At 35.4% G+C, this 144,179-nt stretch overlaps 3 protein-coding genes across 4 annotated transcripts; 2 read left to right on the top strand and 1 right to left on the bottom strand.

Annotated features, from left to right (window-relative positions):
- The first annotated feature begins 50,305 nt into the window (after positions 1 to 50,305).
- LOC134695400 (protein PALS2-like) lies at positions 50,306 to 73,197 on the top strand. 2 transcript variants are annotated; one of them, XM_063556635.1, is made up of 15 exons: positions 50,306 to 50,390; positions 51,182 to 51,242; positions 51,932 to 52,053; positions 52,785 to 52,937; positions 53,465 to 53,620; positions 56,066 to 56,144; positions 56,640 to 56,788; positions 59,083 to 59,214; positions 59,975 to 60,092; positions 60,424 to 60,483; positions 65,958 to 66,119; positions 66,665 to 66,867; positions 67,678 to 67,803; positions 68,143 to 68,175; positions 69,573 to 73,197. In XM_063556635.1, the coding sequence occupies exons 2-15, from the start codon at positions 51,203 to 51,205 to the stop codon at positions 69,747 to 69,749; spliced, it is 1,710 nt and encodes a 569-aa protein (XP_063412705.1). In that variant the 5' UTR covers positions 50,306 to 50,390; positions 51,182 to 51,202; the 3' UTR covers positions 69,750 to 73,197. The 2 variants fall into 2 exon arrangements, with proteins under 2 accessions (XP_063412705.1, XP_063412706.1); XM_063556636.1 differs by lacking the exon at positions 50,306 to 50,390 and adding an exon at positions 50,394 to 50,412.
- Positions 73,198 to 74,742: 1,545 nt separating this feature from the next.
- Positions 74,743 to 117,027, bottom strand: LOC134694733 (alpha-galactosidase A-like). The gene is made up of 8 exons (XM_063555779.1): positions 116,737 to 117,027; positions 79,650 to 79,827; positions 79,201 to 79,378; positions 77,936 to 78,104; positions 77,127 to 77,206; positions 76,370 to 76,531; positions 75,689 to 75,898; positions 74,743 to 75,066 (listed from the first exon to the last, which is right to left on the bottom strand). Exons 2-8 carry the CDS (start codon positions 79,811 to 79,813, stop codon positions 74,806 to 74,808), a joined length of 1,224 nt encoding a protein of 407 aa, XP_063411849.1. The 5' UTR covers positions 79,814 to 79,827; positions 116,737 to 117,027; the 3' UTR covers positions 74,743 to 74,805.
- A 5,664-nt stretch (positions 117,028 to 122,691) lies between these two features.
- Positions 122,692 to 138,911, top strand: LOC134695123 (TGF-beta receptor type-1-like). Its single transcript, XM_063556313.1, has 10 exons — positions 122,692 to 122,804; positions 125,271 to 125,376; positions 128,250 to 128,419; positions 130,160 to 130,402; positions 131,657 to 131,887; positions 132,368 to 132,535; positions 134,486 to 134,578; positions 135,239 to 135,436; positions 136,009 to 136,139; positions 138,018 to 138,911. Exons 1-10 carry the CDS (start codon positions 122,738 to 122,740, stop codon positions 138,156 to 138,158), a joined length of 1,548 nt encoding a protein of 515 aa, XP_063412383.1. The 5' UTR covers positions 122,692 to 122,737; the 3' UTR covers positions 138,159 to 138,911.
- The last annotated feature ends 5,268 nt before the right edge of the window (positions 138,912 to 144,179 follow it).

The raw sequence follows: 144,179 nt of genomic DNA, 5'->3' as shown, positions 1-144,179 counted from the left end.
GTTTTAGGTTTTTGCATTTTCAAGTCATACTATGTTTCAGAGCAAAAATTGAAATATATAGATGTGTATGAATTGTTTATAAAGGAATTAAGAAGGGTTATGAAGGAAAGCAAAATAATTTCTCAAAATGTATTTTTCATAAATTTGAAGAAATTGATTTAATAGAATAAGTTGAAAATATTGTAATAGTTTATGTAATATTGTTTATTATATTCTGAGTATGTTCCTGGCAACTCAGAAGTTTTTTCACAGGAATACTCCACTGGCGCTTGGACAATGAAGTATAATTGTCACAAGATATCTTTAGAATAAAGACTATATTTGTTGTTAAAAAAAAAAAAAAAGAATATGACAGCTGCTATCCATTTGTATGATGTGTCTGATCTTAAAATGTTGTCATTTGCTTACAGACGCGTTTTAAATTTTCCTCGGAGTTTAGTATTTCTGTCATTTTACTTTTTACGCAGAAGGAACTAACGATTGCATTGGCAAATTTGAATCTGTTTTGCTTTAAGACCAAATTGTTTTTACCTTAATTCAGGGTATTCTTATCCAAACCACAATTGGAGTACAATCTGAAATGCAATAGAGAAAGTATATAGAATACACCAATTCCCTGAACTGTCTTTCAACGAATTTTCTAGTGTTATAGTTACTATATTTGGCTATCAAGAGACAAAAATATATCATTATACGTATTCAACAAATATCTTGTTTCCCTACACCTTACAAATCCATCAGTTAAAGTATAAATTCAAATTGTGCCGGATCATCAAGTAATAAAAGCATTTATATTGAAGCGTCATGCACAAATTATTATATTTTGTAACAAATAGCTAAGGAGTGTTGATGTTTAGTTAATAAAACTGTTGAAATGGCATTGTGTTGTTATTAACGGATACACAGATTTAAAATTTTTTCAGATTTATTTATTTTACATTGTACTGTTGTGTATCATAACCGGTTTTTAGTGTCATTAACGCATATTTGTTCATTTTACAATTTTTATAATCTATACAACAACATAATGAAGTTTTAAATAGTAAAGAGAGGGGTTGTTCCACAAATACAACAATCGGTTATACATTCTCAATTGATAAAAAGTCAAAACAGAAGAAGGACGATAGGATGAGTCATTATGATTAGAGAAAAAAACATATTTTGCAAAAAATACAGTTCTCATTAATTTATATGAATCAGAATCGAATATATTTGGGTATATATTCAAGAAAGCTATTAAACCAAGAGTTCAAATAGGTAAAGTTAAAATCATCCCTTCGTATATATTACAAGTGTGTTGACTGTTATCGATGGAGTATCCAATTGTCATGACTACGACTTTGTCTCTTTTCCCCCGAATATGACCTGTCGAATCAAACTTATTACTATGTTTGTACAACAATGAACAACACGACGAATGCCACATATGGAGTAGGTTCTGGTTCCTTTCCAGAGCATCTGAGATCACCACTGGTTTTGGTGGGTTTCGAATTGCTAAGTTTTTGATTTTCTATGTGGCTCTTTGTGTACTCTTGTTTTGCCTGTTTATCGTTTTCTTATTTTAGACAAAACAGCTGAAAATAACAAAAGTAAACCTCTAAGTCATACTAGTATGGATTATCTTGAATAAATGGAAAAGATGTATGTCCGGTGTGCATTTCATCTAAAAGGCAACGTAGAAGCCTTTAACACATAAACTGTTTATCCCCCTTGCAGCATACGAGCATTTGAGTCGGTAGAAAACAGATAGATAATAGGTATCCAGTCTTTCATAAACCAACATGGAGAACAGGTTGTTCACCTCTGATCCATCCGTTGTTTTATCAGTATCTCTATCCACCACGCATGTCGGCTTTTTTTCCCTTCTTTAACAGAATCTTACTATAGGTTGCACTTTGTAAATAAAGCTGAATCTCAAAACACGCATATTTTGGTGAGATCTTGAATATTCAAAGAAAATTAATTTTGTTTACATACTGGTTCCCAGTTATGCTCTCTGTGTTCCATTTCACAGAGACTTGACTTAGGAATGTTACCAGTAAATAAACATGTGCATATTGTTTACATTGGAATCTGTGGTAACCTTTCATTCGAGGTAGGTGCTTTATTTCACATTTTAAAGAAATTAACTCAAATATGAAGTTTTATAAATATTAAATGAAGATTGATAGAATCCTGGGCCTTAAAAATGATGACTCAGCATAAATTCACAGTTTATACTATGCATAGTCTACTTAAGTCCTGGATACAAAAATAATTCATAATATTTACATATTTGTAAGTTAAATTGTTAAGAAGTGCTTATATTTACTCTTTGCAGTCATTGAAACTCATAGATCCTTCCTGAATATTATTTATGGGCTGTTTGTGTCCTTTCGATAACACAAAAGTGAACCGCGACACTAAATCTGCTTTTTTATCACCACGGCATAATAAATACAAGCTAGGAAAACAAAAATATATCAACAAAACTTACAATAGTGTGTTCTATCCTGAATATGTACTAAATATTCCAAATTGCTAGAAACAACAGAATGATTTAGAAAATTTGAGGCCCCAGGGGCAAAAACAGAGTAATTGCCTACCCCTGGGTCATAAAACAAATAATTTAAGTTGTAAATGCTTTGATTTTATGATTTTTAAGTTCTTGATATAGAAAACAGTAACTCTGCTTGGAAGTTATGCAAAATTCAAATGTTATCAGTCCTTTAACATTTTTTAAAAGTGAATTTATATCTCAGACTGGTATCTGCATACATACAACTATTGCAAATATGGCTTTGTTTGAACACTTCTAGTACATATATTAGACAAATTATGTCAGATATATTGTTACAGATAATACTGTTGTGACAAGATTTCTAAATTGATCATTTGATACAGAAAATGTGTACTTTTATAGATAAATAGGCATACAGTAAGATGTGGACTGGAGACAGAGGCTGGATTAGATACTTTATATAATCTTGAATGACTGCTAAACATTACATTTATAGTATTCTGATATGCTTTCAATATGGTATCAAAACAGTTTTTAACAGGTTTTAGGCATTTTGTATCAGAAAATATGCAAATAGGGTAAGCTGGCAATAATTTAAGTCTTGCTTTCAAATTTAAAAAACAAAAAATTGAAACAGGGGAGAGGGTATAAAATGTACAGTAAAGAAAAACTTAGAGTATAGGCAGTGATTTCTTTAAGGCTATAATTCTGATAAATGAGTATTAATGTGAGAAAAACTGATTTTAGAGAGTTTTCTATTTGAATAAATGTTTGTATAGGTTGCACTTGGTAAATAAAGCTGTTTCTCAAAACACGCCTCTTTTGGTGAGATCTTGAATATCCATAGAAAATTAATTTTGTTTACATACTGGTTTCCAGTTATGCTCTCTGTGTTCCATTTCACAGAGACATCACTTGGGAATGTTACCAGTAAATATACATGTGCATATTGTTTACATTGAAATCTGTGGTAACCTTTTATTCGAGGTAGGGGTAGTTAAGAAAATTAGTGTTAGATTAAACTCTGAGAAGTTCAGGGCATATAAACGTTGAAAATATGCCGCACAGCCCTATATTTTGACCCTTGAAAATAATTGTGGCGCATATGAACTTTCAATTCTAGGATAAGATTTTTTTCAAAACTTCATGGTAAAAGTGGTACAGTTTTAGCCGTAAAAGGAGTTCCTATGGGAAATTGCATTGTCAGTATTAACGATGTTTTCTAATTTTACAGCTTATTTTTTTCTTCATCTGGTTGTGTTTTGGGGTGACATGGACTTAGGTATATGAGCACACTATAGTGCATCTCCTGTGTGGTTTCATTAGTCGGAATTTTTGTTTAGCTTTCCGTTGACTTTGCAAGAAGTAAAGTAACGAACAAAACCGAACTCCAATGAAAATCAAGAACGGAATGTCCCTTAACTAACAGCAAAATCAAAAGCTTAAACACTCTAAAAGAATAAACATAAAACAAATGGAAAGAGACAGAGCGTCATGTTCTTAGCTTTCCTCCACAGTACATAATGTCCACTCAATTAAATACCATGTCCTATATTCAGGTCAATCTATCTAGAATTTATGAAAACTGTTGCAGTCACGATAAACCACAAAAAAATATTTTTCTTTAACTACGCTTTTATTGTGCATTGACGTATGCAATCGGATACTGTAAAACAATTCATAATGCAATGCATTTTTATTTGTGCTACATTAAAATTGTATAAAGACAGATACAACCATAAGTCATAATGACATGATAAGGTGTATAACATTGATATTTTATTTTATTATGAGAGCACTTCACTAATTATATTTTCAATATTTACACTATAGGCAATGGGAAAAAAATATAAAAAGCAAATATGTAGATAAGAAACATATCTTGACAGACTAAAAGTGGCTTCCGATCATATATCGAGAAACTGTTCGAGGTTAAATCTTTTGTGCAATCATTGAAAACAAGTGTAACGTTCTTTGCTTGGAATCAATACACATATTCGTCTATATTCTTCTTTGAAATTTATGAGGGTCTGGTTGGGGGGTCTTTGTTTCTGTATTCTCAATTGTGTATTATTGTCTTCTCTATTCTTTATACGTTTTGCCTTTATCATATACAAGTAATATATAAGCACCTCATCATTTTCTATTCTTTAAGTGTTTGTTCAATTCAACTCTATCTTTTATATTGTTTACCCATGATTCTCTATTCTGTAAACCCCCATCCTCAACCCATGTTCAGTATATGTCAGATGTAAACTTCGTGAGAAGTTGCACTTTGTCGACATTTATGCAGTGATGATAAACAGTCGATTTCGGTCATAAGGTTTACCGCAGTATTTGGTACAATCAATTATGTTCAAAACACAAAAGCAAGCCTTTTGATTAAATGATTTTTTAGTTGAAATAAATTATCGTTCTCTACATTTTTGTACAATGGTAAGGCTTGAGTTTCGACTAGTTTATTGATTTTAACATGTGTTTTATCCTACTTTTTAAAAATAAAAACATTCGAAAGAACTGTCAAAAGATATATACCTACTAAAACAAGAAACAAGATAATGGATTTTACCACAAAGCGAAAACTTAAAATTATCCAGATCATTGGAAAAAAAATAGAGAAATTATTTACCTGATCCATGCAAAGAGCTTGATATTTAATTGGTTGTAGTTGGTTGTTGCCTGTTACATTTGATTTATGTTATTTGTTTGGTCAAAAATAAGGGTGTTGACCTTTTGGTTTGATTTTTTACATGCGCCTTGTCGGTATCCTGAACACTATCTATGCGACGTTGTGTTTCCTCTTTGATGAAGACCGGGCAGTGAGATAGACTTGCTTTAGGTAGATCATAGGTATATATTTCTTGCATAGAATTTTCTTTTACTTTGCCAAAATGAAGATTTTACTATTATGTTTTGAAAAATACAATAAAAAGTATGGGTACTATTTTTCAAGCTATGAAGCGTTAAAAATTGCCTTAATTTCATTGTTCACGAAAATACACATTTCTGTGCATAAAAAAAAATCCGTGAGATAAAATTTGGAAATGAAATGTGGGAAGATAGGTTTTATAATATGTTTTAAGAAAATAAAGAGACTAAATGGTGACACCGAACTTGTTTTTTTGCTTCAATTAAAAGTACTTTTTTCCAATCAGTCCAGTCTTTTTTTTTTCATTAAACGAATTATCTCCCCTTTGATTGCTTATTTGAAAAATTTGATTAAAAAAACACATGTGCAGTATTTGATATTTGTTTAAATTCTTTGAGTTACAATAAAACACCAAGTTTTCTTTATAAAAATTAACAGACTAACTAATAATTTGCAAATCTGTTTCCAAATTTGCAGATTTGGGCAAATAACTAGACCGATTTTGTACTTAGATTATACAATCCAAGATGGCGGTATACCATGAATCTACCTTAGATACGCTCAATTTTGACTTGTGGAAAGTTTTCTCATGAGCAATCATACAACATCTCCATATGTTATATTACATTTAGTCATTATGGTGCCCTTTATAGCTGACTACACGGTTATGCTAACTTTTAAAGGATGTATTGTGACTTATAACTGCTTCGATCCACGTCATTTGAACTTTGATAGATAGTGCTCTTGTTATACCGGATCTAATACGTTATGTGATGTATGTTTTACAACTATGCTGTGACCGCCTAATTAGTTTGATACGCGTTTAATTTTTCAGATTTCGATACTAATTGAAATATGCGGTATTGTTTGGTATCCTATATAATTTTCCGCAGCAAGGGAAAACAATGAATAGTCAGACGGCTATGAAGCCATCAATCAGTCTAGTCACCAGACGAACAAATTCCCCTCTCGAAGTGTATGCTTATATATAAACAATTATAGAAACAAGTTTAATAACAACTTTAGCTAGATATTTAATGCAAGGGAATTTGTTGTTATAAATTTAATTAGTTCACCTAGATTTGCTCAATCTTTGACGTATTTCATTGAACTTGACACACTTGCATTTGTTAGGTATGTGTTTCAGGATTTAGAGCGTTGTCATTATTTTCAGTACTGTTGGCATTCCACATTTGGATGGGACAAATTGTGTGTCAAAACACGATTTAGAGTGTTGCATCGCATCATATTTATATCGATTGTATGAAATGCAAAAGTATTGAAAATACAGTTCTCACATATTAAACAGGCATACTGTGCAAGGAATGTGTACACTATGATTTCAATGACTTAAAATGTATCCAAGTATTACCCTTTCAAAAAGGGCTAGTCGTCTCTTAGCTGATGAAAATGGAAAGTGCTCTCGCTTTATAGATTAATTCATTTACTAGAATAGCCGCGTGCATCAATCAACAAATTTTACCACACACGTGAGGTCACACTTTATGAAGTAGTATATATCCTTTAACGTTGTTGTTTACGAAACTCCAGAAGATTCGGCTATTTATAGATAAAAGTTTCCTGTGTACCAATATAATGAATATGCATGATTAATGACCAGGCAAAATCTAATTGCTAAATTAGATAGGACAAATCCGATACTCTACAGGATTGAAGGACATTTACTAGGTTTGGATTGTCCTAACCAATCAATAAACTTTGATTATTCACGTGTCGTAATATCTTCAAATCAGGAAATAAAAACATTCACACACTGACTGTCCATCGTTCAATTCTTAATATCGTCTCATAGGAGCCGATTATAACGAGCAGTGTTGAAATAAACTAGTAATTGTGATACATGTAAAACATCTCAATTATTGACACACCTATATTTAAACAATTTCTGTTCAAGGTAAACCACATAAAACGTACTATAAATACGCGCTCGTGCCCAAATCACACTGTTTGGTAGTATAGGGCGAACGTCAGCAATACAACAATCTATACACTAACCTGCGATTCAGTAAGATCAATATATAATTGAGATAGCTGTATAGTTTGATGAATCTGAAACTGATTAAATTTTTATTTACCGATTAATTAAAATCTTTTATTTTACAGCAACGTATCAAACTACCTAGTAACCTTTTTTTGTTAGATCTTCATTTAATTTAGTTAGATGGGCTCATTCAGACTAGTCAAGACTTACTTTGAAGCTCAAGACTACGAGACAGGTCGAAACAGGTCGAGACTGGTTGTGCCTTGGTCGAGACCATTTCAGACTACAGCAAGATCATCAAGTACTGAATCTGACTTATTTAGTAATGTCAAGACCAAAGTCGATATTTTACTAATGCAGCAAAAAATGTGATCTCTGCTTTAAATATGAGCAGGTTGTAGTGTAAGAGATTAAAGTATTTACAATATTCAGCAAATGACAAATAGATATAGAGTAACACACCCTACGATAAAACCTGTTGTAAAAACTTGTCCATAAAAGAGTATGTGACTGTTGTAAATGGGCTGAGAACAAAAAACATTTCACAAAAGAGATGAATTCAACTTTCAAATCATGATATTTGTATGTTCCAACATTGAAGCAACACCTGCATAAGGATTATACAGATCGCAGTTAATACAATATTCAAGTGCTTGAGTTTCCTGTCATGTCTACCATAATAAGGGGCTACATGGAAGATATTAAACCAAGCGTTTCAAGTAGTGAAGTTAAAAGAGCCTCTGGCCTTTGTTAGTCTTATATGATTTTTAATTTTAGTTTCTTGTGTATAATTCGGAGTTTAGTATGACGTCCACTATCACTGTACTAGTATACATGTTTGTTAACGGGTCAGCTGAAGGACGCCTACGGGTGTTGGAGTTTCTCGCTACATTGAAGACTCATTGGTAGCCTTCGGCTGTTGTCTGCTCTATGGACGGGTTGTTGTCGCTTTGACACATTCCCCATTTCCTTTCTCAATTTTATTAAGTTTAAATCTTACTTTTGAAAATTCTACAAACGCCATCATGATTTGGTTGATCGTTATTAAATATCTTTTTCACAGATGACGACTGATATTCCAAGATTCTTTGAGATTGAATTTGCCTTCGGTGTCTGTCGCATCTCTGTTTTTTTGTTACTCTTGTAGCAGATAGGTGTATATTAGTGTTTTTGACCGAGATGTGAACCTTGTAGGATTGATTTATAATTACAGTATTTATTTGATAGACCACGATTCATATGGACATATTATGATTCATTTGTTGTAGTTTAAATTCCAGCAACACGGAGTGTTGTCTTTTGTATAATGAAAGATATAAATTTGTTTCAAAACTCTGTTATTTTGTTCTTGTAAACAAAAGAACATTTTTATATATCATTTTTATATCAAGTTTGTACGTCAGAATACATGTTATTATTACTTCAACTTAACCGGAAAGTTTAACACTCATCAAGAGACCGAGCTTGTGCATTGACACTTCAAATTCAGTCGATCCGATTGTTACCAAAACAAAACTGCCTTTAACTGGTCACATGTAGATGTTTTGATACCATTGGACACCAGACAAAACAAGAAACATTCATTGATGTTCATTGATGTTCTCTTCTTTTTTCGTTTCATAATTAATCATGGCAGCTAATATTGATTTAACAATTAAATGATATTTCGCATGAAATAAATGTTACAATACATCGTATGTATAATGTCCAATGAATCTCGAATAGGAATGAATATGAAAGTTTTTGGCCATTAGGAAAACATTTTAACAACTTATAAAGGTAGCATCGCTTTTCAAATACGATAGTTTCATACTCAATTATATAACAGTTTGATACTATGATACATCAAAGTATGTATAAAAAAGAATGATTTGAATCTTGTTAAATCTCGGTGTAGTATGAGAAGTCAGATACTCACAAATATTGATTTATTGTTGGTGTTTTAATGCCACTTATAATCACCTCTTTTAGGCTATATCGTGGTGGGCAGCTTTATTAGAGGAGGTGCCAGGAGAAACCACCGACCTTCGATAGGAAAACTGACTATCCTAGTCAATTAAAACACGCACGACTGGGGTTCGAACTAACAACGTCAGTGTTGACTGGCTAGTGATTACAGTGATACAACTACGAAAAGACCATTTGGCCATCGCGGCTTCGCAATTATATACAACTTTATAAACGTCATGGAGTAAATATCCAGTTGAACGATGTGTTTGGTAGCATAACTTATCACTGAAGAAATCATTGGATACATATATGACATATATCAATGACAGGTGATTTTGGTATCATTTTAATATCAACCAAATAATTTTATTCATGCTCCTATTACAAGGACTCAACAACGTTTCGTTCTATATTTAATGTATTCAGCTTAATCCTACTTAATATTTTGAAAAACATGAGACGTTGTGTAATTATCAACATGAGTCCAAATTACATGGATACAAAGTAGATATATGCATATGTGCATGCAGAAGTTATAACATTGGTCATAACACAATTACACAACGCTAAAACGGACAATAAACAGAAAAAAAGCAATTTAACGTGCATATTGAAGAATATATATATATTGAAGAATATACCCATGTTTGTAAATTGACCATGTGTTAAAGTCAAGTCACAACAGTAGCGCGTCAGTGAAATTTTAATGTTGTTGTTTTAAGGTATATCAGATACCAACAAAACATAAACATTCAATTATATTTGGTAATTGATATTTTATAGAAAATCATTGAATCTTTAACAACATTTACATGCCAATTTATGCCATGACCTGATATATTTTTCCGACTAATGAGTTTGAATGTCCCATTGGTAGTTTTGCCTCTCTTTTACAAAATTGATATAATGTTTGTCAATTTTATCCGAGATGGGACTTAGCAAAGTGAATTAATGCTTTCAGTTACAATATATGGGTACTATATTGCTAGTTTTAATGTTCAGTTAATTCTCGTTTTACTTTTTTCAATCACCTTAATCGATCATGTGATTAGGATTGTTATTTTTCGTGTTACTATTTTCTAATTACTGAAACTGATCATATGAATAAATCAGTTATCTTGTGTGTTACTTTTTCAAATCACTGAAACAAAGCAAGCGAATTTGAAGGTAATTATGTTTGTTTATCTTCTTTTCAATCTATGAAAACTATCATATAACATGGATGAATAGGGGCTTCAGCTTTTGATTTTGCCATTGATGACGGACTTTCAGTTTTGAATTTTCCCCGAAATTTGGTGTTTTTCTTGTTTTACTTTTTTCTCTCTTTTTGATTTCCTTCAGTATAAACTATATACAAGTACTGGAATAAAGTACAATGCTTCATCATTCATAAATAGTTAGTACTTTAGTCTGTTTGTCTGACGTTTAACTTGATCTAATCCATATCCATCAATTTAAACTATATAAAAGTACAGATAAAGAGTATACTACATCATGTCCATTGTACAAAAGCACCTTGGCCTGTTCGTCTAACCTATTATACAAGTGAGAGGTTTTGCTAGCTATAAACCTAGGTTTAATCCAACATTTTCTACCAATTCAGGAATATGACAGTGGTTATCATTTCGTTTGATGTGTTTGAGCTTTTGATGTTGCAATTTGATAACGGACTTTCCGTTTTGAATTTTCCTCTTTACAATTGTTTTAATGATTTACTTTTTTAATTTAGTTCTGTTTTCTCAGTATAAACTATAAACACGTACTGTTATATAGTACAATGCTTCATCATTTATGAATAATTAATACTTTGGTATGTTTGTCTTACGTATAACTTAATTTAATCCATATCGATAAATTTAAACTATATAAAGTATGGATATGGAGTATAATACATCATGTCCATGAATAGTTAGTACGTTTACATTGGTCAGTTTTATAATTTCATCTCATTCGTATACATCAGCATAAACTGTATAAAAGTACTAGTATAGAGTATAATGCATCATTGTCCATGAATCATTAGTACGTTGGTCGCGTTGTCTGACATGTAATGTGATCAAAGTCGTATCCATTAATACAAATTATACAAAAGTACTGGTATGGAGTATAATACATCATCATCTATGAATAGTTAGTACGTTGGTCGGTTTTGTCTTATTTATAATTTGACTTAATTCGTATCCATCAGTGTAAAACTTTCATAAATCTTCCTTGTTCTTGTTATAATGTGGCATAAAACATTAATATTGTAGAACATTGGATGGAAACATAATCTGACATTATGTACAAAGTTCCAGACTTAAAATTGCGCCATTGTAACGCTTTACCAGAGACATATAGTAATGTGTCTCTGGTTTTATACTTACGTAGAAATATATGTCACATAACGGGAATCATTACTCAATATTTTAATAGAAATATGGTCACTTAAAAGCACTATATCCATTATATTGTGTTGTAACATGAGATTTGACTTAATTTGCGACAAAATATCCCTTATTGATAGCGAAGCTAAATAAATAATTAAGATATGATAGGATTTGCGTATTTAAAGTGAGAAGAAAGATAATAAAGGGACATCCAAACTAATAAAGAATAAATTAAACTGAACCTAAAAAATGAAAAGCGTTATCAAAGACTACACCTGTCTGAATGACGAAAACACAAAATAAAAAACTAAAGAGTAAGCAACGTTAACCTCGCCAAAAACTGAGGATGATTCTATGTGCTCCAGATGGGTAGGCAAATACAACTCCACATGTGACAACCGTAAAATACATGCTTTACATTTGATCAAAGAACATGTTTTGATTATATGGTGTGCTTAGTAATCAAAAGTGTTCGATAATTATGTTTTAAAATCATTTGAAATAGCTATGACCTTCACATCATTGTGATACTGACCAAATTGCAAAGATAAATAGAATACATAGACGAATAATGTATTATATATTAATTTCTGATTTTTTTTAGAAATAATGAGGATTTCACATAATGAATAGATTGCATTAGCTGCAATTTAAAAAAAAATTTTGAGTCACGGATCTAGATGGCAACAAGCAATTGTTTAGTATAACCACTGTCTATAATACAGCTAAAAGTATTAAAAGAGGGGCAAAAGAAACCAGCGGGACATTCACAATCACAGTTTGAAAATAAACAGACAACGTCATGGCTAAAAACAAAAAACAAAACAATAGTACACCAGACACAACATAGAAAACTAAAGACGAAGATACATGAACCCGGCCTACTTCGATTCGTCCAACTCGGAGTAATTAAGTCTGTCGAGTTTATTCGACTGACAACCGACAGTCCCCCCCCCCACATAATTTTACCTTTTAAACCTACACGAGTTATCAACCCTAGGTCGGGGCAGGTTTCGTCTAGTGTCAAGATGTCGTCAACTAGTAGCAATAAAGAACAATTGTCCAAAATAATTGGTTTTTTTTGTAAAAACACAACGAAAATATTAAAGTCTCTTACAAGGGGAATTTATTTTTGCTTGTATTTTGGATTGAACAAATTTTGCTCATGTGTATAACAACTGTCAGTGATGTTTATAAATAAAACAGATTTTTTTTTCTCAGAACGATTTTTTTCTCACAATTATTTTTCTCTTACACACTATTTTTCAACAGTATACAGAATCAGGAATCCTCTTTCTGAGAAGTAATGGGTTTGTTATGATCAGTAGAAACAATATTTTCACTTCCTTATTACATTCTACTTGATGAAAGACTTTTTTCTTCGATTTGGAAAGGTTGCACACATACGCATTAATATTGATCTCAGAACTCGAATCAATCCGAGTTGGACAAATAGAAGTAGGCCTGGTATGATCTCCGGTGCTCCGGAAGGGCAAGAAAATATTGCTATTCGTGTGGCCCTCGTCTAGTTACTCATCTTATTACAAACCCGGTAAATAATCTTCCTATATCTAATTGTTCGGTAGGTCACATCCGTAAAAAGGAACACAAGGAACAAAACAGATATCATGTGTGAAACGGGTATTCAATAACGGTCAACCAACCGTCAATAGTTTATAAATTTATGTATATATTGAACAGATACAATCAACTTCAAATTCTCAAAACATTACAAACAGTCAAATAGGGAATGTGACCACCACTGACAAAGACTTTTTCAGAGAAAAATAAGGCATATACACGATCTTCAAGCCATTATTTAATGTCAATAGTTTATAATTATATTCATGAAATTTTATGCGACTGGCATACAAGTTTGCAGTTTAGTTAGCTTTAAAACCAGGTTTTGAAAACTTTAAAGAATTATAATAAAGCAGATTAAAGCACTTTAATCTTCATACGAATATGCCGGTTCCAAGTCAAAAATATGACAGTTTCGATCGATTCGTGGGATGTGTTTTTTGTGCTTTTGATTTTTCCATTTTGTTAAGGACTTTTTTTTGAATTTTTCTCGAAGTTCGTTATTTTTATTTGTTTACTTCTTGTAGGTCAATCGGAAGCTTTAGTTGTTGTAGTAAATATTCAGTTTTACAAACAAATCAATGATGCTTTGACAGAAATTTCTATAGATGGCATATTTATGTTGGATATCATTTTTCATTTATGAATCAGTGCTCTAGTCGATGTTATCACAGCAAACGAAGCCGATCATTGATAGGAAATATATTCATGGAAAAAAACATTTAGCTGGAAATAAAAACTTATCAAGGATACAAGACTGAAAGGGATTTATATGATTTAGATTTTTTATTAAAGATAACTAATATTACGTTAGTGTTCTCCGTTACAAATCATTTGACAATATCCAAAACAAAATTGTAAAGCTATATGATTTGCGCTACACGATAGCGATAGAAAGAACACGTTACGTTTATTGGTAACGAGATTTTTCTGTACATATTATATAGGCTATCAGAATATAAAAAAGACCAGGTGCTCTGTTTTAAGCATTTTTGAAATGATTAATGAATGTAGAAAGATAAATTTGGGCTATTTTCCTTTATTCATTCTTTTAGTTTTAATCATTTGTCCTTATTTTCCATTTTTAGCATCCCATTTTTCTTTAATCTTTAACTTTAAGCCGAAATACTGTTTTCTTTAATTTAAACCCTAATCCTAATATGAGAATTATTTAGCAAAAGAAAGACACAAAAGGAGCAATAATATTACATAATATTTTTGTTAAGTTAATAATTGAAAAATCCTTACAAATCATATGTTTAAATTTACTTTTTTCTATAAAAATATGTTAGAAATTACCTGATTGTTTTTATAATGAAACGTTTTCTCAATAATTCCATATCGAACATTTGCATTTGTAGGCACACTACTATAGTCAATAATGGGGACATAGTTTCAAAAACATCAAGCAATAAAAATGATGTTTTGCAAAATCATAGCGTATTGTTTTGTATATAAATGGTTCGCTACAATGACATTGCATTGATATATGAACTATACTTTTTTTTTTCTATTTGATTTAAAAAATTTACGGAAAAATAACTTCAACTTTATGCATTAAAATACAGTACATCTACATTTTATCATCATTTTTAATGAAAACCTGAAGTATATTTCATAATTTCATAAACTGTTGGAATTTAAGTCTATATTAATTTTCTAAATAAAGGCAACAGATGTATACTAATGTTCAAAACTCATAAATCCATTGGCAAAAAACAAAATCGCGGTACAAACTAAAACCGAGGGAAACGCATTAAATATAAGAGGAGAACTACGACATAACACTAAAATGTAACACACACAGAAACGGACCGAGCATCAGACAAAATTCAACGAGGATAACAAATATAACATTAAAAACAAATACATGAATTTGGGATAGACAAGTACCGTGACACGTCTTATCGCAATGTGAATTTACACTAAAAAATAAGAGAAATCAAACGACACAATGATAAAATGTAGTACACACAGAAACGAACTATAATATAACAATGGCCATTTAACTCAGAAATTCGAACTAGTAAAACACTTACAGACCAATGTACCTACATAAAAGGGTGGTCACTGCCCCCTACGCCCAATCCAACTCTGATTAGCATTTAACATGTTAACCTTAGAGTACCTAGAATAAGATAAGTGTGGGCATTTTTATTATGTTTGTTCCTCACTTCCAGGATATTTGTGATTGATGTATCTCACATTTTTACTGTCTACTGAATTTTTCTATGAATAATTTATAGCATAAAGGTGATTAGCGTGTTTTAATTAACGTGTCTACGAAATAAGTTGTTATCATGATGATATGAAGTTGGTCTGTATAGTAGTAGAAAGATGCTATGAATAGTGTTAATTAATAAAAAAAATTAATCAAAAAAAGCACACACACAAATGCCTGTTGAAACTGGTAGATTTTTCTTTATAACAAACATTAGTATTGTGTTTTTTACCCAAACCATCTTTATGGATTATGGACTTTCCGAATTGATTTTCCTCTGAGTTCAGTATTTTTGTGATTTTACTTTTTTTTCAGACAGTTATGATGAAGATAAACAAGAAATGAAAAAACATAAAGATTTGTCAAAAACAATTGAACAGTTAATTTTATAAAAAAAAATTATATTTAATGACAATCACAAAAATATTAGACTGAAATTCAACACGGAAAGTTCCTAATCAAGTGGCAAAATCAATAGCTCGAACACAGCAAAGGAATGGAACAGGAATTTTATTAAGTAGAACATGGTGGATTAAACCTGGTTTTATAGCTAGCTTAATCTATCACTAGTATGACAGTCGCAATAAATTCCATTATATTGACAACGATGCGTGAACAAAACAAACAGACATAGAAGATAAATATGTCAAAACATCAAAATACAAGTACAGCAGTTAACATTGTGTTATTAAAGAAGACAATATGGGATACAATTGCATAAAACTTCTTGGTTATTATTTCTTTTAAAGACCAATAACAAACCATTCCGAATCACTGATGAGTGTGGTTTTTTTTGGTTTTTTTATAAGAAAAAATTTACGACTGGCGTACAAAATTGTAATTATTAAACCTATGATGATTTAAATAACAAAATGATAATGTAAACAGTAAAAATACTGAGATCCGAGGAAAATTCAAAACGGAAAGTCCCTACTCAAATTGGAAAATCAAATGATAAAACACATTAAACGAATGAATAACAACTATCATATTCCTGACTTGATACAGGCATTTGTGTATGTAGGTTTTAAAATCAGTTTAACCTCTCACGTGTATAAATATCAAGTACTGTTATAATGAGATCATTGTCTATTTTCGTTCACACTGCAAGAAGATGTGGTATGAGTGCCAATGGGACAACTCTCCATCCAAGTCATAATTTGTAAAAGTAAACCATATATGTATATGTCGTGCATGGTATTTGACACAATTAAGTTTGTTTAATAATTGCTGCATTACTTAAATGTAACAAATGTGTTATCTTTACGTTTAATTTGTATTTTTTACATCTAGAAATGGAGGTAAAGGTTAAGAAATGAACAAGCACAAATAAAAAGGCGTAGTTAACGCATCGATAACAGTTCGACACGTGTTTGATATCTTTAAAAGTAATGTGTTACTGTGATATGCAAAATGTATTCCAAGTTATTGTCATTCTATATAACTCCAAAGTTAATTCCGCAGATCCGTAAATTACTCCAATGTACCCTACAATTTGAAATTTCATTAAAATTTAGACAAGATGAATAACTGAACATATTAGAAACATGCATCATAGATTGAGGAATTTTGAATGACAAATTATGACGTTGCACGGGCTAACATCGCTGAATTTGTTTGATATTTAATGACAAATATTGACACTGAGCATGTCGACATCAATGAGGTTATTTTATATTCAATGACAAATGATGACGTTCTACATGCCGATATCGCCGAAGATATTTGATATCCAATGACAAATATTAACACTGTACATGCCGATATCGCGGAGGTTATCTAGTATCCAATGACAAATGATGACGTTCTACATGCCGATATCGCGGAGGTTATCTAGTATACAATGACAAATGATGACGTTCTACATGCCGATATCGCGGAGGTTATCTAGTTTACAATGACAAATGATGACGTTCTACATGCCTATATCACGGAGGTTATCTAGTATACAATGACAAATGATGACGTTCTACATGCCTATATCACGGAGGTTATCTAGTATACAATGACAAATGATGACGTTCTACATGCCTATATAACGGAGGTTATTTGGTATCCAATGACAAATGATGACGCTGTGTCTGCTTAAATCATTGAAATAATTTGATACATAATGAACAATGATGACAATGTACATGCCAACGTTTCTGAAGTTGTTTAATATTCGATGATAAAGGACGATGTTATGTACATGCCGATATCGCTGAAATTACTTGATATTTAATGATAATTCCCGATATCGCTGAAATTACTTGATATTCAAGGACAATTGCCATTATAGTTCAATCAACTTTCATTTATAATCTAGAATATCAATAAACTATAATGATCTTACGATATTTATAACTACATCAATTCCTTTGGTATTACATTGTGATTATTTGATGAATATTTCATGTACAATTCATATTATTTGATTTGTGAATAAAGGTTCATAGATTGATTAAGTCATTATCACCCTCATTGCGTCTTCTGGGGATGTTATGATAAATACTTTCTATAGTATACAAGTACTGATATTATATAGATTTTAATATTTCTCCTTATATTACATGTTTAATGTTATATGCAATAATAGATATTGCTTTTTGTGTTTAGAGGCTCCCATAATGCATGTTTTCTACAACTATATATTAGATTTATTTAAGTTCAACTTGGACTTTTGAATCGTCCTATTGTAGTCTTCTGCCTTTTTTATCGATCATTTTTGGGTCTTTTTCCTTAATGATCGTCCCTCTCGTGTCTTTTGTCTTAAATTTGGTGATCTTTGTTTTTTTTTTTTGTAATTGCAGCGTTTTTATCGTTCCTTTTCGTATATCTGTCTTTTATCCTATTTTAAGGTAGATGGTTCTCTACGGACATATCGGCTTCCTCTTTCAATAAAATGCACCGCCATGACAAAGAACAAAAGTAGCAGTAAACACCTTTCAGTCAATCTTCAGCCAAATGGATCCTATCTGGTTGTGAGGTTCCGTTTACCGTTATTGTCCTTCAAATTCGACTGGGCGATGAATTATGACAAATGATGAAAGTTTCATTGAAAGAGAAGTAAATGCAATGTTTTTAAAAGTCTTTGTTTTGACTTTGTCGTTAATATAGAGTCATGTCACATTCTGTTTGTTTTGTTCACGCATCATTATCAATATCATTAAATGATGCGACTGTCGTACAAGTGAGATGTTCAGCGCTATAAAACCAAGTTCAATCCAAAATTTTCAACATTTGAAAATGCCTGTACTTAGTGAGGAATATGACAGTTGTTGTCCATTCGTTTTTATGTCTTTTGTCATTTGATTATGCCAAGTGATTAGGGACTTTCCGATTGGATTTTCCTCGGAGTTCAGTATTTTTGTGATTTTTTTTTTTCACACAGAGACAATCAATGTAATTAAAAAAACACCAGCACGAAATGTCACATTGTTTGAATTTTGGGATTCAAAAGCATTCTAAAGTTATGCCACTGCTACTGACTTGAAAATACAATCAACAAGTATAATCAAATTATTTTTTTTTTATTAAAAAGCAAATTGAGACGCAATATATGTCCGTATGTATACTATATTATTTATCTAATGATATAAAATAACAGGATATTTTGGGATTTAGAATATGATATTTCCATATATCATCTAGTAGATGTATTTGCCCACGAAGCCTACGCTGTCATAAAAAACGAAATGAGTTTGAAGTAGCCGTTGGGTTTGAAAATGTCAAAGGGGTGATTGACAACGCGTATAGTTACGTTTTAAGAACCAATAAAAAAGAAATTATTCCATTATTCATTTTGATTCTCTAAAATCAATTAACCGTCTTCATGTAGACTGGTTCTCTGTTCTTTATTTGTTTGGCTCTAGGATATCCGTATGTTGCAAGAAGAGGACCAGCCTATTCTTCGTTTTTGCTTGTTCTATCTTTAATGGATTATAATATTCTGCCTCCACAAATGTATATTTAACAAAACATAAGTCTACATTAACTTATCGTATCAATAAAAGGTCATTGGTGGTATCAACGAGACATCAATGGAACAGCAATCCAACAACACAAAATCAAAAGTAGCTTTGGGATCAAGACATAATTTTTATTTTAGGCGACTGCCATACAACAGTTAAAAGACGAAGTGTGAGATTTATCTAGCTATAAAACCAGGTTTCGTCCACCATTTTCTACATAAAAATAATACCGGTACCAAGTCATGTTTCTAATCACGTGATGCGTTTGAGGTTTTGATTTTCCTGTTCAAGTAGGCCTTTTATCTAACATATGTAGGCAGGAGATTGATAAACATAATATGTGAAAAGTAAAATCACAAAAATACTGAACCTCGAGGAAAATTAAAAAAGGAAAGTACTTAATCAAATGGCAAATCAAAAGATAAAACACATCAAACGAATGGACAATTAACAAGATTTCTGTTTTCTCCATTTTTCATAACAATTCGTCTAGATTTTAAAACCTCCATCAATCTTCCCTGTTGTATAGAAAAATGTATTCACGTCAGCTTCGTATATTAAACAAAAGCATAATAACCTTCTGTACAATAAATGTTGTTTGAAAGAATGCAGACATCTTTTAATCACCATTATCTACTAAGTTTAAAAACCGGTGATTTATTATTTTGTTTTCCAATATAACAAAAGATTTTTAATCTTAAAAATGGTATATTGATAATAATTTATTGATGTATATTGGCAAAATTTATGATGTAAAAACTATGTATTCTTCACACATATAATTTTACCTTTGTAACAGTCTACACCATGGAGTTCATTCCCATCTTCAGCGTAAGTAATAGAGTTTTCATTAGGTTTACAGAAAAGAGAACCATGGGTATAAAAAGAGGGACGGAAGCTACCAAAGGGACAGTTAAACTCATAAATTTAAAACTAACTGACAACGCCATGGCTAAAAATGAAAAAGACAAACAGAAAAACAATAGTACACATGATACAACATAAAGAACTAAAGAATAAACAACACGAACCCCACAAAACACTAGGGGTGATTTCAGGTGCTCCGGAAGGGTAAGCAGATCCTGCTCCACATGTGGAAAAATGGATAACAATGACGTACTAAAATGTAACATCTAGTGAATAAATTCATCATAGATATGCCAGGATTGAATTTTGTATTTGCCCCAAACTATATATTCCTTTAAATATTGTCCCAGTCATTCTTAAGTGTAAACATATAGGTAAAAAGTAAAATCACAAAAATACTGAACTCAGAGGAAAATCAATTAGGAAAGTCCATAAAACACTTTGCAAAATCAAATAACAAAACGCATCAAAAACGAATGGACAAGAACTGTCATATTCCTGACTTGGTACAGGCATTTTCAAATGTAGAAAATGGTGGATTAAACCTGGTTCTATAGCGCTAACCCTCTCACTTTAATAACAGTCTCATCAAATTCGGTATTTGTTCTTTTTCAATGACGGAAACTGCCATCTTCAAATCTATGCCACTGATATATCATTTATTAATGGGGTTTTTTAATAATAAAAATAAAGTTTTGTCTCACTTACACAAACGTTTACCATGTTGAATTTTCAAACCAGTTATTTTATTATATGAAGTGATATACAGAATGGAAAAAGGAATGTTTCAAAGAGACAACCAGAAGAGCACAACACAGCGCTAGACCACTAATAGAACGCAGCGGGAAAACTCCAATCTCGGAAACTAGCTTCAGCTATTCCCTAAAACAATTACATATACTAATTCAATGCAGATGGACACCACAATATACTCCTAAGCATCAAAACTAAGTAAAATTTAAAAACATTTGACTTACAAAAACTACGGGTACCTAACTTAGGACAGGTGATTGGATTTGTGGAGGGGTAACACATCTTTTGTGAGATTTCACCCCCCCCCCCTCTTAAAACTGCCGTCATACAATAAGGAACAAACACCCACAAACAAAACGCAGAGTTCAAGCATATGAGCAGCATGGACAACATTTGCAAGTGAGTTATATATATTTTAAATGACCTTTACTATTTGTTTCATCTTTATTCATGTTAGATAATTAGTGTTAGCTAAAATTTCGAACAGTTATAATGTCAATGGCACAAACCACTTTATACTGATTTCGTAATAACGATGCATTGCGTAATTATCTAACAATAAATTAGTGCCTAGAAAACATGTTTGTTACAGTAACTTTACATTTGCAAGGCGATGGACATCAGAAGGAATATTTTAAGAGATTAAAAGTCATATTATAACCTAGAATATGATCGGAGTGGCAACTTTTGTAGAAGTTGAAAGCACATGCCACTAGCGGGATCAGAACTCAAAACCTCTGAGATTTTTTATAAAAGACCACTAGACTACTGAGGTACCATTGTCGACTTATGTTATTATCTTAATTGAAAACCAAATTCAAAGACACAAATATCAAATCAAGTGGTTCTGAAACTGAATAAGCTGAGATAAAACCTGATGACACCGTCAGCGAAGAGTATTGTACAAAACGTTTGAATATAAAACATTTCTCTTTGTGGATTCTGTAACACTGTAATTTTTTATCTGCAATATTCCTCCTACTATTTGATTTATACAAGCAGTAATTGTGTGCTCTTTGTGTTACTAATATTGTGTGATCTGACACTGAACTTCTCATACCATCGATCATATATCTTTATTGACGTCTTGTAAATGTGATAAAATGGCTGTCCGACACGATGGCTTGATTGATGATCGCAGTTGTGTAGGGTTGATGATTAACTTTGTTCTGAACTTTGACGTATTTTTTCCGTTCCATTTCCTAATACAAACATCTCACATAAGTCGATACTTTCGTTAATGGAATAGCAAAATACTTAAAGTTTGTATATAACAGACATAAAGAGAGAGGGAAAGAGAGAGATCACATATTTACATAATTTTACTTTGGATGTACAGCTTCTTCTGATTGGGTGACGTTGTTATGTCTATCAACTCATAGACATAATTTTGTCTCCTGACCTTCACGTCATTAACATATTTCATGGTTTACTCCGGTTTAAAATCGAATTTACAATGTGTCATAATTGTCTATAAAGATTAATAAAATTATGTTGGGTAAGAGGAATAGCGGTGAAATACTGTTGCAGTTATGTATAAAGACCAAAATTCAAAGTCCAAATCGCATAATTTCAAGATAACAAAATTGTATCATGATTTTCTGACGATATACACGTCTTTTTAATATGATTTCATTGTCTACAAAGTTTCATGAAAGTCGGTTGTGTTTACTCAGATTATAGGAGGGGTAAAAAATGTTGTCTATACAATAGTAGAGTGTTTGTTATTCTTTTGAGAAAATTATGCATCAACTCTTTATGTTCAAGAACAAAATAAACGTTAGTCCTGTTGAACAGCGAAACTGACTAAACTGTTCACCTACAACCTTTTTGAACTTGCTGAACATAATGATGAACTAAGTCTTGATGCTGAATAGTGAGGCTTAAAGAAAAAATATATAACTTCCGAAATAACAGGCATATATGCGTTTAAGTTTTTGCAGCTTTCTTATTGATCTTGATTGGTAAACATTTATGCATTATTGATGTTTTGTTCTTTAGCAAATTATTTGAAAAAGAACATAAGGGCACACTTTAAACCATGAAAAAGAAATTTACAACTGAATTTTGTTTTATTTTTTTTGTTTTGGAAAATATATTAATATTTATGGTTAATGAATGTGTTCGAAATTTTAAAATGTAAATAAACGGTGATGAACATTAGCACGAACATTAGGAAAATGGTGATTTCTTGATAAATTTTATTTGACAAAATATAGTTTCCATATGATTTAAATTATTTCAAATAAAAACATTGTAATACAACAAAGAATTGGAAGAAACTAAAGAGATATTTAAACTCATATGTCGGTGACAACCTGACATAGGTCAGGGTAAAAGCAGAACAGTAAATAACACAACACAGAATTTCAGATTTTAATGTAAATAATTCAGCTATGACTGCAATGTGTGTCAACGTTTGCATACTTTCTAATTTAAGTTTTATTAGCTTTATAATGTTGCGCACATAACTACAATAAATACATTAAAAATAGACAAAAACACACAAACAAACAAAAAATAACTATATTTTGAATTAGATAATCATTTACTTCTTTATGGGAAAGTTGTTTAATTCTGTATAGTAAATAAGGGCAACAGTAGAATACCGCTGTTCGAAACTCATAAATCATTGAGAACAAAACAAACTGAAACTAAGGGAAAAGCATGAAATATAAGAGGAAAACAACTGCACAACATAAACACAAAATTAAAATGTAACACACACAGAAACGAACTAAAATTTAGCAATGGCCGTTTTCCTGACTTCGTACAGGACAGTTTAAGAAAAAAATATAGCATAAACAATCAGTTCAAATTAAACGTTTTGTTTTTCATTTTTACCTTTTATTTAATTTATAATGAATGTCATTATTTGTTTTTCTTTAAAAAAAATATATACTAACTGTATAGTCGCAACATATGTTGATGACATCCATTTATCTAGTTATTGCTTTAATGTTTCTTTCTAAATCCCATGTACCTTCACATTTTTACAACAAATGTAGGAAATGCTTTAAAAGAGGGACGAAAGATACTAAAGGGACAGTCAAACTCATCAATCTAAAACAAACTGACAACGCCATGGCTGAAAATGAAGAAGACAAACAGAAAAACAATAGTACACATGACACAACATAGAAAACTAAAGAACTTTAACTTTTACAGTTGTTTGAATCAAACACCAAATTCCAAATGACAAAAAGACAAAAGGAATCACGGATATCAAAACGATGGCTTTCCTTATTTAAGGACTGATAGAAAACGGAATCTTGAATATCAATTTGTATCTTTTTACTTGGTTAGCGTCTGGTATACAAACTCTAAAGTCTGGATCCATTTCAAGCATGACTCCATTGTATAAAACATCTATAAATGTGTTAATCTGCATGGACAATTGTAAAGGTGTTAATCTATTGTTATGCTGTATACAATCGGTTTTTTTTATTGGGTGCTGTAAGTACATAGGAGAAAATTATTCTTATATTAAAGAAGATTGAGTTCGGTTTTTTTCAACCCTGGACAACTTAATATTTTAAGAGTATATGCATAGGTTATCCAAAGGGAAGTCATCCTTACAATATAAACTGATTTATTTTCCTCTCGAATGCACTGACTATTTGTGTTCTATTGTCTTGTATTTAGTTGTTGTGTCTGTGCCTTGAAAGCAAATCATTGCAATCATTGTCTGTAATGTAAACTCACATGGGTCGTTGATTGGTCAAATAAGGTGTTGTATTTCTATTTATTTGAAGATTTTAATTAGATACAATTTGAAATAAAATTCTTTCTGTACAAGCGACCCAGATTGTATGGGTCTAATATATATGATAATCAAACATTTCTGAAGCATGTAGCAGTTTAGTTGTTTTGGTTATACCGTGTACAGTCATCATATGTATGTTATCTAATTAGTATCGAGACGTTCTAATTGATTAGCTGTTTCTACAATCGAATCATCAAACATTGTTATATTAAATATTGCGGCTGTGTCATCTCCCCAGTTTTGTAAGCGAGCTCCCCAGTAATGGTTCATTCTTAGTTCACTCACATCAGCATCCTTACTTCTCCCCTCCTTCAGTTTATTATGGTGAATGGCAACATATTTTACACTTTTTGTACGACAAATTGGTTTATCTAATTTATTTGCAGGTTTTGGAGTACGACGCAAATATCTCTTTAAGATATGTTTTTCGTTTTTAGGTTTTCCTAAGAAGAGAAAGTTTTTCACAGACCATTCGTTTACATCCGGATGTTTTTGCGAATTCTTATGAAGAAACCGAATTAGAAATCTTTGTTTTTTGTCATTTGGCATAAATGGATATTCGTCCATATCAAATTGTATTTGCCATGTTGAGATATTGCGATAAGTCTCCACTGCATGTCGATAGGCAGTCATCTGTGTGTCTTTAACTGAATAAGGAAAGTGAGCATGCCAGTCGTGATAACTTACAGCAAAAGGAAAATTTTCAAAACACCAATGCCTTAAAGATTCATTTTTAACTTTAAAATGATCATATAGATATATTCGCTCAACTCCCGCGTAAAGCATATAATCAATCCATTGTCTTAATTCTACTTTGTTCCATTTTGCTTTGTCTTTGTCATATATTCTTACGAGAATCACTGCAGTTAAATAAAATGGAGGTTTACTTCTGTTCAAATGTCGAAGGCTGCCACTTTCTTTGTGGTTTTGTATTATGTCTGTTAACCTCACGTGAAAATAGTCCTGTTTATTATAAAATAGAAATCCTGATATTGATGAATATGCAAACACGAGAATACTCATGCACCCAATTAAGGTTAATAAAAGTTTAAAACACTTACACCATCTAATCATAATTTCCTCTTTTTAAAAACTGTAAAGGAAAATACACACAAAAAATATCATCTGTTGAATGCACGTATACCTGTTCTAATTTTCACAGACTTATCAAAACTTAGCATATAATTTTAAATCAAATTCTCACCAGTTATGGCAGATAAAATATACAACACATACAATCAAAGGTTACACACAAGTGCCTCTATATATAGGGTTATTTATGACTTTAAAACATTATTATTCACAGATACAAGTCGCTTTCATTTGTATAAACATTTTATGTTACCAATAAGGACCTATAATATTCAAGATTTATGATGATATAAACACATCTTTGCACCAATTTAACAATTCATTAAAGAAATGACATATAAAATAAAATATTATGACCAGGCCAGTAGTGATAATTGACAACAGTGGAAGTACTTTTGAAGCTTTGTTCGTGGGGTACCAATTTTCGTGGGTTTCGTGGTTGTTTCCATTCACGAACTCAAGTGTCTAACGAACTTCAGCAAAGTCAAAACACGAAATGCAAACTGTAACGAACTTAGATATCAATAAAAAAAAAACTTGGAGTGCCAGTACTTGTATTTTTCATATATAAATGCAGAGACAAAAATATATTTTTTTGAAAATATATAAAAGTTATATACAGTATCATGTTCATATTCCATAGAGAATAATACATGGCAAAATCCGTATCATATGTCGTATCATCCCGAGACATCAATATCAGCCCGAGGGCCTTTAGGCCCGAGGGATGATATTGGTCGAGGGTGATACGGCATGTGATACGGATTTTGCCATGTATTATACGCTTTATCATATATTTCAACAGAAGAGTATTATAGTATATGAACTGTTTTCTGATCCATAGCACTGGGTTACCTTCAGTTCTGCTTAAAATTTTGTCTTGTTTCAAAGCTTTAAAATAACTGCTCAATTATTTATACGAAGCACCTAGGTTACCTTACAATATCTGTTGTTTTGAAAATATTTTGTTTATAATTATTGTATATATTTAAGTGTTTGGTATTTTTTATAGTTGCATTGAGTGTGCCAAAAATATGTTGTAAAAACTTGATGTTCGTGACGTCACATACAATATGAAAACTTGATGTACGTGACGTTACAAACCAAACAATGACGTCATTCCAAAAAATTACCTATTTTTAGAAAAAAAATTCTTAAGCAAAAAAAACCCTAAAAAACTGACTTTAGTTAAAAAAAAAAAAAAAAAAAAAGGTATGCGATACGGGTTTTACCATGCGATACGGGGTATGCGATACGGGGTATGCAATACAGGGGGCTATTGGTACTTTACGGAACGGAACGGAACGGAACGGAACGGAACAGAATTTCATTTAAGGTATCCAAAGGGGGCATTTATCAAAATTTCTTAAAATCTTTAAAACAAAACAAACTTTAAAATTTCTGTGTTTTACGGTTTTCCATATACAAATAACACAAATGTACTATAATCTCATCTTCACAGGTGAAATGTGCAATAATGTATAACATCGGGAACTATTCTGTAAATGAATATGTCGGATTGTCCTGATAAATTATCATGAAATTAACGCATTTGCAAGTCATGCATTATGATATCTAGACTGACCTCACGTCGTCCTTTCCGACGATGATTAGAAACATTGGTTCTGATTTTAACTTTTTAAATTTATTATTCCGTTCCGTTCCGTTCCGCAAAGTACCAATTGCTCTGAGGAATTGGTATTTAACGGAATCGAACGGAACCAGACATTTATAATGTAATAAAAGCAGTATGATAGAAAATAAAAAATTTGTCTGACACCCCTTTTTGCACGAGAAATAAGTGTTTTAGATAGCATTCCCGACCAGATAAATAATTAAGAATTTAAAACAAAGGCAGCTTAGACAAAAAGTCTAACTCCTTCCATTGGTAATTATATTTTTTAAAAGAGGCCTTCCACCTCTCGTGCCGACGAGGATTAGAAACAGTAATCAAGTTGAATCTGATTTAAACTTTTTAATTTATTATACCGTTCCGTTCCGTTCCGCAAAGTACCAATTGCTCTGAGGAATTGGTATTTAACGGAATCGAACGGAACCAGACATTTATAATGTAATAAAAGCAGTATGATAAAAAAAATGTGTCTGACACCCCTTTTTGCAGAAGAAATAAGTGTTTTAGATAGCATTCCCGACCAGATAAATAATTAAGAATTTAAAATAAAGGCAGCTTAGACAAAAAGTCTTACTCCTTCCATTGGTAATTATATTTTTTAAAAGAGGCCTTCCACCTCTCGTGCCGACGAGGATTAGAAACAGTAATCAAGTTGAATCTGATTTAAACTTTTTAATTTATTATTCCGTTCCGTTCCGTTCCGCAAAGTACCAATTGCTCTGAGGAATTGGTATTTAACGGAATCGAACGGAACCAGACATTTATAATGTAATAAAAGCAGTATGATAAAAAAAAATGTGTCTGACACCCCTTTTTGCAGAAGAAATAAGTGTTTTAGATAGCATTCCCGACCAGATAAATAATTAAGAATTTAAGATAAAGGCAGCTTAGACAAAAAGTCTTACTCCTTCCATTGGTAATTATATTTTTTAAAAGAGGCCTTCCACCTCTCGTGCCGACGAGGATTAGAAACAGTAATCAAGTTGAATCTGATTTAAACTTTTTAATTTATTATTCCGTTCCGTTCCGTTCCGCAAAGTACCAATTGCTCTGAGGAATTGGTATTTAACGGAATCGAACGGAACCAGACATTTATAATGTAATAAAAGCAGTATGATAAAAAAAAAATGTGTCTGACACCCCTTTTTGCAGAAGAAATAAGTGTTTTAGATAGCATTCCCGACCAGATAAATAATTAAGAATTTAAAACAAAGGCAGCTTAGACAAAAACAAAAAATCTTACTCCTTCCATTGGTATTTATATTTTTTTAAAAGAGGCCTTCCACCTCTCGTGCCGACGAGAATTAGAAACAGTTATCAAGTTGAATCTGATTTAAACTTTTTAATTTATTATTCCGTTCCGTTCCGTTCCGCAAAGTACCAATTGCTCTGAGGAATTGGTATTTAACGGAATCGAACGGAACCAGACATTTATAATGTAATAAAAGCAGTATGATAAAAAAAATGTGTCTGACACCCCTTTTTGCAGAAGAAATAAGTGTTTTAGATAGCATTCCCGACCAGATAAATAATTAAGAATTTAAAATAAAGGCAGCTTAGAAAAAAAGTCTTACTCCTTCCATTGGTAATTATATTTTTTAAAAGAGGCCTTCCACCTCTCGTGCCGACGAGGATTAGAAACAGTAATCAAGTTGAATCTGATTTAAACTTTTTAATTTATTATTCCGTTCCGTTCCGTTCCGCAAAGTACCAATTGCTCTGAGGAATTGGTATTTAACGGAATCGAACGGAACCAGACATTTATAATGTAATAAAAGCAGTATGATAAAAAAAAATGTGTCTGACACCCCTTTTTGCAGAAGAAATAAGTGTTTTAGATAGCATTCCCGACCAGATAAATAATTAAGAATTTAACACAAAGGCCGGATAGACAAAAAGTCTTACTTCTTCCATTGGTAATAATATTTTTTAAAAGAGGCCTTCCACCTTTCGTTCCGACGAGGATTAGAAACAGTGATCAAGTTGAATCTGATTTAAACTTTTTAATTTATTATTCCGTTCCGTTCCGTTCCGCAAAGTACCAATTGCTCTGAGGAATTGGTATTTAACGGAATCGAACGGAACCAGACATTTATAATGTAATAAAAGCAGTATGATAAAAAAAATGTGTCTGACACCCCTTTTTGCAGAAGAAATAAGTGTTTTAGATAGCATTCCCGACCAGATAAATAATTAAGAATTTAACACAAAGGCCGGATAGACAAAAATTCTTACTTCTTCCATTGGTAATTATATTTTTTAAAAGAGGCCTTCCACCTTTCGTTCCGACGAGGATTAGAAACAGTGATCAAGTTGAATCTGATTTAAACTTTTTAATTTATTATTCCGTTCCGTTCCGTTCCGCAAAGTACCAATTGCTCTGAGGAATTGGTATTTAACGGAATCGAACGGAACCAGACATTTATAATGTAATAAAAGCAGTATGATAAAAAAAATGTGTCTGAAACCCCTTTTTGCAGAAGAAATAAGTGTTTTAGAAAGCATTCCCGACCAGATAAATAATTAAGAATTTAAAATAAAGGCAGCTTAGACAAAAAGTCTTACTCCTTCCATTGGTAATTATATTTTTTAAAAGAGGCCTTCCACCTCTCGTGCCGACGAGGATTAGAAACAGTAATCAAGTTGAATCTGATTTAAACTTTTTAATTTATTATTCCGTTCCGTTCCGTTCCGCAAAGTACCAATTGCTCTGAGGAATTGGTATTTAACGGAATCGAACGGAACCAGACATTTATAATGTAATAAAAGCAGTATGATAAAAAAAAATGTGTCTGACACCCCTTTTTGCAGAAGAAATAAGTGTTTTAGATAGCATTCCCGACCAGATAAATAATTAAGAATTTAAAACAAAGGCAGCTTAGACAAAAACAAAAAATCTTACTCCTTCCATTGGTATTTATATTTTTTTAAAAGAGGCCTTCCACCTCTCGTGCCGACGAGAATTAGAAACAGTTATCAAGTTGAATCTGATTTAAACTTTTTAATTTATTATTCCGTTCCGTTCCGTTCCGCAAAGTACCAATTGCTCTGAGGAATTGGTATTTAACGGAATCGAACGGAACCAGACATTTAAAATGTAATAAAAGCAGTATGATAAAAAAAAAATGTGTCTGACACCCCTTTTTGCAGAAGAAATAAGTGTTTTAGATAGCATTCCCGACCAGATAAATAATTAAGAATTTAAAATAAAGGCAGCTTAGAAAAAAAGTCTTACTCCTTCCATTGGTAATTATATTTTTTAAAAGAGGCCTTCCACCTCTCGTGCAGACGAGGATTAGAAGCAGTAATCAAGTAGAATCTGATTTAAACTTTTTAATTTATTATTCCGTTCCGTTCCGTTCCGCAAAGTACCAATTGCTCTGAGGAATTGGTATTTAACGGAATCGAACGGAAACAGACATCTATAATGTAATAAAAGCAGTATGATAAAAAAATTGTCTGACACCTCTTTTTGCATGAGTGGGATGTGTTTTAGATAGCATTTTCGACTTGATCAATAATAAAAAATTTAACACAAAGGCAGGTTACACAAAAAGTCTTTCTCCTTCCATCGGTAATTATATTTTTTAAAAGAAGCCTTCTACCTCTCGTTCCGACGATGATTAGAAACAGTAATCAAGTTGAATCTGATTTAAACTTTTTAATTTATTATTCCGTTCCGTTCCGTTCCGCAAAGTACCAATTGCTCTGAGGAATTGGTATTTAACGGAATCGAACGGAAACAGACATCTATAATGTAATAAAAGTAGTATGATAAAAAAAATTGTCTGACACTTCTTTTTGCATGAGTGGTATGTGTTTTAGATAGCATTTGCGACTTGATCAATAATAAAAAATTTAACACAAAGGCAGGTTACACAAAAAGTCTTTCTCCTTCCATCGGTAATTATATTTTAAAAAAGAGGCCTCCAACAGCCCGTTCCGACGATGATTAGAGACAGTGATCAAGTTGAATCTGATTTAAACTTTTTAATTTATTATTCCGTTCCGTTCCGTTCCGCAAAGTACCAATTGCTCTGAGGAATTGGTATTTAACGGAATCGAACGGAAACAGACATCTATAATGTAATAAAAACCTGTTCTTTATATTCCATTTAAATTTTCTATTTGTAGACTGCCTACGGATTTATATTGCTCTTATGGGACCCGAGATAAAGGGGGCCAATTGGGGGGGGGGGGGGGCCTGAAAAAATATATATTTTTTTTATATTAAGTCCGATTTTGATGAGTTTTTTTACATTAAATTCCTGATAAAAAGCCATGCCTGCCGGGCATTTTTCACATTGCACGTTCCGCAAAGTACCAATTGGTCTGAGGAATTGGTATTTAACGGAATCGAACGGAAACAGACATCTACAAATGTAATAAAATCAGTATGATAAAAAAAGGCTGACACTTCTTTTTTTGAATGAGTGGTAATTGTTTTATATAGCATTCTCGACCTGATCATTAATAAATAATTTAACACAAATGCAGGTTACCCAAAATCCATCCATTCCTTATTATATTTTAAAATTTTCGGGAAAAAAAATGATGAAATGGGCAAAAAAATGTTGTCGTTAATTATTAAAGTTCGGAATGAGTTGCTACATTTGTATGTCTAAAGTAATGTTGATCCTCTTGGAATTCATTTGAATGTAAGTTTTAAATTGTGCTAATGAATATCATGCATGTGTATTTAAGTTAAAAAAAAAATGAAAAAAAATGTCTTGAATTAAAACAAAGCTCTCGTCAATTATACCCGGCGTCATTACAGTGGTTACAAATGAAAATATCAAAATCAACCTTTTATTAAATTAGAAGTCCGCAACTTTGACAATATACAGTGCGAATGACATAAGCTTTTGATGTAGAAATACAAGTGTACTTAAACTATGACAGTGTCAATTTTTTAATTACTGTAACGGTTATTGGGTTCGGGATTGTGTACTTGTTTTTATGTTGTTCGTTCTATAAATAAAGTTTGAGTACTGCAGACCTCTTTTTGTCACAGCCAAGCTTTTTGTAGATCTCTGCTATTTGTGGTGCCAAATAGGACCCACGTTGCTTGAGAAATGTTTCAGGCATCACACTGGTATCAGAAGTGTCGACTATTGTGAATTTATTCGACTGAGAAGTTTGGAAATTCATCGGAAAGTTGCCAGTTTGGAAAACCACGTGAGTCGACGATTGGGCGATCCAGAAGCGGATCCCCGTCAATCACAACCCAAACATAATTATTCCGGTGAGATCGTATGATTTTTATACTTTAAATACTGAAAATTGTTTTAATTTTACAAAAATTTTAGCTGACGAAAATTTGCATTTGAAAAAAAATAATTCCGGTGGCTCCGACCTCGTCACCAAATTACCGGACATACAAAAACATTTTTATTTTTTATTTTTTATTTTATTTTAGTCAAGATTTGCATTTTGTATCATAATAATTTGCATATTTTTAGACTGTTTCATGTAATACGTGTTTTTTAAGTATTACAGATCGAATTTAGAAAATAAAGGACTTATGAGTGAAACTGTTCTACACAACTATCTCAGGTCTATTCCACTCGTCATCACACAATAGACAAAATATTAATTTTCACCTGCTAAAGGAATATGGGCACAAAAGTGGTTTAGAAGATTACCACTTGACATATGCCAAGAGTATTGGTTAGATAGGGAATCATTTTCAGTACACGTCGATCCACAGGATTGAAAATTACAATCTTTTATAAATTGCAATTTAATAATAAACATGAATGACGATACAGTAGTAGAGACGGGTTCTGATCGAAAAGTCAGCGAAGATTCCCCGCCAAATGGTGATCAGTTGGGCATAAAAATGCTTAACGTGTTAGAAAGAATGGGGAACGACATGGGAACCTTGGCTGACACCATGACATATGTTTAGAAAACAGGATGAGGTTTCTGCCAATACAATGCAGCTACTCTACCAACAAAGTAGAAGTATAGAATAATTGAACAATACGTTTTTGCAGAACCGGGAGACATCGAAGTCCGACATTAAGAGCACAGGAACTAATACTTCCGGTTACACAGTTGACGATTTTTCTGGGTCTTCTATTTGTCCAAAGTATGGATTATATGATGGAAATAATGAACACCTAGACCCTAAGTTAGGTGAAAACAAACCAGTTGACAGTTTTCAGGTTGACCAAGAGAACAGTCACAGACAATCTCTGTTCGGTCAAGATAGCAAGCCGAAATCGGTTTTACAGTTCGGTCGTGGGAACAGTCCCAGACCACCTTCATTTAGTTTAGATAATCAACCAATAGGATATTTGCAGTTCGGTCGAGGGAACAGTCCCAGGCCATCGTCCCAGAATACAGATGATGACATACAGACCGGAAGTTAGCAGTTTGGTCGCGGGAACAGTCCCAGACCAAATGCAAATTCACACACACCATTGTCATCAACACAAAGGGATACAACAACACAGAATTTAGATGATGACAGACAGAACGGGAGTTTGCAGTTTGGTCGCGGGAACAGTCCCAGACTAAATGCTAATTCACACACACCATTGTCATCAACACCAAGGGATACCACAACACTCCCCCCTTTTAAACCGTTGTTAAGCACTATAGAAAGATGGGAGTCTAGGTCGAGTTCTATGAACACAAATAATAGACAAGATTTGATAAGAAACATACAACCTTCGTTTTCTAGTGATATTGAAGCTATGCACAGTAGTAACAATACACAGCAGACAAGACAAAAAGTACCAAATAGTGACGTTCCGCACCAAAAACTTCCAACATTCGACGGGAAGGATGATTATGAGGGGTTTATTATCCCATTCAACAGGGAAGCTAGGAGAAACGAATGAACAGAGGAGGAAAAGTTAGATAGGTACATTGAATGCCTGCGAGGACAGGCGAGTAAATTTATGACCGCAATTCCTCGACAGGAAAGAGATACTTTTGAATCCAATTCGCGTCACATGGAAAACAGGTTCAACCGAAAAGAGCCCCCATCCACTGCACGAAAAAAACTATCTGATTTAAGACAACACAATGAAAAGAATGAAGAGTTTGCTGAAGAAGTAAGACGATTAGTCTCAAGAGCATACCCAACAAGTAGTATCGAGTTACAAGAGGAACTTGCAGCGGAACACTTTTTGAAGGGCCACAAGAACGCCAAAATAGCATATGAAGCTTTAAACCACCAACCTTAGACTGTATCTTCAGCACTAGATATATATTGTTGTACAACTACAACACAATTATCATGCTACGTTGGGCAGGGATGTTGATTATAATACAAAACAAAGGACCAGACGCGTTACGTGGAAAGATGAAGAGGAAAAGAGTACTGACCAATATGAAGGGATGGACAGCGTTAGGCAGTTGGTAAATTCATTTCGGAAACCAGATAATCAAACATTACAGAATGAAATCATAGCACTAAGAGATCTTTTAGAAAGGGCCATGCTGCATGATTCAAAACCAGCTACCTTGACAGCACAGTCAACGGGATGTTATTTTTGTGGCGATAAAAGCCATTTCAAACGTGATTGTCCAAAAAGATCACGATCCCCCAGCCCTATGAGAAGACAAGATACTGGTGCTGATTGTGAAAGGAGATATATTATCAAATTGGCAGAGGACAAGATTTACTCATTCCAATTCAAGTCAATGGCAATAAGGTCGATGCTATTGTTGATACAGGAGCAGATGTAACGGTACTTTCAAGATCCTTTGCAAATTGTATTGGTTTGAGCGGTACTACCGGTATAAAAGCTTGCTTATTGAATGCAGAAAATGGGAAAGAAATGTAGGCTGACATGAATATTGTTGCAAAGCTTCAACTGGGTAAAAAGGAGATAATTTGGAAAGTATGCATTGCCCCCATAAGAGATGATATTTTGATTGGAATAGACTTACTGAAAGAAGTAGATGGTATCATAATGGCCAAATAAGGTGATCTGCTGATAAATAATGAGCTGATACCAGGACGGTATCGAACAGAAAATGATTGCCAAATATCAAGAGTGACGGCTGAAATGGAACCCACTTTAGATACTTTAAAGCCCATGGACGAGACAGATGTATATGGAGGAGTTGAAAGTCTAAAAGAAAGTATTGTTGATGTTTTAGACCCAGCTTCCTTACAAGACAATAACAACACTGGGTCGGTTTTAGTGGAAACTCGCCTACAGGATAATCTTGAAAAAGATAATGTTTCAGACATGGACGAGGTAAGTGCGATTGGTTCAAATGTGCCACATGAGCCGAGGACACAGGCTCCAGACTCGGGTGGGTTTGAGAACAAGAATATTAAGCTATCGCAAGAATTTATTGTCGAAATTTCAGATGCTTATGATGCGGCTAACGAAGATAAATCTGATAGTTCAAAGAAAGAGAATTCACTATTTGAAGACTATATCATATGTTCATTAGAACAGACGATACAAAGTTTAGATTCGGGCAAGAATTCAACCAAACAAGATGATGAATCAGAACAGAAGGAGATTATATCACGTGATTCGGGGACACTGAGTCCAGTCTCAAGTGGTAGTAAGACCCATGCAAACGTAACCAAGAAGATAGGGTCTCTCAATGATGCCTTAAATCCAAAGATTTCACCCAAGATGGATGACAGTTCAGATTCCAGTGAGTCGAGGACACAGGCTCCAGACTTACCTGGGAATCATCAGATGTCAAAAGAAAAGCACCCACCTAAAATCAGTCGATATTGACGCAAAATAAACCAACCCTTACGTTTCAAAGATTGACAAAAACATTTGTGCAAAAAAATAAGAGATATTCTTATTGAGAACTGTCTGTTTATAAAGAAAAGGGGGGATAGTGTAACGGTTATTAGGTTCGGGATTGTGTACTTGTTTTTATGTTGCTCGTTCTATAAATAAAGTTTGAGTACTGCAGACGTCTCTTTGTCACAGCCAAGCTTTTTGTAGATCTCTGCTATTTGTGGTGCCAAATAGGACCCACGTTGCTTGAGAAGTGTTTCAGGCATCACATTACATTGTGTTAAACTCACACGTCAATCTTTTGTCTGTCAAGTTTTGATCACTGTTTCTAATCATCTTCGGAAGGCCCCTTTTTTAATTTATAATTACCAATGGAAGTAGAAAGACTTTTTGTCTAACCTGTCTTTGTGTTATTTTTTATACGTCCGTCAATTTTGACGGGACGTATTATGGTATACAAATGTCCAGTGTCCGTCCGTCCGTCCGCCCGTCTGTCCGGTGTAAACATGTCGCACCGTAACTTGAGAACGACTTATCCAACTTTCATGAAACTTAATATACCGTATAGCGGGTTATTTTCGCGGGGTGCAAATTTTCGCTTATTTTCGCGGACAAAACTTAATCGCCAAAATAAATTCCGCCAAATTAAAAGTGTACATACAATGGGATTAATAAAAGTTTTAAATCCGCCAAAATATTAACCGCCAAAATATTTCGTATACCTTGTTCAATGAAAATCGCGAAAATAACCCGCTATACGGTAGTTGTTTCTTATGATGGTCAAATGATCTGTATACTCTTTTGTGAAAATAAGATTACAACTTTTTGAGTTACGGCACTTTGTAACTAAAACAGGGGTGTGTTTTTTTCACATGTCGCACCGTATCTCAAAAACGATTCTTGATTATGGCTTTAAACTTTAAATACTTCTTAGTTATATTAATCTTAATATCTGTATACTTTTTGGTGATGATTCAAAATTTAATTTTTGAGTTATTGAGTATTTTGTAAAAAAGGGGGAGGTTTTTTTTTGTGAAAATAAGATTACAACTTTTTGAGTTACGGCACTTTGTAACTAAAACAGGGGTGTGTTTTTTTCACATGTCGCACCATATCTCAAAAACGATTTATGATTATTACTTAAAACTTTACACATGTCTTTGTTATATTAATTTTAAGATCTGTATACGTTTTGGTGATGATTCAAAATTTCATTTTTGAGTTATTGAGTATTTTGTAAAAAAAAAGGGGGGGGGTTTACATGTCGCACCATATCTCAAAAACGATTTATGATTATTGCTTAAAACTTTACACATGTCTTTGTTATATTAATCTTAAGATCTGTATACGTTTTGGTGATGATTCAAAATTTCATTTTTGAGTTATTGAGTATTTTGTAAAAAAAAAGGGGGGGGGGTTTACATGTCGCACCATATCTCAAAAACGATTTATGATTATTGCTTAAAACTTTACACACTTCTTTATATTAATCTAAAGATCTGTATACTTTTTGGTGATGATTCATTTTTATATTTTCGAGTTATTGAGTTTTTTGAAAAAAAAGAGTTTTTTTTCACATGTTGCGCTGTATCTCTATTGCTTAAAACTTAACAGGCTAATGTTGCGTCGGGTTTCCAAATACATCTTGTACAATGATGAATCTTCCTATTGAGCGGGAATAAGGAAGGAGTCAGGATATACTAAGCATGACATCCTGTACAACCCTGTGTTATTCAAAAAAGATTTATGTTTTTTCACAAGACGACGGGCGTATCATGCGCTCATGGCGCAGCTGTTTATTTAAATATTGATCAAGTCGAAATGCTATCTAAAACACTTACCACTCATTCAAAAAAGAAGGGTCTGCCTTGTTTTTATCATACTGCTTTTATTACATTATAGATGTCGGTTTCCGTTCGATTCCGTTAAATACCAATTCCTCAGAGCAATTGGTACTTTGCGGAACGGAACGGAACGGAAAAATAAATTAAAAAGTTAAAATCAGATCCAACTTGATTACTGTTTCTAATCCTCGTCGGAAAGAGAGGTGGAAGGCCTCTTTAAAAAAATATAATTACCAATGGAAGAAGTAAGACTTTTTGTCTAAGCTGCCTTTGTTTTAAATTCTTAATTATTTATCTGGTCGGGAATGCTATATTAAACACTTATTTCTTCTGCAAAAAGGGGTGTCAGACACATTTTTTTTTATCATACTACTTTTATTTCATTATAAATGTCTGGTTCCGTTCGATTCCGTTAAATACCAATTCCTCAGAGCAATTGGTACTTTGCGGAACGGAACGGAACGGAATAATAAATTTAAAAAGTTTAAATCAGATTCAACTTGATCACTGTTTCTAATCCTCGTCGGAACGAAAGGTGGAAGGCCTCTTTTAAAAAATATAATTACCAATGGAAGAAGTAAGACTTTTTGTCTATCCGGCCTTTGTTTTAAATTCTTAATTATTTATCAGGTCGGGAATGCTATCTAAAACACTTATTTCTTCTGCAAAAAGGGGTGTCAGACACATTTTTTTTTTATCATACTGCTTTTATTACATTATAAATGTCTGGTTCCGTTCGATTCCGTTAAATACCAATTCCTCAGAGCAATTGGTACTTTGCGGAACGGAACGGAACGGAATAATAAATTAAAAAGTTTAAATCAGATTCTACTTGATTACTGTTTCTAATCCTCGTCGGCACGAGAGGTGGAAGGCCTCTTTTAAAAAATATAATCACCCATGGAAGGAGTAAGATTTTTTGTTTTTGTCTAAGCTGCCTTTGTTTTAAATTCTTAATTATTTATCTGGTCGGGAATGCTATCTAAAACACTTATTTCTTCTGCAAAAAGGGGTGTCAGACACATTTTTTTTTATCATACTGCTTTTATTACATTATAAATGTCTGGTTCCGTTCGATTCCGTTAAATACCAATTCCTCAGAGCAATTGGTACTTTGCGGAACGGAACGGAACGGAACGGAACGGAACGGAATAATAAATTAAAAAGTTTAAATCAGATTCAACTTGATTACTGTTTCTAATCCTCGTCGGCACGAGAGGTGGAAGGCCTCTTTTAAAAAATATAATTACCAATGGAAGGAGTAAGATTTTTTTGTTTTTGTCTAAGCTGCCTTTGTTTTAAATTCTTAATTATTTATCAGGTCGGGAATGCTATCTAAAACACTTATTTCTTCTGCAAAAAGGGGTGTCAGACACATTTTTTTTTATCATACTGCTTTTATTACATTATAAATGTCTGGTTCCGTTCGATTCCGTTAAATACCAATTCCTCAGAGCAATTGGTACTTTGCGGAACGGAACGGAACGGAACGGAATAATAAATTAAAAAGTTTAAATCAGATTCAACTTGATTACTGTTTCTAATCCTCGTCGGCACGAGAGGTGGAAGGCCTCTTTTAAAAAATATAATTACCAATGGAAGGAGTAAGATTTTTTTGTTTTTGTCTAAGCTGCCTTTGTTTTAAATTCTTAATTATTTATCAGGTCGGGAATGCTATCTAAAACACTTATTTCTTCTGCAAAAAGGGGTGTCAGACACATTTTTTTTTATCATACTGCTTTTATTACATTATAAATGTCTGGTTCCGTTCGATTCCGTTAAATACCAATTCCTCAGAGCAATTGGTACTTTGCGGAACGGAACGGAACGGAATAATAAATTAAAAAGTTTAAATCAGATTCTACTTGATTACTGTTTCTAATCCTCGTCGGCACGAGAGGTGGAAGGCCTCTTTTAAAAAATATAATCACCCATGGAAGGAGTAAGATTTTTTGTTTTTGTCTAAGCTGCCTTTGTTTTAAATTCTTAATTATTTATCTGGTCGGGAATGCTATCTAAAACACTTATTTCTTCTGCAAAAAGGGGTGTCAGACACATTTTTTTTTATCATACTGCTTTTATTACATTATAAATGTCTGGTTCCGTTCGATTCCGTTAAATACCAATTCCTCAGAGCAATTGGTACTTTGCGGAACGGAACGGAACGGAACGGAATAATAAATTAAAAAGTTTAAATCAGATTCAACTTGATTACTGTTTCTAATCCTCGTCGGCACGAGAGGTGGAAGGCCTCTTTTAAAAAATATAATTACCAATGGAAGGAGTAAGATTTTTTTGTTTTTGTCTAAGCTGCCTTTGTTTTAAATTCGTAATTATTTATCAGGTCGGGAATGCTATCTAAAACACTTATTTCTTCTGCAAAAAGGGGTGTCAGACACATTTTTTTTTATCATACTGCTTTTATTACATTATAAATGTCTGGTTCCGTTCGATTCCGTTAAATACCAATTCCTCAGAGCAATTGGTACTTTGCGGAACGGAACGGAACGGAATAATAAATTAAAAAGTTTAAATCAGATTCTACTTGATTACTGTTTCTAATCCTCGTCGGCACGAGGGGTGGAAGGCCTCTTTTAAAAAATATAATCACCCATGGAAGGAGTAAGATTTTTTGTTTTTGTCTAAGCTGCCTTTGTTTTAAATTCTTAATTATTTATCTGGTCGGGAATGCTATCTAAAACACTTATTTCTTCTGCAAAAAGGGGTGTCAGACACATTTTTTTTTTTATCATACTGCTTTTATTACATTATAAATGTCTGGTTCCGTTCGATTCCGTTAAATACCAATTCCTCAGAGCAATTGGTACTTTGCGGAACGGAACGGAACGGAACGGAACGGAATAATAAATTAAAAAATTTAAATCAGATTCAACTTGATTACTGTTTCTAATCCTCGTCGGCACGAGAGGTGGAAGGCCTCTTTTAAAAAATATAATTACCAATGGAAGGAGTAAGATTTTTTTGTTTTTGTCTAAGCTGCCTTTGTTTTAAATTCTTAATTATTTATCAGGTCGGGAATGCTATCTAAAACACTTATTTCTTCTGCAAAAAGGGGTGTCAGACACATTTTTTTTTTATCATACTGCTTTTATTACATTATAAATGTCTGGTTCCGTTCGATTCCGTTAAATACCAATTCCTCAGAGCAATTGGTACTTTGCGGAACGGAACGGAACGGAATAATAAATTAAAAAGTTTAAATCAGATTCAACTTGATTACTGTTTCTAATCCTCGTCGGCACGAGAGGTGGAAGGCCTCTTTTAAAAAATATAATTACCAATGGAAGGAGTAAGATTTTTTGTTTTTGTCTAAGCTGCCTTTGTTTTAAATTCTTAATTATTTATCTGGTCGGGAATGCTATATAAAACACTTATTTCTTCTGCAAAAAGGGGTGTCAGACACATTTTTTTTTTATCATACTACTTTTATTTCATTATAAATGTCTGGTTCCGTTCGATTCCGTTAAATACCAATTCCTCAGAGCAATTGGTACTTTGCGGAACGGAACGGAACGGAATAATAAATTTAAAAAGTTTAAATCAGATTCAACTTGATCACTGTTTCTAATCCTCGTCGGAACGAAAGGTGGAAGGCCTCTTTTAAAAAATATAATTACCAATGGAAGAAGTAAGACTTTTTGTCTATCCGGCCTTTGTGTTAAATTCTTTATTATTTATCTGGTCGGGAATGCTATCTAAAACACTTATTTCTTCTGCAAAAAGGGGTGTCAGACACATTTTTTTTATCATACTGCTTTTATTACATTATAAATGTCTGGTTCCGTTCGATTCCGTTAAATACCAATTCCTCAGAGCAATTGGTACTTTGCGGAACGGAACGGAACGGAATAATAAATTAAAAAGTTTAAATCAGATTCAACTTGATTACTATTTCTAATCCTCGTCGGCACGAGAGGTGGAAGGCCTCTTTTAAAAAATATAATTACCAATGGAAGGAGTAAGACTTTTTGTCTAAGCTGCCTTTGTTTTAAATTCTTAATTATTTATCTGGTCGGGAATGCTATCTAAAACACTTATTTCTTCTGCAAAAAGGGGTGTCAGACACATTTTTTTTTATCATACTGCTTTTATTACATTATAAATGTCTGGTTCCGTTCGATTCCGTTAAATACCAATTCCTCAGAGCAATTGGTACTTTGCGGAACGGAACGGAACGGAATAATAAATTAAAAAGTTTAAATCAGATTCAACTTGATTACTGTTTCTAATCCTCGTCGGCACGAGAGGTGGAAGGCCTCTTTTAAAAAATATAATTACCAATGGAAGGAGTAAGACTTTTTGTCTAAGCTGCCTTTGTTTTAAATTCTTAATTATTTATCTGGTCGGGAATGCTATCTAAAACACTTATTTCTTCTGCAAAAAGGGGTGTCAGACACATTTTTTTTTATCATACTGCTTTTATTACATTATAAATGTCTGGTTCCGTTCGATTCCGTTAAATACCAATTCCTCAGAGCAATTGGTACTTTGCGGAACGGAACGGAACGGAATAATAAATTTAAAAAGTTAAAATCAGAACCAATGTTTCTAATCATCGTCGGAAAGGACGACGTGAGGTCAGTCTAGATATCATAATGCATGACTTGCAAATGCGTTAATTTCATGATAATTTATCAGGACAATCCGACATATTCATTTACAGAATAGTTCCCGATGTTATACATTATTGCACATTTCACCTGTGAAGATGAGATTATAGTACATTTGTGTTATTTGTATATGGAAAATCGTAAAACACAGAAATTTTAAAGTTTGTTTTGTTTTAAAGATTTTAAGAAATTTTGATAAATGCCCCCTTTGGATACCTTAAATGAAATTCTGTTCCGTTCCGTTCCGTTCCGTTCCGTTCCGTTCCGTAAAGTACCAATAGCCATACAGGGTAGGTGATACAGACTGGAAAAAAGAACCTTTATTAGATATACAAAATAGCTGTATTTTGTACTAGATATATGATAAATGCCAATATAGTCCAGCTGGAGACCAATATATTTTTTTGAAAATATATAAAAGTTATATACAGTATCATGTTGATATTCCATGCCAATATAGTCCAGCTGGAGACCATTGCATTGTAAACAATAAACAACTGAGATAATGCTAGAAAAAGATCTCAAATATCTAAGTTGTGAGCAGAAACTCTCTTTTAAAGAAATCATGATAGGAAATACAAGCCCGGAAATATCGTATCAATTGGAGGATATATACACCGTAAGCAGACGCGTCTGGTATGTTGCTACATAGAAATGGAAATATCTTAATTTGGAAGCTGAAATCATCTCTTCTGTCGTATAGTTTTGTTTTCAACCGACCCTCATTGCCAATTTCCAGATGTAGGTTTAGATATGAGGTAGACTTAACTGTATCTGTTATTTCATGTATCTCTAGTTCCATAGAATAGATGCGTTTAACATAGTCACCAAATTGTGAAAAATTAAGTTAAAGAACATCATCTATGTAACGAAAAGTAACGTTAATGGATATTGTAAATTTCTTATCTGTCTTTTTACGAAGTTCCTGTCTGACGTCAGCCTCACAATAATAAAGAAACAAGCCAGCAAGAAGAGGGACACAATTGATTCCTATTGGAATGCCGACAGTTTGTTGAAAAAATCGTCCTCCAAACGTAACAAGCATGTTGTCAATCAAGACATTAAGCTAGCATCTTGATAATGTAAGTTTCAGAGAATTTTTGTGGTTTGAATCAGAGTGATTTAGTCTTTTAGGATAAAGATAACAATCAAAACTCTATGGGACTGACTTGATACCAAAACCTTCCACGATGTATCGCTACCTTTATGATACAAAATTGCACTGTTCATAACATTTCATACATTCTATCTATGAAAATTTGCCAGATAGTGAGAAATTTAGAAAGATAAAAAATAAAACAGGTTTGATCAACAATTTCTACATAAGAAAATGCCTGTACCTAGTCAGAAATATGTAAGTTGTTATTTATTTTTTAGATTGTGTGTCGTTTGCCTACGGACTTTACGTTTTGAATGTTCCTTGGAGTTCAGTATTTTTTTTATTTTACTTTTTATCAATGAACGAAATGCCCTATATTTAAATCACAAAATGTTATACTTGTCAAGAAAATTACATAACTTTTGCAAAGTGCAGGAAACTTATATAAATTTTTAACATCTACAATGCAAGAGATGTTATTCTGGTCGAACCATGAGATATCGCTCCGTTTATATCTTCCACATCGTTATGTGTTGGTGTGATTTTTTGTGTACAAATGTTTATTCTAAGAATATTGGTAAACTACAGATATACTTCGAATTGCAACTCTCTAGGTTAATTTGACACAATGTGGTTTTGGTTATTCAGTTTAGAATATGCTGCTAAATTTGTATAGAATATTGACGTATTTACTCCTGTTTTTTTATTATTATAGACTTTATCTTTGAAACATTCCCAATATCCATTCTTAATTTTAAGTTCTGGTATATCGTTGCTACTGGTAGCTCTAAATAACATATACAGGAGCTGCTAGATATGTTGTTACATGGAAGTGGAAATTTCAAAATTGGGAAGCTCAAATCATCATTTTTGTCGGAAAGCTTTGTTCTCAATCGATCCTCATTTTAAATTTCTATATAAAGTCAAGATATTAGACCACCTTCAATGTATCTTGTTCCAAATTCCGTAGGGTATATGCGTTCAACACAATCACCAGTCGTTCTCAGATGGGCTGCGGTTGGCTCGTAAATAAAAATGTGTAATAATTAGTTTAGTAAAATTTGACGTCATACTAAATTCCAAAACATATAAGTAAACTGAAATCCAAAAAAAAATACTAAGAGAGGCCAGAAGCTCCTCACACGAGATAGGCTCCAAAATGCGATGAGGTTTAAATGGTTTGTCAGTGATATCACAATCCTCCCCTAGTCCCTATAGCAAAACTATAATAAAAAAAACACATAGTAGTACACACAGATTAAAACACATAGTTGTACACACAGATTAAAACACATTTTAAAAGAAGTCCGAGTCCGATGTCAGAATAGGTAACAAACGAAACTAAGCGAAATGATTATGATACATAATCAACAAGCTTGACAATGGATCAGTGGCGAATCCAGAAATTTGTATAATTGGTGCCAAATTACTGTCTTAGAGGGGGCGATTCTGTCATGCTTCAATGATTCCCTTTGTAATCAACCAAATTTTTTCCGGAAAAAGGGGGGCCCGGATAAAAATCAAGCACAATCCTTCCCGTTAAGGGTTGGTATCATACTAGCATAAAATATATGAGAATAACGTAACCCGTATCATGCCAACAACTGGTTTTAGAACAAAGTTGTTTCTTTTCGATGCAAAGACCCCATGAGTGATTCAATATTAAAATTAAAATGTGTCATCTTTAATGACTTGACAACAGTATCATAACTATATCCCTTCTAAATAAGTCTGCCTAAAGGCGTGGTTAGCTATTGAGGTGAATGCCGACATTGTTGTACTTTGTAAAGAATGTAACCATGGATGTGAAATACCTGAACTTACAAGATGTCTGTATGTTAATTTATATTTACGAAAAATGTTTTTGTACCGATAATAAAATTAAGTAAATGGTTTGACTAGTTTGTGATGTCAAAACTATGGTGTAACAATTTTTCCGTAATACAGAGGTTTCTTTCATTAAAATCAAATACGTTGTACGGTACCATACACGAGCAAATCGAATAAGTTAGCATATATAACACAAAGGATGTGTATAGTATACAAATCATTGATAAAAAGACAAGAGAACGTCACCATATAAATCGTTAACAAAAAGAGATGAAAAATCGGTGACATCCCATTAGTCCGACAACCATTATTCCGACAGCCCATTACTCCGACAGCCCATTATTCCGACAGCCCATTACTCCGACAGCCCACTATTCCGACAGCCCATTATTCCGACAACCCATTACTCCGACAGCCCATTATTCCGACAATGAGTTTTTCTTATGGTATGGATAGGTTTTCTCTGAAAAGACCATCTCCGTTCTCTATGGTATGTGTGGTTGTCCATCTTGATTCTAATTATTCTTTCCATGCGGGATATTTGTCTCAGTATATTGGAGTTGATACACATGCTTATAGCAACTGCTCAGTCCTTACCCTCGTCCAATATTCGTTTTACGTGTCAAGGTACTTTATCTATCTGTATAATTCGTTGTTTGTGTGTCTAATATCAGTCTGTGCTGTTCTATTTCGCTATTTTTTGCATGTGTGTCTTGATCTACCTTCATTATAAAAAAGAAGATGTGATATGAATACCAATGACACAACTATCCACAAGAGACCAACATGACACAGACATTAACAAATATAGGTCACTGTACGGCATTCAACAATGAACAAAGCCCATACCGTATAGTCAGGCCCCGATATGAAAATGTAAAACAAAACTAACGGCCTTGTTTATATAAAAATATGAATGAAAAACAAATATGTAACACATAAACAAACGACAACTACTGAATTACAGGCTGCTGACTTAGGACAGGCACATACATGAATAATGTGGCGGGGTTAAGCATGTTAGTGGGATCCCAATCCTCCCCTTACCTGCGACAGTGGTATAACAGTACAACATGAGAATGAACTATAAAAAATCAGTTGAAAAAGGCTTAACTCATCAGATGGACAAACACACAAGTGGACGTGGTCGGGTTCTTGTACATCCCGAACCCGACAACAAAGACACTAGAAACAGATCTGAGAGTACTCGCAGTTATCTGAAAGCTGGTTCAAAGCCACTAACAACGAATAAAAAAAATCAAGCATCTAAGACTTAACTTGATCTTCGGTCCCCCCTTTTCGCGTATCAGGGGAGTGAGGTTTCCACCACTATTAACTACACAAATAAATATATCGGGAGTTGGATAACACTACCCGCCATCTTGATCGCAACACCTTCTCTCCTTGTATCACTCATCTGAGTTTTATTCAAATCAATTTTGTCGCAGAAACATACAGTCAACCTGAGACAACTAAATGTTATAGTAGTCTCAGAGTCCACGCATTTTGACTGCTCAAATAAAATGAGTGCAGTATGAAAGCCAATAACAAATTAGTAAAAAATCTAAGACAACGTGTGACATTCTTGTCCTGCTTTTGTCTTTGTAAAATTGTCTAATTTTAAAAACTTGTTACATTATGTGTTTTGTTGGAAACTTGACACCTATTAGCTCACCTGGCCTAAAAAGCCAAGTGAGCTTTTCTCATCATTTGGCGTCAGTCCTCCGTCGTCGTTAACTTTTACAAAAATCTTCTCCTCTGAAACCACTGGGCCAAATTTAACCATATTTGGACACAATTATTATTGGGGTATCTTGTTTAAAAATTGTGTGGGGTGACCCGGTCAACCAATCAAGACAGCCGCCATGGCTAAAAATAGAACATAGGGGGTAAAATGTAGATATTGGGTTATACCTCTGAAACTGAAGCATTTAGAGCAAATCTGACAAGGGGTTAAATTGTTTAAGATGTTAAGATGTATCTGACCTGTAATTTTTAGACGAATCGAATATCCGGTTGTTGGGTAACTGTCCTTAAAATTGGTAATTTTTAGGGAAATTTTGCCGTTTTTGGTTATTATCTTGAATATTATTGTAAATTTTCAGCAAATTAAGATCTACAAATAAATCAACATTACAAAAATAGTCAGTTGACCCCTTAACTTAAGGAGGTACAGCCCTTTAAAGTCAATTTTTAACAATTTTGTAAATTTTTGTAAATTTTTAACAAAATATTTTCCTCCGTGACTAATGGGACAAGTTAATTAAAGATGAAGATAATTGTAAGTAGCAAGAATGCTCAGTATAGTAAGATCTACAAACACATCACCATCACCAAAACACAACTTTGTCATTAATCCATCTGTGTCTTTTGTTGAATATGCAAATTTATAGACCAAGATGAGCGACACAGGCTCTTAAGAGCCTCTAGTTTTTCATATTAAGATTGTTTTCAAGAAGAAGAAAAATATTTAGATATTATTGATTTTAAGAAAGGTAATTGATGTGTTAATTCACAATCGGTGCTCTTCCATTACATTAAAAATTGATAATGTAGATACTAAAAAAATTGTACTGTACAGCTGATAAAGTTGAACAATGTTGAAGATGAGTCATTTTTCAATCGAATGCTCACTTCATAATAATTTTAGGGAGGACCGACCTTTTCACCATATTTCTAGCACATGTAAGAACTTTAAAAAGTAAGATAAATATGACAAATCTTCGATGTTAACACAAGAAAACTTTACTATTATGGGGGGGGAAATGAAGATTACATTTTTAGTTCTTTTGAATTATTTAGTACATGTCTTGATACCGACTGTTATTTGATATCATTGTGTTATTTGCTTTTTTGTATTTTGACTGAGACTTATAGTGCTATAAAGATAATTATATCATATTAGTATTGTAATGTCTTAATGTCATGAATGTTGACCCAATCATTAGACTGCCGCATTGAAAAAGTGGGGGTGTACTGTTTTATCTCTGTCTGTCCATCCGTCAGTTCGTCCTTCCGTCCCATACATATTTTCGTTGCATCTTTTTCAAGAACTACATAACAAAGATTTCTGAAATGTTTTTGAAGTCGGCTATATCGTGTGATGTGTTTTCAAATTCATTACTCATTACATGACAGCCAAGTCGAAAATTGTCGTCACATTTTTCTCAGGAACTACAATACAATGATTTCTGAAATTTGATTTCAATATTAATAGAAGTCAGTTATACTGTGTGATTCTTTTTCAGATTCACAACTCAAACACTTCCTGTTTACCGAAATGTTTGGGCGGGGGTATCATCAGTATCTCGTACCATCAATGGTTGTTCTTGATTTATATGCTCTTTAAAGATCCTTTAGTTTGGAAAATGACATATTCTTTTCTGTTATTCTATATACAGATTTCGAATTGAGTATATAGAAAGTATTCGAACAACCTTAGCCTTACGTTATATATACGGAGTTATTTCTTAAAATATGTTATTACATATCTAAACGTAATAATACAGACAGACACATTTTATTTTACCCTCATACCCTGGTACTTGACTTGATAAGTGTCGGACTTATGGGTTGTCGGAGTATTGGGCTGTCGGAGCAATGGGTTGTCGGACTAATGAGTTGTCGGACCAGTGGGCTGTCGGACTAATGGGCTGTCGGAATAATGGCGTGTAACCTACAAATCATCTCTTTTATCATACATTTTGGTATTAAGTTTCGCGTAGCCTAGAAGCTAAAAATTTGCAGAAAGATTACCCTCTCTCGTAGATTTTTACTAACTTGAAAAATACAGATTTTTGTATTAATCAAATGGGAACAGAAAAATAAAAATGCAAATAGTCAACTATGAAATAAAAATTTTGGCGACCAAACTTTTATTTTCAATATCTAAAATAAAAAATTCAATAAAAAAGACTTTCTTTATAGTAGTCCGAGAGATTACTCTGACGTCCAACGGCTGTTTTGCCAGACAAGCTGGGCCGTGGGACGGCCCCCGAACAGCCGTCGGACGTCAGAGTAATCTCGGACTATCTGTATAGATACCAGGCTTATCAATTGGGTTCGCCAGACGCACGTTTTTTTTTTTTCTTTCTAGAAGTCTTATCGGTGATTCTCGAGTAGAAACAAAAGGCAGAATGTATATGTATATTGTACCATGTTGAAGCGCCAAATATTAGAATTAGGTACGTTTTTTTAACCTGTCCTAATACTACAACTTATTATAACCGTTTAATTTCATTCCACAATTTGATGCCCATACTCACAGAGCTTTCTTGGAGATTTCTGTGGTCTTTTGCGGTGTTGATTTTGTCATTATGATAAAAAAAAATATAATAAAACCAATCAAAAGTTTTAAAAGTGTACGAGAATAAGGTGGGGTAAAAAGTCACAACCCCACAACGATTTTAGAGTAAAAAAATAAACAAAAATCGTGATCGTCTCGCGCAGAAAACTCTTTTGGCAACTGCAGGCAACAAAATTATATTTTACATAAATTTTTAGTTTTTAAAACACCCGCGTATTTTACTTTGATGTTTGAACTACCTCTGATTTTAACATCGGAAGATACCAAATAACCCGAAATTATTATCAGCCAATCGTAGATGCTGTTACAAACGACTTTGGTCGGATAAATGTCACAAATATTTCACAGGTGAAAACCGCGTCATTTTACTTAGTCAAGTATTCAAACAGGTAAATAAGTTAATTAACACAGGTATACATATACCAACTATTGTTTATTTTGCACTTTAAGTAGATTTGAATGAAAAAAATGTTGAAATTATGATTAAATTCTTGTAAATATGACAAACATCGGCGACAGGTAAGGCAAACCTGGAAAATGGCTGTTAAATGTAAACATAAAAACCCGGAAGTGCCGAATGAACACATGTTTTGCTTTTAAAAACAGAGTAATTGACTGAAAAAAGAAGATGATGGTACACTGCATCCAAACTAATAGGTGTCCTATCACGCACCTAGTAATTTAGTGAATGATCTGTGTTTATCCTGGAGTTATTTACCATATTTGTTTTAGGGTGGTGCTTTTCTACTTATCTAATATTGATTGTATAATTTGATTTAGGTACATCTTTTTGGTCTTGTTTATATCTTGTTTATATTTTCAAGACATATCAGAAAATCTGTGTTTTACAACAATGAAGATCTTCAAATGCATGTCAGAGTTCCAGTGAAGCCACCCAGGGGCAGATGCAGCCATTTTAAAAAGGGGGTACCACATTGTACAAATTGAAACATCTTTGAATGACAAGTCTAGTACTCATGGACTGTCCTCAGTGAAAATAGATATAGGAAGACGTGGTGTGAGTGCCACTGAGACAACTCTCCATCCAAATAACAATTTAAAAAAAAAAAAAAGTAAACCATTATAGGTCAAAGTACAGCCTTCAACACGGAGCCTTGGAACCTTGTTTAAAAAAAAAATGTTTATTCATTCTTTAATCATTTCAGTTTTGTACTTTCAGATGTGAATTAAAGGTTTAACAATGCCAGCTGCAACGAATGACAGTCAAGAGACTGCACTTGGTAATGATCCTTATCTAGTCATGTCTAATACTGTTTACTGATTTTCATGGAACCAAACAATGTCTAGCATTTTGATTAAAAATAGTATATGTAAAAGTAGTCATTGCTTGTCAATTTGGAAACAATATATCTTAAAATTTGCATTGTTGTAATTGTTTTAACTTATATATACATGTACATTGTATATACCATGTATACATTTTGTACAGATAAAATATCAAAATGTAACATATTCCTATGATTTATTTTTATGTAATGATTTTATATACATGTACATGTATATAAATTTTTGTTTGCGTAAAACCTTTGTTATAAACAGTCAGGTTACTTATTAAAATAAGTGATTTTTAAATCACTTATTTGAGTAGCAAATTCGAAGTTTTGTCACAAATTGTAGTTTTACCAAAATTTTAAACACATAGGTTTAGTAAAATTGAAAAAAACATATACAGATAAATTTTTGCTTCTTTTCAGTAGCAAGGTTTATGCCTTTGATGCTATCATTTAGCTGCAAGTTCTATTTTAGTTGAAAAAATGCATTAATAATGGCTTTAAATAATGAACTGATACTTTCTGATAAAAATACATAGAAGCCAAGGATTTATTTCACTATTTTTAGTGATCATAGATGTTTTCTCATCAGTGTATGTGAAAATTATTGTCATAATCCATAATGCATTATGTTGCAGATTGTCTCCATGACCTTCGATCACAGCTTGATGACATTGGTGATAGAACAGGTGCTCGTGATGCTGACCTTGACTTTCTAAAAAGCTTTTTAACAGATCCTGTTGTTCAAAAAATTGCACAGGTAATAATCTATAAATTAGACTGTAGGCCATGTAGGGGATTGTCTTTTGAAACAAAATTTTTTAATGCATAATCTTTTTTCATAAATGCAATGAATATGTAAAATTTCTGTCTGGTTGGCTGTTCATGAACTAAGCATTTGAAATAAAAACCAACAAGTTTGATCTTTAATTTACAATTAAAAATTTTGATCCACTACATGTTCATCAGGATTGGACCTCTTGTCTATCTGATATTGTGGCAACTCTACTGTTTACTAATTTTAATATAAATCAATCTAAAAACACCATAAACATGACAAAAGAGACAGAAGATACCAAGGGAATGTTCAAAACTCATAAGTTGAAGAAAAACTGACAATGCCATGGCAAAAATCAGAAGAATCAAATAAGACAAATAAACATGCATGTAAAAAAATATCTGAGCAACAGGAATTTCACTAAATATCCGGGAAAAGTCCCTAATCAAATGGCAAAATCAAAAGCTAAAACATCAAATGAATGGACACAGACTGTAATAATCCTGACTTGGAAAGTTGGAACAACCATTTTATTTTCTTATTTATAAAAAGACGGATTTAACCTGGTTTTATAGCTAGCCAAACCTCTTACTTGTATGACAGTTGTATAAAATTGCATTATATTGACAATGATGTATGAATAATGACATGATAGGTAAAAATGTGAAGATAGATGTCTGGAGGGGTAAAAATACATTTGTTTTGTGTTATAGGCTGATGATGAGTTGAAGCTTCCCATGTCCAATCCTCCCAGTGATGTCAGAGGGGAGAAGTTATTAGCAGATGTTAACAATGTCATACAGAAAGTTGTAGGAACTGTCAATGGGAGAGATCTGGATGAGATATTATCAGATCCACATATTGGGGTAGGTTTATACAAAACAAAGATGGTGAGGAAATATTGCCATCCTGCTCCAACAATGGACCTGTCTTCAACATTTTCTTACAAAACTAGAGTTCAAAAGTTACTGTCACAATTTAATTAGAATGGCTTTAACCATCACCTATGGATTCATCATTTTTTGTAGGGAATCAATTTTTGTTGCACATTTTAATCACAAACTTTGATGTTCAATAGAAGAATTTATTTTCTTAAGGCTTGTAATCAAACTTTGTCAAATCCACATTTATTTACACAAAGACAACATTCCTGAATCCACAAAAATGGTACTCACATAAATATAGGTTTCCACAGTAGATATTTTCAAGATAATGCAGATTTTGGACAATTGGATCACAAATGACAATCCAAATCAAAAATATTCTGTTATGCATTGATTATTACAAAATAAATGTCATACAAAAAACTGTTTTAAATTTCATAAAGCTTTAAAATTTTATCAAGTGACAAAATTCAAAATAAAAACTCAGAATAATCTATGTTTTCATTTAGGCTTTGATGAAAGCATATGATGATGTAGCAGACAAAAACTATGAAGAAGAATTATATGAAACTAACAAGCTAGCTCAGCCTCCTCCACCAGTCTTCAGTGCTGTAGCAGACCATGTTAGACTTGTCAGTATCAAGAAGGATAAAACAACATCTTTGGTGAGTTATTTCCCTTGGAACCATCTTTGATGAGTTATTTCCCTTGGAACCATCTTTGATGAGTTATTTCCCTTGGAACCATCTTTGATGAGTTATTTACGTTGGAACCATCTTTGATGAGTTATTTACCTTGAAAGCAGTGATTTTTCCTTTGAATTAAGTGACTGTTTTGAATATAATATAACATGAAGAATGTATGATACAAGTAGCCAATTGACTTCCTAAAATATCGTTCTTGTTTATTATTTTTCCATTTTTTTAGCCTTCGACTTTTGTTGAAAAAGTGAGACATAGCGTTTCTACATTCTGGCGGCGGGAGCATCCACAAATATTCACTCTCTGGTTAAAGTTTTTGAAATTTTGATAAACTAGCCTGGATTTCTACCAAACTTGGACATATTGAGCTTGTTTGTGATCATGAGATAGTATCCAAAAGTAAATTTTGTAAAAACAATATTCCTGTTTGTCCAAATTTTACTTATAAATGAATAAAAACAGATAAAAATTGCTTTATGTTTTGAGTTGTTATAGATATTCAGGGTTCTCGTTAAGACGCATATTCGCGTCCTGGTTGCATGGAAATCGAGCTGGATGCGTCAATTTTTTAACCTGTGAGTCCCTGTGACGCATCCGGATTGTATCCCCCTGAGTCCCAGAAACATCGTTTTGCCTAGAAGATTTTTGATATGACATTGTTTTGACAAGAAACTAAACTGGAAGTGGATGTCAAAACATTGATGTGATGCGTAGATCAATATTTTTGACAGCTGATAGATTTATAATTTACATAATTTACATTGTCTGCATGGTTGAACAAGCCAATGAATGGCGATCATGAGACATTTGTCAAACTGAAAAGTAAAAATTCTTTGCAAGCTATTTTTTAAATACAAATGCTTGACTGTACCTTAAATGAAATCAGAGACATATATACACATGTGTATATATGTCTCTGATGAAATGAATATAAATCCAAACTAAATTATTTAAAGCAGAATAATCCAGAAAAAAAATGAATTCCTTGATGAAATGTTTTCTTTTGTTTACAAACATGTCACATGATCAATTTAGACAGGAAAAATACTTGGGGAAACACCTAAGAAACAGACAACTCTGTCTGGCTATTTATAGACATTTAAAATAAACAGCTGATATGGTAGTGCCATGAAAAATCATGAAAGTAATTAAACTTGGTGTATATAATTCAATCTATATTAATTTAATTGGGAAAAGGGTGTAGAGGGGAAGGGGATAATTTGTAAAGTTATTTTTTTTGTAATTTATTTTTTTATTTTATTTTTTTTTGCATGATTTATTTTATAATACTCAAAATATTTTGAGACAAAGTTCTGTACATTTTCACAAAGCATGCTGTTTTGGTTTATTACCACGTGCTCAGATATATTGTCAACTTTTGCTACACAAATTCTATACATGAAAAAAATATTATATCTAGCTATTCATGATCATATGTATCTTTTTACATCATTTAAAAATTTGCTGTTTTTAGCATTAATATATATGTTAATTTCGTATGTGTTTAAAAATTCATTTCTGGAAACTGCATAAGCGTCTATGTCTTTTTGTTTATAATTTGATATATGAGTGCTTTTATGAATTGAATATAATAAGACAGTTAGGAAGAGATTTATATCATTATACATAGGATCATGTATTTTATAGCCCAGTACTAAAGTTTAAAAATTAAAAATATGTGATCCAATTTTGATTTTGCTTACAAGTACATATATTTTCTTCCAAAATTCATGAAAGAATTGACATTTCAGAAAAAAGTGTTCGTAATCTTCAGTCAGGTTACACAAGTCACACATACTTGTTTCTTGTATGTGCCATTGTAGTAATAATAGTTTACATGGTAGGATGTTGTTTTGTAATTTAACAAATTTTGGTTACTAAAAATGACCAGACAAATTCTTTAACTGCATGAGTTTATTATTAAATACTCCATTCATATTAAAAAAACTAAAAAAACTAAAACCCTACCTTTCACCCTGATCTTTTTTATAAAACTCTGGCTTTGGCAAACCAACATTTTTTTCAGTGTGGCCCCACATCAAGAATATGATAGACCCAGAAAGATGTCTGTTTCATGTATATATTTTGAACAATAACTAGTCATAATTTTTATTGATTTAATAAAAACTACCAATCCAACACGCATCGTTTAAGTTGTATTTCATCATATTTCATTATATTACTGTATGACTCAAAAAAAATACATGCATCCTGGACTCATCAAAATCTTTTGGGACTCACCATTTCTAAAAGTGATGAGTCCCAGGACTCACCATGAAAAATTCCTAGTGAGAACCCTGGATATTACAGGATTATGCAATTAGTAGGCATGTTATTCCGTTTTCCAATGTCATGAATATTATATTTCAACAAAACCATTTTTTAGATTTCTCTCTTCTTATTTAACAGGGTATTACAGTGAAAATAGATGAGAATTTTAATTTGAGAATTGCTCGAGTTTTAGCTGGTAGTGTGATTGATAAACAAGGTTTGTAGATATACCCTATAATATATGGACATTTTTGAGTGTTCCAAATATTCAAAAGGAAATAAGTATAATATAATGTCTTCTGAAGGCATAATACAATTTACTGTACTTTGGATTCATAATTATCCATTAGATACAAATTTTTCAAGGATTTTTTGGGTACAGTTGAACCATGAAATAAAAGTTTCGATGAATGTTGAATTTTCTAAGGCTTGTGTGCAGACTTCCATCAAACTACTAAATTAAATATCCAAGGACATGCAAGTTTTCTTTCATCCACAAATATTGTCTTCCACAAAATAAATGAATCCACAGTATTCTAATATCTTTGGAGTTTAGTATTTTTGTGTTTTTACTTTTATCTTACCATTGTTCATTGTACACTGTAGTTTGACCAATAAACAAAGCAAACATTTTGACTTTCAGAGTTACAGTACTTCTCAACTTATGTGGTATAATATTTTTAAATCTCACCTTTCTATCTGTTTTACACAGGTATGTTACATGTTAATGACATCATAAAAGAAGTGAATGGGATACCTGTAGCCACACCAGAACAGCTGATGGATATTATCAGAGTGGCGGAGAGTGAAATCACATTTAAAATTGTACCAACAATGCAGGATATTAATTTTAAGACACAGGTAGATATAATATAACTTTTAAATGTAAATACCAGTTTCTGACTTGATATTAGCATAAATGCATACATTGAGCCCAAAAGGATTTAATTTAGGAATTTTTGCATACTGTTTTTAACAACACTCTTGATTTTGTCAGGTAAATGTTTCATTTATCATGCCTTGTCATACATACATTAGCTAATCTATAGACTGAAGTTCAGACCTCTTTAATTCTTTACAGCTAGAACTAAGCTTTACTTCCCAGGTTTGTAGGATACATCTTATGTTACTCTGTTGTTTTGTATCACAGATTTTTTTTACAATATATCTTTCTTTCAGTATTTAAGGGGGTGCAGAATGCCTAAGGGAGTTAACAAAATCAGCTGAGCTTTTTAAACAATTACTTTTAGTAAGGGGGAATCAATTTTCTGAATGATAATAATAAGTGTTTGTCAAACTGCTATATTTTCAGACAAGTTATTCTTGTTATTTTTTGGTGCAACATTCTTTAAATTTTTATTTTTTTGTCAACAGGTTAAGGTAAATATTTTGTGATAACTTTATTAATTTAGATAGGCCAAAGTATTGGGTATCCGCTTAATTGTGGAAATATTCATGTTTGATATAATTATTGGCATGGATTTGTATATTCCCGATATATTTCCACTCTCAATAATCGTTAAAATAAGTTGTTTTTTAGAAACATAAAAACAATTGATGCTCGTATAATGCAATATTCACTATTTTCATGTATTTTGTTTTCATTCATAGTATGCATCTTGGTGTATGTTGATGTAGTCAAAGTTTGGTTTAGTTGTTTTTTTGGTAAACCTTCATATTTTCATTTGTACCTTATATATAATTAGTTCTATCTCCACCATACATGGTCATGTATAATATATAAAGCTTGAATTCTATTTTTCTGTATATAGGTAGTGAATGTTCATGTAAACCATAATATTACAATATTAGTTACACAGTGTGCAATTGTCCTAATACGAGAATTTATCAGGTCAATAAAATTCATATCGGGTGAGGCGAAGCCAAACACGATATGAATTTTATTGACCTGATAAATTCCGTATTAGGACAATTGAACACTGTGTAACGAATTTATCCTGATTTTGTTATATTACATATTATTATATTCAAATTCAAAAATAGGACACAATCAACCAAATATATTTTAGATATCTTATCTAAAACTGTGAAAAATTTAAAAATATTAGGACTATTTAAAGCAACTGAAATTACAAAAAACATATTTTTTATTAGGTCAGTGGTATAAGGGAGATAATTTCAATTGACCTAATAAATAAGGGAGATAATTCCAATTGATGTGATAAAAAATTGTACTGAAATTTATTAGGACAATATCAGACAATCAAATTGCGAGAAATTAATCTAAATCAGGATAATCTTTTTTATAAACCACACATTCATGACATTGAGTCATTTTATAAATTTTTGTCTACTAATTTCTCCAATTCAATTTATAATATTATATCAGGACATGTACTTTTTTCATTTATTAGGTAGAGATATTTTGAAAAAACATGTTTATTTTTAAGTACAGATTTTTTTTTTAATTGTCTTGTTTGCTCGTTTTTCATGCATGTACACACACCATCTCTTTTTATTCAGTAACATTAAGATGACAAAAAATAGAACCTTTAAGTGCAATACCCTGTTTCTGAATCAGGTATTTTTCAAATTATGATTTAATGATGTTTTGATCTTCATGGGTGGAACTGCAGTTTAGTGAAAGGTAGTTGTTAAAGAAAAGTTAAGACATTTCCCTTTCTACTTATAAACTTTCTTTTTCATTTTCAGTCAATCTTATACAATTACTGTCTTTTGGTGAGGTAAATGTGTGGTTTTATTGACGTTAGAAAAACTGATATTCACTGAGGCCAACGGCCCAAGTGACTATCAGTTTTTCAAAAGTCAATAAAACCAATTATTTACAGAAACAAAAGACAGTATTAGTTTTATTCCATATTCCAAGAAAAATGTTTGTAATGGTCTAATGGAAAATATAAACCAAAACCAAACGTTTTTTTACCCAAATTATACACTTTAAATCACGCGACGTGTTGTGCAGTGAATATCCTTTTCTGCAAGTGAATATGCTTATTTATTCAAAATCTCATTCATATAGAAAAACCTACTCAAGTTTTATCAATATGGAATAAATATATTTATTCATTTTCTCTTACTTCATCTTTTTCAGAAACTCTAAATTTATTGTCGGTTTTATTTTTCACATCTGTTATATTTATCTTAACTGTTAAATTTGACCCCTTTTCTTACAGATGTTTATGAAAGCCCACTTTAACTATGACCCTCTGAAGGACCGATTGATTCCCAGTAAAGATGCTGGTCTGACTTTCAGTGATGGAGACATTCTACATATCCTGACCTCTGAGGACCCTAACTGGTGGCAGGTCAGTAGTCTTAGTTTATAAATTCATTTACAGTGAAACCTGATTAAACCGAACCCTGAATAAACCGGAAACCTGTCTAATCCAAACTTGTTCTGAAGACCAATCATACCACGTTTTATGCATTGTGAACCTGATGAAACCGAATACCTGCCAAAACCAAACTAAATCACAAGTCCCGAAAGGGTTCGGTTTAGTCAGGTTTTACTGTAATATTTCTTTTAAATCAACAATAAGACAACTACATGTAGGTAAATGCATTCCAATAAGATTAAAAATGAAATAGCAAAATAGTGTTATGTACAACTTTTTGCATCTAAAATACATAGATATATCATTTTAAACAACTCAAACTGAAGAAAAATGGAAGATTGATCATTTGTTTTCTTTTTTATAGCCACAACTAAAGTTTTGCAACCTTAAAAGACTGTTAGAATATACTAAACCATGCTAGATGCTAAATGTTATAAGACAGCTTAAGGCGTATTCAAACTCACATGCAATAAAAAAAAGAAAATGTGGTATAATTGCCAATGAGACATCTGTCCACAAGAGACCAAAATGACACAGACATTAACATTTATAGGTCACTCTATGGCCTTCAACAATGAGCAAAGCCCATACCCCATAGTCAGCTATAAGTCCATTGTAAACTGACAAAGCTGTAAGCCTGGACATAATAGCAAATGAATGGAAAACAACTCTTTGGCCCAATGAATTATAAAGACAAAAGTTGTTATAAATGTTTGATGATATTTTACAGGCCAGGAGGGTAGTAAAGGACGGAGAAGGGCCAACAGGACTGATCCCGTCACAGCAATTAGAGGAGAAAAGAAAGGCATTCGTACAACCAGATTATGATTATTCTAAAAGCAGTTTATGTAAGTTAACGTAATCTGCCTTGTGAAGTCTGCACTGATATACAGTTACTTGCTGAAAACATCTATGGTAGCTCCAGTAGCCTGTCCAGTAGTTTTATAGCAATGTTAAAAATTTTATAGTGAATGCTTATTATCACCAAACACAGATCAAGTTTGAATGTTGGTGGTGTCAGTTTTGCTGTTCACCACATATGTCTCTTTGTAAGAGAAAATTTGGCAAATTGCAGTTTTCGATTCAAACTTTAAAGAAAAGAAAATGTGAGTAAGTAAAAAAAAAATTTGAATAAATATTTATCTCTTACTAGTATGTGAAATTGAATTTTGGTTTCAGTGTGTGGTCTAAAAAGGAGAAAGAAGAAGAAGATAAATTACACAAGCAGTAAACATAAAGGTACATTATAGTATACATAGAGTCATATTTCTATAAAGTTTGTACAGACACATATTAATTGTTGGAGACCATATTTTGACCTATAGTTGTATTTCGGCTTTTTATGCCCCAACAGCAGCAGAGGAAGCATTACAAGTGATACCCTGTCCGCTTGTACATTTGTCCTGAAAATGGTTTATAGATATAGAAAGATGTGAAGAGTGCCAATGAGACAACTCTCCATCCAAGTAAAAAGTTTATATAAAAAGTAAACCATTATAGGTCAGGATACAGCCTTCAACATGGAGCCTTGGCTCACACCGAACAACAAGCTATTTAAAGCCCCCAAAAATTACTAGTGTAAAACCATTCAAACAGGGAAACCAATGGTCTAATCTATATATATGTACGGACCATATGAGTATTTGGACCATACACATATGGTCATGACCATATGGGTATATACTCAAATGGTCCGACCAGACACGTATGGTCGGGTTAATTAACACTCTGTTATAGTTTACTTTAAATACTTCTAAACTCTTCATATGGTATGACCGTTCATCAAAAAGACGCTATCATATAGGTAATTTTATTATTATATTATAATAAAAAGATAAGCTAAATAAAAATTAGAAGTTTCACCTAGTTAATTTTACTTACTTGTCAAAACTATAATAAACACATTTTATACTTATTGTCATTACCGATGGTCAATACCGATTTGTTATTACGAGTGAATGGCAATATTTCGAAAATTCTAAAAATTTCTTAATGAACTGAACAACATTACACAATTAGGAAGTTACTGGAAAGTAACATAGTTTATTTGATATGATGTATTGCAGTCATGTTACGATATTTAAGATCTAGAGCTTCTTTTAAAAAAAACCACCGTAGACACATCGAAATGGCACAAGACCTCGGTGTCACTGTAAGCAGAGCTACAAAAAGGCTAGCTTTTCACTCGCAAACAAAAGGTGTACATGAAAAGGATCGTGCACAACCAAGACTTCAAGTTGCAAATGCAAAAAAACTATGATACCGTATGGAATTGAATGTCACCCAGGCCTACATGTAAGAATGTAATTAACGATGAAAACTAGCTATGGCAATATTTAATTTTTTCGCAGTTTTTGTCATTATGAAAATATTACATTGTCATATTACCATCATTTTTTGGAAAATGACGCAGTCATTGTTCCATAACTGCCGACCTGATTTCTCTGCCTACCGCGCTTGGTTTCGTATTTACTAATTTCAATACAAACTGGAATGTGCTTGTGTTATCATTATGCATGAGCATTGTGTAGTAATCAGCCAGGAACCAGTTTACAAACTAACTGGTTTCTGTTTGTATTCCACTACAGTCGAACAAAGTGTTGTAGTTTGACAGGAACCAGTCCAGAATTTTGTAAACTACAAAACGTAATCGGTTATTATCATTCCGTTTTGGTGTTTCATACCGACTTATATGGTTTGAATAAGCTTAAGACCCTTCAAACATTAATGTGATAGGTATATTAAAGACTGTTTTACAAAAGGATGAAACTGTTTTGCTTTAAAAGTCGTACTATAGTGATATATGTTATGTACGGATTTCCACTCTCACCGGTTAATTTCTTCTTTTACACGTGCTTTTGAAACTTCCTGTTTAAACATCGCAAGTTTTAAAATTGTTTTTTGAGTGAATTAAACTTATTTTAACAATCACGAAGCGTTCATGAATCATTTCAAGCAGTTTCTTCTTCTCTTTGATGATGGAAAATAGGTTTTCTCAAGAAAATACCGCAAACGATCGCAGAGAAATTGAAACGTACAAGTCAAGTCGGCACCTGGTTAAATTGGCATCTAGTCAAATCGGCATCTATTTGACGTCAATTCGGCTTCCAATAATATTTATTATAATATTTTCTATTCAATTAATTAATAACTGTTACCAAGTACATAGTGAATATTAGGTAAATAATGAAACCAAAGTGAATATGTTGTTGTGTATAAAAGTAAACAACGAAGCTATTGTTTTAACCAAGATTAAAATTAAATGGAAAACTATGAGTCCCTTTCAATAAATCAAACTTTCATGCCAAATAATTAGCAAATTTAAGGTGGTTTTTTTTTCAGTAATGTTTAAACAGCATTAAACAAACAATCCTGTAAAAGACTCAACTGGTTAAATAATGCATAAAAATATCCAATATCTCATGTATTAGTCCAAATAATAATGACGTCTGACCAGGCTATTTTATTTTTTTCTGGGACGCCTTCCTAAGACGTTCGTAGGAAGGCTTCCTAAGAAGGCGTCCCAGAAAAAAATTAACATAGCCTTGTGCATGTTGTGGTCATAGGAAGGTGTCCCAGAATAAAATTTAAAAAGCCTTGCCAGACGTAATAATTATTTGGACTACTCATATATATCATTAAAAATACACCAAAAAATTCATGTAGTTGAGAAAAATAAATACATACAAAATGTACATGAACATCCAAAAAAGTGAAAGTTAGTATTAACTCTTTTTGCTTTAAAAATTTACAACTGCATTTAAGTATTGAATGCTTTTGTTTTGTAAATTCATTGAGGTGTAAAAGCGTTGACCGAAGTACTTTTTGTATGAAGCGCGTAAGCGTAAGCGCTTCATCCTAAAAATGTGCACACGGTCAACGCTTTTGCAACCCTATGAGGTTACAAAAAGAAACATTCAATACTTATAATTACTTTTTTTAGCTAGGATCATGAAAACACGAATTTTATAACTTTTTAATTCAATTCATCTGTGCACTTTATTGTGGGACCACGTGTTATCATGAATGAAAAGTTTTATTGAGTGATGCAATTGCTTGAGGAATAACATGTGACGTGCAGTTAGCCAATCAGAATAAAGTATTATAATGAAACATATATCAAATGTAATTATAACAAAATACATTACGTTGTAAGAGTTATCTCCCCAAACACTGTTTTTCTTGTGGCCACCTCTCCTTCGTAACCGTAAAAGATTTTATTTTACCAAATTGCTCGTAACATATTTAGGATAAGAATATTCGTTTGAACCATAGCTCTATGGGGACTCCATATGAGAGTTATTCCCCCTTTTTCATTTGATTCAAGCGATATGCATTTTCAACTGGTAAACCATAACTGATAGAGACATAGGGTCTTCATGAGGTCATTGGTACTAAAAATGAAAATGAGGTCAATGTCAAAGGTCAAGGTCATATTATAAATTTTGATTTTGGCTTATTTTCACTTCTTTTCAAATACTGTATGACATTTTGACAAATAATTTTTCATAAATTATTAGTTGCGACATGTCCTTACTTGTATATTTTGGTTGAAAGGCTGCGCATACAATAAAAGGGAGTTTTTGTCCATCTTACATTTAAAATTACGCGTCAAGTGGTAGTACTCATTAACCAAACATATTAAAGACCTAGGATATTTTGATTCAAGGTCCATGGTTTGTGACCTTGAAATTGAGGTCAAGGTCATAGGTTAATAGGACGTCATAAAGCCATAGGAACTAACATTTTAAACTGATTTTTCATATTTCAATATAAAAATAGATCTTTTCCAGTGGAAAGACTTCAATTGTTCTCTGAACAATTTGTTTTTAATTTACTTCATATTTTGTGGGAGAAGGGGGTTCAGACTATGTGGTATCAGGTCTGTTTGCGCCCAATACACTTTCGCACCTCGCACGTTCACACCCAAGGTCCGTGTGCACTCTACTCATTCGCGCCCAATTTTAATTCAAATTCAAGTTGAATAATTGGAAAATCATGATTGTTGTTTTAAATTGCTTTGGTGTAAATACTGAATGTATTTATAGCTTGGTATGAGTAAAACATTGAAGATTTTAAAGGAAAAACACAAAAGATAATTGTTTTTAAGCCCTTTGATCTGAAACAACGAAACAATAAAATATAGGAACCAAAATATAGCAATCCACTATTATAACCAAAACATGATAAAATTTATTCAACACACAGAAAAAAAAATAGTCAGAATCTCACTTCATTATGAAAGAGGTCAATGAAACAAAGTATAGCAAGAGTGACTTAGACACTAACCAAAACATGATTAAGAGTTATTCAACGCTAAATAAAACGTTGACAAAATACCACTTTATTTAGAAAGGATTATTATTATCTTTAACAATACGCTATCCAAAACAAAGTATAGCAAGAGTGACTTAGACACTAACCAAAACATGATTAAGAGTTATTCAACGCTAAATAAAACGTTGACAAAATACCACTTTATTTAGAAAGGATTATTATTATCTTTAACAATACGCTATCCAAAACATGATTAAGATTTATTCAACACAAAAAAAAAATGCTGTCTCACTTTATTTTGAGACAATGACAACAATTATACTCATAAGAAAACACTTGCTTACAGAGTTATTAAACACAAAACCAATTAAGATTAGTTGCGAACATGTAGGATGTGAAAGTGAAAGGGGGCGAACATGAGTTTGCGCAAACGTGAATGGGCGCGAACGGACCCGGATTCAGCCTATGTACCAGTGAGAAATATAGAAGCCTTTCTACGGTATTTATTTGTACAATTCAGGTAGTCTTGACCTATTCATTTGTCTTTAAAAAAAAAACCAGCCAGTTGGCACCTTCACTTCACACACACACATATACGAATATCAATTATATGCTTACGAGACATGTTGCATTGTTAAACTAATTACGGTATGTGAAAATCAAGACTTGCATAAAAACTATCCCAATATTAGAGACAGTGGCGTCATTTTTCTTCAGAGCTTTCAGCTCTTTGATTTAGATAAAGTTTTTGTATTATTGAAACTTTTATAATGTAATTAAAAAAATATATCTCTATGGTCCAAATACTCATATGGTCCGGCCCGTTAATAACTAAACGAGTATTATACTCATATGGTCCTACCATACGCGTACGGTCGGACCTTAAGTGTATGGTCAGACCATATGAGTATACACGTATGGTCAGACCATATGAGTATACGCGTATGGTCAGACCATATGAGTATAATACTCGTGAGTATACGCATATGGTCATGACCATACGCGTATTATCCAAATACTCATATGGTCCGGAACATATATGTGCTCTTACGTGGTAGTTTGCCTTAACCAAATATTATGAAACTTAAACACATGTACATTGCTTATTACCACAAAATACAGATTGAGTTTGAAATTGGTTGCTGTCACTTTTTCCCGTTCTAGAGTAATTGCAAAATTATGGAATTTTTTGTTTCTGATCTCTAAATGAATTTTACTTAAAACAAGGGTTATGAAACCTGTATACACAAATTTTGTTATCATAAAACTCATATCAAGTATGAATTTTGGTGGCGTCACTTATGCTGTTCTAAAGGTAAGTCCCTTCATAATGTTATATGCAAGCATTGGTCATCATCTTTGTACAATCCATTTTTATTAATTTATATATTTTCATGTTGCAGTCCAGATTTGTGTATTATTTATTTTATTTTCAGAGTTTGATAAATGTGAAATAACCATATATGAAGAAGTGACTAAAATGCCCCCATTCCAGAGAAAGACGTTAGTCTTGGTCGGGGCAAGTGGAGTAGGCAGGAGAGCACTGAAACAAAAGTTACTGAAAGATGATCCAAGGAGATTTGGAGCTGTTATGCCACGTAATTATTACACTTTAAGCTCTAGATTCAGATATAATACAAGTAACTGCTGAGTGTATAAAGGTCAAATATTTCTTAAAACAAAAAAGTGCTTCTAAGAATAATTCTTAGAAAGAAAGGATATAAATGTTTAAAATTTGTACATTATAGCAGACTTTTAAGTTTTTAGCTCAGCTTAAAATGGATGTAGAGTGATCTATTTGGTGATAAAAATACTGTTTTTATTTGAGATTTTTAATGAAACAAACTTTTCTTGAATAACATTATTTAACACCCATTTGAGTATTTCTTGTATGATGTAAGTTTACACCTATTAGACTTTATAAAACATTGTAATATTTTCACATTTATAAAACAAATTGTATACAATTTTGAAAATACTACTTCTAAAAACAACCAGTGAGAAATCTATGAAAAATTTCTGAACTCAGAGGAAAATTCTATTGCTCAAACATATTAGACAAATGTTTTTATGGTGCTATTATACTGAAGATATGCATTAAAGGCACAGTAACTTTGAATTATGAGTATTTTTATAATTACAGATACATCAAGAGCCCCAAGAGAAGGAGAAGTCCATGGTAAGGGATATTATTTTACAGATAGAGAAGGCATGGATGAAGAAATAAGAGAAGGGAAATACATTGAATGGGGAGAGTTTAATGGTAATCTGTATGGAACTAAACTGGAGTCCATTCATAATGTTACAATGGATGGAAAAATGTGTGTTCTAGATGTTAGTCCCACTGTAAGTTCTATAGAGAATAAGTTGATTGTCTAACTATAATGTACATAGATAAGGCCGTTAGTTTTCTGGTTTGAATTGTTTTACATTGTCATTTCAGGGCCTTTTATAGCTGACTTTGCAATATGGGCTTTGCTCATTGTTGAAGGCCATGCAGTGACCTATAGTTGCATTTTTTGGTGTCATGTTGGTCTCTTGTGGAGACGGTTGTCTTATTGGCAATCATACCACATCTTTTTTTTAAATTAAAAACAAATCTATGTACTTGCATTGATTTAATTAGAAAATCAGTTGATGGATTTTAAGAAATCTTAAAATCAAAAACCATATAAAAATAGGAAGATGTGGTATGATTGCCAATGAGACAACTATCCACCGAAGTTCAAATGAAGTGCATGTAAGAATGTGTGTTTGAATATTTGGAAATATGTTATAATGAAAATTTATAAAGTCATTGTAAATGTTGTTTTACCTTTATGTATCTTGTTGATTTATTAACATGTTTAATATAAAAAAGAAGATGTGGTATGATTGCAAATGAGACAACTCTCCACAAGAGACCAAAATGACACAACATACAGCCTTCAACAATGAACAAAGCATGATTTGAATAATCAAAGCCAGTAGTGAAAATATCTCTAAAAATGTTTTCTATTTGATTGTTTCAGGTTTATCTGTAGTGTGAAATAGTAAAATTTTAACTTGTTATTCCAGGGACAAAAAGCACAAAACTTGTTACTGGAAAATTAGTTATTTTTTAAGTTCTTTCATTTGTGATTATCTGAATTCTAATCGGTTTATTTTTGTTTTCAGTCATTAAAGGTTTTGAAGACAGCAGAATATATGCCCTTTGTTGTATTTATTGCTGCACCTGGTATTGAGGCATTAAAAAGAATGTATGAGGAGGGAAGGCGGAGAGGTCTGGTGGGCCGTAAAGGGGTGAGTACAAATAGATAATGTTTTTACATGCTTATCAATGTTATGTAATTATATTTTAGAAAATTGGATGACACTTGAAATACAGATGTAGGCACTTTAATTGACCAGAATTCTGTCTTAAAACAAGCCTTCTATAAATCCCTCATTAGTTTATAAAAGTTAAAAAATAAAGTTTTATATACCCATTTTGATTGGGAATTTGTTACTGAGTTTCTAATGATTTATACATTTTATTAGAATTATATTGATTGAGTGGTATTCAAATAAGAATTTGTTATATAAGTTACATATTCTTAAATTTCTTGATATTAAATCATTTATGTATTTCTCTTATTTTAGGCAAGTGGTCATGGCACTATTGAAGTTAAAACTGTAAGTATACTTTTTTTGACAAAAATCATGTTGTTTGACAATAAATTCCCTTATTTTCATGGGTACCAATTTTCGTGGATAAAGGAAAACTTACATATTCGTGGATACTTATAATTAATTCTTTGGATTTGCCGAAGTCTGCATACACACCTACATAAAACTTGTCATTCGTTGAACATTTTATTTCATTGTTTCGCCTGTACCAATGAAATCCACAAAAACTGGTAGCCACGTTTATTTTTTGTCTATCTGATGAGTTAAGCCTTTTTCAACTGATTTTTATAGTTCGTTCTTATGTTGTACTGTTATACCACTGTCCCAGGTTAGGGGATGGTTGGGATCCCGCTAACATGTTTAACCCTGCCACATTATTTATGTATGTGCCTGTCCCAAGTCAGGAGCCTGTAATTCAGTGGTTGTCGTTTGTTTTATGTGTTACATATTTGTTTTTCGTTCATTTTTTTACATAAATAAGGTCGTTAGTTTTCTTCCTTGAATTGTTTTACATTGTCTTATCGGGGCCTTTTATAGCTGACTAAATGCGGTATGGGCTTGCTCATTGTTGAAGGCCGTACAGTGACCTATAATTGTTAATGCTTGTGTCATTTTGGTCTTTTGATGATAGTTGTCTCATTGGCAATCATACCACATCTTCTTTTTTATATCCAACTAATAATAATGAATCCACAGTATTATGGAAAGTTGTCTCAATGGCATTCATACCACATCTTCCCATATCTATTAGCTTGACCTTCATTGATATTTTAAACAGTAGCAGTAAAATTTGAAAAGAGGCAAGGACCACCAAAGTGTCTTTCTATGCACATTAAAGCTAATAATATGAGATCAGAATCTGTTTTGGTTGGGGTCTTGTTTCTCAGTCATGAGTCATGATATGAGTCAAGTGCTGTAACTCAAAAAGTTTAAATCATATTTTAAACAAAAAGTATACAGATCAGTTGACCATAATAAGAAACAACTATATTAAGTTTCATGAAATTTGGATAAGTTGTTCTCAAGTTACGGTGCGACATGTTTACACCAGACAGACAGACAGACAGATGGACATTGGACATTTGTATACCATAATACGTCCCTTCAAAATTTTGACGGGCGTATAAAAAGAAGATGTGGTATGATTGCCAATGAGACAACTCTCCATAAGAGACCAAAATGACAAAGAAATTAACAACAATAGGTCACTGTTTGACCTTCAACAATAAGCAAAGCCTATACTGCATAGTCAGCTATATAAGGCCACAAATGACAATGTGAAACAATTCAAATGAGAAAACTAATAGCCTTATTAATTTAAAAATTGAATGAAGATTCTTTGGCCTCTCTTATAAATTATAAAAATAACATGCAATTCATTTTATTTTCAACCTATTTTTCAGGAACATGATTTTTACGAGTCGATTCAGGAAAGTCAGAACATAGAAAGAGTATACAAGGGAATGTTTGATTTTACGCTTGTCAATGATGATTTTGACGAAACGTATAGAACTTTGAGACGTGAATTAGACAATTTAAGTTCTGAGCAGCAGTGGGTGCCCATCAATTGGGTCTATTAATTAACCTGTAAATTTGTACATTCTTTATATCAGCTGCGTCGGATAGATATCGGCCTTATTCAAGTCCACATTTACATATGCATGTATCCAACTTTGATTATTTTTAGGAAAATTCAACATGTACATGTACAAAATATAAGTTGAATGTTGGTCTGTGTTATATGGTTCTTATAATAACTCAATTTTCAAACAGTTCCAGACTTTTGATTGAGATTTAATTTTAAGCTGAAATAGGAAAATATTTATATTCCCTTGCATAAGGTGGATTTTTATCTGACGGAGCCCATATCATATCATATCAAGAGGTTGGTTGTGCATCAATAGAGTGCTTAATGATATTGTCAGGTAGTTTGGTTTAGAGGAAAATTAAAGATATTACAACTTTGTAAATGCAAAGGTATGGTGAATCTTGTATATTGTACTGAATGTGTTGGGAGAAAAGAAGTTCTCTTTGAATTTTTTGCTGGTTTTTCATATTTTTATGATTTATTTATATAGGAAAAGGCCTATTGTCAGGTAGTTTGAATTGGAGGAAATTTTAAGATATTACAAGCTTTGTAAATGCAAAGGTATGGTGAATCTTGTAAATTGTACTGAATGTGTTGGAAGAAAAAAAGTTCTTTTTGAATTTTTTGCTGGTTTTTTATATTTTCATGATTTATTTATAAAGGGAAAGGCCTATTGTCAGGTAGTTTGGGTTAGAGGAAATTTAAGATATTAAATGCTTTGTAAATGCAAAAGTTATGTACTGAATTCTGTAAATTATACTGAATCTGTTGGAAGGAAAGAAGCTCTCTTTGAATTTTTTGCACAGTTTTCATATTTTCATGATGTATTTATACATTTAATACAACTTTGCAACATTTTTTTTCACAAAATTTTCTACTCAGGTGAGGGGAAATAAATTGCTTACAAGTGAAAATTTAGTTTGACAACAGTATTTAAAAGACTACATCAAGGCTGTGATTTAGAATTTAAAGTAAAAACTTGCAAAAATGAAAATAAGAAATATTTGCAAATGTATTGGTCAATTCAATATACACCACAAAACAATGAATACATCGGCAAATATTCAAATTCTATATAATGTATTGTCATTAATCAAAACCAATAACATTTGTAAAACATTACCATTTTTATGTTTTTTTGTGTATGATAATGTCTTTTAACCATGTAATTTGGCCTTTATCATAAATACAGTACTGGTATGCATAAATATCACATTTAGATGTTGTAATTAAGTGTTACACATGCTATATATAGATTTACTTGATAGTGGAAAGATTTGTGATTATTCAGCTATGACTGCATCAAATTGATTTTTCGTAATTTTGATTTCAAAAGTTATTCAGGGTTACGATTTCTGGACTTTTTTAATCTTTTTTCAAATACAAGTAATTTGATGTGTATTAATTGTAATCTTTAGGCAGCACATATATATGTATTAAGTGTCTTACTTATCAGTGTTTATCTATGTATACAGGATGAAAAGAGATCCTCTGTTTCTTTGTTATTATTTTTCTAAATGAGAAGAATGTTCTTTGCAGTTTATTACATAGTGTAAAGTTATTTGATATAATTTTCACATTATACGAGATGTCTGGCAATGCCTATTTTGCATGCAGAATTTTTTTTAGCATTTATATTTAACCTCAAGATGAATTATGCAGAAAGCAGTTTTATACTGGCACTATTTCAATTATAAATTTACACAAGACTTATACTGTTTTTGGTTTTTTTTTCTCACTTTTCAAGGTTGTAGGGTGACCTAAAATTAATTATATCAACTTACATGCATGAAGAGGAACTTTTATATATCTCTTTGCATTTTTATGTCTATAATGTCAACCAAGGCAGTGTGCACTTTTAACATTATTTAATCTCAAAACCTCATGATTACTTCTGCACGGTCATTTTAGACACAAAACTTACAGGAATTATTATATTTCTCTATTTTGCTTGATTGATCATATTTTATAATAGCAACATAATAAAGGCATAATATAAGGACAATCTTTTATATCAAGGACATTTTATTTATTCAAAAAGATAATTTTATTGGTAAAAAAGGTAATTCTATTTATAGAACATTATTTGGATCAATTAATTGTATTAAGTAATTAATAAGTGAATAAACTATATGAAGTTAACAGTATATTTGGTTAAATTGATAATAAGATGTTTTTCTTATTTCTTATGTTGTATTTCTAACTTTATTGCACAAACAAGAGGAGTTCCTTTTTCTAGCAAGAGGCCAACACACATTTGAGTCAATCACATCCATTAAGATTTGTTTCATTATATATGCATCTGTATTTTATCTAATTTGAATAAATAAACCATTTTATGTAAATTATGCAGATATTCATCAACAAATGTCATGTGATAATGGGTTGTTACTACTTTTTTACATATCATGTTTTATGATAGGTTGTAAAAAAAACAACATCTTAAGACACGCCTTTTGGCTATTAGTCTGCCTTTGATTGGTTGCCATACATATTTTTCGTAAAATTTCGATGACACAAGAGTTAAGGTTTGACTACAAAGTAATTTCTTATAATGACAATAGGTCAAGTGTTATGGTATCCAAAAATAGCGATAAGGTCTATTATTTATGTACCCTAAGTAAAAGATTAGTGTCAAGTCTGATATTTGTAACATATCATAGGTCATGGGTTGTACATAAGATTTTTGTATATTGAGAAAACATATTCTTTTCCAAATAATTTCCTTTTTAATAACTGGAATTTATCAGCTATATACCTATAGTGCGTGATTTTAACATTTTTTCATATACATGTATATTTTTTTTCAGAAATTTTAGTATACTTTTTTTTTATATTTAAAATTTTGTCTTCTATGTATATTATACTTTTTGCTCTCCATTTCTGGCTGTGAAAGTACAACAATACACTTAGAACAAATATGAGTAATATATTATTTTTTTATGAGAGCAGTTCAAGAAACACTACTAAGTTTATATATATTTTTTAATTTTTTGATAACTTTAATATTTGTGGAAATTATGGTTACATAGCAATATATTTAAAAAAAATATAGACACATGTATTGTAAAACACTTACATTATAATTTGATTTAGACAATGAGTGTCTGGAAGGGGTTTACAAAATAGAAAATATTGGACTAAAAAAAACAAAGAATAGAAAATGATGATAAAAAGAAGAGAATAATAGTTCTTATAGATGAAGAATAGAGAAAAATGGCCCAACAATTAAAGAATGAAAAACAAAGCCCCTTTCATTCCAGACTTTCAACTATTAAAATATAATTAAGTAGTACTAATCCCTCCATAGATTGTCTTGTGTGATATATATTTTCCCGTATGCAAATAAGCTTTCAGAATTGTAAAATAGATGTAAAATATTCAAATTATATTTTTTGATTATGCAAACCTATTACAATAAAACAATGATGGTAAACATGTTTTGTGTTTTAATCTTCAACTTCCAAGTCAGGAAATGATTTCATACATGAATGTGTATGGTCACACAAAAAGATTGTGCAGTGTCAGGCAACTCAGCTAGCTTTCTCAAAGCTATTTACATTTAAAACATTTACCAATTTACAATTGAAACTATATATAGGCTATGCTGTATTTCAGATCAGCTCTGAATCCCTCTATTGTGTCGGCTGATGTTGTTTTAGATGGTCTGTGGAAAGAATGACTGTCCATAGTTTAGTATTTGTTCTTTCTTAATCTTAATTTCTGTGTTTTATTTATTTATGTAGACTTGTCTGCTCTTTGGTTGGGTTGTTGCTTTGACACGTTCCCCATTTCCTGTCTCAATTTTATTGGAGCTATACCTATTGCATGAAACTGGTCTATGTGTTGATCCTGTTAACTGTGTTATTGTGTTGTTGTTTCAATGTCATATACTCCATCCATGGATTGCATTTTGGTCCTAAGGTGGGTTTCAGATGCAAAAGTTTCTACTGTGTTAATTCCATATTTTTTCATTTTTTTCCCCCACAACTAACAACTCTTTATATTAAAAAAAAAAGAGGTTATGGTACAATGATTTATAGCAGTTTTAATTACTCATTTAATTTTTCGAGTTTTATAAGAATGGAATGGGAAGACTTATTTGAACAAGAATGGACACCCTGAAATGTTTTGGCTTCTTTACTAATCATTTACATTATGTTGATAGTCCTAAATATAAAGCTTTACTGCAACTATCACATAAACTTAACATGATTTAAGAAACCGAGGTCAAGGTCATATAAACCTATCAAGAAATACATGTACACATTACAAACATTCAATACACTAATAACCTATTACTTATAGTTTCTAAGAAACCGACTTAACCAAGAAAACTAAACATTGACCGATGAACTATGAGAATGAGGTCAAGGTCAAGTGAAAACTGTCCGACAGGCATGTAGACCTTTCAAGGTAAGCACATAGCAAATTGACTACATATAGATATATAGTTATCCTATCACTCATAATAAGAGAGAAATTAGCATTACAAATAAATCCCCCCCTAAATCCGCCTCTGATGTAACAGAATGAAACTTCTCATTGTTGAAGGCCGTACAGTGACCTATAGTTGTTAATGTTTGTGTCATTTTTGTCTTTTGTGGATAGTTGTCTCATTGGCAATCATACCACATCTTTTTTTTATATTCGTAACATTAGGCACCCATACACAAAGTATGAAGCATCCATGTCTTCCACCTTCTAAAATATAAAGGTTTTAAGAAGTTAGTTGAATCACTATCCCTATGTCAAGCTCTCTGAAACTAAAGACGCAGGCCCGATAAAAATGGTAAACATAGACCCAACAATTATGTAAAGATAGCAAATCATTTAGAGAATAAGCTCAAATTTACTGGTTTAATGAGGAACATCTCTCTGAAATGAAATAAAATATATAGGAAAAAACACAGTATATTTGTATATCTTTAATGGAAAAAAACGTGTGTACACATAACACAATCATTCATCTTTTAAATGCCAAATATATACATAAACTAAGAAACTCACAAGAACAAATTTTAACAATATAAACATTGCTTCCAGTATTAACTCAGAGGAACTGCCACTGCCAAAAACAATGAAGTTGGTTCCATTTTTAAGATAAGTTCATCTGAAGGCTTTAGTGGACCATATTTCTTTCCTGTAAACACTTCAGTCAAGTCATATCCCTTTTGATTTGAAAGCCCAAAATCGCTCAGTGTTTTATTGACGTATTGTAACCATCCAAAGTTGTTAGAATTCAATATTCCCACAGCATACTTTCCCTTTGGAGACAGTGGTCTTAACCAACCTTCCACATTACCTTGCTGTAAAAATTTATAAATGCATTGATAGTGTGAAAACATATACATTCACAATTTGGTTTCTTATTATTCTTTTATAGCTAAACAGTCTAACTGAAAATTTGTCTAATTTTCAGATTAGAGCAAAGAATTAGACCGATTTTGTATAAGGATGGTGCTATCCATGACGAATCTAACTCAACTTTTAGATACCAGTCGAAGTTAAAAGTTTTTCAACAAAATTTAACTTTGAGAACTGTTCATAGATTTTAAAAAATTAATACAAATCAAAGGACGACATAGAGCAAGAAAAATGGCCAGTCTCAAATATATGGTGTCCTGATTTTCATATTGCTTTCTTTCTCCATTAAAATACCAATAATATGACGAAAGCACATGTTAATAAGCACACATAGCTTGTTCATCCCTATACATCAAGTGCTCCTGTATAGTCGGTCCTGGTCACGGCACCAAAATTTTAAAGAAAACGTTGCATGTTACAATTTGTAATCGATCTGAAAAATGCCTAAGTATACAAGTGACACGTCACAAAGTCTTACAATATAAGAAATAAGTGTCGTTCCCACGTTGTGTTTGCTACGAATTTACCACAATGTACTTTACCTAAACGTGGAACCATACTTACTCGGACAGAAAACTTAAACATTCTTCTTCCTTGTATACCACGTGGATCTTGGCTTATGGCTATTACTTCTTTGTTCAATAATATTTTCTTTGACTCGACATCAATATCCCTTAGATCTACAGACATAAATAGAGGAGACGCAAACAGAGCCCACATGCCCATCTGGATCTTCTGTTGATTCAGACTTAAACCATAGTCTCCAACAACTAACTGTACAGAAAGATAAAAATCAACTACTAGATGTACAGGAAAATAAAAAGCAACTATTAACTGTATAGAATTAACAGTACAGAAGAATATAAATCAACTAACTACAGAAAATTATAAATCAACTAACTGTACAGAAAAATAAAAAGCAAATACTAACAATACAGAAAATAAAATGCAACTACTAGCTGTACAGAAAACTATAAAAACAACTACTAACTGTATAGATAAATAAAAGCAACCACTAAATGTACAGATAAATAAAATCCAACCACTAATTAACTAGTACAGAAAATCAAAACAATATTAGCTCATCAAAAAAATAAAAACCAACAACTATAACTGTTCAGATTTTGTTTTTTAATACACACATTTTGACAGTATCGTATTCAGTAAACTTATTGTTGCTATTTTTTATATAAATGAGTACAAACATTACTATGTCACTAAATTTGATACCCATATAATATTTACCATGTCAGCATCGTGCCAATGACCCGGTCCTGCTGCATCAATAAACTCCTCTGTCTTATCACCATAGAAACTAATTATTTGGTAGACATTTTCCCAGCTATCTTGTACATCCATATACGATCTCACAGTATTACATGTATTTGCACCAGGAGTATAAGTTCCCTACGAAAAGCATTCAGTGTTGAAGTGATAAAAGTACTGTTAATATATCGATATTAAAACTAATCGATTTGTTTGAATTTAATAATAAAAAAATAATATTTTAATGATTGATTGATTGATTGACGCCATGGATGCAATAATGCTGCAGTCATATTGATTGGTTAATTGGTTTACGTCATGATGATAAAATGATTGAAATGATGGTGCATACATATCGATTGATTGACGTCAATGATGATAAGATGATTGATTAACCCAAATAATGGTGCATACATATCGATTGATTTACGTCAATAATGCTGCATCTTGTTGATTGGACCCCAATGGTGGTCGCATACAGACTGCTTGGGTGATCGATTAACATCAATAGTATGTTAATTGATTGACGCCAATGTGGTGCTAACATGTCGATTAGTGGGTTGACCGACGCAAATGATGATGCATAAATTTCGATTGCTTGATTTGCTTGAATCTAATTGGTGCATGCATATCGATTGACCAATTAATTGACGCAAAGAAGGCGATACATTTCAGCGGGTGCATTTTTGTGATATTATCAATACATCTTATTAACTTTAATCTTTTCAATACTTACTTGAGGATTAGCACAACTACAACAAACATACAAAAATGGCCGACCAGTTTTGTTCAGGAAAAATCCCATCACTTCAATACCTGAAATATACAAAATTCTTTATAATTTGTCCAAGTAAACTAGTGAACATTAACTACTAACATGTTTTTTTAATTATGATAGGGTTTTATGTGGTTAGGGGTTTGAGCTCTCACAAATCATAATTTTTGTACCATTCCCAAGTCAGGAATCGTCAGCCTATGTTAGTTTTTGACAGTTCTTTTTAGTATAGTTTCATTGATATTTTATGAAGTTGAGTGTTTCGTCCATTTCACTGAACTAGTAATTATTATGGTTTATGTGCCAGCTGAAGCCAGCCTCTGGTTGCGGGATATAGTCGACGAGTTGAAAATCCATTGGTGTTGCTTTGGTGTTAACTGCTCTTTGGTCAGATTGTTATCATTTTTACTTATTCCTTCCTTACCATTCTCAAATCTGTAATTTATTTTCAATGTTTCGAGCAAGAAGAACTTTATATCCAATGTTTCGAGCAAGGAGGGATTTATTTCCAATGGTTCGAACCAGGAGAATATTATCTCTAATGTTTCGAACCAGAAGAGCTTTATCTCAATGTTTCGAGCCAGAAGATCTTAATCTGCAAAGTTTGGAGCCAGGCGATCTTTATCTGCTATATTTGGAGTCAAAATAACTTTATATCTAATTTTTCGAGCCAAGAAAACTTTATTTCCAAAGGTTTCGAACCAGGAGAACTTTATATCCAATGTTTAGAGCCAAGAGACCCGTTATGACGTCTTAATTCACACACTTACCTTCAACGCTAGCTGCTGCGTAACAACAATCTATTTTTAACATGTCAACACCCCACGAAGCATAAGTCTCGGCATCCAGAGGGATATAGAACTCGTTTCCAGGGTAACCTTGACAAGTCTTTGAACCAACATCACCATAGAGACCAAACTTTAGACCTTTGGAGTGAATCTATAAGAAACAATACCAAAATTAATTTATTGTCAATATTAAAACTTTTTAAAACTAATATATGGAAGTGTTTAACGACCTTGACTGGCTTTTTCAGCCCTCGCACGGTCGAGGTTTATCGGTCTTGTATTTATATTGGTTTTACGGATTATAACAGCTAGATATATCTTTAGAAAAAAAGTAAATTCACAAAAAAATTGGCCCCTGAGGAAATTCAAAATCGAAAGTCAAACACATCAAACGAATAGACAAGAACTGTTATATTCATGACTTGGTACAGGCATTTTCTTACATAGAAAAAGGTCGATTGAACCTTGTTTTATCATTGTTAAAGCGCTAAACCTCTCACTTGTATTACAGTCGCGCCAAATTCCATTATATTGGCAACGATGTGTGAACAAAACAAACAAAATAACTTTAAATGTCACAAATAGGCGTACAACAGCAACACGAACCCTACCAAAAACTTAAATGTTCTCAGGTGCTCCGGAAGGGTAAGCAGATCCTGCTCCATATGTGGCACCCGTTAAGGCAATAGTTGTTTACCGATGTTCAAATCTCATAATAAATCAGTAAGGAAGAGACAAAGTCAATAGGATAACAAACAAAGCATGTGATAATCGCACGAGGGTCCCGATGGGGTTAACATAATAGTAGATAATGGACGCAATGTGCAGAATACTAGTAATAGGCAAAAATTATAAAGAATAGATGAAAATATGCCAAAACAAAAAGAGAATGATAGACTGCTGAACAGAGAAAAATTACGTAGTAATTTAAAGAATACAGAAATGAAGGACATCTCATCCATGGTATCATTCCAGGCAATATGCACGGTATCCATCCAGACATTTCACATTGTACCAGTCCATGAATTTCGCATGGTATATATTATTCCATGCATTAATTATGGTATCATTTCAGGGATTGGATAATTTTCAAACACAGTTGAGTTTCTTCGAACAGAGAGTTATTATTATCAAGTGGCTTATGTTTACTACTTTTATCCTTTCAATGCTGGTCAAGGAGATTTTTTTATCTAAAAATTATAAAATAAAAAAGAATAATATTTATTTCTTTAAATATGTGTACATACGTAGTCTATGACAGGTTTCATACCACCAGGGAATCTTTGAGGGTCTGCCATTAATCTGCCGTCACTGGTATTTCTCTGGTGTGCCATCCAGCAGTCGTCAACCGCCAAGTACTCATAACCAGCGTCGAGATAACCGCCATCTACCATCTGATCGGCCATTTGCATCAACAGCTTTGCACTGAAACAGGCATCAATAATTTCATTGTTTGTATCAAATGCAAAAAAGTACAGTCTCGACTTAGAGCAGCAGCCTTTCTCTGTAATCGCCAATCTTAATTCAGCTTATCCAATAGTATAGATCTGTAATATGTTTTTAAGAGAAATCACGGTTAGTTTAAACATATTTAGCTATAGTGGATAGGAAAAAAAGTTAATCAAATTATATTAATCCCTTTCCACTTATCCTTGTAGCAGCACTGATTATAGTCTGATCTTTTTCGATAACTTACCTTATACAGTTATCGGGTTCAGCCTCACAATCGGTAAAACATCGGAATCTTTCCCATGACATCCAACCCATCGGAGGAGTCCTAGCTAACCCATTGTCCAAAGCAAGGGTTAAGTAGTTTATCAATACTACACTATAAATTACAGCTACAGGGAACATCTTCATTTAGCAATGTCAATCTGTAAATTACCGAAATAAATATTTTGACACGTTGACGGATCCAGGTATTCTATGGTTTGTATAGGTTGTTATTAATTTCTATAGTCTTTAATTTTTATGCCATTTTTATTTTTATTTTTTTGGCGTTGATATATAAAAATTAGAAGATGTGGTATGCTTGCCAACGAGACAACTCTCCACGAGGGACCAACTGGCACAGAAATTAACAATAGGTCACAATACAACCTTCAACAATGAGCAAAGCCCATACCGCATAGTCAGCTATAAAAGGCACCGAAAGGACAAATGTAAAATAATTCAAACGAGAAAACTAACGACCTTATGTATGTACAAAAATGAGCAAAAAACAAATATGTGACACATCAGCAGATGACAACCACTGAATTACAGGCTCCTGACTTTGGACAGACATAGATGACAACCACTGAATTACAGGCTCCTGGCTTTGGACAGACACAGATGACAACCACTGATTTACAGGCTCCTGACTTTGGACAGACATAGATGACAACCACTGATTTACAGGCTCCTGACCTGGGACAGACACAGATGACAACCACTGAATTACAGGCTACAGACTTGGGACAGACACAGATGACAACCACTGAATTACAGGCTACAGACTTGGGACAGACACAGATGACAACCACTGAATTACAGGCTACAGACTTTGGACAGACATAGATGACAACCACTGATTTACAGGCTCCTGACCTGGGACAGACACAGATGACAACCACTGAATTACAGGCTACAGACTTGGGACAGACACAGATGACAACCACTGAATTACAGGCTACAGACTTGGGACAGACACAGATGACAACCACTGAATTACAGGCTACAGACTTGGGACAGACACAGATGACAACCACTGAATTACAGGCTACAGACTTGGGACAGACATAGATGACAACCACTGAATTACAGGCTCCTGACTTTGGACAGACATAGATGACAACCACTGAATTACAGGCTACAGACTTTGGACAGACATAGATGACAACCACTGAATTACAGGCTCCTGGCTTTGGACAGACATAGATGACAACCACTGATTTACAGGCTACAGACTTTGGACAGACATAGATGACAACCACTGATTTACAGGCTCCTGACTTGGAACAAACACAGATGACAACCACTGAATTACAGGCTCCTGACTTGGAACAAACACAGATGACAACCACTGAATTGCAGGCTCCTGACTTGGGACAGACACGGATGACAACCACTGAATTACAGGCTCCTGGCTTTGGACAGACATAGATGACAACCACTGAATTACAGGCTACAGACTTGGGACAGACATAGATGACAACCACTGAATTGCAGGCTCCTGACTTGGGACAGACACGGATGACAACCACTGAATTACAGGCTCCTGGCTGTGGACAGACATAGATGACAACCACTGAATTACAGGCTACAGACTTGGGACAGACATAGATGACAACCACTGAATTACAGGCTACAGACTTGGGACAGACACAGATGACAACCACTGAATTACAGGCTACAGACTTGGGACAGACACAGATGACAACCACTGAATTACAGGCTCCTGACTTGGGACAGACATAGATGACAACCACTGAATTACAGGCTCCTGACTTGGGACAGACATAGATGACAACCACTGAATTACAGGCTACAGACTTGGGACAGACATAGATGACAACCACTGAATTACAGGCTACAGACTTGGGACAGACATAGATGACAACCACTGAATTACAGGCTCCTGACTTGGAACAAACACAGATGACAACCACTGAATTACAGGCTCCTGGCTTTGGACAGACATAGATGACAACCACTGAATTACAGGCTCCTGACTTGGAACAAACACAGATGACAACCACTGAATTACAGGCTCCTGGCTTTGGACAGACATAGATGACAACCACTGAATTACAGGCTACAGACTTTGGACAGACATAGATGACAACCACTGAATTACAGGCTCCTGGCTTGGGACAGACATAGATGACAACCACTGAATTACAGGCTCCTGACTTGGGACAGACATAGATGACAACCACTGAATTACAGGCTACAGACTTGGGACAGACATAGATGACAACCACTGAATTACAGGCTACAGACTTGGGACAGACATAGATGACAACCACTGAATTACAGGCTCCTGACTTGGAACAAACACAGATGACAACCACTGAATTACAGGCTCCTGGCTTTGGACAGACATAGATGACAACCACTGAATTACAGGCTCCTGACTTGGAACAAACACAGATGACAACCACTGAATTACAGGCTCCTGGCTTTGGACAGACATAGATGACAACCACTGAATTACAGGCTACAGACTTTGGACAGACATAGATGACAACCACTGAATTACAGGCTCCTGACTTGGAACAAACACAGATGACAACCACTGAATTACAGGCTCCTGGCTTTGGACAGACATAGATGACAACCACTGAATTACAGGCTACAGACTTGGAACAAACACAGATGACAACCACTGAATTGCAGGCTCCTGACTTGGGACAGACACGGATGACAACCACTGAATTACAGGCTCCTGGCTTTGGACAGACATAGATGACAACCACTGAATTACAGGCTACAGACTTGGGACAGACATAGATGACAACCACTGAATTGCAGGCTCCTGACTTGGGACAGACACGGATGACAACCACTGAATTACAGGCTCCTGGCTTTGGACAGACATAGATGACAACCACTGAATTACAGGCTACAGACTTGGGACAGACATAGATGACAACCACTGAATTACAGGCTACAGACTTGGGACAGACACAGATGACAACCACTGAATTACAGGCTACAGACTTGGGACAGACACAGATGACAACCACTGAATTACAGGCTCCTGACTTGGGACAGACATAGATGACAACCACTGAATTACAGGCTCCTGACTTGGGACAGACATAGATGACAACCACTGAATTACAGGCTACAGACTTGGGACAGACATAGATGACAACCACTGAATTACAGGCTACAGACTTGGGACAGACATAGATGACAACCACTGAATTACAGGCTCCTGACTTGGAACAAACACAGATGACAACCACTGAATTACAGGCTCCTGGCTTTGGACAGACATAGATGACAACCACTGAATTACAGGCTCCTGACTTGGAACAAACACAGATGACAACCACTGAATTGCAGGCTCCTGACTTGGGACAGACATAGATGACAACCACTGAATTACAGGCTCCTGGCTTTGGACAGACATAGATGACAACCACTGAATTACAGGCTCCTGACTTGGAACAAACACAGATGACAACCACTGAATTACAGGCTCCTGGCTTGGGACAGACATAGATGACAACCACTGAATTACAGGCTACAGACTTGGGACAGACATAGATGACAACCACTGAATTGCAGGCTCCTGACTTGGGACAGACACGGATGACAACCACTGAATTACAGGCTCCTGGCTTTGGACAGACATAGATGACAACCACTGAATTACAGGCTACAGACTTGGGACAGACATAGATGACAACCACTGAATTACAGGCTACAGACTTGGGACAGACATAGATGACAACCACTGAATTACAGGCTCCTGGCTTTGGACAGACATAGATGACAACCACTGATTTACAGGCTCCTGACTTGGGACAGACATAGATGACAACCACTGAATTACAGGCTCCTGGCTTGGAACAAACACAGATGACAACCACTGAATTACAGGCTACAGACTTGGGACAGACATAGATGACAACCACTGAATTACAGGCTACAGACTTGGGACAGACACAGATGACAACCACTGAATTGCAGGCTCCTGACTTGGAACAAACACAGATGACAACCACTGAATTACAGGTTCTGACTTTGGACAGACATAGATGACAACCACTGAATTACAGGCTACAGACTTGGGACAGACATAGATGACAACCACTGAATTACAGGCTACAGACTTGGGACAGACATAGATGACAACCACTGAATTACAGGCTACAGACTTGGGACAGACACAGATGACAACCACTGAATTACAGGCTACAGACTTGGGACAGACATAGATGACAACCACTGAATTGCAGGCTCCTGACTTGGAACAAACACAGATGACAACCACTGAATTACAGGTTCTGACTTTGGACAGACATAGATGACAACCACTGAATTACAGGCTACAGACTTGGGACAGACATAGATGACAACCACTGAATTACAGGCTACAGACTTGGGACAGACATAGATGACAACCACTGAATTACAGGCTACAGACTTGGGACAGACACAGATGACAACCACTGAATTACAGGCTCCTGGCTTTGGACAGACATAGATGACAACCACTGATTTACAGGCTCCTGACTTGGGACAGACATAGATGACAACCACTGAATTACAGGCTCCTGGCTTGGGACAGACACAGATGACAACCACTGAATTGCAGGCTCCTGACTTGGAACAAACACAGATGACAACCACTGAATTACAGGTTCTGACTTTGGACAGACATAGATGACAACCACTGAATTACAGGCTACAGACTTGGGACAGACATAGATGACAACCACTGAATTACAGGCTACAGACTTGGGACAGACATAGATGACAACCACTGAATTACAGGCTACAGACTTGGGACAGACACAGATGACAACCACTGAATTACAGGCTACAGACTTGGGACAGACACAGATGACAACCACTGAATTGCAGGCTCCTGACTTGGAACAAACACAGATGACAACCACTGAATTACAGGCTCCTGGCTTTGGACAGACATAGATGACAACCACTGAATTACAGGCTCCTGACTTTGGACAGACATAGACGACAACCACTGAATTACAGGCTACAGACTTGGGACAGACACAGATGACAACCACTGAATTACAGGCTACAGACTTGGGACAGACATAGATGACAACCACTGAATTACAGGCTCCTGGCTTTGGACAGACATAGATGACAACCACTGATTTACAGGCTCCTGACTTGGAACAAACACAGATGACAACCACTGAATTACAGGCTCCTGACTTTGGACAGACATAGATGACAACCACTGAATTACAGGCTACAGACTTGGGACAGACACAGATGACAACCACTGAATTACAGGCTCCTGGCTTTGGACAGACATAGATGACAACCACTGAATTACAGGCTACAGACTTGGGACAGACACAGATGACAACCACTGAATTACAGGCTCCTGACTTTGGACAGACATAGATGACAACCACTAAATTACAGGCTACAGACTTGGGACAGACATAGATGACAACCACTGAATTACAGGCTACAGACTTGGGACAGACATAGATGACAACTACTGAATTACAGGCTTCTGACTTGGAACAAACACAGATGACAACCACTGAATTACAGGCTCCTGGCTTTGGACAGACATAGATGACAACCACTGAATTACAGGCTACAGACTTGGGACAGACATAGATGACAACCACTGAATTACAGGCTACAGACTTTGGACAGACATAGATGACAACCACTGATTTACAGGCTACAGACTTGGGACAGACATAGATGACAACCACTGATTTACAGGCTCCTGGCTTTGGACAGACACAGATGACAACCACTGAATTACAGGCTACAGACTTGGGACAGACACAGATGACAACCACTGAATTACAGGCTCCTGACTTTGGACAGACATAGATGACAACCACTGAATTACAGGCTACAGACTTTGGACAGACATAGATGACAACCACTGATTTACAGGCTCCTGACTTGGAACACACACAGATGACAACCACTGAATTACAGGCTCCTGACTTTGGACAGACATAGATGACAACCACTGAATTACAGGCTACAGACTTGGGACGCGACCAATGAATTACAGGCTACAGAGTTGGGACAGACATAGATGACAACCACTGATTTACAGGCTCCTGACTTGGAACAAACACAGATGACAACCACTGAATTACAGGCTCCTGGCTTTGGACAGACATAGATGACAACCACTGAATTACAGGCTCCTGGCTTTGGACAGACATAGATGACAACCACTGAATTACAGGCTCCTGGCTTTGGACAGACATAGATGACAACCACTGAATTACAGGCTACAGACTTTGGACAGACATAGATGACAACCACTGAATTACAGGCTCCTGACTTGGAACAAACACAGATGACAACCACTGAATTACAGGCTCCTGACTTGGAACAAACACAGATGACAACCACTGAATTACAGGCTCCTGGCTTTGGACAGACATAGATGCGACCAATGAATTACAGGCTACAGACTTGGGACAGACATAGATGACAACCACTGAATTACAGGCTACAGACTTGGAACAAACATAGATGACAACCACTGATTTACAGGCTCCTGGCTTTGGACAGACATAGATGACAACCACTGAATTACAGGCTACAGACTTGGGACAGACATAGATGACAACCACTGATTTACAGGCTCCTGACTTGGAACAAACACAGATGACAACCACTGAATTACAGGCTCCTGGCTTTGGACAGACATAGATGACAACCACTGAATTACAGGCTCCTGGCTTTGGACAGACATAGATGACAACCACTGAATTACAGGCTCCTGACTTGGGACAGACATAGATGACAACCACTGATTTACAGGCTCCTGACTTGGAACAAACACAGATGACAACCACTGAATTACAGGCTCCTGACTTTGGACAGACATAGATGACAACCACTGAATTACAGGCTACAGACTTGGGACAGACATAGATGACAACCACTGAATTACAGGCTCCTGACTTGGAACAAACACAGATGACAACCACTGATTTACAGGCTCCTGGCTTTGGACAGACATAGATGACAACCACTGAATAACAGGCTCCTGACTTGGAACAAACACAGATGACAACCACTGAATTACAGGCTCCTGACTTGGAACAAACACAGATGACAACCACTGAATTACAGGCTCCTGGCTTTGGACAGACATAGATGCGACCAATGAATTACAGGCTACAGACTTGGGACAGACATAGATGACAACCACTGATTTACAGGCTCCTGACTTGGAACAAACACAGATGACAACCACTGAATTACAGGCTCCTGGCTTTGGACAGACATAGATGACAACCACTGAATTACAGGCTCCTGGCTTTGGACAGACATAGATGACAACCACTGAATTACAGGCTCCTGGCTTTGGACAGACATAGATGACAACCACTGAATTACAGGCTCCTGACTTGGAACAAACACAGATGACAACCACTGAATTACAGGCTCCTGGCTTTGGACAGACATAGATGCGACCAATGAATTACAGGCTACAGACTTGGGACAGACATAGATGACAACCACTGATTTACAGGCTCCTGACTTGGAACAAACACAGATGACAACCACTGAATTACAGGCTCCTGGCTTTGGACAGACATAGATGACAACCACTGAATTACAGGCTCCTGGCTTTGGACAGACATAGATGACAACCACTGAATTACAGGCTACAGACTTGGGACAGACATAGATGACAACTACTGAATTACAGGCTCCTGACTTGGGACAGACATAGATGACAACCACTGAATTACAGGCTCCTGACTTGGGACAGACATAGATGACAACCACTGAATTACAGGCTCCTGACTTGGGACAGACATAGATGACACCCACTGAATTACAGGCTCCTGACTTGGGACAGACATAGATGACAACCACTGATTTACAGGCTCCTGACTTGGAACAAACACAGATGACAACCACTAAATTACAGGCTCCTGACTTGGAACAGACATAGATGACAACGACTGATTTACAGGCTCCTGACTTGGAACAAACACAGATGACAACCACTGAATTGCAGGCTCCTGACTTGGGACAGACATAGATGACAACCACTGATTTACAGGCTCCTGACTTGGAACAAACACAGATGACAACCACTAAATTACAGGCTCCTGACTTGGAACAGACATAGATGACAACCACTGATTTACAGGCTCCTGACTTGGAACAAACACAGATGACAACCACTAAATTACAGGCTCCTGACTTGGGACAGACATAGATGACAACCACTGAATTACAGGCTCCTGACTTTGGACAGACATAGATGACAACCACTGAATTACAGGCTACAGACTTGGAACAAACATAGATGACAACCACTGAATTACAGGCTACAGACTTGGGACAGACATAGATGACAACCACTGAATTACAGGCTCCTGACTTGGAACAGACATAGATGACAACCACTAAATTACAGGCTCCTGACTTGGAACAAACACAGATGACAACCACTGAATTACAGGCTACAGACTTGGGACAGACATAGATGACAACCACTGAATTACAGGCTACAGACTTGGAACAAACACAGATGACAACCACTGAATTACAGGCTCCTGACTTTGGACAGACATAGATGACAACCACTGAATTACAGGCTCCTGACTTTGGACAGACATAGATGACAACCACTGAATTACAGGCTCCTCACTTTGGACAGACATAGATGACAACCACTGATTTACAGGCTCCTGACTTTGGACAGACATAGATGACAACCACTGAATTACAGGCTCCTGGCTTTGGACAGACATAGATGACAACCACTGAATTACAGGCTCCTGGCTTTGGACAGACATAGATGACAACCACTGAATTACAGGCTCCTGACTTTGGACAGACATAGATGACAACCACTGAATTACAGGCTCCTGACTTTGGACAGACATAGATGACAACCACTGATTTACAGGCTCCTGGCTTTGGACAGACATAGATGACAACCACTGAATTACAGGCTCCTGACTTGGAACAAACACAGATGACAACCACTGAATTACAGGCTACAGACTTGGGACAGACACAGATGACAACCACTGAATTACAGGCTACAGACTTGGGACAGACATAGATGACAACCACTGAATTACAGGCTCCTGACTTGGGACAGACATAGATGACAACCACTGATTTACAGGCTCCTGGCTTTGGACAGACATAGATGACAACCACTGAATTACAGGCTCCTGACTTGGAACAAACACAGATGACAACCACTGAATTACAGGCTCCTGGCTTTGGACAGACATAGATGACAACCACTGAATTACAGGCTCCTGACTGTGGACAGACATAGATGACAACCACTGAATTACAGGCTCCTGGCTTTGGACAGACATAGATGACAACCACTGATTTACAGGCTACAGACTTGGGACAGACATAGATGACAACCACTGAATTGCAGGCTCCTGACTTTGGACAGACATAGATGACAACCACTGAATTACAGGTTCTGACTTTGGACAGACATAGATGACAACCACTGAATTACAGGCTACAGACTTTGGACAGACATAGATGACAACCACTGATTTACAGGCTCCTGACTTGGAACAAACACAGATGACAACCACTGAATTACAGGCTACAGACTTGGGACAAACACAGATGACAACCACTGAATTACAGGCTACAGACTTGGGACAGACATAGATGACAACCACTGATTTACAGGCTCCTGGCTTTGGACAGACATAGATGACAACCACTGAATTACAGGCTCCTGACTTTGGACAGACATAGATGACAACCACTGAATTACAGGCTACAGACTTGGGACAGACATAGATGACAACCACTGAATTGCAGGCTACAGACTTTGGACAGACATAGATGACAACCACTGAATTACAGGCTCCTGACTTTGGACAGACATAGATGACAACCACTGAATTACAGGCTCCTGACTTGGAACAAACACAGATGACAACCACTGAATTACAGGCTCCTGGCTTTGGACAGACATAGATGACAACCACTGAATTACAGGCTACAGACTTTGGACAGACATAGATGACAACCACTGAATTACAGGCTACAGATTTGGGACAGACATAGATGACAACCACTGAATTACAGGCTACAGACTTGGGACAGACATAGATGACAACCACTGATTTTCAGGCTCCTGACTTGGAACAAACACAGATGACAACCACTGAATTACAGGCTCCTGGCTTTGGACAGACATAGATGACAACCACTGAATTACAGGCTACAGACTTGGGACAGACATAGATGACAACCACTGAATTACAGGCTACAGACTTGGGACAGACATAGATGACAACCACTGAATTACAGGCTACAGACTTGGGACAGACATAGATGACAACCACTGAATTACAGGCTCCTGGCTTTGGACAGACATAGATGACAACCACTGAATTACAGGCTACAGACTTGGGACAGACATAGATGACAACCACTGAATTACAGGCTACAGACTTGGGACAGACATAGATGACAACCACTGAATTACAGGCTACAGACTTGGGACAGACATAGATGACAACCACTGAATTACAGGCTCCTGACTTGGAACAAACACAGATGACAACCACTGAATTACAGGCTACAGACTTGGGACAGACATAGATGACAACCACTGAATTACAGGCTACAGACTTGGGACAGACATAGATGACAACCACTGAATTACAGGCTCCTGGCTTTGGACAGACATAGATGACAACCACTGAATTACAGGCTACAGACTTGGGACAGACATAGATGACAACCACTGAATTGCAGGCTACAGACTTGGGACAGACATAGATGACAACCACTGAATTACAGGCTCCTGGCTTTGGACAGACATAGATGACAACCACTGATTTACAGGCTCCTGACTTGGAACAAACACAGATGACAACCACTGAATTACAGGCTCCTGGCTTTGGACAGACATAGATGACAACCACTGAATTACAGGCTACAGACTTGGGACAGACATAGATGACAACCACTGATTTACAGGCTCCTGACTTGGAACAAACACAGATGACAACCACTGAATTACAGGCTCCTGGCTTTGGACAGACATAGATGACAACCACTGAATTACAGGCTACAGACTTGGGACAGACATAGATGACAACCACTGAATTACAGGCTCCTGGCTTTGGACAGACATAGATGACAACCACTGAATTACAGGCTACAGACTTGGGACAGACATAGATGACAACCACTGAATTGCAGGCTACAGACTTGGGACAGACATAGATGACAACCACTGAATTACAGGCTCCTGGCTTTGGACAGACATAGATGACAACCACTGATTTACAGGCTCCTGACTTGGAACAAACACAGATGACAACCACTGAATTACAGGCTCCTGGCTTTGGACAGACATAGATGACAACCACTGAATTACAGGCTACAGACTTGGGACAGACATAGATGACAACCACTGATTTACAGGCTCCTGACTTGGAACAAACACAGATGACAACCACTGAATTACAGGCTCCTGGCTTTGGACAGACATAGATGACAACCACTGAATTACAGGCTCCTGACTTTGGACAGACATAGATGACAACCACTGAATTACAGGCTCCTGACTTGGAACAAACACAGATGACAACCACTGAATTACAGGCTCCTGGCTTTGGACAGACACAGATGACAACCACTGAATTACAGGCTCCTGACTTGGAACAAACACAGATGACAACCACTGAATTACAGGCTCCTGACTTGGGACAGACATAGATGACAACCACTGATTTACAGGCTCCTGACTTGGAACAAACACAGATGACAACCACGTGCACTGAATTACAGGCTCCTGGCTTTGGACAGACATATATAGATGACAACCACTGAATTACAGGCTACAGACTTGGGACAGACATAGATGACAACCACTGATTTACAGGCTCCTGACTTGGAACAAACACAGATGACAACCACGTGCACTGAATTACAGGCTCCTGGCTTTGGACAGACATATATAGATGACAACCACTGAATTACAGGCTACAGACTTGGGACAGACATAGATGACAACCACTGAATTACAGGCTACAGACTTGGGACAGACACAGATGACAACCACTGAATTACAGGCTACAGACTTTGGACAGACATAGATGACAACCACTGAATTACAGGCTACAGACTTGGGACAGACATAGATGACAACCACTGATTTACAGGCTCCTGGCTTTGGACAGACACAGATGACAACCACTGAATTACAGGCTACAGACTTGGGACAGACATAGATGACAACCACTGATTTACAGGCTCCTGACTTGGAACAAACACAGATGACAACCACGTGCACTGAATTACAGGCTCCTGGCTTTGGACAGACATATATAGATGACAACCACTGAATTACAGGCTACAGACTTGGGACAGACATAGATGACAACCACTGAATTACAGGCTACAGACTTGGGACAGACACAGATGACAACACCTGAATTACAGGCTACAGACTTTGGACAGACATAGATGACAACCACTGAATTACAGGCTACAGACTTGGGACAGACATAGATGACAACCACTGATTTACAGGCTCCTGGCTTTGGACAGACACAGATGACAACCACTGATTTACAGGCTCCTGACTTGAAACAAACACAGATGACAACCACTGAATTACAGGCTCCTGGCTTTGGACAGACATAGATGACAACCACTGAATTACAGGCTACAGACTTGGGACAGACATAGATGACAACCACTGATTTACAGGCTCCTGACTTGGAACAAACACAGATGACAACCACTGAATTACAGGCTCCTGGCTTTGGACAGACATAGATGACAACCACTGAATTACAGGCTCCTGATTTTGGACAGACATAGATGACAACCACTGAATTACAGGCTCCTGACTTGGAACAAACACAGATGACAACCACTGAATTACAGGCTCCTGACTTGGGACAGACATAGATGACAACCACTGATTTACAGGCTCCTGACTTGGAACAAACACAGATGACAACCACGTGCACTGAATTACAGGCTCCTGGCTTTGGACAGACATATATAGATGACAACCACTGAATTACAGGCTACAGACTTGGGACAGACATAGATGACAACCACTGATTTACAGGCTCCTGACTTGGAACAAACACAGATGACAACCACGTGCACTGAATTACAGGCTCCTGGCTTTGGACAGACATATATAGATGACAACCACTGAATTACAGGCTACAGACTTGGGACAGACATAGATGACAACCACTGAATTACAGGCTACAGACTTGGGACAGACACAGATGACAACCACTGAATTACAGGCTACAGACTTTGGACAGACATAGATGACAACCACTGAATTACAGGCTACAGACTTGGGACAGACATAGATGACAACCACTGATTTACAGGCTCCTGGCTTTGGACAGACACAGATGACAACCACTGAATTACAGGCTACAGACTTGGGACAGACACAGATGACAACCACTGATTTACAGGCTCCTGACTTGGGACAGACATAGATGACAACCACTGAATTACAGGCTACAGACTTGGGACAGACATAGATGACAACCACTGATTTACAGGCTACAGACTTGGGACAGACACAGATGACAACCACTGATTTACAGGCTACAGACTTGGGACAGACATAGATGACAACCACTGATTTACAGGCTCCTGACTTGGAACAAACACAGATGACAACCACTGATTTACAGGCTCCTGGTCATGACTTGGGACAGACATAGATGACAACCACTGAATTGCAGGCTCCTGACTTTGGACAGACATAGATGACAACCACTGAATTACAGGCTACAGACTTGGGACAGACATAGATGACAACCACTGAATTACAGGCTCCTGACTTTGGACAGACATAGATGACAACCACTGAATTACAGACTACAGACTTGGGACAGACACAGATGACAACCACTGAATTACAGGCTCCTGGCGTTGGACAGACATAGATGACAACCACTGAATTACAGGCTCCTGACTTGGGACAGACATAGATGACAACCACTGAATTACAGGCTCCTGGCTTTGGACAGACATAGATGACAACCACTGAATTACAGGCTACAGACTTGGGACAGACACAGATGACAACCACTGAATTACAGGCTCCTGACTTTGGACAGACATAGATGACAACCACTGAATTACAGGCTCCTGGCTTTGGACAGACACAGATGACAACCACTGAATTACAGGCTCCTGACTTTGGACAGACATAGATGACAACCACTGAATTACAGGCTACAGACTTGGGACAGACATAGATGACAACCACTGATTTACAGGCTACAGACTTGGGACAGACACAGATGACAACCACTGAATTACAGGCTCCTGGCTTTGGACAGACATAGATGACAACCACTGAATTACAGGCTACAGACTTGGGACAGACATAGATGACAACCACTGATTTACAGGCTCCTGACTTGGAACAAACACAGATGACAACCACTGAATTACAGGCTCCTGACTTGGGACAGACATAGATGACAACCACTGAATTACAGGCTCCTGACTTGGAACAAACACAGATGAAAACCACTGAATTACAGGCGACAGACTTGGGACAGACATAGATGACAACCACTGAATTACAGGCTCCTGACTTGAAACAAACACAGATGACAACCACTGAATTACAGGCTACAGACTTGGGACAGACATAGATGACAACCACTGAATTACAGGCTACAGACTTGGGACAGACATAGATGACAACCACTGATTTACAGGCTACAGACTTGGGACAGACACAGATGACAACCACTGAATTACAGGCTCCTGGCTTTGGACAGACATAGATGACAACCACTGAATTACAGGCTACAGACTTGGGACAGACATAGATGACAACCACTGATTTACAGGCTCCTGACTTGGAACAAACACAGATGACAACCACTGAATTACAGGCTCCTGACTTGGGACAGACATAGATGACAACCACTGAATTACAGGCTCCTGACTTGGAACAAACACAGATGACAACCACTGAATTACAGGCTACAGACTTGGGACAGACATAGATGACAACCACTGAATTACAGGCTCCTGACTTGAAACAAACACAGATGACAACCACTGAATTACAGGCTACAGACTTGGGACAGACATAGATGACAACCACTGAATTACAGGCTACAGACTTGGGACAGACATAGATGACAACCACTGATTTACAGGCTCCTGACTTGGAACAAACACAGATGACAACCACTGAATTACAGGCTCCTGGCTTTGGACAGACATAGATGACAACCACTGAATTACAGGCTCCTGACTTTGGACAGACATAGATGACAACCACTGAATTACAGGCTACAGACTTGGGACAGACATAGATGACAAACACTGAATTACATGCTACAGACTTGGGACAGACATAGATGACAACCACTGAATTACAGGCTCCTGGCTTTGGACAGACATAGATGACAACCACTGAATTACAGGCTACAGACTTGGGACAGACATAGATGACAACCACTGAATTACAGGCTACAGACTTGGGACAGACATAGATGACAACCACTGAATTACAGGCTACAGACTTGGGACAGACATAGATGACAACCACTGAATTACAGGCTCCTGACTTGGGACAGACATAGATGACAACCAGTGATTTACAGGCTACAGACTTGGGACAGACACAGATGACAACCAGTGAATTACAGGCTCCTGACTTTGGACAGACATAGATGACAACCACTGAATTACAGGCAGACATAGATGACAACCACTGAATTACAGGCTACAGACTTGGGACAGACACAGATGACAACCACTGAATTACAGGCTCCTGACTTTGGACAGACATAGATGACAACCACTGAATTACAGGCAGACATAGATGACAACCACTGATTTACAGGCTACAGACTTGGGACAGACACAGATGACAACCACTGAATTACAGGCTCCTGACTTGGGACAGACATAGATGACAACCACTGATTTACAGGCTCCTGACTTGGAACAAACACAGATGACAACCACTGAATTACAGGCTCCTGACTTGGGACAGACATAGATGACAACCACTGAATTACAGGCTCCTGACTTGGAACAAACACAGATGACAACCACTGATTTCCAGGCTCCTGGCTTTGGACAGACATAGATGACAACCACTGAATTACAGGCTCCTGACTTGGAACAAACACAGATGACAACCACTGAATTACAGGCTCCTGACTTTGGACAGACATAGATGACAACCACTGAATTACAGGCTACAGATTTGGGACAGACATAGATGACAACCACTGATTTACAGGCTCCTGACTTGGAACAAACACAGATGACAACCACTGAATTACAGGCTCCTGGCTTTGGACAGACATAGATGACAACCACTGAATTACAGGCTCCTGGCTTTGGACAGACATAGATGACAACCACTGAATTACAGGCTCCTGACTTGGAACAAACACAGATGACAACCACTGAATTACAGGCTACAGACTTGGGACAGACATAGATGACAACCACTGAATTACAGGCTACAGACTTGGGACAGACACAGATGACAACCACTGAATTACAGGCTACAGACTTGGGACAGACATAGATGACAACCACTGAATTACAGGCTCCTGACTTGGAACACACACAGATGACAACCACTGAATTACAGGCTCCTGGCTTTGGACAGACATAGATGACAACCACTGAATTACAGGCTCCTCACTTTGGACAGACATAGATGACAACCACTGAATTACAGGCTACAGACTTGGGACAGACATAGATGACAACCACTGATTTACAGGCTCCTGACTTGGAACAAACACATATGACAACCACTGAATTACAGGCTCCTGGCTTTGGACAGACATAGATGACAACCACTGAATTACAGGCTCCTCACTTTGGACAGACATAGATGACAACCACTGAATTACAGGCTACAGACTTGGGACAGACACAGATGACAACCACTGAATTACAGGCTACAGACTTTGGACAGACATAGATGACAAACACTGAATTACAGGCTACAGACTTGGGACAGACATAGATGACAACCACTGAATTACAGGCTACAGACTTTGGACAGACATAGATGACAAACACTGAATTACAGGCTACAGACTTGGGACAGACATAGATGACAACCACTGAATTACAGGCTACAGACTTGGGACAGACACAGATGACAACCACTGAATTACAGGCTACAGACTTTGGACAGACATAGATGACAAACACTGAATTACAGGCTACAGACTTGGGACAGACATAGATGACAACCACTGAATTACAGGCTCCTGGCTTTGGACAGACATAGATGACAACCACTGAATTACAGGCTACAGACTTGGGACAGACATAGATGACAACCACTGAATTACAGGCTCCTGGCGTTGGACAGACATAGATGACAACCACTGAATTACAGGCTACAGACTTGGGACAGACATAGATGACAACCACTGAATTACAGGCTCCTGGCTTTGGACAGACACAGATGACAACCACTGATTTACAGGCTACAGACTTGGGACAGACATAGATGACAACCACTGATTTACAGGCTCCTGACTTGGAACAAACACAGATGACAACCACTGATTTACAGGCTCCTGACTTGGAACAAACACAGATGACAACCACTGAATTACAGGCTACAGACTTGGAACAAACACAGATGACAACCACTGATTTACAGGCTCCTGACTTGGAACAAACACAGATGACAACCACTGAATTACAGGCTACAGACTTGGGACAGACATAGATGACAACCACTGAATTACAGGCTACAGACTTGGGACAGACATAGATGACAACCACTGAATTACAGGCTCCTGGCTTTGGACAGACATAGATGACAACCACTGAATTACAGGCTCCTGACTTTGGACAGACATAGATGACAACCACTGATTTACAGGCTCCTGACTTGGAACAAACATAGATGACAACCACTGATTTACAGGCTCCTGACTTGGAACAAACACAGATGACAACCACTGATTTACAGGCTCCTGACTTGGAACAAACACAGATGACAACCACTGAATTACAGGCTACAGACTTGGGACAGACATAGATGACAACCACTGAATTACAGGCTACAGACTTGGGACGGACACAGATGACAACCACTGATTTACAGGCTCCTGACTTGGAACAAACATAGATGACAACCACTGATTTACAGGCTCCTGACTTGGAACAAACACAGATGACAACCACTGATTTACAGGCTCCTGACTTGGAACAAACACAGATGACAACCACTGAATTACAGGCTACAGACTTGGAACAAACACAGATGACAACCACTGAATTACAGGCTACAGACTTGGGACAGACACAGATGACAACCACTGAATTACAGGCTACAGACTTTGGACAGACATAGATGACAAACACTGAATTACAGGCTACAGACTTGGGACAGACATAGATGACAACCACTGAATTACAGGCTACAGACTTTGGACAGACATAGATGACAAACACTGAATTACAGGCTACAGACTTGGGACAGACATAGATGACAACCACTGAATTACAGGCTACAGACTTGGGACAGACACAGATGACAACCACTGAATTACAGGCTACAGACTTTGGACAGACATAGATGACAAACACTGAATTACAGGCTACAGACTTGGGACAGACATAGATGACAACCACTGAATTACAGGCTCCTGGCTTTGGACAGACATAGATGAAAACCACTGAATTACAGGCTACAGACTTGGGACAGACATAGATGACAACCACTGAATTACAGGCTCCTGGCGTTGGACAGACATAGATGAGAACCACTGAATTACAGGCTACAGACTTGGGACAGACATAGATGACAACCACTGATTTACAGGCTCCTGGCTTTGGACAGACACAGATGACAACCACTGATTTACAGGCTACAGACTTGGGACAGACATAGATGACAACCACTGAATTACAGGCTCCTGGCGTTGGACAGACATAGATGACAACCACTGAATTACAGGCTACAGACTTGGGACAGACATAGATGACAACCACTGATTTACAGGCTCCTTACTTGGAACAAACACAGATGACAACCACTGAATTACAGGCTCCTGACTTGGGACAGACATAGATGACAACCACTGAATTACAGGCTCCTGACTTGGAACAAACACAGATGACAACCACTGATTTACAGGCTCCTGGCTTTGGACAGACATAGATGACAACCACTGAATTACAGGCTCCTGACTTGGAACAAACACAGATGACAACCACTGAATTACAGGCTCCTGACTTTGGACAGACATAGATGACAACCACTGAATTACAGGCTACAGATTTGGGACAGACATAGATGACAACCACTGATTTACAGGCTCCTGACTTGGAACAAACACAGATGACAACCACTGAATTACAGGCTCCTGGCTTTGGACAGACATAGATGACAACCACTGAATTACAGGCTCCTGGCTTTGGACAGACATAGATGACAACCACTGAATTACAGGCTCCTGACTTGGAACAAACACAGATGACAACCACTGAATTACAGGCTACAGACTTGGGACAGACATAGATGACAACCACTGAATTACAGGCTACAGACTTGGGACAGACATAGATGACAACCACTGATTTACAGGCTCCTGACTTGGAACAAACACATATGACAACCACTGAATTACAGGCTCCTGGCTTTGGACAGACATAGATGACAACCACTGAATTACAGGCTCCTCACTTTGGACAGACATAGATGACAACCACTGAATTACAGGCTACAGACTTGGGACAGACACAGATGACAACCACTGAATTACAGGCTACAGACTTTGGACAGACATAGATGACAAACACTGAATTACAGGCTACAGACTTGGGACAGACATAGATGACAACCACTGAATTACAGGCTACAGACTTTGGACAGACATAGATGACAAACACTGAATTACAGGCTACAGACTTGGGACAGACATAGATGACAACCACTGAATTACAGGCTACAGACTTGGGACAGACACAGATGACAACCACTGAATTACAGGCTACAGACTTTGGACAGACATAGATGACAAACACTGAATTACAGGCTACAGACTTGGGACAGACATAGATGACAACCACTGAATTACAGGCTCCTGGCTTTGGACAGACATAGATGACAACCACTGAATTACAGGCTACAGACTTGGGACAGACACAGATGACAACCACTAAATTACAGGCTACAGACTTGGAACAGACACAGATGACAACCACTGAATTACAGGCTCCTGACTTTGGACAGACATAGATGACAACCACTGAATTACAGGCTACAGACTTGGGACAGACACAGATGACAACCACTAAATTACAGGCTACAGACTTGGAACAAACACAGATGACAACCACTGATTTACAGGCTCCTGGCTTTGGACAGACATAGATGACAACCACTGAATTACAGGCTCCTGGCTTTGGACAGACATAGATGACAACCACTGAATTACAGGCTACAGACTTGGGACAGACATAGATGACAACCACTGAATTACAGGCTCCTGGCGTTGGACAGACATAGATGACAACCACTGAATTACAGGCTACAGACTTGGGACAGACATAGATGACAACCACTGAATTACAGGCTCCTGGCTTTGGACAGACACAGATGACAACCACTGATTTACAGGCTACAGACTTGGGACAGACATAGATGACAACCACTGATTTACAGGCTCCTGACTTGGAACAAACACAGATGACAACCACTGATTTACAGGCTCCTGACTTGGAACAAACACAGATGACAACCACTGAATTACAGGCTACAGACTTGGAACAAACACAGATGACAACCACTGATTTACAGGCTCCTGACTTGGAACAAACACAGATGACAACCACTGAATTACAGGCTACAGACTTGGGACAGACATAGATGACAACCACTGAATTACAGGCTACAGACTTGGGACAGACATAGATGACAACCACTGAATTACAGGCTCCTGGCTTTGGACAGACATAGATGACAACCACTGAATTACAGGCTCCTGACTTTGGACAGACATAGATGACAACCACTGATTTACAGGCTCCTGACTTGGAACAAACATAGATGACAACCACTGATTTACAGGCTCCTGACTTGGAACAAACACAGATGACAACCACTGATTTACAGGCTCCTGACTTGGAACAAACACAGATGACAACCACTGAATTACAGGCTACAGACTTGGGACAGACATAGATGACAACCACTGAATTACAGGCTACAGACTTGGGACAGACACAGATGACAACCACTGATTTACAGGCTCCTGACTTGGAACAAACATAGATGACAACCACTGATTTACAGGCTCCTGACTTGGAACAAACACAGATGACAACCACTGATTTACAGGCTCCTGACTTGGAACAAACACAGATGACAACCACTGAATTACAGGCTACAGACTTGGAACAAACACAGATGACAACCACTGAATTACAGGCTACAGACTTGGGACAGACACAGATGACAACCACTGAATTACAGGCTACAGACTTTGGACAGACATAGATGACAAACACTGAATTACAGGCTACAGACTTGGGACAGACATAGATGACAGCCACTGAATTACAGGCTACAGACTTTGGACAGACATAGATGACAAACACTGAATTACAGGCTACAGACTTGGGACAGACATAGATGACAACCACTGAATTACAGGCTACAGACTTGGGACAGACACAGATGACAACCACTGAATTACAGGCTACAGACTTTGGACAGACATAGATGACAAACACTGAATTACAGGCTACAGACTTGGGACAGACATAGATGACAACCACTGAATTACAGGCTCCTGGCTTTGGACAGACATAGATGACAACCACTGAATTACAGGCTACAGACTTGGGACAGACATAGATGACAACCACTGAATTACAGGCTCCTGGCGTTGGACAGACATAGATGACAACCACTGAATTACAGGCTACAGACTTGGGACAGACATAGATGACAACCACTGAATTACAGGCTCCTGGCTTTGGACAGACACAGATGACAACCACTGATTTACAGGCTACAGACTTGGGACAGACATAGATGACAACCACTGATTTACAGGCTCCTGACTTGGAACAAACACAGATGACAACCACTGATTTACAGGCTCCTGACTTGGAACAAACACAGATGACAACCACTGAATTACAGGCTACAGACTTGGAACAAACACAGATGACAACCACTGAATTACAGGCTACAGACTTGGGACAGACATAGATGACAACCACTGAATTACAGGCTACAGACTTGGGACAGACATAGATGACAACCACTGAATTACAGGCTCCTGGCTTTGGACAGACATAGATGACAACCACTGAATTACAGGCTCCTGACTTTGGACAGACATAGATGACAACCACTGATTTACAGGCTCCTGACTTGGAACAAACATAGATGACAACCACTGATTTACAGGCTCCTGACTTGGAACAAACACAGATGACAACCACTGATTTACAGGCTCCTGACTTGGAACAAACACAGATGACAACCACTGAATTACAGGCTACAGACTTGGGACAGACATAGATGACAACCACTGAATTACAGGCTACAGACTTGGGACAGACACAGATGACAACCACTGATTTACAGGCTCCTGACTTGGAACAAACATAGATGACAACCACTGATTTACAGGCTCCTGACTTGGAACAAACACAGATGACAACCACTGATTTACAGGCTCCTGACTTGGAACAAACACAGATGACAACCACTGAATTACAGGCTACAGACTTGGGACAGACATAGATGACAACCACTGAATTACAGGCTACAGACTTGGGACAGACATAGATGACAACCACTGAATTACAGGCTCCTGGCTTTGGACAGACATAGATGACAACCACTGAATTACAGGCTCCTGACTTTGGACAGACATAGATGACAACCACTGATTGACAGGCTCCTGACTTGGAACAAACACAGATGACAACCACTGAATTACAGGCTCCTGGCTTTGGACAGACATAGATGACAACCACTGAATTACAGGCTCCTGGCTTTGGACAGACATAGATGACAACCACTGAATTACAGGCTCCTGGCTTGGGACAGACATAGATGACAACCACTGATTTACAGGCTCCTGGCTTTGGACAGACATAGATGACAACCACTGAATTACAGGCTACAGACTTGGGACAGACACAGATGACAACCACTGAATTACAGGCTACAGATTTGGGACAGACATAGATGACAACCACTGAATTACAGGCTACAGGCTTGGGACAGACATAGATGACAACCACTGAATTACAGGCTCCTGGCTTTGGACAGACACAGATGACAACCACTGATTTACAGGCTCCTGACTTTGGACAGACATAGATGACAACCACTGAATTACAGGCTACAGACTTGGGACAGACATAGATGACAACCACTGAATTACAGGCTACAGACTTGGGACAGACACAGATGACAACCACTGATTTACAGGCTCCTGACTTGGAACAAACATAGATGACAACCACTGATTTACAGGCTCCTGACTTGGAACAAACACAGATGACAACCACTGATTTACAGGCTCCTGACTTGGAACAAACACAGATGACAACCACTGAATTACAGGCTACAGACTTGGGACAGACATAGATGACAACCACTGAATTACAGGCTACAGACTTGGGACAGACATAGATGACAACCACTGAATTACAGGCTCCTGGCTTTGGACAGACATAGATGACAACCACTGAATTACAGGCTCCTGACTTTGGACAGACATAGATGACAACCACTGATTGACAGGCTCCTGACTTGGAACAAACACAGATGACAACCACTGAATTACAGGCTCCTGGCTTTGGACAGACATAGATGACAACCACTGAATTACAGGCTCCTGGCTTTGGACAGACATAGATGACAACCACTGAATTACAGGCTCCTGGCTTGGGACAGACATAGATGACAACCACTGAATTACAGGCTACAGACTTTGGACAGACATAGATGACAAACACTGAATTACAGGCTACAGACTTGGGACAGACATAGATGACAACCACTGAATTACAGGCTACAGACTTTGGACAGACATAGATGACAAACACTGAATTACAGGCTACAGACTTGGGACAGACATAGATGACAACCACTGAATTACAGGCTACAGACTTGGGACAGACACAGATGACAACCACTGAATTACAGGCTACAGACTTTGGACAGACATAGATGACAAACACTGAATTACAGGCTACAGACTTGGGACAGACATAGATGACAACCACTGAATTACAGGCTCCTGGCTTTGGACAGACATAGATGACAACCACTGAATTACAGGCTACAGACTTGGGACAGACATAGATGACAACCACTGAATTACAGGCTCCTGGCGTTGGACAGACATAGATGACAACCACTGAATTACAGGCTACAGACTTGGGACAGACATAGATGACAACCACTGAATTACAGGCTCCTGGCTTTGGACAGACACAGATGACAACCACTGATTTACAGGCTACAGACTTGGGACAGACATAGATGACAACCACTGATTTACAGGCTCCTGACTTGGAACAAACACAGATGACAACCACTGATTTACAGGCTCCTGACTTGGAACAAACACAGATGACAACCACTGAATTACAGGCTACAGACTTGGAACAAACACAGATGACAACCACTGAATTACAGGCTACAGACTTGGGACAGACATAGATGACAACCACTGAATTACAGGCTACAGACTTGGGACAGACATAGATGACAACCACTGAATTACAGGCTCCTGGCTTTGGACAGACATAGATGACAACCACTGAATTACAGGCTCCTGACTTTGGACAGACATAGATGACAACCACTGATTTACAGGCTCCTGACTTGGAACAAACATAGATGACAACCACTGATTTACAGGCTCCTGACTTGGAACAAACACAGATGACAACCACTGATTTACAGGCTCCTGACTTGGAACAAACACAGATGACAACCACTGAATTACAGGCTACAGACTTGGGACAGACATAGATGACAACCACTGAATTACAGGCTACAGACTTGGGACAGACACAGATGACAACCACTGATTTACAGGCTCCTGACTTGGAACAAACATAGATGACAACCACTGATTTACAGGCTCCTGACTTGGAACAAACACAGATGACAACCACTGATTTACAGGCTCCTGACTTGGAACAAACACAGATGACAACCACTGAATTACAGGCTACAGACTTGGGACAGACATAGATGACAACCACTGAATTACAGGCTACAGACTTGGGACAGACATAGATGACAACCACTGAATTACAGGCTCCTGGCTTTGGACAGACATAGATGACAACCACTGAATTACAGGCTCCTGACTTTGGACAGACATAGATGACAACCACTGATTGACAGGCTCCTGACTTGGAACAAACACAGATGACAACCACTGAATTACAGGCTCCTGGCTTTGGACAGACATAGATGACAACCACTGAATTACAGGCTCCTGGCTTTGGACAGACATAGATGACAACCACTGAATTACAGGCTCCTGGCTTGGGACAGACATAGATGACAACCACTGATTTACAGGCTCCTGGCTTTGGACAGACATAGATGACAACCACTGAATTACAGGCTACAGACTTGGGACAGACACAGATGACAACCACTGAATTACAGGCTACAGATTTGGGACAGACATAGATGACAACCACTGAATTACAGGCTACAGGCTTGGGACAGACATAGATGACAACCACTGAATTACAGGCTCCTGGCTTTGGACAGACACAGATGACAACCACTGATTTACAGGCTCCTGACTTTGGACAGACATAGATGACAACCACTGAATTACAGGCTACAGACTTGGGACAGACATAGATGACAACCACTGAATTACAGGCTCCTGGCTTTGGACAGACATAGATGACAACCACTGAATTACAGGCTCCTGGCTTTGGACAGACATAGATGACAACCACTGAATTACAGGCTCCTGGCTTGGAACAGACATAGATGACAACCACTGAATTACAGGCTACAGACTTGGGACAGACATAGATGACAACCACTGAATTACAGGCTCCTGACTTGGAACAAACACAGATGACAACCACTGAATTACAGGTTCTGACTTTGGACAGACATAGATGACAACCACTGAATTACAGGCTCCTGGCTTTGGACAGACATAGATGACAACCACTGAATTACAGGCTCCTGGCTTGGAACAGACATAGATGACAACCACTGAATTACAGGCTACAGACTTGGGACAGACATAGATGACAACCACTGAATTACAGGCTCCTGACTTGGAACAAACACAGATGACAACCACTGAATTACAGGCTACAGACTTGGGACAGACATAGATGACAACCACTGAATTACAGGTTCTGACTTTGGACAGACATAGATGACAACCACTGAATTACAGGCTACAGACTTGGGACAGACATAGATGACAACCACTGAATTACAGGCTACAGACTTGGGACAGACATAGATGACAACCACTGAATTACAGGCTACAGACTTGGGACAGACATAGATGACAACCACTGAATTACAGGCTCCTGACTTTGGACAGACACAGATGACAACCACTGAATTACAGGCTACAGACTTGGAACAAACACAGATGACAACCACTGATTTACAGGCTCCTGACTTGGAACAAACACAGATGACAACCACTGAATTACAGGCTACAGACTTGGGACAGACACAGATGACAACCACTGAATTACAGGCTCCTGACTTTGGACAGACATAGATGACAACCACTGAATTACAGGCTCCTGGCTTTGGACAGACATAGATGACAACCACTGAATTACAGGCTCCTGGCTTTGGACAGACATAGATGACAACCACTAAATTACAGGCTACAGACTTGGGACAGACATAGATGACAACCACTGAATTACAGGCTACAGACTTGGGACAGACATAGATGACAACCACTGAATTACAGGCTCCTGACTTGGAACAAACACAGATGACAACCACTGAATTACAGGCTACAGACTTGGGACAGACATAGATGACAACCACTGAATTACAGGCTACAGACTTGGAACAAACACAGATGACAACCACTGAATTACAGGCTACAGACTTGGGACAGACATAGATGACAACCACTGAATTACAGGCTCCTGACTTTGGACAGACATAGATGACAACCACTGAATTACAGGCTACAGACTTGGGACAGACATAGATGACAACCACTGAATTACAGGCTACAGACTTGGGACAGACATAGATGACAACCACTGAATTACAGGCTACAGACTTTGGACAGACATAGATGACAACCACTAAATTACAGGCTACAGACTTGGGACAGACATAGATGACAACCACTGAATTACAGGCTACAGACTTTGGACAGACATAGATGACAACCACTGAATTACAGGCTCCTGACTTGGAACAAACACAGATGACAACCACTGAATTACAGGCTACAGACTTGGGACAGACATAGATGACAACCACTGAATTACAGGTTCTGACTTTGGACAGACATAGATGACAACCACTGAATTACAGGCTACAGACTTGGAAAAAACACAGATGACAACCACTGAATTACAGGCTACAGACTTGGGACAGACATAGATGACAACCACTGAATTACAGGCTACAGACTTGGAACAAACACAGATGACAACCACTGAATTACAGGCTCCTGGCTTTGGACAGACATAGATGACAACCACTGAATTGCAGGCTCCTGACTTGGGACAGACACGGATGACAACCACTGAATTACAGGCTCCTGGCTTTGGACAGACATAGATGACAACCACTGAATTACAGGCTCCTGGCTTTGGACAGACATAGATGACAACCACTGAATTACAGGCTCCTGGCTTTGGACAGACATAGATGACAACCACTGAATTACAGGCTCCTGACTTGGGACAGACATAGATGACAACCACTGAATTACAGGCTCCTGACTTGGGACAGACACAGATGACAACCACTGAATTACAGGCTACAGACTTGGGACAGACATAGATGACAACCACTGAATTACAGGCTCCTGACTTTGGACAGACATAGATGACAACCACTGAATTACAGGCTCCTGACTTTGGACAGACATAGATGACAACCACTGAATTACAGGCTCCTGACTTTGGACAGACATAGATGACAACCACTGAATTACAGGCTCCTGGCTTTGGACAGACATAGATGACAACCACTGAATTACAGGCTCCTGGCTTTGGACAGACATAGATGACAACCACTGAATTACAGGCTCCTGACTTGGAACAAACACAGATGACAACCACTGAATTACAGGCTCCTGGCTTTGGACAGACATAGATGACAACCACTGAATTACAGGCTACAGACTTGGGACAGACATAGATGACAACCACTGAATTACAGGCTCCTGACTTGGAACAAACACAGATGACAACCACTGAATTACAGGCTACAGACTTGGGACAGACATAGATGACAACCACTGAATTACAGGCTCCTGGCTTGGGACAGACATAGATGACAACCACTGAATTACAGGCTCCTGACTTGGAACAAACACAGATGACAACCACTGAATTACAGGCTCCTGACTTTGGACAGACATAGATGACAACCACTGAATTACAGGCTCCTGACTTTGGACAGACATAGATGACAACCACTGAATTACAGGCTCCTGGCTTTGGACAGACATAGATGACAACCACTGAATTACAGGCTCCTGACTTGGAACAAACACAGATGACAACCACTGAATTACAGGCTCCTGGCTTGGGACAGACATAGATGACAACCACTGAATTACAGGCTCCTGACTTGGAACAAACACAGATGACAACCACTGAATTACAGGCTACAGACTTGGAACAGACACAGATGACAACCACTGAATTACAGGCTCCTGGCTTTGGACAGACATAGATGACAACCACTGAATTACAGGCTACAGACTTGGGACAGACATAGATGACAACCACTGAATTACAGGCTCCTGGCTTTGGACAGACATAGATGACAACCACTGAATTACAGGCTACAGACTTGGGACAGACATAGATGACAACCACTGATTTACAGGCTACAGACTTTGGACAGACATAGATGACAACCACTGAATTACAGGCTCCTGACTTTGGACAGACACAGATGACAACCACTGAATTACAGGCTCCTGACTGTGGACAGACACAGATGACAACCACTGAATTACAGGCTACAGACTTGGGACAGACATAGATGACAACCACTGAATTACAGGCTACAGACTTGGGACAGACACAGATGACAACCACTGAATTACAGGCTACAGACTTGGGACAGACATAGATGACAACCACTGAATTACAGGCTACAGACTTGGGACAGACACAGATGACAACCACTGAATTACAGGCTACAGACTTGGGACAGACATAGATGACAACCACTGAATTACAGGCTACAGACTTTGGACAGACATAGATGACAACCACTGATTTACAGGCTCCTGACTTGGAACAGACATAGATGACAACCACTGAATTACAGGCTCCTGGCTTTGGACAGACATAGATGACAACCACTGATTTACAGGCTCCTGACTTGGGACAGACACAGATGACAACCACTGAATTACAGGCTACAGACTTGGGACAGACATGGATGACAACCACTGAATTACAGGCTACAGACTTGGGACAGACATAGATGACAACCACTGAATTACAGGCTCCTGACTTGGAACAAACACAGATGACAACCACTGAATTACAGGCTCCTGGCTTTGGACAGACATAGATGACAACCACTGAATTACAGGCTACAGACTTGGGACAGACACAGATGACAACCACTAAATTACAGGCTACAGACTTTGGACAGACATAGATGACAACCACTGAATTACAGGCTACAGACTTTGGACAGACATAGATGACAACCACTGAATTACAGGCTACAGACTTGGGACAGACACAGATGACAACCACTGAATTACAGGCTACAGACTTGGGACAGACATAGATGACAACCACTGAATTACAGGCTACAGACTTGGGACAGACATAGATGACAACCACTGAATTACAGGCTCCTGACTTGGGACAGACATAGATGACAACCACTGAATTACAGGCTACAGACTTGGGACAGACATAGATGACAACCACTGAATTACAGGCTCCTGACTTTGGACAGACATAGATGACAACCACTGAATTACAGGCTCCTGACTTTGGACAGACATAGATGACAACCACTGAATTACAGGCTCCTGACTTGGGACAGACATAGATGACAACCACTGATTTACAGGCTCCTGACTTGGGACAGACATAGATGACAACCACTGAATTACAGGCTACAGACTTGGGACAGACATAGATGACAACCACTGAATTACAGGCTACAGACTTGGGACAGACACAGATGACAACCACTGAATTACAGGCTACAGACTTTGGACAGACATAGATGACAACCACTGATTTACAGGCTCCTGACTTGGGACAGACATAGATGACAACCACTGATTTACAGGCTCCTGGCTTTGGACAGACATAGATGACAACCACTGAATTACAGGCTCCTGACTTGGAACAAACACAGATGACAACCACTGAATTACAGGCTCCTGACTTGGGACAGACATAGATGACAACCACTGAATTACAGGCTACAGACTTGGGACAGACACAGATGACAACCACTGAATTACAGGCTACAGACTTTGGACAGACATAGATGACAACCACTGAATTACAGGCTCCTGACTTGGAACAAACACAGATGACAACCACTGAATTACAGGCTCCTGGCTTTGGACAGACATAGATGACAACCACTGAATTACAGGCTACAGACTTGGGACAGACACAGATGACAACCACTGAATTACAGGCTACAGACTTTGGACAGACATAGATGACAACCACTGAATTACAGGCTCCTGACTTGGAACAAACACAGATGACAACCACTGAATTACAGGCTCCTGACTTGGGACAGACATAGATGACAACCACTGAATTACAGGCTACAGACTTGGGACAGACACAGATGACAACCACTGAATTACAGGCTACAGACTTTGGACAGACATAGATGACAACCACTGAATTACAGGCTACAGACTTGGGACAGACATAGATGACAACCACTGATTTACAGGCTCCTGGCTTTGGACAGACATAGATGACAACCACTGAATTACAGGCTCCTGACTTGGGACAGACATAGATGACAACCACTGAATTACAGGTTCTGACTTTGGACAGACATAGATGACAACCACTGAATTACAGGCTCCTGGCTTTGGACAGACACGGATGACAACCACTGAATTACAGGCTCCTGACTTGGGACAGACATAGATGACAACCACTGAATTACAGGCTACAGACTTGGGACAGACATAGATGACAACCACTGAATTACAGGCTCCTGGCTTGGAACAGACATAGATGACAACCACTGAATTACAGGCTACAGACTTGGGACAGACATAGATGACAACCACTGAATTACAGGCTCCTGACTTGGAACAAACACAGATGACAACCACTGAATTACAGGCTACAGACTTGGGACAGACATAGATGACAACCACTGAATTACAGGTTCTGACTTTGGACAGACATAGATGACAACCACTGAATTACAGGCTCCTGGCTTTGGACAGACATAGATGACAACCACTGAATTACAGGCTACAGACTTGGGACAGACATAGATGACAACCACTGAATTACAGGCTACAGACTTGGGACAGACATAGATGACAACCACTGAATTACAGGCTCCTGGCTTTGGACAGACATAGATGACAACCACTGAATTACAGGCTCCTGGCTTTGGACAGACATAGATGACAACCACTAAATTACAGGCTACAGACTTGGGACAGACATAGATGACAACCACTGAATTACAGGCTACAGACTTGGGACAGACATAGATGACAACCACTGAATTACAGGCTCCTGACTTGGAACAAACACAGATGACAACCACTGAATTACAGGCTACAGACTTGGGACAGACATAGATGACAACCACTGAATTACAGGCTACAGACTTGGAACAAACACAGATGACAACCACTGAATTACAGGCTACAGACTTGGGACAGACATAGATGACAACCACTGAATTACAGGCTCCTGACTTTGGACAGACATAGATGACAACCACTGAATTACAGGCTACAGACTTGGGACAGACATAGATGACAACCACTGAATTACAGGCTACAGACTTGGGACAGACATAGATGACAACCACTGAATTACAGGCTCCTGACTTTGGACAGACATAGATGACAACCACTAAATTACAGGCTACAGACTTGGGACAGACATAGATGACAACCACTGAATTACAGGCTACAGACTTTGGACAGACATAGATGACAACCACTGAATTACAGGCTCCTGACTTGGAACAAACACAGATGACAACCACTGAATTACAGGCTACAGACTTGGGACAGACATAGATGACAACCACTGAATTACAGGTTCTGACTTTGGACAGACATAGATGACAACCACTGAATTACAGGCTACAGACTTGGAACAGACATAGATGACAACCACTGAATTACAGGCTCCTGACTTGGGACAGACACGGATGACAACCACTGAATTACAGGCTCCTGGCTTTGGACAGACATAGATGACAACCACTGAATTACAGGCTACAGACTTGGAACAGACATAGATGACAACCACTGAATTGCAGGCTCCTGACTTGGGACAGACACGGATGACAACCACTGAATTACAGGCTCCTGGCTTTGGACAGACATAGATGACAACCACTGAATTACAGGCTCCTGGCTTTGGACAGACATAGATGACAACCACTAAATTACAGGCTACAGACTTGGGACAGACATAGATGACAACCACTGAATTACAGGCTCCTGGCTTTGGACAGACATAGATGACAACCACTGAATTACAGGCTCCTGACTTGGAACAAACACAGATGACAACCACTGAATTACAGGCTCCTGGCTTGGGACAGACATAGATGACAACCACTGAATTACAGGCTCCTGACTTGGAACAAACACAGATGACAACCACTGAATTACAGGCTACAGACTTGGAACAGACACAGATGACAACCACTGAATTACAGGCTCCTGGCTTTGGACAGACATAGATGACAACCACTGAATTACAGGCTACAGACTTGGGACAGACATAGATGACAACCACTGAATTACAGGCTCCTGGCTTTGGACAGACATAGATGACAACCACTGAATTACAGGCTACAGACTTTGGACAGACATAGATGACAACCACTGAATTACAGGCTACAGACTTGGGACAGACATAGATGACAACCACTGATTTACAGGCTACAGACTTTGGACAGACATAGATGACAACCACTGAATTACAGGCTCCTGACTTTGGACAGACACAGATGACAACCACTGAATTACAGGCTCCTGACTGTGGACAGACACAGATGACAACCACTGAATTACAGGCTACAGACTTGGGACAGACATAGATGACAACCACTGAATTACAGGCTACAGACTTGGGACAGACACAGATGACAACCACTGAATTACAGGCTACAGACTTTGGACAGACATAGATGACAACCACTGATTTACAGGCTCCTGACTTGGAACAGACACAGATGACAACCACTAAATTACAGGCTACAGACTTGGGACAGACATAGATGACAACCACTGAATTACAGGTTCTGACTTTGGACAGACACAGATGACAACCACTGAATTACAGGCTCCTGGCTTTGGACAGACATAGATGACAACCACTGATTTACAGGCTCCTGACTTGGGACAGACACAGATGACAACCACTGAATTACAGGCTACAGACTTGGGACAGACATGGATGACAACCACTGAATTACAGGCTACAGACTTGGGACAGACATAGATGACAACCACTGAATTACAGGCTCCTGACTTGGAACAAACACAGATGACAACCACTGAATTACAGGCTCCTGGCTTTGGACAGACATAGATGACAACCACTGAATTACAGGCTACAGACTTGGGACAGACACAGATGACAACCACTAAATTACAGGCTACAGACTTTGGACAGACATAGATGACAACCACTGAATTACAGGCTACAGACTTTGGACAGACATAGATGACAACCACTGAATTACAGGCTACAGACTTGGGACAGACACAGATGACAACCACTGAATTACAGGCTACAGACTTGGGACAGACATAGATGACAACCACTGAATTACAGGCTACAGACTTTGGACAGACATAGATGACAACCACTGAATTACAGGCTCCTGACTTTGGACAGACATAGATGACAACCACTGAATTACAGGCTCCTGACTTGGGACAGACATAGATGACAACCACTGATTTACAGGCTCCTGACTTGGGACAGACATAGATGACAACCACTGAATTACAGGCTCCTGACTTGGGACAGACATAGATGACAACCACTGAATTACAGGCTACAGACTTGGGACAGACACAGATGACAACCACTGAATTATAGGCTACAGACTTTGGACAGACATAGATGACAACCACTGATTTACAGGCTCCTGACTTGGGACAGACATAGATGACAACCACTGATTTACAGGCTCCTGGCTTTGGACAGACATAGATGACAACCACTGAATTACAGGCTCCTGACTTGGAACAAACACAGATGACAACCACTGAATTACAGGCTCCTGACTTGGGACAGACATAGATGACAACCACTGAATTACAGGCTACAGACTTGGGACAGACACAGATGACAACCACTGAATTACAGGCTACAGACTTTGGACAGACATAGATGACAACCACTGAATTACAGGCTCCTGACTTGGAACAAACACAGATGACAACCACTGAATTACAGGCTCCTGGCTTTGGACAGACATAGATGACAACCACTGAATTACAGGCTACAGACTTGGGACAGACACAGATGACAACCACTGAATTACAGGCTACAGACTTTGGACAGACATAGATGACAACCACTGATTTACAGGCTCCTGACTTGGGACAGACATAGATGACAACCACTGATTTACAGGCTCCTGACTTGGGACAGACATAGATGACAACCACTGAATTACAGGCTACAGACTTGGGACAGACATAGATGACAACCACTGAATTACAGGCTCCTGACTTGGAACAAACACAGATGACAACCACTGAATTACAGGCTCCTGGCTTTGGACAGACATAGATGACAACCACTGAATTACAGGCTACAGACTTGGGACAGACACAGATGACAACCACTGAATTACAGGCTACAGACTTGGGACAGACACAGATGACAACCACTGAATTACAGGCTACAGACTTGGGACAGACACAGATGACAACCACTGAATTGCAGGCTACAGACAGATACATACATACACCATGTACAAAATGTGGCGGGGTTAAACATGTTCGCGGGATCCCAACCCTCCCTTAACGTAGGACAGTGGTGTAACAGTATAACATATAAGAACGAACTACAAAAATCAGTTGAAAAGGGCTTAACTCATCAGAAGGATACAAATAGAAATACATCGTCTTTTCGTTATATTTCATTTACTTTTTGTTTGGTCTTGTTTGGTCGACTTATGCGTAATAAAACATATGAGTGTCCCCATGGTCTACGCAATGTTTTGTCCCACAATAAGAAACGACTAACATACTTACATTTTTCATCGGGCATACGCGAAATGTATAACTATCTCATCACTCGCTTACTCATCACAAGAAAAGGGAAATCACAAGTCACATGTGTTATTTTAATTAGTTTGGAATCGATCTTAAAACGATGCGTTAGAAAATGATAAGTTTGTTATCGATCTCCAGGTAAGGGAGCTACCATTTGATATTTATGGGGGGGGGGGCTAGGATGAAATTTGAAAAAAAAATAGGCAGGACAGGAGTTTTGAGTAAAAAAAAATGCAGGATGAGACACTTGCAAAAAAAAATCAGGATGACAATTTATGTAAAAAAGTCAGGATAAACTAAAAAACAAAACAGGACCGGAGAGTGAAAAATAATAAGGCAGGACAGAGATTACAACTAAAAAAAATGCAGGACAAAATTGAATGGATAATAATTTGGGGTTTAGATATAAAGAACAGATAATTTTAGACCAAATATTTAATGAATAGAGAAAGCTTAACAAAAAATCAAGAATACTAGTATATGACTTCATCGCTTTATATATTCAGTGACATACATGTGTCAAGAACTGCTAGATATTGAAGCTTCCATAAGAATGCAAACTATCGTCTATTCGTGTATTTGCAGAAAACAAATCTGAAAATTATGGCTAGTCACTTAATATAAATATAAACGATTAACGTGAATAACACAAGCGATGTAAATTAAGGAGTACAAATTCTCAAAGTATCCATATATAAGTAAACAAAAAAGCTTAAGCTTTGAATTGTTTTACATTGTCTTATCGGAGCCTTTTATAGCTGACTATGTGGTATGGGCTTTGCTCACTGTTGAAGGCCGTACGGTGACCTATTGTTGTTAATGTCTGTGACATTTTGGTCTCTTGTGGACAGTTGTCTCAATGGCAATCATACCACATCTTCTTTTTTTATATTGAGCACACATACACTAGTTATCCTAGTAGTCTAAAGAAGTCGTAATATAGATTTGCATTTAGGTTTGCATTGTAGATTCTGAGGGTAGATTCAAAACACTATATTAGTAATTTACTTCCGCTTTTAGACTATATTTAAACGATAGGAAATCAGTCAATCATAAAATTTGCAAATGTATAACTGTTTTAAAAATGGTTACTTCAATTCTTATGGATTCAATAGCAGGGGCAGATCCAGCCATTTTAAAAGGGGGGTCCTAACCCAGGACAAGGGGGGGGGGGGGGGGGGGGGGGGTCCCAACTATATGTCCCCATTCAAATGCATTGATCGTCCAAAAAAACGGGGGGGGGGGGGGGTCCACCCCCCGGACCCCCCCCCCCCTTCTGAATCCGCGCCTGAATTGAAAAATGTTGAATTGCTCATGTCGAAGCGTTTGTGAAGAAAATGATTAACACTTTACCTTGGTTTCTTTGTTTGTTTGCTGACAACTAAATCCCTCAGCTACATTCTAAAATCAAGTTCTCCATCGTTTGAAGCAAAAATATAAAACATAAACTTGAAGCTACACAAATCGACACAAAAATGATAGAAGAGACCAAAATGCTCTGCTCTATAAATGTTCTTGTATTGATTAAAAATTATATGATAATAATTTACCGTATACCGATATGAGATGTCCTTTTGTGAACTACAGTTCTTATTTATAAACGGTTCCGCTTCGCATGCTATGTGGGGTAGAGACATGCATCACAAATCGTGAAGTTAATAGACAAATTAAAAAGACTGATTTCCCTGTTAGTACAATAAATTATGGCACATTAAAACATTTGCATAGTGTAATTACTGTTTTGGTAGGCGAAACTCTACTTTGAAAAGAGAGTCTGAATGGGGATAGGTGTCCTTTATTTCTGTTCTATTTAATCATTTATGTATTGTTTTTTCTTTGTTCTATAATATTTTGCTTATTTGTCAAAATATTTTACTTTTTAAAGTTTTTTTCCCTATAATCTGTATTTTTAGATATAATTTCTTTAAATCTTTTACTCATTATGAAAGTTCTTATTCCTTTTTTCTTAGATTTTAGCATCATTTTATTCTCTAACTTGTTTGTTTGTCCTATTTCGCTCTATTCTTTCTTTGTTTTGCCAACAGTTCTACACATTTTACCCATCATTCTCTCTTCTTCTATTATCCCATACGGACCCTTGCTTAAGTCTTTAAATCTCATATGTCTACCTCAAAAAATAAAAAAAGGTTAAATTTGTCATTCATTGGCAATAACTCCTATGAGAATTTGTCTAACAGTTTTTACGTATATGGACAAAAGATAGAGCTCATTTATAATTATCCTGAACATTTTTGCTCCTTTCACATCTTCTCTCTATGTTCAAAAAATAATAGACAAAACTTTGTATTTTACCCTTATGTTCTACTTTAGTCCTGTCGGCAGTGTTGGTAGGTAGGCAGAATCATCGAACACATTTAAAAAAAAGAAAGATACCCAATGATGATTGTGGCCGAGTTTGGTTAAATTTATCTCAGTAGTTTCAGAGGAAAAGAGTTTTGCAAGAGATTACAAAAATTTACCATTTTAAAAAAAAAATGACTAAAAGGGTAATAACTCCTAAAGGGGTCAATTAACGCTTTTTTTTTTGTCATGTTGACTTATTTGAAGACAAGTACTTTGCTGAACAATATTGCTCTTTACAGTTTATCTCTATCTATGATGATATTCAAGATAATTACCAAAAACCAAAGATTACCACTTCAGGGGCAGCAACCCAACAACGGGTTGTCTGGTCATCTGACACATTTTTCAAACTAGATACCCCAATGGTGATTCTGAACGGTTTAAGTTCCACTTATTCTGTTGTTAGTCGATGGTCAATGTTCCTGTTGCCAAGTTATCAAAAAGATGGGGAGGTGGTTTATGACACCGACGGCTTGCTCATATACTTTTACAGTAATCCATCATGGCCGTCTTTTTGTTGTAGGTTTATCATTCAACAAGAAAGATCAAAGAAATGACAAAAAGCAAATACGTTCTCGACTATAAACCTTTATTTATTTATTTTACTAAAATTTCATGAAATTACGCTTCAGTGTATTATATAAAAAAAATAAGATGACGTATGATTGCCAATGAGATAACTATCCACAAAAGACCAAAATGACACAGACATTAACAACTATAAGTCACCGTACGGCCTTCAACAATGAGCAAAGCCCATACCGCATAGTCAGCTATAAAAGGCCGCGATAAGACAATGTAAAACAATTTAAACGAGAAAACTAACGGCCTCATTTATGTAAAAAAAAAAATGAACGAGAAACAAATATGTAACACATAAACAAACGACAACCACTGAATTTACAGGCTCCTGACTTGGGACAGGCACATACATAAATAATGTGGCGGGGTTAAACATGTTCGTGGGATTCCAACCCTCCCCCTAACCTGGGACAGCGGTATAACAGTACAACATAAGAACGAACTATAAAAATCAGTTGAAAGGCTTAACTCATCAGATGGGAAAAAAATACAAGTGGACGTGGCCGGGTACTTATACATCCCGACACAAAAAGACACAATGAACAGATCTGAGAGTACTCACGGTAATCTGACAGCTATTTCAAAGCCACTAACAACTAATAAATAAACCATGCATCTAAGTCTAAACTATCAATCCGTACACATCCAACATCCAATGGATTTAGTGTAAATTTCATAAACAGCCAGAGAAAACATGACTGTGTGCAATGCCAAGTTACAGGTATCGACAGATTGTAGATCCATGAAATTATCATACTAGTTATATTTAGTTAGCTTTTAATTTGCTGATAACAAAATCAATTTGTATACCAATAAAAACAATATTCAATGATCTTATTATAGTGTTGAATAGGTAACCTTTTAGAATAAGTTTATTCAAAGGAGCGACAAGTTTACATGGATCATTTCTAAATTTCCGGGCACGGTTAACACCATTTCCGTAAAAATGAGGATGTTAGAATAAAACAATTTCACAATAAAGTTACATTTCAATAAAGAATACTCTTATTTCATAAATAAAACATCTTCCTATAAAAGATTTCTTTAAACGTATATTCATGTACTTGCACTTTGAAGTATAAGGTTTTTTTAGTATATATAATGAGTCTGTGTGTTTTCTTTTCTTCTCCATTTTGTATATAGTCCTCGAGTGTTTATACATAACCATAATATAATGGACTAAACCAACACAATGTTAATATCCTTTGAATGTTGCCACAGCAGTCTTCATTGGATTTTCCCAACAATTAAATAAGTACCCATTTTTCAGAATAAGCCATAACACTCCCAATTTTTCTCATTTTTCCAGAAATATACGCACTTTCTGCTACCGAAAACTTGGCGTCGGCGTCATAAAACGTATTGCCTCCATTTTTACATAATTTCTCGTCAAGGAAGAAGCACTTATCTTTCAGTCTATAAGGTGAAAATTTGATACACAAGGTTATTAATTCCTCCGTTTCTCCGAGGTTAAGACTAAAACGGCCATAATCAATGAATCGAACCAATCGGGAACTTGGAATATCTTCAATGCCAATGCACGAGCTCGCGCATGACAAATAGTACATTAAGTGTGCTCTATAGTCGTCTGCAACTTTGGCAATGGAATCTTCTTTAGTTAGTCCTATAACAGACGACATCTTCGACATGTTCAGGGGAGGATGTTTGAAATTATACTGAGTAGAGTTTGAATTATTCTAATACGATATAAACGAGCTTTAGTAGTTTTACATTACAATGTATTTCATATCGTTTTTTAATGTTGTAACTAAGGTACATGCATGGTTGTCCTAAATTGTGCTATTAAAGTTATTACAATAAATATACTAATCATTATCAAACTGTATTACAATATATGCGATTAAAAGGGTTGAAGCTGGGGTAAAATCTTTGTTCATGTATTTTGTCATTTTGCCTTCTTTATGTTGTATCTTAAAAGTAAACAGTGATATATCTATGAGGGTGTGGAGAATAATAGCAACAAAACATAAAGAATAAAGGGCCGTGATATATCTATGAGGGTGTGGAGAATAATAGCAACAAAACATAAAGAATAAAGGGCCGTGATATATCTATGAGGGTGTGGAGAATAATAGCAACAAAACATAAAGAATAAAGGACCGTGATATATCTATGAGGGTGTGGAGAATAATAGCAACAAAACATAAAGAATAAAGGGCCGCAAAATAAAAAAAAAGAAAGAGTATAATTGGGTGCTTAAGTATAAAGATACAGAACGATGCCCTTACCAAGACCCCCATCTATATCAGGGGCGGATCCAACCATTTTAAAAAAGGGGGTGTTCCAACTATATGTCCCCATTCAAATGCATTGATCAACCAAAAAAGGGGGTTCCGACCTCCGGACCCCCCCCCCCCCCCCCTAGATCCGCCAATGTATATGTTCTCTTCATTTAAGTATTTTGCACACCTTCATTTAATTTTCCTGTTTCACAGATTTGCATCAATGATATTTACTGGCTGATTTTTTTTTTCTTTTTTTCTACAAAGCGGAAACGAAAGCTGATAAAATCATGATAAATGTCCATAGTTCATTTCATAATAATCAAATGATACATATATAATGCAATTTAAATGGATGTTGAATACGATAGTTATTTTAAGATGTTTGAAATGAATTTTAATAGCACTAATAATCTAATCATCAATTTCAAACAAGTAAAGTTAATTTAAAATTAATTCCATCTATTCAGTCATGATTGTACGGAAGCCCTGGAGTGCCATGCAAAAAAAAAAAATCAACTTGTGCGCACAAGTTACCCACTTGCGCGCACAAGTTACTATCTTGTGCGCACAAGTTACACAACTTGTGCGCACGAGTTACACAACTTGCGCGCACGAGTTACTATCTTGTGCGCACGAGTTACTATCTTGTGCGCACAAGTTACACAACTTGCGCGCACAAGTTACTATCTTGTGCGCACAAGTTACACAACTTGTGCGCACGAGTTATCAACTTGTGCGCACGAGTTACTATCTTGTGCGCACAAGTTGGTAACTCGTGCGCACAAGTTGTGTAACTCGTGCGCACAAGATAGTAACTTGCGCGCACAAGTTAGTAACTCGTGCGCGCAAGTTTGTAACTCGTGCGCGCAAGTTATGTAACTTGTGCGCACAAGATAGTAACTCGTGCGCGCAAGTTGTGTAACTCGTGCGCACAAGATAGTAACTTGTGCGCACAAGTTGAATTTTTTTTTTTGCATGGCACTCCAGGGCTTCCGTAGATTCATATTCAATATTTCATGGCAGCAAAAAATAGTGATTTCGACAACACTATAATGTACGTTCATTGAGGAAATTTACTCAAATGTTCCATAAATAATTTTATTTTAGGTCAATCGACAATTAAACATTATAATTAAATAAAACAGATATAAATTCAGTTTCTCACGAGACAAAATTCGGCCACAGAATTCTACTGGCTACATATTTTTATATATAACGTAAGGGTACCCAAATTGCACCGAGTACCCAAATTGCACCTATTTAGAATAAATAGCAATGGTATTCTTACAAGATTTCCTAGAGACTAAACAATTTGTATTTTTATGATTTGATACTATGCACGTCTTTCAACATAAGTAAACATATTTAGATTTACACAAAACGTTCACAGTGTTTATCAACAGATGGACTGTTTACTGAAAAAGCAAAATGTACGAAAACGTCACCATGCGACGTCATCAAAACGTCATCTTTTTAAAATTAGCAAATACAATATGTTATGAGTATCCATTTCGAAAAATATGAAATTTAAGATAAATATAACATTCAAGTATTTTTATTAGAAAATAAATTATAATATGATCTGATATAATTTTCCCATTGCTTTTCTTGATTATCTATCGAGTTTATTCATCCCCGACTTGATTGCATGTTCTAAATTTTATCGACGAGAATCTCATTCTGGGCCGCGATCTTTAACGGGATTTCAGGGAGTTGCCAATCTCTGTGTATATATGTCTCTGGTTAAATGTTTTATTTTATTTGTCAAAAAGATGAATGAAAGAAAAATCAGAATCTGACACTATAAATACAAGATCCATAATACTACTCATTTCACTCAATTTTTATCAGTATTTTTAATTGAGAATGGGAAAAGGGAGTTAATCGCTACAGGTGCTCGGAGTGTTAATTGGTATATCAATACGCGACATTGATTGTCTGGAAAATATTTCTTTTTTCGTCACAATTAAAATAAGCTTGCAATGTTCTTTAAAATATAATTAATATATGAAAAACATTCATTTGGTGGTATTTAATCCGTATTTCTTAAAGTTGAATCAGATTTTCATTCGTCAAAGTAAATATCATGTTGGACTTTTTCGGTGGATTGATATCCTGTATAGCAGACAGTATGTTCCTCGGTCAATAACAAACAGAGAAAAATGTTAAAATTTCTAATTTTTCTGATTTTAATCACGATTTTGCTTAATTTAATTGGAGTTTCAGATGGTAAGAAGAAAATAATCTCAGCATCAAGAAGAATTCAACAAACATATTTCATTTTTTATAGAATTTAAACATATTTACGATAAATATCTCAACCCCGATTCAAATTATACAAATCAGCTGCTTTAGATATCTGAATGACTGATCTTAAAGTATAAGATTTCATCTATCATGTCTATAAATTCTAAAGTTGTTTAATCTCTGTATATCTAGTTGTAGTTCCTCCCTACCAATTATTTATCACCTTTTGTATTGCTGAAATTAAAGTTATAACCCTCTTCCCTCCTGATGCATGCATTAAACAGTTGATAAGTTTCGGAAAAATGTGAGAACTGGATATGGCTTAATTTCAATATGATAATATATCACTCATGTGGCAGTGTCAATATTACTATTAAACATATTAAATAAATGAAATAACAAGAGTTTCAGATGGGTCTAACCGTGTAAATGTAATGATGTAAAAGTATGTGTTTGCTTAAAAATCAGTTAATTTGATTAAGCATTCTTCAAAGGCAGTGTCTACGAATACCCGCATGCGAGTACCAATAGTAAAATTGTGGTTCGCAGGCAACTCGTAACCACATCTGGTTTTATAATAAAATGCCATCGGATCGGGAATAAAATGTGAAATATATACATAATTTGTCGCAATAGTCCATTTACCAATTACCGATTTGAATCTGTTATTACACACTTTTTAAGCAAATTACTTCCCTTTGTCAATCGTTGACTGGTTCCATACCGAACAAAATTGGCATTTTCCAATGCAAAGTATGATGAATTGAAAGTGAAGTATCTTCGGTTTAACTAATTTCTCATTAAAAATAATTTCTGATATCAAAAGTATTTAGCTGAATAAAATGGAATTTGTCGCGTTTCATTCATTAGTCATGCTGAGATTACATGTACTATGTGTTAAAGTAGGCTCAATTTTTTTTTTTATGTCCAACAGTTTTCCTATTTTAAACCATTCTTAATATAAAGGATATGCTTACTTTTAGTACATTTCAAATGGAATGTCCTTTCCACTTTAATCTTGGTGTGACTAAAGATCGACAAAACCTGATTGCGAGGGAAGCAAAAGGTTTATTTGATCATCTTCTGTTTTACATTTTAATTACTAAAAGATTACTTTTTAAATCTCATATGGGTTACAGGGTATTATTCAAATTCAGTAAAATTTAATTTTTTAGATTTGCATTTACATTTTATAATAGTACTAATTTTATCATGTTTTTTTTTCTTTTTACAGGTACTCAGGGACTTTCTATACTATACAAGAAAGTCCCTGAGGAACTGAACAGTTTCATTTTCCATCAGTGTGCATTTAATTTGCAATTTTTATTATGTATTATTATTGAATAAATACAATGTATTTTCGATAATTTCCCTTTATATTTCATGTTACATTCCCGATCCGATGGCATTTATTTTATAAAACTGGATGTGGGTACGCGTAGCCTACAAATGTCAATTTGACTATTCGTACCCGCATGCGGGTACACACAGACACAGCCTTCTTTTAACATGTTTAACACATTATTCAAATCGAAGTTTAATAGTTAAGCCATTTATACAAGTGATACAAGAAATTCAGCGCCATCAGACAATCTGTCTGCTAATCTTGATCCGTCTTACATGTGTATTGCTAAAGTGTTCCAACACAGTCAATTTTATATTTTACATGTATTACTAAAGTGTATCAACACAGTCAATTTTATATTTTACATGTATTACTGAAGTGTATCAACAGTCAATTTTATATTTTACCTGTATTACTGAAGTGTATCAACACAGTCAATTTTATATTTTACCTGTATTACTAAAGTGTACCAACACAGTCAATTTTATATTTTACCTGTATTACTAAAGTGTACCAACAGTCAATTTTATATTTTACCTGTATTACTCAAGTGTACCAACAGTCAATTTTATATTTTACCTGTATTACTCAAGTGTACCAACAGTCAATTTTATATTGTACCAGTTCAATTCTGCTGTTACAAAAAAAAAGTGCTTTTGCTCGTTTAGATATCAAATTGCTTTTTTTATAATTTTTTATGTGTCTTCCTCCTCAGAGTTATCTGCACTTTAATATTATTTTAAATTATATTTGGTCACATCACCATATCATATATATTTAGCAAGTGACTTAGTGAGAGTTAGGACAGTGCACCCTACAAATTCTAAATCTCCTGTATATTCTGATCCTTATACAGTGGTGGAACCAGGGGGGTCCGTGGTTTGGACCCCCTTTTTTGGAAGATAAATGCATTTGAATGGGGACATGTAGTTGGAACCCCCCCCCCCCCCCCACCTCCCCTTTTGTCCTGGGTTACGAACCCCCTTTTTCAAATGGCTGGACCTGCCCCTGTTATAAACTGTAATGAATTAAAATATTTGTTTTTTTTTTAAATTTTAAAAGCAGAGAATTACTAAATTTTGATTTGTTTGATTTATTTTCAGGTCTGAAATGCTATTGTGATATATGTCCGAATAGTACATGCATAGCTAATGCTAAATGTTTAACAGTTGTTGTTAAAGGAAAGACAGGTCTTGTCCATAGATACAGGTATGTGTATATATATATTTTAATAAGGATGAAATCATTGAGATGTAAAATGATATTGGAAACAGAAGAAATGTTTAGAGATAAAACAAAAATGTAGAGTACCAAATTTAAATCATGCAGATATAACTTTGATAAAAATGTATGGTACCAGATCATACAAAACTTACATTGAAAAATATTTAGGGAACCAGATCATTGCATAATATAAAAATGTATGGTACCAGATCATACAAAACTTACATTGACAAATATTAAGGGAACCAGATCATTGCATAATATAAAAATGTATGGTACCAGATCATACAAAACTTACATTGACAAATATTAAGGGAACCAGATCATTGCAAATAAAAAATTAACAAAAATGTAGTAGGGTACCAGAATGAGTTCAAAAATACATTTTACTGGGTACATTGTACATGTATTTTCATTAAAATCAATCTATTTTTTAACATGTTGAATGAAGCCTGAAAAAAAACTCTTAAAGTCTCAATCATTAGATGACCAACGACAAGTATTAAAGTGTTATGACATTTCAGATGCAACACAGAGGACAAATTTTTCCGTCCGCCAGATTCACCGAGTATTTGCAATCCTACTGATAAAACGAGTCTGAGTAATGCTCAATGTTGTTCTGACTCAGATTATTGTAATAGGTATCTTACTCCTACATTAACTCACGTTGGGAGTACAAATATGACAGGTATTTATACCACCTATTGCCATGGCAACACACACCAAGAACCTTCAAGATTCCTTTAACCCGTCATCAGAATATCCCAATTTCTTGCATAAACCATTTCACGCATTTAAGCAATTCATTTTCACTCTGCAAAATCTATATTTACAATTGCAAGCAAGTAATAACCCCTGGAACACCCCAAGATCAGGCTAAGAATTGAAATCAGATGATAATAAGCTTGTATGTGATTGGAACTATTGTCTGTTATCTTCAGAACACTGCTCATTTACAAGCCCCCAAGGAGCACTTTTTGAAGGCCTTGCACAAATAGTTTAGATCTTTGTGCATTCAGTTTCATTGTTGTATTACTGAGATGAAACATTGAAATCCAATTAAAAATTATGAGCTAACATGAGAAAAATCATTAAACATGTTAAAGGCATGTTTTACATTTGTACATCTCAAAACTTGAAAATTTTTTGTGGGACTGTAAAAAAAAAATACTTATTCAAACATTTTAATTAAGATGATTAACTTACATAAGTAAATTTTATTTACTACTTCCAAGTAAATATACAATATTAGGTCAATGTCAGGAAAATATAAACTTTTTTGTATGAGGCTGAGAAACTGGGGAAGGGCGAGGTTCTATCGAGGTTTTGCATTGAGTACAAAAAAGTTTATATTTTTATGACATTGACCTAATATTGTTTTTATTTTGCAACTTAAATTAATAAAATGATAGCTCTTTTAATCGTAACACAAATGTCAAACTCATTTTCATCCCTTAATGGACCTCTGATTGTGGAGATAGTGTTCCATGATGAAATTGGCATTATACAAAATTTAGCTTCATGTTCATGATGTTACTACATGTATATTTACCCCTAACGGGAAGAATTGTGCCTGATGTTCATATGATGAAATCAATCTTTCAGTCAGTTTAATTGAAGTCTGGAGCTGGCATGTCAGTTAACTGCTAGTAGTCTGTTGTTATTTATGTATTATTGTCATTTTGTTTATTTTCTTTGGTTACATCTTCTGACATCAGACTCGGACTTCTCTTGAACTGAATTTTAATATGCGTATTGTTATGCGTTTATTTTTCTACATTGGTTAGAGGTATAGGGGGAGGGTTGAGATCTCACAAACATGTTTAACCCTGCCGCATTTTTGCGCCTGTGCCAAGTCAGGAGCCTCTGGCCTTTGTTAGTCTTGTATTATTTTTATATTAGTTTCTTGTGTACAATTTGGAAATTAGTATGGCGTTCATTATCACTGAACTAGTATATATTTGTTTAGGGGCCAGCTGAAGGACGCCTCCGGGTGCGGTAATTTCTCGCTACATTGAAGACCTGTTGGTGACCTTCTGCTGTTGTTTTTTATTTGGTCGGGTTGTTGTCTCTTTGACACATTCCCCATTTCCATTCTCAATTTTATTAGGAAATAAACACAACTAGTTGCAGTATAAATAAAGATTACTTGTACAAGTAGTACCCTTGACCATGTTGACTGAAGTATTTCTTAATCTATTTATAACTGAATGATAATCCAGATATCAAGATAAAATAAAAGTCAGCTTTCATCAACTCAAAATAACCAGAATTGAAACTGAATGACTTTTTGTGAACTGAATCAACCAATACAATTATGTATTACTTAATTGATGTCTAATATTTCAGATGTTTAGTTTAAATAGAAGTCAGGAGTCATTAATGCACAGTCACCACATATAACTTAATCTATGACGTATAGTTTGATAAAATAGTAGTGTTAATTGATGACTTATATTTCAGATGTTTCGAAAGATTACCTTAAAGAAGTAACATCAAACATTTAATCGGTACAATTCTTGGGGAAAATATACTGCTGCATATTTTCTTTACACGACAAACTCATTGGAAATACTAAAATTTCTCCTCAGATCACACCGATTAAATGTTTGGTGTTACTTCTTTACGTTGCTTTTAATTGACAATGTATAAGGATGTCGTAGGTAACCTGTCGAAAAATAATATAAACTATGAGTCAAAAGTCAGTAATTTGAAAATAGTCTATTTTGCAAATATATATGTAAAGTCTATCACTTAATCTATGCCTAATATTTTATGTATTTCAGATGTTTAGAGGTCAAGAGTCATTTATGCACATTCACCACATTTATTTACATGATTTATGACTGATATTTCAGATGTTTAGATAAAATAGAAGGACAGTTTTTGAATGGAGAGCATTTAACATGTAACACAGCTAAGAAACAAAAGACGGACAATTATAGATTGTGTTGTGATGATTACGATTTTTGTAATCGTAATCTGGTGCCGACTCTGGCGCCACCTACAACAACAACTCAGAGTCCAGGTTTGTTGTGACACTTAACAATGATATGCTTTTTGACTTACATTTGGGTTATTCTGTTTTTGTTTTTTGTATACATAGAATATTTGATACACTTTAGGTTTTGTTTAAGTTGAACTGTTCGATCATAAGAAATCCTAACATAAATAACGAATTCCAAGGTAAATTCAAAAAGGGGAAGCCACTTAAACTGACAAAATCTAACGCTATCAAACAATATAACAAGTGAAAAACAACTGATGTATTCTTGACTGGGTACAGACTTTTCCAAACAAAATGGTGAGTTAAACCTGGTTTTACATCTAGCTTAACCTCCTTCTTGTAAGACAATTGTTTCTTGTTCTGTTATATTGACAAAATTAAGTGAATTACCCAAGCAAACATAGAAGGTGAGAGGTTTAGCGCTATGAAACCAGGTTCAATCCACCATTTTCTACATTTGAGAATGCCTGTACATGTACCAAGTCAGGAATATGACAGTTGTTGTCCATTCGTTTGATGTGTTTTATCCTTTGATTTTGCCATTTGATTAGGGACTTCCTGTTTTGAATTTTCCTCGGAGTTCAGTATTTTGGTGATTTTGCTTTTTAATATGACAATAATTGGGATCCTGTGTCTCTCAGCACCCAAAACTTTGGATACAAACATTTACCAAATTTGATAATTTCTTCATAGATATGGGAATATAAATAGACTCTTTGTCTTTTATCCCACTTCAGCTGACATTGATAGCTATGTTTAGCAGAAAAAATATGACATCTGGGTGTGGGATTTTTCTCTGTTTTGAAGACCCATTTGTGGCCTATCGGCTGTTTTCTGCTCTTTGGTTGGGTCGTTTTCTTTTTGACACATTCTCTACTTCAATTTTTAATTTTTTATTTCATTTATGATTCAAATTTTTATAAAATATACTTGTAGTTTGAAGACCTATTGGTGGCCTATCAGCTGTTTTCTGCTCTTTGGTGGGGTTGTTTTCTCTTTGACACATTCCCTAGTTCAGTTCTTAATTTTATATTTTATTTATGTTTCAACTTTTTATAAAATATACTTGTAGTTTGTTAGTGTTGTGAGTATTTGACTTTGTCATGTGTTACATAAACGCAACACCAGTACATCGATACATGTATATACATGTTTGCGGGTGTATATTTTGTAAATAATGCAAGCAAGGTAGTATTTCTTTATTTTTGTCCAGTACTGCACTACCCTCTAGGCTTACACATGCTTCAAACATGTTTGTTGGCTAGCATCAAAACTTCAAAATTCCCAAAATGCACTTGCAAAATGTTACACTTATATATTTTTATTTTTTTATGTGATAAATTTAATGAAAAACAAATATATAAAAAAAAATGTTTATGTTTATGTTTAAAACAAATGATTTAAAGGCTGTTTGAGAATCTTATTAAGCTTACCAATCCAAATAAATTAATACATCTGTTTTCCTTGCCAAAAAATCAACATGAGGGCTAATTATTGGCAACTTGCAACCTTCAACAATAAGATAAAAGTATAGTTGGCTATGAGAGGCTCCTACAAGAAAATATGAAACAATTAAATTGAGAAAAATGCAAAATTTGATTATTATCACATTAAAATCAATTAACAATAATTTCTGAGTTTACAAACAAATGAAATAAAATTTAAAAGCACATCAAAGGATAACAATGACTAGAGGTTCCTGACTTAGGTCGGTGCTTAAATGCAATGATGCTAAACATGTTTTCGTTGTTTGTTTTATAGATGAGGATTTAGACAAACTAGAGTTTGGGACAGCAGAGTTAGTTGTACTGATATCCGGTCCAGTAGTACTGGTCTCCCTACTCTTTATGATTGGATTCTTTGCCTATTACCAGTACCAGCACAGGAGACCTTCAGGTTATATGCTGCCACCAGATACCAGTAATGCTGACGTTGCACCGTTCGCTCAGCAAGGGACAGAGGGTTTGAGAGAAATGATGATTGAATATTCAGGCTCTGGATCTGGTATGTTTAAGGATTTTAGCTATACAGTGAAACCTGTTTAAACCGAACTTCTTCAGGACTTAAGATTGTGTTCAGTTTTTGCCGATGTTTGGTTTTACCAGGTTCACAAAGCATACAATTTGGTATGACGGTGCTTAAGAACATGCTTGATTTATACAGGGTTTCTGTTTAGCCAGGTTTTAATGTATATAGATTTTAATACATTTGTAATGCAAAGATATATATCACTGTATTTAACAGAGTTCTTACTTATATAACTGAGAGTGGAAATTCAGAATATGTCAAAGATACAACAACCCGACCAGACCAAAGAGCAGAAAACAACCAAAGGCCACAAATGGCATGAATGGGTCTTCAATGCAGTAAGAAAATCCAGAGGTTGGCAACAGCTAGCCCTATATATTATTGTGTAGAAGTAAAGTTAAAAGGAGCATCATACTAAACTTGAAAACATATAAAAGGACTCAAATTAGAATTTAGCAAAGACCATGAGTCCTGCACTCTAAATGGAAAAGCAGTGTTTATACTTTTGTTAATGATTATGGCTAAACTTTCTTCAAATGATTTTATAACTATTCTCACAATGTATCATAGTTACATCATTTTCTAACGTAGGAACATCATTTACCATGTTTAGGGGTCATCCATAATTGTCAACAATTTTCCAAAGTGTACAAAAAATACACATTTGCAGACCCCCACCCTCCCTCAAAAAGTGTTAATCAACCATTTTCAGATTTCAAGACAAGAAGCAATTATTTTTAATAAAAAAAATATCCTGTCTATCATAGTTTAGTTTAATATAGAAATTTGCATTGAAAAAAACCTGAAATATATCTGACTGTTTATATAGTGATAAAAAAAAAAGTGTACGGTAAAAATATTGATTTTTTTAACCCCCTCCCCCAAGTGTAGGTTTTGTACACTTTGGAAAATGGTTGACAATTATGGATGACCCCTTACTTATGTAGGAAAGAATCTGCTAAAATAACATTATTCTTTTTATTCCATAGACAGTGTGGATTTAAGTGGATATTAAAAGTGAAATACAAGAAACTATTTCTTTTTCTATGCATTCTTAATCCATTTTGATGAAATACATTGACAATTTTTCAATAATACCCATTGTTATATGATGTCAGAGGAGTGAAATTATCAGAGTTATTTGACCTGTGAAACTATCAGTTTTTGTTTCACTTGAAAATCCCTTAATTAATTGCAACCAATATAATAATTAGTTTGGTTTGATTTTAGGTTTACCTCTGCTGGTTCAGAGGACTATAGCCAGACAAATCCACCTCTGTGAAATCATTGGTAAAGGTAGATATGGGGAAGTGTGGCGAGGAAAGTGGAGGGCAGAAAATGTGGCTGTTAAAATATTCTCATCTCGAGAGGAAAGTTCCTGGTTTAGAGAGGCTGAGTTATATCAGACAGTCATGTTGAGACATGAGAATATTTTAGGGTTCATAGCTGCAGATAATAAAGGTAAGAGGTCAGGGTTCAAAGTTCTTGATATCCTTTTGCAATTGATCATGATAAAGAGACAAACCTTTTATTCCTTGATGAGATGACATTCTAGTGTTATCAGAATAGCATTTTTTGGGGGGAATTTTTATGCCCCCACCGTATTGTCCAGAAATTGGTTTCCCTCCTCACACTTTAGTTTGTAGTGAATACTTATTACCACAAATCTGTGATCAAGGTAAAATTTGAGTGGTTCACTTTAACTGCATTGGAGTTATGACCCTTTGTAACTGTATATGCAAGCTATCTATGTCCCATGGAATGATGGACATATTCACCACCAAGAAAACTAACCACCACTAAGTGCTAAGTAGCACAATTATGCTGAAAGTGGTATTTAATTTTCAACAGAAACAATCAATTAAATGATTAAATTCAGTGATAAGATAATTACACTATAAATTATTTACACACTATTTTATTTTAAATTCATGATTTCAGACAATGGCACATGGACACAGTTATGGTTGATTACAGACTATCATGAGAATGGTTCCCTGTTTGACTATTTGAACAGGACCCAGATTAGTATTCCTCAGATGATACAGATGGCCTTGTCAGCAGCCAATGGTCTCTGTCATCTTCATATGGAGATTATCGGCACAGAAGGTAGTCACATTTATATATAACTGTAAATATAGAAGTTAATGCGAGATTTATATTAATAGTAATAAGAAGATTTGGTGATTATGGCAATAATATATAAGAACTCTCACTCTGACATCTGTTACATATATTTGCTTGCAGATTTTCCTGAAATCACATTAATTAATCTTGCCTTATTGTCTATTCTTAAAAAAAACACACAATAATGAGTATCTAATTTCTGAATTTACAGTTATTATTGAGAGATTTTTATTTATGCCAATAATGCAACTGAGTGAGTGTCTCAATAATAAGAACTTGCATTTTGATATCTGATACATATATTTGTATGCAGATTTTTCATAAACATATTAACATGAGAACAAACACAAACTAGAGTTTTACCTGCACAGTCAGTTTTTAAAACTTTTTGAAGCTTACAAGAATACTCTTTTATTTTGTATGCTATTTCTTGGCATGCTTTTGCAAACAAATACAAAATATAGATATTATGTCTATTATGGTGAAAACATAAAACTTGTATCTTAAATATTAGTACAGTCGATTCCACTTAATTGCATACCGCTTAATAGCATAATTCGGTTAATTGCATACTTTTCTCCTGCACAAAACCATTTCCCATTCACCTAATGTTAAATTGTCCGGTTATATGCATAGCCTTACAAGTGGCATTTCGGTTTATTGCATAGAAAATAATTGCCAGCTAGATATGCTCAGTTAAAACTGACGAGATTTTTGACCGGAAACGGCAATTTGGTGAGTATATTTTTCTTGAATGCATCATAATTTTCATTATTATTTCACATTTACTTGTGTGTTATTCAAATAAAGTTTTAAAACAGTATCTTTCGTGTTTATATGAAAAGGTCTCGATGTGTACACAGGTAAAGTTTCCCATATTCTCGAGGTCATAAAAATGTCAATCAGCTGATTGTTGTAAAAACACAACCATTCTATGATCTTCTATCTCAAAAGGTGTTAATTATTGATTGGATTTCAAACATTGTTCATAGATTATATTTTGGGTGAATTTTTAAAACATTAACGCCTGCTAATTATCGATCATTATCCAATGTGTAATTTCGTAATACAGCTTGGGTGATCTACATTTATGTTAAATATTACAGGGCATTTATATATGGTTGAAGAATTTTATACATCAATCTTTCCTTTTTAATATTTTTCTAAAAGAAAATTAACTTCTGATTATTATATTTTCTCACTTTCAACACTCGTGTCCAGCAAATAACCCGTGCATGGCCCCATCACCTGTTAACTGCTTTGCATTATAAACGAAACTAGCGGTATTAAAGTAACAGTGTAACATCACTGTGTAATTAATACATACTGCATATCAAAGGCAGTTCGTTGCAAAATTATTGTTTACAATGATTATAAACTGTGTAGTAGTGTTAAACAGTTTATTTTAAACAAAGCGTAACAATTGAATTTGTACATCTGGGTCATAGAAACAAATCTATTTTTAGAACAATTTTATTTTCGTATCTCAGGTAAAGGAAAAGTCGGTACATAAATAAACTAAAACAAAATGTGTTTATAAACTTTATTGAAAGAATACACAATGAAATAAAATGTATGACAGTAGACAAATAACTTTTATTAGAATAAATAAGCATTCATTATGTTGTAAGTGGACTATGGAAGTACATCTTTCTTTTTTGTTGATCTGCACTATCGATGTTATTTGACTCCGTAATTTGTCATTTCGGATATAAGCATACTCGGCTTTATTGCATAATTTCATCTGACAAATAGGCTATGCAAGAACTGTACATTCATGTATACAAAATAGTTTAATAATTATTGTGAATCAGAGATACAAATATGTAAATTACTCTGAACAAAGAATCAGATAATATAGTTTCTGTTTTATTTTAGATTTAATCTTATGAGTCACTATATATTATAAATTTTCTCCGTTTATTTCTTCAGTTCATGCCGGCAAACCAGCCATTGCACACAGAGATTTGAAGAGTAAAAATATCTTGGTAAAAAACAATCTTACCTGTTGTATAGCAGATTTAGGTAGGTCATTAGATTATATTTTGTTTTTGTTTTGTATAGAAACCATCCAAGCTGATAGGTCTTGGTAGTGACTAGATATTATGAAACTTGATATCCCATAAACATAAACAGTACATAAAAAAATGCACCACTTATAGGAATAGGAATTTATGAATGCTTTAGATAAGCTGAATATACTGATTTTTTTTTACTTTACATGAATGTGTCACTGAATCCATTTTTTAATTGCCAACAATCATGCTTGATTCAAAAATTATCCTTCCTATCAAAATGAAATGTTATAATCCTTATGACACATGCTTCTTGAAAAAAAAGCACAGGTAAATAAAAGAAAAACTTTATAAAACTTTTTCCATAGTATTATTTGCATAAATTTGTAGTTTTGAGAAATAAATGCTTTTTTGGCAACTTGTTTTGGGTTTAAAAGTGCTGATCTTGCACCAATGTTTAGAATGAAGTGCCTTTGTGCTTTGTACAAAATTGTGCCTCAGTCAACTCTTATACACTCCAATAAAAAAACAAAAAGAAGCATTCAGTTCCTAAATAAAATGTTGATTTATTTCTCCAACGATTATTTATTCAGGTCTTGCTGTTCGTCATGATATTGCCACAGATTCAGTAGATATAGCTCCTAATGTTCTCCAATGATTATTATTTTAGGTCTTGCTGTTCGTCATGATATAGCCACAGATTCAGTAGATATAGCTCCCAATGACAGAGTAGGAACCAAACGATACATGGCTCCTGAAGTCTTAGATGCTACTCTCAACAGAACACACTTTGAGTCTTTCAAAAGAGCTGATGTATATGCCTTTGGTTTAGTATTATGGGAGATGGCAAGGCGATGTTCCATTGGAGGTAAGTGTATATGCCTTTGGTTTAGTATTATGGGAGATGGCAAGGCGATGTTCTATTGGAGGTAAGTGTATATGCCTTTGGTTTAGTATTATGGGAGATGGCAAGGCAATGTTCCATTGGAGGTAAGTGTATATGCCTTTTGTTTAGTATTATGGGAGATGGCAAGGCGATGTTCCATTGGAGGTAAATGTATATGCCTTTGGTTTAGTATTATGGAAGATGGCAAGGCGATGTTCCATTGGAGGTAAGAGTAGGCAAGTCTGCCATGAAAATTGTGTAAACTTGCCATAATGGCCTTAACTTTATTATTATGTCTAGAAAAACATTAAAGGAACAAACATACTTAACATTTACTTAACAATATCAAGAATATTAATGTAAGTGTAGGCAAGTCTGTCAGCAGTAAGATCTGATTGTTCAATAACATCTCGTCTGTTAACCTTGGCTCAACCGGTGTAACTCATTCATAAAACTCATTCATAATAAACTTGTTTGTATATGAGCTATGGTGTAAGGATTTGTCAAAGGTTATTTTCACTGATTGTAAAATATAAATAATTCTATGTTGACAGGAATCGTAGAAGAATACCAGTTACCATATTATGACATGGTTCCATCAGATCCTTCCTTAGAAGAAATGAGAAAGATTGTCTGTGATGAAAAATATAGACCTGCCATACCCAACAGATGGCAAACAGTAGAGGTATATAAACAACATTTCCATAACCGATTTGATCTTTGATAACACACTTTTTATGCAAATTATTTCCCTTTGTCAACTGTAGACTGGTTCTATCCGAAACACATCAAGCATGGCATCAAAAGTATTTGTTAATTGTAGACTGGTTCTCTACTTGCCAGAGCTGGAATCTGCACATTCAATGCATGAATTACTGATTTAGTTATTATACTTTTTATGCCCCACCTACGATAGTAGAGGGGCATTATGTTTTCTGGTCTGTGCCTCCGTTCGTTCGTCCGTCTGTGCGTTCGTTTGTCCTATGTCAGGTTAAAGTTTTTGGTCGAGTTAGATTATCATGAATTTATAGTTGCATCCATTTGTAACTTTGCATACATAGTCATTATGATTGGGAATTTCTAAAAACTACTACAAATTTAGGTTTTGGTTCACATTTCATGGTTCATTGAACATGAAAATGAGATTGTGCAAAACAGCTCTTTTTCAGGTTAAAGTTTTTGGTCGAGTTAGATTATCATGAATTTATATTTGCATCCATTTGTTATTTTGCATACATAGTCATTATGATTGGGAATTTCGAGGTAGTTTATCATGAAGTTATTATTCACAACCTGGAAACCATAATTGTTAGGAATAAAGCATTAGAATTATTATTATGCCCCACCTACGATAGTAGAGGGGCATTATGTTTTCTGGTCTGTGCCTCCGTTCGTTTCGTCCGTCTGTGCGTCCGTCTGTCTGTCAGGTTAAAGTTTTTGGTCAAGGTAGTTTTTGATGAAGTTGAAGTCCAATCAACTTAAAACTTAGTATACATGTGCCCTATGATATGATCTTTCTAATTTAAATGCCAAATTAGAGTTTTGACCCCAATTTTACGGTTCACTGAAAATAAAAAATGATAGTGCAAATTTCAGGTTAAAGTTTTTGGTCAAGGTAGTTTTTGATAAAGTAGAAGTCCAATCAACTTGAAAACTTAGTGTACGTGTTCCCTTTGATAACATCATTCTAATTTTGATGCCAAATTAGAGAATTTATTCCAACTTCAAGGTCCACTAAACATAGAAAATGAAAGTGCGAGTGGGGCATCCGTGTACTGTGGACACATTCTTGTTTTAACATAAATTACTTCCCTTTATCAATCATAGACTGATTATATACTGGACAGAATTGGCCTTTGCCGATGCAAAGCATGATTTTATTTGTCAATTAAATTCTGTTATTACACACTTTTAATACAAATTACTTCCCTTTGTCATTTGTAAACTGGTTCTATCGTAAACATGAAAGCATATGTTGAAAGTAATATATCATTGTATTAACCAATTTTGTTTTTGGTATCAAAAATTTAAAATGCAATTAAATGATTTGAAACTAACAGGTTACATACTTTACACATATAAATTTGCTTTTTCTACAAGCTTGCCATCATGTCCATTTTCAATGAAAATTTATAATTTCCCTTAAAGGGAGACAACAACAAATTGATCTCAAATTACAGGGTAGTCTAGTGGAATTGAAAATAGCCTTCTAATAACAACAACAAAATTGCATATACTCAGACATTGATTTTTTTAAACAAAATATCAATGTTAAATAAGAAGATGTGGTCAATGAGACAACTATCCACAAAAGACCAAAAGACATTATTGTCAGCAACAATAGTTCACAGTAAAGCTTTTAACAATGAACAAATCACATACCACATAGCTAGCTGTAAAAGGCTCGGAAATCTTATTCCAGTGTAATTTTAAAACATTTTAAAAACCTTGCAAGAATTTCTGAATTTACATAAATTCCATTAAATGTTTTTCAGAATTTACATAAATTCCATTAAATGTTTTTCAGAATTAACATAAATTACATTAACTGTTTTGTTTGTAGTCATTGAGATTAATGGGGAGATTAATGAAGGAATGTTGGTACCATAATGCTGCAGCCAGATTGACAACATTACGGATCAAGAAATCGTTAGCTGCTATGACCTCAATGGAGGACACAAAAGTGTACATAAGGACAGCATGAAAACTTTGATGAAGGGAGACAACTACTTCTTGTTCAGGGGAGACAACTACTTCTTTATCAAGGAGACAACTACTTGGAGGTGTTATGCCTTTCAGCTTTCAGAAGTGATATTGTTGTTCAACAGATTATGTCACAAATTAAATTTCATTGTTTGTAAGCAATTGCCATTAGGCTTTTACATGACTACATTTCACCAAATTGTTATAGTATGGGTCTGTCATTGTTATTACTTGTGTCAGTGCTGTAACTGGTAATCTTAACACTTGTTTCTACTGTTATGAGTAGTGTCAAAGTTATTTATAGCAGTGTTATTGCTGTAGACAGTAGTGTCAAAGCTATTTATAGCAGTGTTATTGCTGTAGACAGTAGTGTCAAAGCTATTTATAGCAGTGTTTAATATTGCTGTAGACAGTAGTGTCAAAGCTATTTATAGCAGTGTTATTGCTGTAGACAGTAGTGTCAAAGCTATTTATAGCAGTGTTATTGCTGTAGACAGTAGTGTCAAAGCTATTTATAGCAGTGTTATTGCTGTAGACAGTAGTGTCATTACTATTACCAATAGTATCAGTGCTGTGTGACGAGTAATGTCATATCATTTATAAATGATATTGCTGTTACCATTAGTGTCAGTGCTGTTAAAAGTTGATTCATTGCTATTCAAAGTAGTGTCATTGATGTTATTCATAGGCGGATCCAGAGGGGCCTTGGCCCCCCCCCCCTTTTTCATGTGAAAAATTTGTTGATTATATAGGGAATCATTGAAGCATAACTAGAAAAAGTTCTGGATCCGCCACTGTTATTGTTAGTGTCAGTGCTGTTCAAAGTAGATCCATAGCTGTTATTGATATCAAAATCTTTTTATATATTGGCATTCATCATACTTTGATCAAAATTAAAATGACGAAATTAATCAGAAATACTTGCAATTAAAATATTGTTTGAGAAAATGATGAGTTCCTATGAATCAAATTATTAACTACTGTTCTGAAGTTTGCAGAAGATGTGTCATTACTTTGGTATCAACATTCTGGTCTGTTTACTGTTCATGTGATGTGTTTTGTCACCAGTGAAGAAATTGATACACAAAATATTGATCGTTCTCTGGAAAATCAGTGCAGGCCATGAACCTAACTGTCATATAACAAATCATTTCTATTATGCTGCCACTAGGTGTCACCACTACTCCACATATTTGGCTATTTATTTGTTATATTTTTATCATTCACTGTACATTATTTTATTAATTACGAAACTGAATATAGGTATTGTAAAGACAAGTAAACAAAAACTTAAGTGTCACTGTAAAATCTGAAATTTTTGCGTGCATTCACTAATGCTATTGTTTTTAAAATTGTCAAAAATGTAATTTTAATTATTGCAATTTAAGAAAGATCTGTAAAAGGATATTATTGAACAACTCATCAAGTCGCATTGTCCAAAGGAAATACAAACCTCACAATAATTTCTGAATTGATGGTAAACCCAACACTGAAAGATAATGACGAGGGTCTGGGTGCATTCATTTCTGTCTTTGGTCATTTGCTATCTTCTTTATTTTTCTGGTCCAATCATTCTCTATTATGTATATTTGAGCCCCTCATTATTATTTATTCTTTACATTTTTATTGTTTAGTCTATATAAACCCAATCCGGACCCTCATTTGTCACATCCATGGAAATGAACAAATCTTATGGCATTTTTTCTCTAATTATTGCTTGTAGTAGAAGAGTTGTTTTTGTCTGATTTACTGTAAAGTTAGCATTTTCTTACACCTATTCCTACAATTTATTATAAACTGGCAGGACATGGCTGAAAAGGGGGGGGGTGTACAGATCTGGGTGAAATTAGGGAACTATTTAAATGTGTTTATTTAGAAAAAGATTTAACATATCATGACATTTAAACTTGCATATTTTTACAGCTTTTCATTTTTGTTAACAGGGAATGTAAAATTAATTTCGGGAGAGAACATAAGAAATTAATGAGGCATTGATTTAACAGATGTTTTGATTATATGTGAAATGATACATTTAAATCTGATTTTATGCATTATGTCAAATTTTAATGTACTAATTATTGGGTTGCTGTCTCTAGAGCTTTAACCTTTCATCTCATTTTATTTACTTTTTTAAAAAGACAAAATTTAATTATATAATTAAAATATGGTTGAATTTAGATATGGTGAACCAACACCTGAGGTAGTAATTCTGTGGTAGGGTAATAGAGGGTGGATACCACATGGTTTTCACAGTTGTCTTTCACTATAAAAGTAAATAAACGACATATAGGTTAGATCATCATTGTGTCATAGGCAGAGTAATGATTTACAAATTGTACTTTAAAGGCACAATCTAAATAGGTATTGAACTTGAGTTTAGTATTTACGTGGATTCGTTATTGATTTATGGGATATTAATTTTTGTAGATTTCTTAGTTATAGTTTTACCCAAATTCAATTGTTCTTTATAAAAAAAAATTCTACTGGCTTGTATTCAGACTTTGGCAAAACTACAAAATCAAATATCTATGAGAATACAATTGTTCAACGAAAATAGGTATCCACATTAGTTGATTACTGTAAACCAACTTATTTTCGTGAGCGATTTATTTTCGCGACTTTCGCGAGTAGAAAAATAACGCGAATATAAATCGTCGCGAATATGTCAACATTTGATCTTTCCTTAATAAACTTCATCAAGTAAATCAAATAATCGCGAAATTAAATCGCCGCGAAGAGGTTAAGAAAGGGTAAAACGCGAAATAAAGTATCCGCGAAAATAATTTGGTTTACAGTATTTGGGTTTATGATTGTTAAAACTGATAATACTTATTTACTTAAATGAATATTTACTAGGGAGATTAAGAAAAACACATATACTGTGTGTTTATGTAAATATTGCTTTTAAATGTGTGCAATAACTTTGTAAATAAATTTTAGTTCAATTCACATTATTTGTCAGGTTGCAGTACATATTAATTTTTCTATTTTATTTGAGATGATACGAAAGTAATTAGTCTATTGTATGAATTCCATGGCTATTTGACATTTTTAGTGTATATAATATGTTTCTCATAATGAAATTTTTTTTTCCTGCTAATTTTCATGAGGGAAAAATATGTGTATGTTGGGCTTGTACTATCAAGGTCAAAATATTTTGTTTATTAATTTGCTCTTCACAATTAACATTGCAGCGAATCAAAAACAGTTCATAGTCAAAACAATGATGATTGTATAACGGCTTTACGCAACATTAGTTATTTATATTTAGAACAAAATGGGATGTAGAATAATTCAAGCCACAAAACTTCATTCTACAATCTGTCATACAATTTCAAAAACTATATACATTAGAATGGGTCTCATTGGGGTCTAAGCGTGACGTGGGATTGTCGATTTTTTGTAAGCGTGACACGTGAAAGTCAAATTATTGTGGCGTGAAAACGGGAAATGAGGTCTTGCGGGACCTGGGAAATGACAAAAAAATGAGAATTGCTTACATACATAGTGTAAGGGGGATACGGGAATCTGTCAAAACAGTAAGCGGGACCCGGGATCGAAACCCCCCTATGAGACCCCCATTCGATTTACATATTTACATATTTAGGATAAAAAGTATGTCCTGTTTACTTCCTTTTTGACTGAGTTATGTCCCTTTTGTTCAAAATTTGTAAATGCATGTTAAGTTTCATGTTCTAACAGTGTTTTATACATGTATTAACACATTTCATGATAAATAAATATGTAAATTAGTCACAATTTTTTATGTAGTATTAATGTGTTATCTTTATATTCATTTTAATCCTAGCTTTAAAAGTTGGGATCGGTCTGTTAATTTTTGCATGAGCCATCTAATGGCTGTGTGTATGTGTACAGTGAATGTTTGTGACGGAAAGAGAGAGAAAGAAAGAATAGTAGGGGGAGTAAGGCATTAAACATGCAGACAAGGTTGGGTATTATTTGTGTGTTGTTTTTATCCTTTCTTTCCTCTTTTTCATTTTCTAAGTTAAAATCTATATAACTTTTTTCTACCAAATCTTGTAAACTTTTGAATTTTTGTACAGAAAATGTGGTCGTTTGTGACGGAAAAAGAAAAAATGGTAGGGGAAGTAAGGCATTAAACATATGCAGATAAGGTTTCGTATTAAATGGTTGTTTTATTCCCTCTGTTTCATTCTCTAAGTGAGATAAGATATTTTTTATCCTATCTCTTGATTTTTTTTGTACAGTTGTAATGATCATACATGTATATATACATTATCCAATTTGTCGGCCATTACTGGACATCACAAAGGTTCCCTAAAATTTTGAAGTCACTATAGAATAAATGTCTTACACCACAAAAGGCTTAGTGATTATAATATGACATCAAAAGTTCAAGGGTCACAAATGTTCAGGTAAAGTGTCTGAAATTCTCAAATAGAGATTATGTTAAATAGCAAAAGTAAAAATACAACCAGTTTCATATTGTAATTTGGACATATAAAACACTTGCAAATTCCAAAGTAGATAGCCTCTACAAATTATTACAAATACACATATTTCCCACAAATATGTTTGTGAAAATTCTGTCCTGTACAAAATGGTTTTCTCTTCTGGTCCAGAATTGTAAGATTTCTCCACAATGCATACTTTGCTATTTTTTTTAAAAGTTTATACATTACAAGTTCTTATAACACTACATGAATTGAGATAAAGAAAAATGGAAGTTTTTTTTTTTTAAAAAGGCTCATTTTGAGAAAAAATAAGTATGTTATTATCAGGTTTTTAAAATGTGATTTGGAGTAAAGATTACTGTAAATTTAGAAATTATTGCAAGCTTTTTATTATTTCGAAAAATGTGACAGAGTTGTAAACGCAATTATTTAAACTCTCAGTTTGAAACATTTTATATGAATTACACAGGATTCTTCTCAAAATCGTAAAAAATAAAATCACACTAAGTTTAAAATGACAAAATCGCAATAATAAATGCAGGCAATAATTACTGAATTTACAGTACTTATGAATTATTTGTTGTACATTTTTTTTTAGAATTTTTAGTGTTGGTCTGTCACAATGGAGATTGACTTTCATATGAATGATGTTTTTGAATAACGATATTTGTTATTTTTGTTTTTAGTTATGAATGTGTACATATATGTGCTTGCACTAAGTCTTGAGAAAAGCTTAATATATTAAATGTGTGTATATTGTGAAAGAAATATTAAAATGGAAACAACATTTGGTGTTTTATTTAATAATCCTCTACCAACTTTATGTGCACCCTGTCCGTCTGTCTTTCAGTCTAGCAAATCAGTTTTTTATACTTTTTTCCTTCATGCTTGAAGATATAGATTAGGTATTTGGTGTATTGTTTTATCCTGTCAAGTTACAGATCAAGTTCCAATTTTGTTCTGGTCTAAAAACAAAAATAAACAGTTATCCACACTTTTTTTTGTCATTCTTGAAGATAATGATTTGATATGCAAGATGTGCCAAATACGAAAATTGCCTTTGTGCCAATTTACAGTGAAATATATATACCTAATAAAAATATATAAAAACATATATATATATATATATATTCATTACATCAAGTTCCATTATAATTGTTATTTTTAGATTTGAAACATTTGCCACTGGACACTAAGCAAACGTGCATTTACATAACACACAATAGATCACATAATAATCAATTAAATTGATGGTAAATATAAACACAATAAGAAGAACTAACTGTTTATTTGGATTTTTCTACATCATTTAACAACATATAGAAATGCCCAACCAAATCCTTGACATATAAGTAATTGTCCACTATCATAATAAACTGCTGCCGGAAACTTTAGACCACAATCCTTCCTGCATAGTAACTCCAGTTTGTCTTTTCCATCCGGGCTTATAACAACAAGGTTATGAGAATCTAAACCGACCAGATATATGTTCATGAATTCATCCATAGCTATCCCTCGTGGAGATTTTATCAAATTGTCATCCCGGACTTGGAATAGTTTCTTTCCCTGCGAATCAAGGAGTGTTA

Source organism: Mytilus trossulus, chromosome 13, assembly GCF_036588685.1.
Source record: "Mytilus trossulus isolate FHL-02 chromosome 13, PNRI_Mtr1.1.1.hap1, whole genome shotgun sequence".
Classification (NCBI taxonomy): Eukaryota; Metazoa; Mollusca; class Bivalvia; order Mytilida; family Mytilidae; genus Mytilus; species Mytilus trossulus.
This window is presented reverse-complemented; position numbering and strand designations above follow the sequence as displayed.

Excerpts from the sequence above, each read along its gene's own strand:
- LOC134695400 (XM_063556635.1), top strand. The coding sequence starts at position 51,203 with ATGCCAGCTGCAACGAATGACAGTCAAGAGACTGCACTTG. Across the intron at positions 51,243-51,931 it reads CAGTCAAGAGACTGCACTTG|ATTGTCTCCATGACCTTCGA; the intron begins GTAATGATCCTT and ends ATTATGTTGCAG. Across the intron at positions 66,868-67,677 it reads TTCTAGATGTTAGTCCCACT|TCATTAAAGGTTTTGAAGAC; the intron begins GTAAGTTCTATA and ends TTTTGTTTTCAG.
- LOC134694733 (XM_063555779.1), bottom strand. The coding sequence starts at position 79,813 with ATGAAGATGTTCCCTGTAGCTGTAATTTATAGTGTAGTATTGATAAAC. Across the intron at positions 75,899-76,369 it reads ATTGGCACGATGCTGACATG|TTAGTTGTTGGAGACTATGG; the intron begins GTAAATATTATA and ends CTTTCTGTACAG. Across the intron at positions 75,067-75,688 it reads TGTTTAAGTTTTCTGTCCGA|CAAGGTAATGTGGAAGGTTG; the intron begins GTAAGTATGGTT and ends AAATTTTTACAG.
- LOC134695123 (XM_063556313.1), top strand. The coding sequence starts at position 122,738 with ATGTTAAAATTTCTAATTTTTCTGATTTTAATCACGATTTTGCTTAAT. Across the intron at positions 131,888-132,367 it reads CATAGCTGCAGATAATAAAG|ACAATGGCACATGGACACAG; the intron begins GTAAGAGGTCAG and ends TCATGATTTCAG. Across the intron at positions 132,536-134,485 it reads GGAGATTATCGGCACAGAAG|TTCATGCCGGCAAACCAGCC; the intron begins GTAGTCACATTT and ends TTATTTCTTCAG.